This window comes from Phycodurus eques, chromosome 14 (genome assembly GCF_024500275.1).
Source record: "Phycodurus eques isolate BA_2022a chromosome 14, UOR_Pequ_1.1, whole genome shotgun sequence".
Classification (NCBI taxonomy): domain Eukaryota; kingdom Metazoa; phylum Chordata; class Actinopteri; order Syngnathiformes; family Syngnathidae; genus Phycodurus; species Phycodurus eques.
In genome coordinates, this window is record NC_084538.1 from 19,973,669 (window position 1) to 20,117,847 (window position 144,179).

Here is a 144,179-nt window from a genome sequence, read left to right on the forward strand (position 1 = left end):
GGGCTTTTCAGATCAGAGTCATTATCATCCTCAGTGTCCAAATGACTGGAGTCAATGGGATAGCCAAAGTCATCCATACACAGAAAATCGGACTCCTTAATGAAAAGACAATATGCAATTTAGACAGCAAAGCAACACATTTCTTATTTCACACAGCTAATGTTCTAAATGTATTATGACAACATAACAAAAGTGTATACCTGTGTTTCCACTACTATCTCCTTAGTTGCAAATTTTTGCTCCTCTTTTACAGCTTCCTTTGGAAAATAGCCAAATTGTTTGTTTATCTGAAATCAGAATATAACAGTGTGGTTCAATCATCCAGCTTGAAGTACAAAGCAGAGAAAATATGCACATCAATTTATTTAAATGTTTCAGAAAATCTTTACATTTAGTAAAACGAAGGTTTAAGGTTTTCAGTGTAAGATACGATAACGTTGTCTCATCTTACTTACATCTACCTCATGTTATATAAACTTTTAATCAAGCGACAGTTCGTATTTTGTTATATTGTTCCTTATCCTACGTGATGATGAATAGACGTACACTGCCAGCCCAAAGGTGGCTCCTCTTTCCAGTCAGTTTGTGGTGAACAAATATGGTTTCTCCTTGTCGGAAACTCAGGAAACGACAATCCTTTCCATGGTGATCCCTGCTTGCCTGCACCCTGCTCATTAGGCCTACACACATACAATACAGAAAGATATAATGCATACACAGAAATACAGAAAAAAAAAAAAATACAGTACAGTACAGTGGTCAAAAATGTTTTGTACACGTTTTAGTCCTTAGTATTAAAACATTTAGAATGTTAGTTGCTCTCTTACTTACTTTCACACTCTGCATCACCACAGATTTTGAAGTCAGACAGTAATCCACGACTCAGTTGTGGCAAAAGCACAAAAAACATGCTTGTACTCCATAACACAATAACAGCACGTGAACGAGTCATTCTTGATGTTTGCACCAGAATACAACGAGCAATGATCAACCAGTTGAGCTTGGCATGTGGACATTTGCCTCTGAGCTGAAGCTCTGCTGAAAACTCAGTGGCGAATAAGAGACACGATAAGATATAAACGCGCCACAGGATAATCATTAACGTTGCAATGAAAATATAACTACATCTCAGGTGTTTGTTTCGTTGTCATGCGTTCAATTACAGTAAAAAAACGAATATTAATGTAAAAAAAAATCTATAGCTTTGCTTGAACACTTGTAAGTACAGTATTAATATGAGATGTAAAAAAAACAAAAAACAATCTTTTTTTAGACTTTGCCCTTCGGCAGACGATGACGAAAGTCGTGACGTGCGCATCGTTTAACACAACACAGCGCGCAGGAAGATGTCGTCATCAAAACGCGTTTGTGGGCAAGATGGCGTACGTTTTGGGATAGTTTTTGCGACGCCTGTGAAAGACTAGATTTTTTTTTTCTTACCTGGAGCAGTAACAGCCTCATACGTTTAACGGTTTGATATTAGTGCGCTAATTTACGTCACATAACATGAAGTCCGACGTGGAGGACTTAATGCCGCGGCTGCTGCCCATTGAGTGCGGAGACACCACATCGACTCTAAACCTGGATGGTCCGCCAAGAAACCCCCAAGAGTACCTACGACAAGTCCAGTATGCCCGCATGAAAATCGACTTCTACGTTTTTGCATGGCTGAATTAAAATAACAACGTTCAGTCGTGTTTTATTTTGAAAGGTGGTGCCGCAGAATAAGTAACACGTGTTAGTGGAACGACAGGCAGCCACTTGTTACTGCTGAGGCATCTGTGTGCCACTAGTGAGGCGATTGATGATTAATTAGCGGATTTTGGTGTCACTAATACTAGAAGCATACGGTCGTCTACTAGTACACAGTTGTAACTAACTAGTAGACTGTAGTTCTACTAGTAGAGCCGTAGTCGTTGCACTAGTGCGAAATGTTATACAGTAGTGGAAGCATTACAATAGCATCTTAAGTATTTTCTAGTACACTAAAAAACTAGTATTTTCATACAGTACATGGGTGTGTTTTTCCCATCAGGTTAGAGGCTGCGTTGTGTCCAGAAGTGGTGGTTGCTCAGATTGACCCCAGGAAGTTGAAGAAGGAACAAACCGTTAACGTATCTGTGAGTGGGATGTACTTTCGTGATATTATCCTCTGCTTGAATTATAGAACCGTGCATACATTGATCAGTTGCAGCTAGCTAGCTGATTCCTCTGCTGAATAGGTAATATTGCTAGTTTACCCAAACAAATGTCTTTAATTGTTAAAAAAAAAAAAAATCTTGTGGCACAGCACCAAACAAAAATGTCTCACTAAGTGGATAAACAGGTTAATTATGAGCCATCTACTGGAAGAGCATTTTATACTTCGCAATTAGTCGTTTGCTTAGAATGATGCAGTGAGTGCTGTATTTTTTTCATAGTCTCCTCACTTTAGGTAAGGTCATCAAACACATTTAAATATCCGAAAAAAATGACCCAAATGCAATTTTTTAAAATGGCGATTATATTTATTAAGGACAAAAATATTGAAAGCGACCTGACCCTGTGTGGAAAAAGTAACTGCCCCTAAACCTAAGAACTGGTTGGGGGCAAGTACTGAAATTTAGCATTTTCTATCACTGGCAATGAGTCTTTCACATCTCTGTAGAGACATTTTGCCCCGCTCTTCCTTGCAGAATTGTTTTAATTCACCAATACTGGAGGGTTTTTGAGCTAACGTCCTTTTTAACAACACCATGACACAGCATTTCAATCGGATTCAAGTCTGGACTTTGACTACGCCGCTCCAAAACCTTCATTTTGTTTTTTGAAGGCATTCAGAAATTGACTTGCTGGTGTGTTTTGGATTGTTGTCCTGCTGCAGAACCCAAGTGTGCCTCAGCTTGCGGTCACAAACTGAAGGTCGAACATTCTCCTTCAGGGTTTGCTGGCAAAGAGTAGAATTCATTGTTTCATTAATTACCGAGAGAAAATCAGGTTAAAAAAAAATGCTTTCAAATTAGAGTAAACCCGTGAAACTTAATTATTTCTCAACATATCTCCTTGACTGTCTTATTTCGTCTGCTACTTGGGGAACCTCCCCCCCCCCCCCCCCCCACGCCGATTGGACAGAATATCAGTCCAAAATGCATTTTAAAAAACAGCATAAAGTTATAGAATATTGTGATTTTATTTGTTTGTATTTGATCCCAAGAAAAACAGTAGTACTTGCTGTAGAAAATGTATAATATGCTGCCACTCCTTTTGTTGCCTTGACGGCATCTTTTGGTTCATCCACAAGCTATCGTCGAGTGTTCTTGCTGCGGAAAGGTTGCCATACAAGATTTTACAGTACATTATACACTGTACCATGTGTATAATAATAATCATCAACAAACTGCACCGAAACGCAATGTTTCTACCTCCAAGCTTGACTGTGGGAATGGTGTTCTTTGGGTCATAGTCAGGTAAACAAACTAGTAAGTGAGCAAACTTACAAAATTCAGCAGCCCATCAAATAACCCCCCTTTGCATATGAATGTACACAACTGTGTTGTGTGACAGCAGTAAAATCTATTTAAAAAATAAAATAAAAATGTATTTGTTCCATTAGTCGATGGATATACTGACGCTCAAATGTTTGAATCATGTGAACGTTGAATGATGTGTGTTACAGGTGGCAGAGTGCCATGCTGCTCCTGCTGGTTTCTCTCCCAGCCTGGAATGGCAACAGAGGCAAGTCAGCAATTTTTCTGATGTCAGACAGGTGATTCAAACACGACCTGCGGTATCCATACTTAAAGATAGATCCTTGTTGTGAAATGGTTCTGATCCTTTCTGCATTTTGCTCACAGAGTATCACGAGGAACAGAGAACACTGGAGCAGCCACTCTCTTGATGACAACGTCCTAATGGTGAGGGGGGGACGACGACAAAATTGCAGCTATGAAGATAATCCAAGAGGCTTTTGTTTGTCATGACAAGGAATGGATGTCATATATGTACTTGTTTATTAATCTGCAGCCAGAACAAGCAGATGAAGATGGATGGAAGAGGTTTTGTTTAGGAGAGCTGGTGTACCAAGGTACATTGCCCTCTCACGCAGATGCAGCGGTGGGGCTGGACTACAGCAAGGTTGTATTATATGGGTTTATAATTCCTCCGCATATAATGTAGCAACGGATTGAAATCTTATTAGTAATATTGTAACGCCTGTTCAGGTCGGCTTCCCGCCTTTCCTGAGCATTGCCAGCCGACTCAGCCAGGTAGGTTTGGTCCATGTCCAGTCAGCTTCACAGTCGCTTCAATTCAGGATCAAGACTATGTACTGTGTGTATTTGCTTTGTCTGCAGTCCACCGTGTTGACAGTGTTGGACATTCTTATCAGTTGGTTTGAAGAAAGAGATTTTGTTCCCCAGTTGGTGAGTTGGCATCATGCTTCTATCATACATGCTTTGGCGAAATTCACCGTTTTGAACACAAAATAGGCCATTTACGGGCATCGTATAGCTCCGATGAGTTTTTTTCAAGGGGTGCGGGGGGGGGGGGGGGGTCGCCGTCGTCATAGGCCGTTTCGTACTCCTTGAACACTGGCAGCTAGATCCATTCCACACATCCGCCATCCACACAATATTACTCCGCGGCAGACTAATATGGGAGCGGATTGGCCTGAGGTTCTGTCGGTCACAGCAGTTGCGTTTAAATCTAGTTCACCAATCAAAGGAGACAAGAAAGTCACATGACCTCCCACAACATCTTCTATTGGATTTCCCTGGCATAGGTATTAACCCTAGATAAGCCAGCCAAGCTGATCGACGTGCCTACGTGGCGACCATGTTGGGAAGCTTGTCGTTACCATGAAGGCAACGGCGCGGTACTCTTGTTTACTTTTAGACGAACAAAAACAACAAACATGGATATTTCAGCTCACTTATAACTTTAGAAAACACCGTGCAGTCAATTTCAGATGTTTTGACACACACACAGCAACATCAGAATTTGCACATTCACATTTTGTAATTTTTATTATTATTGATCTTCATGCTGTCGTTAAAAAAAAAAGAATAAGAATCAGAAGTTACTATTTACTCAGTACTTGAGTCATTATTTCACTGTGTACTTTTTACTCTAATTCAAGTAAGGTTTTGGAGGACTGCTTTATGAGTCACATTATTGTCAAGTAACAGTACTCTTGAGTACAATATTTGGCTACTCCACCCACCTCTTGCGCGGACATCCTCTATTGCTACTCTCACGTTTAAGCAAAATTTTTTCCTCATCAGTTCAGCCAGTGTCGTATTTGTTGCACAGGTCTTTTGTATTTTTGTGTTGAGGTGCTGTGGGTTGTGGTCCCAGCGGAACCGCGAAGCACACGTAACATCGGTGACAAGAGCTGATCCGCTAGTACATCTTGTATTAATTAGGAAACCTGCCTACAATTATCTAATAAATTTACGGACGTTAATGTAAAATGTATTAAGCGACGGCGCAATGTTAGGGATTGTGTTACAACACCGAATGAACTGACTTCAAATTCAGAAATGGCCAATAAAAATTGAAAAATATTGTATTTAAAAATTTTGCTGGAGGATGCATTTGGAATTAGCCTTTGAAGTTGGTAATCGTGAAAAATGAAGTGTAACAGACAATGATTTTAGTCAAATTATTTTCCAGAATGAGAGGGCTAAAAGAGGAGGATGCTATTCGCGTGGCACAGCTTGAAGCAGGCATCAGGCATCAGGTGCAGGTGCAGATGAGCTTGGCTCAAGTTGGAGGCCAGAACAAAACAAAAAAAAAAGCAAAGAAATGAGGCAAATTTAATTTTCATCTTAAATTTGTAAAGTTTTTTTTTTTTTTTTGCCTTATTGTACTCTTCAGAGTCTTCCAGATGGCTGAATTTGTTAAAATAAAAAAAATAAAAAATCTCTGCGGGGTCTCCAAGGGATCCCCCCCAGACCCACCCTACAATGTTTTTTTTTTTTTTTTTTTTGGCCGCCTTTTTCATGCCTTTGGTGTTTGCATGTCTGTTTTGAGCACCACAGTAGTACATGCAACATACGAACACACATTTGCTTCGCCTTCCAATGCAATGAATAAATCAAGTACTTTTGATTTGCTGATAGGTTAAAGCCACTGACAAGTTAATGTGAATGACATAGTCCAGTAAAGGATTTTTCACAGATTTCACACTAGTGATGGAAAAACCTATTAGACCACCCTTGAAAAGCTATGGAAAATGGCTAGAGATCAGCTCTTAAATTGAACTCTTATGAGCTATTTCTGTCGTCGTCATCATTATATTATTATTATTATTATTATTATTCCACAGACGAAATTGTTGGTGACCCTCTGTTAATGAAATAAAAACCCACAGTGGTCACAGAAATAACTTGAATCTGACAAAAGTAATGAAAATAAAATAGAAAAAATTAACCAACGAAAAACAGACATTGCTTATGAATTGTGATTCAACAGAATTATTTTTGGGGAAAAAAACCAAAAACCTCCTGAAATGTGTATGTATGCAGCGCCAAATCACAGAGGTTGTCTTAGGGCACGTTACACGTGAGCAGGTCTAAGCCCCCCACTCCTCATAAGACCAATTGAACGCCACATGAGCAAGCACTAGTCGATGGAGCCCGGGAAAACGTGACATATGACAATAAATCACTGGAATATGTAGCATGAATGTTTTCCACACAATATAATTCCTACCGAACGATTCCATTGGATGAACATTTTGACCCCCCTCCCCCCCGGTCACAGGGCCGCTGGTTGTATGCATTGTTGGCCTGCTTGGAGAAGCCATTGCTGCCTGAAGCCCATTCTTCGATCAGACAGTTGGCAAGGAGATGTGCTCAGCTGCGTAGCATCCTGGTAAGATGTACCAAGACTCTTTTACTGGATAAACTATTCTTAAATGGGTGCTTAGTTATTAGACTTGTGTCAAAATTCAATTGATTCGCTTGTCTGACCTGCTTTCTGTAGGTGAGTCAGGATGATGACAACTTGCCTGCCCTCAATCTGCTCATCTGTCTGGTTGCAAGGTAGCACATCTTTGCTTAATTACCCAAGTTTCTGTAGCTTGGAGGTGAAGGGTTAATTTGAGCTAATGCTCAGTAATTAAATAGCAACTAGTATCACATGAATGTGATGAGCTTAACTCTTTGGATCAGTGCGTGAGGAAGAATTACACCTTCTCAACCGATTTTGCAACATGTCAAGAAGAACCGAATTCTCTGGCGTTTCCAAGCACCTTCAGCTTTAAATTGAATATAGAAGAGTAAAATAATTAGCCAGTTTGTAATCTTGTGACAAAAGATACCGTTGATGTTTAAGAGAAACTGTTTACTTTTTTTTACGTAGATACTTTGAGCAGAATGACCTGGCAGACCAGCCGGAGTGAAGGTTTTTTTGTTATTAGACATTAAGGATGACAAATGGACTTTGAAGACCAGAAGGCTGCAGTCACGTAACAAACGACCATGTGGACAACTGGTCCACATACATGTGCCCTGCTGAAGAAGTCACATCTCTTGGTTATCCTTTTCATCTTAGCGGTGAACTCTGAATTATCATACGTTTGCACTTGGAATGAAAGCTGTGTCTATTAAACATTGGTGACTGAATGTTTGGTATTCAACAGACACCTTCACATTGTGGTGTATGATACATAATATACGGTATCAGGTACTGTAGGTCAAGGACAAATAGCTATAGTAAAAATGAAAACTTTACCTCAAATCAACTGTTTTCAATGACCCCATTTAAATTAGGCTTTACACGATCAGGTTTTTTGGGGCCGATCAGCGAGTTTTAAAAAAAAACGATAACCGATCACACGATGGAGGAATGTGTCTCTTTAAATGACCTGTTCATTTACTGTATATACTTGTGTACTTAAGTGCTCAAAAAATTATATTTACAATAAATGTAGCTTTGTTCCTCTTTATGCCAGACAGAATAAATGAATGGTCTTCTATTAGATGGCAGGAAGTAAATACGGTAATTAATGTATTCACTTTTGTTTGTTGGTCTGCCGTGAGATTTTTCATTTGTAAAATATATTCCTTGGCTCCATAAAGGTTGGAAATCACTGCTCTCGTCAGATCGTGTATTCTAATCAGTCAGGTCAAACCAGGATTACATGACAGAAATAACGGGTGCTAATTTACTGCAATTAAATTACTTCACACACACCAAAACTTTAGCGGATGATTTGACAGAACGTCTCCATGTTCGCTTACAACCGTGAGTGCTAGCACTAGCTTGCTAGGCTACATAACGGTTTTGTTGCCTGCTTGTTGTTGTCTGATCCACACCGCTGAGATTTGTTCATTTTAAATAACTATTGCCCGTCAGCTATTTACAGGACTACATCAAAAGGCTAAAAATAAACTATCTTTTGGATTCAAATATACTGTGCACGATGGCAACGCGGAGGACCGTATTTTCACGACCATAAGGCTCACTTAAGTCTTAAATTTTCTCCAAAATGGACACCCCGGACGCCTTATAATGCGGCGCGCCTTAAGTGTGCACCGAGTTCCAAAATGTGTGAGTTTAATGAGCGCTCCACTTGACTGACTGGGAGCATTTCCTGCCGACACACTGCTTATATAGAGGAAGGCGGACCTGACTGAGGACAGCATGTGGTCGCAAACTGGGAAGGGTGCGCGTGACGGAGGACGCTAAAGACACGCCCCCAGTAGGTATATAGTTCCGGTATGTGCATCGGTTTGGCTAAGGACCCCAGAAAATGGCACCTACGAAGAGACACGCTTGCGAAGCACTGTTTAAACTGCAAGCTATTCGCTACGCGGAGGAACATGGGAATCGAGCAGCCGTGAGAGAATTCAAGATCAATAAATCCATGGTTCGCAAGTGGAGGAAGCAGGAAAACGAGCTTCGCCAAGTCAAGAAGACGAAAGCTGAGTTTCCGCGGAAACAAGGCGAGCTGGCCCGAGTTAGAAGACCAACTCGAGCAATGGATTAATGAGCAAAGAACAGCCGGGAGAGAAGCGTTTGTACAGTCACTATTTGACTTGAGTGCAATAACTTGGAGCTTGCCACTATTCCGGGAGGCTTGATGAAGGAACGCCGGACATCGGTGTAGACAGGGCGTTCGAAGTGAAGTTGCGAGCGGCGTGGGATCGATGGATGACAGATGGCGAACACAGCTTTACTCAGACTAGGAGGCAACGCCGGGCGAGTTACACCACAATTTGTGAACGGATTGTGGATGCTTGCGCTAACGTGTCTGCTTGCACTGTGGTTCGAGCTTTCGCAAAAGCTGGCATCATTTCTGAGGAGCCGCACGGCAACGCGACTGACTCCGACAATGACGAGGGGGAACCTGCCCTGTTTGAGAACTGTTAATTTCGGATACAGAAGATGAGGCCTTTGATGGATTTGTGAATGATGATTGATTTAAAAAAAAAAAAAAAAATAACGCAAGTACATTTGTTAAATACTTCAATAAAGTACAACCGAACTGTTTTGCTCCCGCTGCCTTTTTAAAGCATTGTTTTAGTGTGCATGCCTGCGCCCAATAATACTTATGGATGTGTTAAATACAGAAATACACCCCATAACTGAGACTGCGCCTTTTAATACGGTAAATGTCTTTTGCGTAGCCGATGTCGGCGAATGATGACATTAAAGCTGATCATAAAATGCTAATTATCGGCCGATACCGATCAGCCCGATAAAATCGGTGTAAAGTCTAATTTAAACCCAAGCCAAAGTGATTCCAAACACTAGAATCCCCTTTAATACATTCCTATTTTAAGAATAAGAAAAATAGAATCAATCTAGCCACCCTTCAGAAAAACTAATCTCAGGGGACTGGATGCACCCAGCTTTAGACATACTATTTAGCTAACGGACTACAATACCTCATTCAATGGATACACCCTAATAAAGAGCACCAATCAGGTTAGAATTAGACAGATTGTAATAACCTCAAACTTTCAGACTTCCCATTCATAAGCACAAGCCTCAAACTGTTTTAAGAATACAATACTTAAAGGTGCCATATTTTATCAAACCATCTTTTTGTAGTATTTGGGATGTAATATTGGCTCTATGGTGCCTCATACCTGAATTCCAGACAAGACACCCGAATTCAGGTCATTCGAATTTCTCAAGCTTATCTACGTCACTAGTGAAGATCTCCGCCTCCCTCTCCTCTCCTGAGCCAGCGCTACCAACATTAACATGTGCTCTCATAAGTGGGTCATCAGGGGAAGAAGTGGAAGGTCTGAGATTGGCCAAGTCAATCACTGGACCTTAACCAAATAGAGCATGCATTTTACCTCTTGGAGAGGAGACTGAATGGAGAAACCCCCAGAAACAAAAGAACCGAAAGAGACTGCAGTCAAGGCCTGCAAAAGCATTGCAAATGAAGAACGTAACAGTCTGGTGAAGTCAATGGGTCGCAGGCTTGATGCAGTTATTGCAGGTAAAGGTTTTGCCACCAAATATGAAATGTTATTCACTTTGAGTTAATTTAAAAGTCTGTTTCAATAGTTTTTCTCCCTTGAAAAGTGAGTGGGTTCTAACAAAAGTTGCTCTGTCCTCATTTGTTTAACACCTCTAGACATGAATACCATGAAATAAAAGCTGCAATTCTGAATTTTTGTCTCATATTCATCTTTTGAGCTGAAACCTAAATGTCTTCAGTATACAACAAAAACAAAGGAATTGACCTTGCTGTTCCAATACCTTTGGAGGGGACTGTAGGTGGAAACTTTCTTCAATACCGATAAATTAAGTGGCAAATTAAAAAAAAATAAACCCAACACTTCAGTGCGTTTCAGACACCACATTTTGTTTGGAAAGTCACCTAACTCTTCCACAAAAATTTCTCTAGAAAGTTATCAATTAATCGCGAGTACAAATTCATTCAGTCTCCGTCAAATCAAAGACTGATTTGATGCCCTTTGAAAGTGCACATGTGCAGCAATTCATAGCATGTTCCTCATATCCAGTTTTATTTCTTTTATTTCAAATGTGCAAGAAGAAGGGGGGGGGGGGGAACAAAAAAAACCAACGCTAATTTCTCACCTTTAATTTGAAGCTGATACAGTTGGCTGATACAAAACAATAAAAAAACGTTTTCAAAAAACAATAAATCACATACAAAGACTATGACATGGATCAATTGACAGTAGTCACAACAATTGAGGACAACCAGTGTGCAATATACATGTCACTGGCATAGTGACATTATGGAGAACACCACGATGGAAAATATGCTCTCGTTTCATTACACTACCCCAAAAAACAAGACATATCATTTGCACATTATTTTTTAAAATATCTGAAGGTCTTTCCTCCAAAACCTTGCTTAATCGGTCCAATCTGAGACAACAGAACTGTCCTGTATTGTATTGTGAGACTTACATTTTCATGTGTAAGAAAATCTGTTTTGTTATACCATGGCCAAATCTGAAAATAATGCCTACGCTTAAATTGAACGTTGCTGCTGTGGTTGGTGTTTATTTAAAAAAAAAAGAAAAAAGAAAAAAAGATTTGATGAATATTTAGGTTGGGTATTGCCCCGCAGCCATCAGCTTTAGGGGACAAAACAAAACGGGACCCAGTTTAGCGTCTTTTATCCTTCCTATCCCTATCTTTATTCTCCCTATTGCTCCGAGATGACCTGCTCCTGCCTTCATTGCTCCTTCTCTTCCTCCCTTCCTTGGAGCCTTTGGCATCCCTGCCTCCTCCACCTCCACTATTCCCACCTTTCTTGCGATGACTCTTCTCTTCTTTCTTCCTGTCCCTGCCTGACGGCCTCCTGCTGCGCTTCTCGTTGTCCCGACTGCGACTTCGGCTGCTGGACGAGGAGGATGACGAGGAGGATGATGAGGATGAGCGGCTCGAACCGGAAGAAGACGAAGAGCTTCCGCTGGAGGAGGACCCGGAGGTGGAGGAAGAAGAGCTGCGACTTTGACCGTGGCTTTTTTTCGACTCCTTCGCCTTTTTCCTCCCCCTTGCGCCATATTTCTGTTCCTTCAAAAGTGCAGCGGGGCCACTCTGGGCATCACGTTGAGGCTTCACAGCCGATTCATCCCCAGATTGCGTTTGCTCAGCTGGCTTCTGACTGCTGGAATCCTGGACCTCAGAGGAAGGAACTGCATGCTCCTGGCCTGGTGTGTTGGCAGCCATTTCAGATGTTGAGGCGGGAGAGGCTATCTGGGGCTCAGCCAACAAGGCTGCTGGTTCCTCCGGGGTGTGGGTGGTGTTGGGGCTGAGCTGAGCGCTGCTAGACGCCTCTTGCTGGCTCACCGTTGGTTTGGATGGAGACGTGATCTCAGTCTTTTCAGTTTCAAGGTCTGAGGGCCCCTCTTTACTGTCATCATCCTGCTCCATCTTATTCCCGTTCCCCTGCTCTTTGCCTACCTGCACCTCTGACCCTGGAGCTGCCTCATCCTTTCCTCCACAGATCTCTCTCTTCTCCCCTTCCTTCTCCCCATTCCCCACTTCCTCAAATGCCATCCCCTCATCCTCATTTAACCCTTCCCTACTATCCCCTTCCTCTACCTCTACTTTCTCTGTGACCTTGCTAGCCTCTTCCTGTTCTCCATCTGCCCCCTTCTCTTCCTGATCCTCCTCCTCCTCCTCTTCCTCCTCTTCCTCCATCACTACAGCTCTCTTGTTACCTGTCACCTTGTCTACCTGACCTGCTGGCTTACCCTCCGCCGAGTGGTCCTTCCCTGTCGTCGCAGAGTTGCCGTCCTGGTCGCGGTTTAGCTGTCGCCGTGGTCGAGACTCCATCTTGTTGATGTGTTCCGTGAATGCTTCACGCCGCTCTTCAAACATAGCTGTTTATATATATTTATGTATATATGAGCATCCGTTTTCAGCAAGTCATACTACGTCAAACAAAGAAGACAAGGAGAAATAAAATCTGACCATTTAGTTTCTTGGTGGAGTCATCGAGAAGTTTCTGAGTGGCAGAGCACATCTTCCCAGGGAGGTAGAAGATGTGCGGCCTGGTCTTAGTGCGAATGAATTTCACCAGATGGTTATTGTGGCTGGTCCACTCCTCTTGCTGTGTGTACATGAAGTAGAACATCACATAAACTGTAGTGTTTCCACAATAACGTCACAGCTATCCAACATGCAGAAACTTGTCCTCATTTAAAAGCTATAGGTCAAAACAACTGCAGCGAGCCAATTTGTATATATTGTGACTTAAGTATTTTTTAAGAATACTTCCATACACCAACCAGCCACAACATTATGACCACTTGCACAATCGAATGGGAACATGATACAAGAGCTGTGTCCAAAAAGTAACCCAAGGACAATAATGCCTAGTTTTGATAGACATTGTCAGTGTTATTCATTCAACATTACATTTATCACTGTGGTTGTAGTTTGCAGTCGTGTACAGGTGCAGGTCTGAATCGTGACCTTGCTCTATCGTTACAGCTCAAATTACCATTTATTTATTTAACTCGTTAACAATACAAAATCAGCCAACAGAATCAAAAAATTTAACCTTCTCATTTCTAATATGAGACGATTTGTCTTACCAACTGAGCCAATTCTACTTTCTGTTCGAGTAGTCTCAGCTCAGTCTGTTTGGCTCTCCTCTCTTCAAACAACTCCCTCTTCTCGCTCTCCAACTTCTTTTTCTCAACCTCAGCTTGAACCTCGAGCTTCTGCTCGATCTCGGAGCGCCGCTTTTGCTGTGAGAGCCAAAAAATAAATAAATGCTGAAACAATTTCCTTTTTTTACGAGCTTACAAACATACTAATGGTAACCTCAGTTGTACTTGCTACCGTAGTATAGAAGTAAGTAATTCTTACCTATAAAATCTCATTTTAAAATCAGTGCAATACGTATGTACCGGTACCTCTCTTTGGAAGAAATCTGCAGTACTGCGAGGATAGCGTCATGATATTAAGCAAAAATGCACATTAAAACATGAGTGAAGATCACAGCGTCGATCATAATTTGGTTTTAATTGGCGGCTCGGTGAGCGACTGGAAAGTACATCTGCCTCACAATTCTGAGGACCCGGGTTCAAACCCGGTCTCGTCTGTGTGGAGTTTGCATGTTCTCCCTGACCCTGCATGGGTTTTCTCCAGGTACTCCGGTTTCCTCCCACATCCCAAAAACATGAGCGGCAGGTTAATTGAAGATTCTAAATTTTTCCAGAGGTGTGAATGTGAGTGTGAATGGTTGTTTGTCTACATGTGCGCTGCGATTGGCTGGCGACCAGTTCAGGGTGTACCCCACCTCTTGCCCAGAGTTAGCAGAGATTGTCGCCAGCACGCTCACTACCCTAGTGAGGATAAGCGGTATGGAAAATGGATGGATGGAAACACACACACACACACACACACACACACACACACCTATCAAGGCTCAAATTAAGTGGTCTCTTATCGCTATTTGAGAGTGAAAATTCCCATTTTGCACCTCAAAACATGGAAAAGCAAAATGGCGATTCACAGATTGTTCACTGTGCTCGACGGACGCGACAACGCGATTACGTCGTCACCGAAAAGACGAAGGGAAACGAAGCTTGGTTGCTGGTGCAGAAACGGCAAAGCTGAATTGATAGTAAAAATGCAAGAGCAAAAAACGGAAAATGGCGAAAGTGGAGTAGCATTTCATTTCACTGGGTTTAGCTTCTCAACTCAGACATGACTGGATACACTCGTTACCACGGCCACGACAACAACAATCAATCCATCCATTTAAAAACCACTGTAGCCGTGTGAAGTTACTTTTCGTGTCAAAATGCTGAGTTCCGATGCGTACACTTCAAAATAAAAGGCTACAAGCTTAAAACAGGAAGTTTTGCCACATAAACCATTTGACGTGATGAAACAGTCCCAAATAACTATTTTAACAATGCTGCTTTAACTTTTAGCTGAAACATGAATTAATGAATATTAAGTCAATTGGGTTAGTTCCACATAGATTGCCTTTTAGTTCATAGGGTTGCTATTGATAGTGGTTATAAAGAACCCCAAGTCAAATATTCATTTTAGTCTATGCTGCGGGCTGCTAAGAAAATGTATGCTCATAATTTGTACACCCTTGATTTAAACCATGCAAACTTTGACACAGCCCCCTAAAAGAATCGGAATCGCTCAAATTCATACGATGCCCAATCCTACTGATAAGATTTTTGAAGATACTCAGTATACAATTACCCAAGTATATACAGTAAATGAACAAGTCATTTAAATAGACATATTGCTCCATCTTGTGATCGGATCGGTGATCAATTTTTTATTTTTTAAACTCGGTGATCGGCCCCAAAAATCCTTATCGCGTAAAGCCTACTAACAGTTGTAAGTAAACATGCCGCAGTTATATCGAATCATGCTTTAAAGTTTCCGTGTGTGTGAAGTCATTTATTTAAAATAATTGTATTACAGTAAGTTAGCAACCATTATTTCTGTCATGTTGTAGTGTTGGTTTGACCGGACTGATTAGAATACATGACCTGGCTACAGAATATTCTTGAAGATACTCAGTACAGAGTACACAAGTATAAACAGTAAATGAACAAGTCATTTAAATAGACATTGCTCCATCTTGTGATCGGATCGGTGATCGTTTTTTTAAAACTCACTCATCAGTGATCAGCCCCAAAAATCGTGATCGTGTCATGCCAAATATATATTTTTTTTAAACTACAAACATGCATTTTATTCTCCTATAAGAGGGATGGACTTCGACCCATAAACTACATATGCTGGTACTGAGTGTATGGTAGAAATTTGGTGTACAGAATTTGAGACAGCAAAATGCTAAACGATTAGCAGTCGGGATTAGCAGAGCACTATTAATGACCATTTTAGGTCAAAAAGCACTAACTTCTATTCAGCTAACTCATAAATCATGCCTTATGTACATTACACATTGAACAGTGTCTTAAAAATCATTTACAGACGCTCCTCTGTTGCTTTTGAAAAGGTTTATCAGTGGCCCAACACTGCGTCCGTGTGAAACAATGGTTTTGGAAGAACTTTGTTTTTGTCCCGGCGGAGCTTCGAGGCAGAAATTTTACGTCGACCTATTTTTTAAGTCGACTTAGAGGAGTTATTTGACCCCCCACGCCTCCAGAATTGTAAAGCAATGCAAACCCTCACACAGCCACTGTGCAAATTGTAATCACTTCACTCCCTTATACGAAATAGGGGGGGGGGGGGGGGGGAAAAACTTCTTACCTTCTCTGTACAAACATTAGACTCCTGTTTAAATTTTTGCAGGGTCCCCATGAGCAGGCCAAACATACGCCGATTCCTGACCAGCAAAACAAAAGAAAGAGTTCAAACCCGACACAGGGCTCAAAGTTAACTTTCTCAAATTTTTGTTTGTCCGTGGCAAACTGGAGCTTGCCCTAAATTGGTCAAGCACACACATTTTGGCTATATCTCACAGTTAGTTTTTATCAAGGTATTATTCTCACGGTACGCCAATTACTCTCGGAATTTCAGGAGGATAGACGGTACAGGTGTGGAAAAGAGATGAAAGCAGGAATGCTGAAAAAACTCTCTTTTTCTTGTTTGCAGAGTCCTTCTCAACAGGCTTTAGAAATTTGTGCATTTCCCCATAACTTTTTGTGAAAAAGACATCTTCACATCATCTAATACCGTGTACTTCTATCCCCGTCCATCCAATGTTTACATTCATATACAGCACCTCCAAAATGATATTATTGCTGCAGCAATAATCATGCCATGCTTACATTCACAAAACTGTCCATTGAAAAATTGTCTGTTCACTAATTTAACATATTTTACTCTCATATCTTTTTCAAGTTATAACATTACAAATTACTGCCTAACAATTTATTTGCTCGAGTTCAAAAATTCAAGTAAAGTAGAAAGGTAGGAACACTCAAAGGCAACACAGATTTAGAAACAACCAACTAACAAAATAATCATGGGATTTCTACATAGTTTCTTTTCTTCCGCTTAATGACACTGTAAAATGATTTATTTTTCTGAGCAGCCTCTGCAATATGTTATTTGAAATTTAGACATTACATTTGAAGAGAGGGAATTATGCAAGATTTATTTTTGCTGTGATATGGAATTTTTTCATTTTTGGGATTCATTGTGGAGGTACACATTTTAACAGGAGTTAGAATCGTTACAATCGTTATTCATTCTCCGTGAGATGTTCATTCACTCATGACTTTCGACTCAATAGTACACCACTAAAGAGTCATACTGTTACAATAAGTTTAAACAATTTGGCGGAGGAGAAGGGGCAGCGGCAACACGCGGAGATCCGAGTCACAGGGCTTACCAGTGGCAGCCAACACATGGTCATATGGGTTACGTGTCCAATCGGACACGTGCGTTTACACGCAAATGAGGAAGGGCTGCGCTGTAGTAGCCTGGCTAAGTGGGTTGGCTTTGTATTGACAGCACAAAACTACATTTTAAGCACAACGGCTCATTATTTTATGCAGAGACAAGGCCATAATGACAGAGGCACTTTTAATTTCGAGATATTATGAATATTATAACATCCCAACATATGGCAATTATTTTTATATGCTTGCCCGATTGGAGATTATGTATGTTTTGCTAGCTGACTATTTATGCAATCGGGAATCGGTAAACTTCAAGCCCTGTGACAGTGATTTACAAAAAAATTAATACAAATAAATAAATTAACTTATTGTAACTCCTGGACATTGACTAATTGGTTTGCTTATCCCACCTCTGTTTTCCCTTCTCATCCATGGTCTGATCTTGAATGAGGTCCCGGCGTGTTCTCTCTTTGGAGGTAGCTACAACAGACGACTGCAACGCCGGCTGCACATGGAAGGAAAACGAGCAAACCAACTATTGAGGGCGTTTTCAAATACACACAGTTTAGCTTCTCTTAAAATGATGCCGTTATCTGGTATTGCCATCATTAGAACTCATGTTACCTTTTTGACATCATCGTCATCCTCGGCGTCGCTGTCGTGACGCACGTCTCTCCTGGCCCTCTGGTCGCCTGCCAGCCTGCTCACAATAACACAGATTAGTACATCAGTGATTTTGAAATGAAATTGGGGTGTTGCTAAAAGAACTTAAAATGTGACAGAATAAAGCTCAACCTTAACAGAGCTCCGTCTATGTCCCTCTGCTTGGCAGGGGGGCCGCCGCCTCCGATGTCAGAGAGACTGCGTCTGAACACAGACAATCATTACTGCCTATAATACTCTATTATAACCTTTACAATGAAACACAGTCATGGAAATCTAATACAAAATCATCTGACTAAAATACATTTTAAATTAGAATAGTAAGAAAACCTATGCGTTTGAATGAATGCTTGCATATCACATCATATGCACGGTTCGCGCTGCCCGTTTGGCACCTCACCAATGGTTTATTGAAACAGGGTGTGGCGTAGCAAATATTGCCCACGTTTGCAGCGTTGGCGAATCAAAATTGCCTGAGTCAAAACTCAAAAGCCCTTCCTGATAAAAGTCTAAGAGAGCGTGCACATTCTCTACTATCTGTTGCACAAAGTGGGTGAAAAGTCATTCATTTTGATGTTAGCATAGTTAATAAGTCAAGTGGGCTGTTTGTCCTGTGACTCGGGCATTACCTGAGCAGGTTAAATCCTCTTCCTCTACCTCCTCCTCCCACTGCTGCAACAGCAACGCCTGCCATGGGCCCACCGAACCGGCGCAGCTGGCCCGGTCTGAAAACACACAGTCAACTCAATTTACAGTGTGTGAGTGTATGTTCCGAATAGTGAGAACGGTCTGTGTCGAGTGTCTGAATCGATATCTGAATATTCCAGTTCAAATTCCGTAGTACTAGCAAACAATGAAATCCGGGCCTCCACTCGGGAGGTACATCCGTTCAACGACTACTTTCATTCACCGTGGTTTTGCTTTTATTGTAGTGTAAAATTGGTAGGTATGATGTACTTTATCGAAAATGTGTACTGCGAACACCAAATTAGTGTTGCGCGAGGTGTACGTTTGCTTTCTACCTAAACGAACCATGCTAACACACTCCCACCGTCAGTAGTTTGCGATGTTAAATTTCATCGTTTAAACTATTGGGAAAATCACACAAAAGGGCGACGTTAAAGTTGGGACGAGTTACCTGGATTCATTAGGATCTCGTCCAGTCAATTTACGAATATTATCGTCAACATTTTTCAAGCTTTGTTTGGCTTTTTCGATCTGGTCTTGCAAGCTCCGCACTGCCACCGCCATCTTGACCTCAGGAAAGCGCCAAGCAATCACATGTTCTTCTTCTTCTACTACTTTGTAATGTTGCTTGACTTCTCACGCAATAATGTCTGGTGCAATGTCGCCACCTGCTGTACAATTTCTTTAGAAACGAAAACCATCCTCCCAAAAGGTTTCCGAAAATAAATGGCGGTGTTATAAAAATAAATACTTTGCTTAACCCGGTCTCTTTGTGTCCACCTGGCTTCCCTTTTTTTAACCTTAGTACCTGTGCTAATGCAAATGTAATTAATTGAACCACACGACGTTTATTTATATCCATATTTTAGCATGAAACGAACCCCGTGTCAAGTCGTGTATGTGAGAATGGCGACCCCAAGTGAACACTAATGATATCTGCACTTCACATACGCATCTCGGCAACAGTATTTATGAACTGTGGTATTTCAGAGCATTCTTTCCAATGTTCTCAGAGGTCAGTTGGTTGCATGGTTAGCTTCTTTATCTTCAACGTCTGGGGCATTAGTTTGAAACGCTTAAATTCGGCATTTGTAGGCTTAACAGCATGGGCTATTTGGCATATCATATTCATAGGATGTAACAGCGTCCTCCCTTAATCTTCCTGTAAATTGACAAGGATGGAGAAATGTGACCTATGACATGCTGCATGAAATGGAATGATGACTCCATTTAATGTGATCGTGTCGTTTCCTGGTGACGATTCTGAGACTGTGGTGATGTGATCAAGTGTACCAGGGGGAAAGAAGGAAGAAGGAAGAAGGGGGAAGAAAAAAAAAAAAAAAAAAAAAAAGACTCCTAGGAGAACAGTCAGACTGTGAAATAAGACAATAGAAGCACATTACATTTTGATGCTTTTATTCACTGACTAAAAGAAGCAGCATCCATTCAACACAAGATTCAAAGCATTTAACCAGTTTCACCCCTAATTCTTACTGATTGTTGAGATGTTGTGTTTGGGTGTGTGTGTGTGTGTGTGGGGGGGGGGGGGGGGGGGGGTGTCACTGTGGGTCAGGACTGTTCTCACTGAGCAAACAAGACCAAATAGTTGGGGAGCTCAGCCATGGACATGCCACATTAGGAATACTGTACTTGCATAATGAGGCAAAACTATTCTAATCAAAGGTTTGAAATTATTTGACTAATTTCACGTTCACCGAACAGTAGTTAAGTTTAGTAGAGAAATATTGAGCAAAAGCCTTCATCTGAAAAGCTGTTAGATTTTCTCCAAAATCTGCAATTTTCTTCGGGTGAGTCATTAATTTAGCTGTTGGCAAACTCTTTTTCAGCAGCTAGCTCCAACTTCTTGTACTCTGCTTAAAACAAAAATATATCCTAGCAGAGTCAACTTTTGAAACTATTTGGCAAAGTGTCCTGATGTGGTTTGGGCCAACTTTGATCCCATGCTAATAAAAGGTGAAAGTCACTGTTATGTGCACACTGCACCAAACACAATCACACAGGAACACGACTGTCAGAATATTCAACAGTAGTTTTGAAACCATTTTTGAAAAACACACACCAGAACATAATTTTTGATGTACAAACTCTGGGTGATTCCATAACCTACTTCGTATTCATAAATTTAACCCGGACATATATTTATCTAATAGTATACCACAGTAAGGAATTGGTGAAACCTCTATAAAGATGCATTGTGAACATTTATATATACATATACAGTGCCGTGAAAAGGTATTTTCCCCCTTCTCAAATTTGTTTTCCCACTTTAAAGATCAAACATATTCAAATATCAGACAAAGATAACCAAAAAAAAAAAAAAAAAAAAAAAAAAAAAAGTTTTTAGATGGTTATTTTATTTATTCAATAAAAAATATTCAAAAGGTACCTAGTTCTGTGTGGAAAAAGTAATTGTCCACTAAACCTCATGACTGGTTCGGCCGTCCTCAGCAGCAACAACTGAAATCAGGCATTTTCTTTAACTGGCAATGAGTCTTTCACATCTTTGTGGCGATATTTTGGCCCACTCTTCCTTGCAGAATTGTTTTAATTCAGCAACATCTTGAGATATTGACTTGGGTTTCTTTGTGACCTCCTGGATAAGTCGTCGCAGTGCTCTTAGGGTAATTTTTGTAAGTGGCCACTCCTGGGAAGGTTGACTGCTGTTCCATGTTATCGCCATTAGATGATAAAGGCTCTAACCGTGGTTTGCTGGAATCCTGAAGCTTTAGAATGATATTTACATTTGTTTGATTCTTTTAAAGAAAGTGGGGAAACTGCAAAAGGAAAAAAAAAGGATTTGAAAAGTGGGCAAATACTTTTTTTTCACAGTACTGTATTCATATAGTTTATAGCTCTTCCTCTGTGGTTTTCTACAGACGCAGCCAGACGCTGTCAGCACTACTAGTAAGACTGTTGTTATTGCTAACTGTCCTGATTCTAAACAAATGCACAACATTCGTACCACGATAAAACTGGGGCCATCTCGCCAGTCTCACAGAGACCAAGAGTGAGCCTGCCATCACCGATGCTTCCGCTGGGCTGGTTGACCAGAATCTTAAGATCTTCTAAAGGAAACAATACGATTTCACAAATCAACATAAGGCCAAGTGTCATTGTACGTTCTTATCATATTTGGTCCTCGTTTCTACTGCGTGACCATGAGGAACTGGGGGGAAAAAAAAAAACGAGTGTGTATTTGATGCATTCTTCTTGCATAGTTGTGAGGCCTAGGCGCCTATTTAAATAGGAGGTCTGGCTCGTCAGGCTTGCCAAGAAAAGCCAGAAACAGCTAAACCACATTAACCGAGACTGCCTTTGCTGACACTGGCATGGATCAACTCATGGTAAAGCCAAGAGTTACACTTGTCATTCTGATGGTGAACACCAGTTTGGTCAGTTTTGCTATGGGCAACTGTTTTCTCAACAGTGTGGAAAGTGCAACATCAGAGAGACAGACAAACTGCAAGCAGAAGCTGGAAAACTTGTTGGAAAGTTAAACATGGCTGAACTTGAGAACCTGTGACATCTTCTAAGGCTCTTGGTGTGGCTGGGACGACAATTAAACTGACCATAACCTGTGCAATGAACATCCATTGAGGAACAAAAGACAACAATATCGTAATCGTGAGAATACAGCCCTCCGGAGTCCAGCCTTATGTGACCTAATTCCGAGTCCTGCGTGTATTGGTAGTAGTGTAAAGTTGGAGGAAAAAAACGAACAAAGGAAGTATCTGAAGGCTCACATTGTGATGAGGAAATACTGCCAACTCATTCAAAAGTATGCGGAACTTTATTAAGTCCAGTTTCCAACGCATTGCAAACATCCTGAGAGGTGACACTAGGAACTGGCATTACATTGGACTGCTGATCAGAGTGGAAGTAAAATTGTTTGGTCGATCTGCAGTTTCGGCAGCTGTTTGGATGATTCCGTCTGTTGCTTTGCTACTACAGTAACGCAGACACACACACACACACACACACGCACTTAACCCAGCCCTCCCATGACAGCGGGTTTAGCCGTTAAGTGTTGGAACAGACACGTTTAATCAAACCCGCAGTATGTGCGGGCCGGTAAGATGAACCCAGATGTTAATTTTTGTAACCGTTCTGATAGCAAGTTTCTCGTTTCTGGTAGCTGTTGAGTTCCAACTTTCTAAGAAAGAATGCTGGCAGATTCTGTGCTATCATCAACTATCAGGCCAAACTTTATATTATTATTATTTTATAAAAAGAACAGACCCCCACATTCCCCCCCAAAAAGAACAATGCGTGGTGACTATTTGTGTGTGCACAAACTATAACTGGAAATATGAAGACAGTCAGATGCATAGAAGCTAAAATGATCACTTTGAGCATTCTGAGGAGGGTGCTTTCTCAAACGTGAGGGTTTGTGTTCCTGACACAAAGTACCCTCAAATAGGCAGAACGTTTTGCATAAACACACATATGTACATCAGCTGGCCTTTTGAGTGTGGAGGTTTTAAAGAACCACTCGATATGGCATCACACATTTACTCAACTCAGTCCAGCTGGTTCTCTGGCGTGACTAGTCAGAACAAGCTACCTCATCATCTTTGCAAACACACCAATTTAGGTGGACATGTGTATTGATGTAAAAAATATAGATATATAGTTTATGTTTATATCTCTATCATAGTCATTTCTATGCAAGCTCTCACCCTTGTGGTTTGCCTTTTTGTCAAATGACTTTTCACCCACTTTGTGCAGTTAAGAGTCACCCATGTCGAATGGTATGCTCCTACCATTTCTAGCAGCAAATCGCTTTTCAGCTCAGATTGAAACACTTTTGACAAAGTTGACCACAGGCTTGATTCTAATCAGGCACACGGGCGTTGAAGCTGGAAAACATCCAGTTCCAGCCTGGTGAAGGAATGTCATTGGTATGATAAGAATAGCTCAATTTAATCTCGTACTGGCTAGCTTCACCACAGTAGCAGGGTTTTCCTTACTAGAATGCTACACTGTCCCAAATGTAGTGCCTGGACAAAGTGTTTAGTCCCCCATGTTGGTCTCTTTGCCTCTACATTCACTCACTCTTCGCAGTTACAGAGTTGAATAAAAATATGGTGGAGCATTCATATTTTGCTCCACAAAGACATGCATGTCTGCCCAAGCTGAGCAATGATGCTACTGTTATGAAGTAACGCATGCTGGATTCCAATAGCCAGCCCCCAACCCTTCAAAACACACTCCATACTTATGAAATCAAACCAGTATTCATCATGTTTAAACAAATTAAACCAGCAGCCAGCATAAAAACAATGGTTGTGGATCCCACCCCCCACCCCACATGTACTCCGACTGTTGTTAGTTTTCCCTCCAACAATAAAAGCTCCTGACATTCTGTAGACACAGTGCATTAACCAGCACGGCCCCCAGGGAGAAGCTTGTGAGCAGGAAACAAAGACAAGGCAGAATGGGGAAAAAAAGACCAGAATGTGAACTATAAAAGCAAAACTGCCAGCCTGCTGCCAGTGTATGTGACTATACGGGCACTTCATATAAATTTAGATGGCATTTACATGTGTTTTGCTCCATTGTGGTCTTTGGCAGCACTGAACTCACAGTTGTGACTACTCTACTAGTCTCATGAGCAAACGAGAACCCTGAGCTATTCTTTTTATCCTTCCGCCGTAACATCTGATTGTACCCTGTGAACCACTGATTTCTCTTCCTGCATCCTGCTGCATGCATTACATTTTAGGTTGACAGTGCATGAGCAAGCTGACTACGCTATGGGCACACAACCTAACATACAGGTAGAAGGGCTGCACAGCAACAAACTTGATTGGACACCTGGATACCCACACCCACCCACACACACTTAACTCAAATTTTATTGAGCAACTCAAACCAGCGAGAAAAGGATAGTTGCAAGTGGAAACTCAGACGTTGAGAAGATGTCTGAGCATTTAGCCACTATTGATGAGAGACAGCTATTAGGAGCTACTTTTTCCTCATGGGATGTGCATTATTGTTGTCTGTCTTTGGAATGAGTCTATATGGCAAACACGTGGTTGGTGACAAAAATATCCCGTCTTGTTTTACCGGAGTTCTTATCCGCCATGTAAATTCAATCAATATTCGCTCTCAAAATGTAAATCTTGCTAGTACCAAATAACTCATAGAATGTCATGTAATCAAGTTTCTCAATCAAAAACACTACTAGAGTGACGAGAGTCGTTTGCAATTGCTCTAGTCTTAGCAACAACACGGCAAGGAAAGCGGTGACAACAGTATACAGAGAAAAAAATCTCAGGGCAGGTCAAAGTGCAAAAGTTGGAATCCATAAGTCCCCCAAAGATCTAGTTTATATATGTATAAATTGCTTTCAATTTCCACCCTCGTCGCTATCCAAACACCTGCCTAAAACATACAATGGAAAAAAAAAAAAAAAAAAATACTGTAAAATATTTTGGTCTGGAGGTGTTTTGCTGCTCGTGCTAGGCTCTCTTCAGTATACGCAAGCTGTGAGTGTATATGTAGTAGCCTTGAAAAAAAAGAAACGCTTGGTACCCAAAGTGCAACAATCCTGAGATATGGACCAATAAAAAGACATTATCATGGCTAAACCATCATGGTTCCATTATCATCCAGCAAATTATTGACGGCCAGATGCTCACCAATTCAGTCATCCATTCGCCAATGAGCTGACCGTCGACAACTTAACCACGTAAACATAACACACACCTTGATATGAACCTTCATAGTATGCAATGCAGAGCCATGGTAGTTACACCAATTAAACAGCTAAAGCCATCTTGGGAAAGAAACTCTCTGTCCATCTACAGGCAGATAAACTTAAATAACCTTCAACCAAACAGCCATGCACTCAGAAAAAGCCTTCATGTGAACCCCAGTGCAGTACAATACTGACCCGAGTAACAGAATTAAACCGTACTGGGCCAGGAAACCCCTGCTAGTACAACAAGTATGTTTCTAGGGTTTGCCTGTGTACAAAACAGTTACACATAATTCAGTGTACAATGCCAGGCTTGATACACTTGCACAAGGCTTCAACTAAAGTTAGTACGACCATGCCTTGACGGCTGAGGAAGGACCACAGGCAAGATTCACACTGCCCTGAAAATGGACTACATTCAGTTCAAAAATTAAGCGGCCCAATAGGTCATCCAATCACAGCATCCACTCTCAAACATTCCATTGTAGGTGTTACTTACATCTACTAGTGACAGTAAAGTGTGCCGCTCATTCCCATTTATTAACCTAATTCTTTAAAAACAAATGTATGATTAGGTTCACAAACAAATCTACCAAAGTGGAGTGTTTATCCGATGTCAAAATAACCAGCACAATAAATAACTGTTTCCAACAAAAGGGGGTGGTCTCCAAGGCAACGGTGACTAAATAGGAGCATCAAAATAAACGAGCATCTGCAAGAAAAATAATTCTTTTCACACACCCTCATAGACAACCTCCACCATTGTCCCAATCAAAGGGATGTTAAACGCTTACCTGAGACGAACAGAAAACTTGTCATCACAGAAATTAGCCATAGCACTCAAAACTACACTGTGCAATAGGTGCCTTTTTTCTTTTTCCTCAGACAAGAGTGAATCCTACAATGCACAGAGTTTGTTTGTACCCTCAGAGTTCTACCACAAAATCAAGTCTTGTGAAAACATTTCTGAACCCCACCCCCCACAAAACAATTGTCTGATTGGCCAACAGACAGTCACATTCAGGGCATCATTTTCTTTGCCCTGTTCTAAATCACAAAGTGTCACAAAAACGTCACAGGCAAAGCTGCACTTTAATGCAAAAGCTGGGAATGGTATTTCCCAACCTTTGTTCGCTTTGACTTTAGAATAATCACGTTAGATTAAAACAGATTTCTCAATCACTGATGTAGGGATGGAATATAGTTTGTAATCGAAACACCACACAGCAATTTGTTTTCATGTTACCTTTTGCACTTTGCTAGTCATTAATCCTTTGCTTGCTCTCACAGGTCCCTTCCAAAGCTTCCACAGTAGCAAGTACAAAGACCTATTTCCGAATAGATGTCTTGATTTAAAGTGGACATAGCCAAGTAAATTAATAAAATGTGTAAAATGAATGGATGAATATTAACTGCCTGCTGATAACCGAGGAAAAATAAACAGTAATAAGTTCGCTTGTCAGTTACTGACTTTTATAGTTTTGCCATGCGCACCCACTGGAAGACAGGGGCCTCCCTATTTAGATGACTAGTGAGGTTTTGAGAAAAATGTCACTAGGTAAATAAGGTGGAAAGTGTCGACATGCAAATATGTACCAATAATCTCCATAACACCACCTTTACAGATGATCAACTTCCTCATTAATAATTATGGCCATGAAAAGCAACCCTTGCCAGATAGCCAATAATCTGAGGAGGCATTGACATGACTATTGAGGAAAACTATTCGAAGCAAGCAGCACCAGCCCCAGGCAGCTATTTTTTTTTTCTTTTATGCTGTCAAAGTTCTTAAAAGGTTGTGTTACCCAGGAATTGTTCAGTCCATTAACAACTTTTGTAAGAGCAGATAAGACAGACAAAAAGACAAAGTTTAAAAAAAAAATAAAAATAATAAAAAAAATTAAATAAAAACTTGAAAACTAAGACTAATAACTTGGGTCTGAGCACAAAGCATTTTCCCACAAAATTTCCAAGATCCATTAATCAAGCATCCTGACTGTCCTGTTCTACCCATGAGCAAGATCATAAGATATTTTAAAAAGTAATTTCATACAGTGGCTCTAGGCTTTATTACATTAGCCAGTTATAGGAAAATGTCTAGCTCTGTGGGCAAGACCAGGCCAGAATGGGCCCTGAAAGACCGGAAAAGCAATGACCTATTTTTAACCCTACAACCTGAATTTACCTGACTCCATAACTGTGAATGAAGCATGCAACTAAAAGTTAGTTTGGAATTTCTAAATTTCAGTTTGATTCTTAAGACACAAGAACTCTAAGGAAACTAGAAAACCTCTTGGAAATTATTTGCCTTTTGTTATGTGCCAAAACTCGTGCGAACATACAGTTTTATGATTTGTCTTGGTTAAGATTGAGTTGAGATTGGTGTAGCGTGGTGTGAGCTGATGTGTACTTGGTTGGTCTGGCCTGATCTTGGCACAGCTCAGGCTGTGGTCTATGGGACTGCCCATCCTTGCCTAAATGCCCATGCTGAAAGCATGCAGCTCATGATGGAAGTGCTGGGTGGGGTCAGTCAAAACAATGTTGTAATCCAAACATGGGTGCCACACTCGGCCAAGGCCCAGCGAGACCTCTTTGACCAGGTTATGAACTGGATCGCCCTCCAGATACACCGGCTGGTCCGGGTCAAAGTCGATGCTCTCCTCAGACACAGTCAGGACACGAAGACTGGATCCCCGCAGCCGAGAGATTGCCACCAAATTATGAGACCACACAGTGTAGCCTGGAATGAGACAGGGGCATACGTTGGACAAAGCACAAATATGTACAGACCCGTTCCCAAAAATTTAAATATCATGGAAAAGTCTATTTATTTCCATAATTCCATTCAAAAGTTAAACTTTCGTAGATTATAGATTCAGGGCCCCCAATTTAAACAATTTCTAGTATTTATTTATTTTTACATAATTTGGGCTTCCAGCTCAAAAAACACCTAAAATCAGGAATAGAAAAAATTGGAATACTGTGAAGAAATCTCCATTTACTTCTCAGTTTTTGTTGAAAAAAAAAATTAGGGTCACAATAAATCAATCAAAATATGGTACTTTCAAAACAATATGTTAATCTTCAACACTTTGTTGGGAATCGCTTTGCTTTAATTACTGCCTCGATGCGTCATTGCATTGAGGCAATCAGCCTGTGGTATTGCCTGGGAGTTATGGAAGCCCAGACTGCTTTGATGCTTGCTGTCAGTTCTTCTTTGTTTTTGGGTCTGGTGGCCCTCATTTTCCTCTTGATAATACCAGAGAGTTGGCTGGCCAGTCGAGCACTGTGATGGCATGGGCATCAAACCAGGTTTTGGTGCTTCTGGCGGTGGGCAGGGGCCAGGTCCTGCTGGAAGATGAAATCTGCATCTCCATACAGATCCTCAGCAGAAGGAATCATGGCGTCTTCCAAAACATCCTGGTAGACTCTTGCGGTGACCTTGGATTAAAGAAAGCAGAGTTGACCAACACCTGCACTGGACATTGTACCCCAAATCATGACTGACTGTGGATATTTTACACTGGATCTCAATCAGCTTGGGTTCTGTTCTTCACCCGCCTTCCTCCAAACCCTTGGACATTGATTCCCGAATGAAAGGCACACTTTACTTTCATTGGAAAAAACGACCTTGGACCACTGGCCAGTCCTTCTCCTGGGCCCAGTCCAGTCCTTCTTCTCCTGGGCCCAGTTGAGACGGTTCCTACGTTGGCTCAGGCTCAGAAGCGGCTTGAGCCGAGGAACCCGACAGTTCCGGGAGGATGCGTCTGAATGTGGTGGTTTTTAAAGCTGTGACTCTCGCCTCATTCCAGTCTTTCTGGATCTCTGCTAGATTCTTGAATCTTCTCTGTTTGATAATCCGCTGAAGCCCACGGTCATCTCTTTTGCTGGTGCATCTTCTCCTGCCACATTTTGTGGCTTACCCATCCTATGGAGGGTATCAATGATGGTCTTCTGGCCAGTTGTCAAGTCTGCAGTCTTCCCCATATTGAACCCTTCTGAGACAACTGATCCAAACTGAAGCAATTTAATGACACCTGGAGAAACCTGTGCAGGTGCTTAGGCTTTAGTAGATGATTAGTGTGTGACATCCAGTTTAAAACATGTATGGCCTGCAAAATTTGTGCTGATTTCTTCACAGTATTCCAACTTTTAGAATTCCTGATTCCATGAGTTTTATGAGCTTGAAGCCCAAATTATGTAAGAATAAACAAATACTTGAAATTGTTTAAATTGTGGGCCCTGGATCTATAGTCTATGAAAGTTTAAATTTTTGAAATGGAATTATGGAAATAAACTTTCCCATGATATTCCAATTTTTTGGAAAGGTCTGTATTCTAAAATGCTGTGAAAACATCTTCGTTTCTTTAACAAGTATTGTCTCACGGCTCATAATTTTTGTGTGTGGAAAAACAACCCAGCCAAAACGTGTATGTACAGGTTAACGTTTTCGCATGACTAAGACATTCATTCATTTTCCATATTGCTTATCCTCAACTAGGGTTGCGGGCGTGCTGCAGCCTATCCCAACTGACTGTGGGTAAGAGGCGGGATACACCCTGAAGTGGTTGCCAACCAATCGCAGGGCACATATAAACAAACAACCATTCACACTCATATTCACACCTATGGGTAATTTAGAGTCTTCAATTAACCTACCATGTATGTTTTTGGGACGTGGGAGGAAACCGGAGTACACGGAGAAAATCCACGCAGGCACGGGGAGAACATGGGAACTCCACAGAGGTGAGGCCGGATTTGAACCCGGGTCCTCAGAACCGTGAGGCAGATGTACTAACCAGTCGTCCAACATGCCGCCATGGCTAAGACAATCAAACAAACAAACAAAAAAACCTTAATACTATAAAATTATTTCAGTTCGTCCTCAAAAGTCAAAAACCCCATTTTGAAACTGAACCAAAGAGGAAAAACGTCTCTAAAATGTCACTCTTCAAACAGTTGTCGGTCATGTCGTCATTTCACACAAGACTTAAGTGTACCTCACCACGGCTCTGTTCAGCATTTTTGTTTTTCCGTTTGACTAACAATATTTATAAAAATAAGAATGTTAATTAGCGAGATACATGAGGGACATCTGCAATCTTCAACATCACCTAACCCACATAACCGTATCAGACTACGAGTACAAGTACTTAAATTTGAGTACTCGCCGATGCAGAGTATAGATACTTGAAATCGCAGGGCACATATAGACAAACAGCCATTCACTACTGACGAGAATTTAGAGCAGGGGTGTCAAACTCATTTTAGTTCACGGGCCACATTCAGCCCAGTTTGATCTCAAGATGGCCGGAACACAATATTTGTGGCTTAAAAATCCAAAAATAACAACTATTCCAAATTTTCCCCATTGTTTTTGGTGAAAATAATTACAAGTACTTTTCGAAAATAGTCACATTTATTGATTATTAACTTGTTGCAAATGTTCTTGCAAATCATATACAGTAAACAATCGGAATTTTTTTACCAAAAACGATTTCAACAGCAGTATGAATCAATGAGCATGCATCATTCAGTGATGCATCTTTTGTAAATGTATACATAAAAACACAAGTTGTGGCAGTGCATGAAAAAAACAAAAAGGTTCCACCAAACCAACGTCTTTTGAACTGATGCTTTTGATTGAAATTTTGTAATTTGTGTCTTTTTCTATAGGAGGTACTTAGTTTCACAGAACCTTTGTGCGAAGGTGGCACAGCACTTTAGATTAGAGTGCTCCTGAAACTTAGATTTGTTTGGCCTTCACAAGTGCATCAATGTCATTTAAGTCAGAGGTCCCCAACCACCAGTCCGCGGACCGGTACCAGGCCGTGAGGCATTTGTTACTGGGCCGTAGAGAAAGAATGTCCAATTTTTATAATTTCTGTTGTATTGCAATTTGCGTGTCAATGTGTTGTATTTTGAAAATTGACCGGATCTTCTCCGCCGCACCAGCCGCGCGTCTCAATTGACACGTCGAGACCGCGCAGTTTCCGGTCCCAGCCGGCTCAAACGATTCCATTTCTGGTCCGAGCGGGCTGGCTAACAGCGGCAGAGCTCAAAGAACGAAATAATTTCATAAACTAATTCAGCTCATTACGTTTACAGAAAATATTTGGTCTTTTGAACGAAGTGTTCGCGAACGAAACAACACAATATCAGGAGTCATACTTAAAATACGGGTTTATCGCAACGGTTAATTCTCAAGCACCAAGTCCGCTCTGATATAGATACAGTCGTAGGTTGCGGCTCGACACAGGCAGAACTACTTTTACGGAGTTAAAAGTCTACTCTCATTGAGGAGCTACGGAACTGCAGTCTGGTCTGGCTGCCTACAATAACTGCGACCCCCACTCCTGTATTGCGCCCACAGTGGACGCACCACGAATGGCAAAGGAGGAAGCGGAAGCGAGACAAGTATGTGCGTGTGTGTGTATATATACATACACACCCACCCACACGCGCCACCACAGCCAGTCTCCGAGAAAAATGCCGAATCCTAACCGGTCAGCGGTGCAAAGAAGGTTGGGGAACACTGATTTAAGTTATCAGTGCGCCCTCCAGTGGACAAATATAGCAACAACGGTTACTTTTACTGAAAAATAGCAGTGAATGTGTTCTCCATCACCACGGGTTATATTGGAGCACCTGTCGGGCCAGTTCTGGCCTGCGGGCCGTGTGTTTGTAACAGCTGATTTAGTGTGTTCAATTAACCTTTCATGCATGTTTTTGAAATGTGGGAGGAAACCGCAGTACTCTGAGAAAACCCACACAGGCACAAGGAGAACATGTAAATTCCACACAGGAAGGGTGGAGCCCAGATACGAACCCACAACCTATGAACTGAGAGGCGGATGTGCTACCCAATGGTCCACTGTGCCGCCTCCATTATTCGTATGGGAAAAATAATTTGAAATCCAAACAAATCCGACAACTACCCGCTTTTTTGGAAGAGACTGCATTTGATTTCACAGGTTTCAATGCATATTGCTCTAAGAAGCAGATGATCATGAACCCACCGTGAATTATAAGCACAGCCAACTGAGTACACCTCCAAGCCAAGAGGACCAATGGATCTTCGTTGCGATTGACACTGAGGTCTGGGAAATCCGGGTCATCCCTCAGTAAAAGGAAGTGTGTTAGGGTTTTGTTGTATTGCTGAGCGATGAGCTCCAGAGTGGTGTCGGTCACCAGTGTATTGTAACTGTCCAGGTGGATGCGCTCCAGTGGAAGGCTCGGCTTTAGCACTCCGAGGAGATCTGTGCTGCTGACCTCTACAACCATGATGTACACTCGCAGGTTGGCACTCACCCGTACCTGGGATTGACAGGAAAATTTGAGTGATGTCTACAATGCTATCAACTAGCATCTCTTACAAAATATGACGCTAATAATCATTAGGGTTGTGGTAGATTCTTGCTTTACCAGCGCCTTCCAATCGTCCTCTGTGGCTGTCCCTTCTAAAGACTTGAATTCCAGGGTGGCGCCATTAAGCAGCAGGGACAAACGATGCAGCGGAGGGCGGTGTGGTGATGCCAGCAGACCACAAAGCTCCGATGTCAGATCAGAGAAATCAAGAGCCAGAGAGTGTAAAGCAGACAGACGGTCCAACTCAGATGGTGAGATGAGTGGACCTGTAGGGAAGGACAGCTTGTGGTAACAGTTTCTTATGGTATTAATTATAGCTATGAAACATCATCTTGTTTTTTGAAAATGAGACTGCAATGCCTGTGCTGTTAGTTACATGGGAGTTTTAGTGTTGAGGAACTATACTTTGCTTTTACACCTGCAAAACAATGCAAAGTCACACTCATACGTACCGAACTGGTGGTCAAGCAAACTGAGGTGCTGCAAAGTCTCAGAAGAGGGATTCGATAGGCATGCTAAGGAGGAGGGAGTCACCAGACCAAGCATGAAGCTACAGGACAACCACCTAAGCTGCCTACTGTGAGACAAAAACTCTCTCAACAACCGCTGGATCCTGCAGTGGTAAGAGAAAAGAGGGAGAAGTCTCAGTTTTTAAATATCTTGACTTGACTTAAATCTAGAAAATGGTTTGTTGATGATGCTACTGTGGTATGTTAACAAGTGCCAGAGAAGTAACTAAATGGAACTGGAAATTTAGATTTGAATGTTTTAAGGGTCAAGAATAAACTTTGAAGGTGTGTTCACACCCAGGGAACTCCAATAGCGCCTCTGAGCCACAGAGATAATTTGTGGCTATATACAGGGGATATATATAGAGATTTAAAATAAATAAATAAATAAATGCATTGAAAAAAAATCTACACACCCCTATTCATTTGGAATTTTCATTGACCAAGATTATTTCAAAACAGTTTCCACCATAATCTGGCCTATACCCTGTACAACTCAATAGAATAGAAAAACAAAAATTCAAGAGGGGAAATAAAACTACACGACTGAAGTCAATGTGCTAGCACAAGTGCGCACATACAGTGATAACTGTGATGTAGCTATGTTTAGAATTAACCAATCACATTAAAAATTGTGTTAAATATAAGTCAGCCCGCACCTGTCACCGGTTTTAGTGTATCTGGTTAACCCCATTCAAAATTCTGTTGTTCTAGCAGGCTCTCCCTGACATTTTTTCTGCTTTCTAGCAGAAGCCTGAAGCTTTTGTGCTAAAACTGACTGCTACTTTGAACTGCCTACACGTCATGTTTACGGGATGTGCCCAAACTATCGCAGACATAAAACTATGTAGGTCCTCCTCCATGGCACCAAGTAGCAATTTAGAGAAGGGCTTTAAGATGTATGCCTCTTCTTACATCCACAGATATGAAAAGGTATACGGCATCATTGTGGTTACGTTTTATGTGGTGTTAAAAGGTGTTTGCCTCCTCCCAGGTTTCTTATTTTTTTGCATGTTTGTCACACTTAAATGTTTCTCATCATCATCCATCCATTTTCTGTACCGCTTCTCCTCATTAGGGTCACGGGCGTGCTGGAGCCCATCCCAGCTGACTCTGGAAGAGAGGCAGGGTGCACCCTGAACTGGTCACCAGCCAATCACAGGGCACATTTAAACAACCATTCGCACTCACATTCACACCTACGGGCAATTTAGAGTCTTCAGTTAACCTACCATGCGTGTTTTTTGGAATGTGGGAGGAAACCGGAGTACCCGGAGAAAACCCATGCAGGCACAGGGAGAACATGCAAACTCAACACAGGCAAGGCCGGATTTGAACCTGGTCATCAGCTCTGTGAGACAGATGTGTTAACCAGTCGACCACCGTTCCGCCAGTTTCCCATCATCAAACACATTTAAATATTAGTCAAAGACAACACAAGTAAAATGGGGGGTGTGGTAACTGTGGTTTATCAGACATGAGTTTAATTTCTCTAGGACACCCAAGCCTGATACGGCCACACCGGTTCTCAATCAAGAAATCACTTAACTAGGACCTGTGTTAGAAATTACTGGCTGCATGCTTACACAACACTGCATACACGTTTATTTGATACATCCCATTACAGATACACATCCAGATATCCTTCTAAACATATAATTACATTACACTTAGTCGCACCGACACAAACAAACGCACACAATATCAACATAGGGTGCGTTGGGAAGTTCACTCCGGGCGTGCTCTCCGCAACCCAGAACCTTCGGTAACTCAGGAGCATTGGTAGTGTGTGTACCACTCGATATAGGTAAAACTGACACATTCAATATGTATGTGTCAGTTTGTATGTACTGACGCATCCCTAGGAATAGCCAACACGTCAGTCGTAAAGTTATGGAAAGTGGAGCACGCTCCGTCTCTGGGTGCCGCGGTTTCGGGACGCGGTGGAAACATCGGACTGAATTTCCGAACGAACCCCAAACACTAGGCTGAAGCAAGGATTGGTCGGCGACTGCATGACGTCACGACGGGAAGCAGTTTTGTCCATAAAACAAGCGGACAAGAACTTTTGCGCTCTCTTTTCCATGGGCGTTGTTCTGAACAAAGTGGAGGAGAGCCCAGCGCTGAACCATTTCCAACCTTATTGTTTTACTTTGTATTTTTGAATAAATGGTTAATCTTTTCATCCGGCCTAATCATTGAAGTTTTACCTCAACCAGAATAAAAGAACCGGGCAATAAAGGTTTGTACGGCCGGCAGCTTATACGCGGGCCGTGACCTTTCTTTGTTATCTTTTCTTAACCTCTAACACCTGCCTGACAAAGTGAAGTAGACCAAAAAAAAACCTCAAAAGCTGCTAAGGGGGCCCCAACCAGTTATTAGGTTTAGGGGGCAATCGCTTTTTCCACACAGTATATAAAAACTTTCATTTAAAAACTGCATTTGGCGTTTACTTGTGTTGTCTTTGACGAATATTTAAATAGGTTTGATGATAGGAAGCATTTAGGTCTGTCAAACATGCAACCAAAAGAAATCAGGTCACATTAAATAAATCAAAATATTCAAAATTCAATTCAATACTTGGTTAGGAATCCCTTTGCTTTCATCACTGCCTCAATGCGACGTCCTCTAAATCATGAAGTCCTCTAAAACATTCTGGTAGACTGTTGCGGTGACCTTGGATTTCAGAAAAAAGTTTACCAACACCTGCACTGGACATTGTACCCCAAATCATGACTGACTGTGGATATTTCACACTGGACCTCAAGCAGCTTGTGTTCTGTTCTTCACCAGTCTTCCTCGAAACCTTTGGACCTTGATTCCCGAATGAAAGGCACACTTTACTTTCATCAGAAAAGAGGACCTCGGACCACTGGTCAGCAGTCCAGTCCTTCTTCTCCTTGGCCCAATTGAGACGCTTCCTACGTTGGCTCAGGCTCTGAAGCAGCTTGACCTGAGGAACCCAACAGTTGTAGCCCATCTCCCGGATGCGTCTGAATGTGATGGTTTTTTGAAGCTGTGACTCCCGCCTCATTGCACTCTTTTTGGATCTCTGCTAGATTCTTGAATCTTCTCTGTTTGATAATCCGCTGAAGCCCACGGTCATCTCTTTTGCTGGTGCATCTTCTCCTGCCACATTTTGTCCTTCCACTAGACTTTACATTGTTATGTTTGGACACAGCACTCTGTGAACAGCCAGCCTCCTTAGCTGTGAACATTTGTGGCTTACCCTTCCTATGGAGGGTATCAATGATGGTCTTCTGGCCAGCTTTCTAGTCTGCAGTCTTCCCCATATTGAACCCAACTGAGACAATTAAACCAAACTGAAGCAATTTAATGACACCTGGGGAAACCTGTGCAGGTACTTTGAGTTTAGTAGATAATTAGTGTGTGACACTCTAAAACATTTATGGCCACCAAAAATGGGCTGATTTCTTCACAGTATTCAAATTTTTGAATTCCTGATTTCGTGGGTTTTATGAGCTGGAAGCCCAAATTATGTAAAAAAAAAAAAAAATTTAAATTAAATTAAATAAAAAATACAAAAATAAAATCTATACTTGAAATTGCGGTCCCTGAATCTATAATCCAAGAAAGTTTAACTTTTTGAATGGAGTTATGGAAATAAACTTTTCCATGATATTACATTTTTGTAGGGGTCTGTGAGATCTACATATAAAATTAGGCTTGGCCGGCACGGTGAACGACTGGTTAGCACATCTGCCTCACAGTTCTGAGGACTGGGGTTCAAATCCTGGCCCCGCCTGTGTGGAGTTTGCATGTTCTCCCCGTGCCTGGGTGGGTTCTCTTCAGGAACTCCTGTTTCCTCCCACATCCCAAAAACATGCATGGGAGGTTAATTGGAAACTCTAAATTGGCCGTAGGTATGAATGTGAGCGACCGGTTTAGGGTGTACCCCGCCTCTCGCCCGAAGATAACTGGCATAAGCTCCAGCAGCCCGCGAGCCGCGTGAGGAGAAGCGGTTAAGAAAATGCTTTGATGGATGGATAATTAGGCTTTACACGATCAGGATTTTTGGGGCCGAGGAAGTTTAAAAAAATGATAACCGATCACCGGATGAAGCAAGGTGTCCATTTACATGAGTTGTTCATTTAGTGTATATACTTGTGTATTTCATGACTTGTTCATTTATTGTATATACTTGTGTACTGTATACGGAGTACTGTATCCAATCCATCCATCCATTTTCTGTACCGCTGATCCTCACTCGGGTCGCGGACATGCTGGAGCCCATCCCAGCTCAAAATTATTCTCGAGCATTTTAGACGAAAGTTAAAACATCAATGACCTCTTCGGGGCATTCAAGGATTGGCCACTGACATAAGTTTAAGTCAGATCAACATTACAACATGACATAAATAATGGGAGCTAATTTACTGTAATTAAATTACTTTATTGCAATTAAATTACTTTAATACATACTGTTAATGACATGCTTCCTCTAACTTTCTCACTGTCCCAGCTATATGGACGGGTGTTGTCCAGAGTTTGCATCAGTTTGGCTTTTCCTCTCTTTTTTTTTTTTACCCCCACGCTGCGTTGCTTGAATGCGGCATGCTCCTCCTTGTGTACATTCTTCAGGTGACGATCAAATTTGTGTTTAAGCATTTAGATGACGTTCCCCACGACGTATTTCAGTTGTGCACAGACTGCAAATAACTTACGTGTTGTTTGTCTGAGACACTTCAAAATAGTCCCACACAGATGACATGTTTTTAACAGACATGATTGAAAAAAACGTTATTGGCCGTCAGATGGTTACAGTACTGCGCCACACGACAAGGCTAAAAATAAACTAGCTTTTGGATTCATACGCGGCGCCGACGCAGCGTTAAATGTCTTGTGCGGAGCCGATCGATGGAGTCATTGATCGGATCGGGGAATTATGACACGAAAGCCGATCAGTATAAAATGCTAATTATCGGCCGATACCGATCACACCGGCGTAAAGTCTATATATTATATAAAGTCAGGGCTCTGTCTGGGCCATTCAAAAAAAGTCACGCAGTTGTTCTGAAGCCACTCCTTTGGTATTTTAGCTCTGTGCTTATTGGACAGGTGATGAGCAGGGCCTGGTTTTCTCCACACATGCAACTTAGAATTAAGGCCAACAATTTCTATCTTGGTCTCATCAGACCAGACATTCTTATTTCTCACCATTTTTGAGTCCTTCAGGTGTTTTTTTTTTTTAGCAAACTCCATGCGGGTTTTCATGTCTTGCACTGAGAAGAGGCGTCCGTCGGGCTACTCTGCCATAAAGCCCCAACTGGTGGAAGGGCTGCAGTGATGGTTGACTTCCTAGAACTTTCGCCCCGACTGCATCTCTGGAGCTCAGCCACAGTGATCTTTGGGTTCTTCTTTACCTCCCTCACCAAGGCTCTTCTCCCCCAATTGCTCAGTTTGGCCAGACGGCCAGCTTTAGGAAGGGTTCTGATAATCCCAAACGTCTTCCATTTCATGATTATGGAGGCCACTGTGCTCTTAGGGACCTTAAGTGCAGCAGAATTGTTTTTGTAACTTTGGCCAGATCTGCACCTTGCAACAATTCTGTCTCCGAGCTCTTCAGGCAGTTCCTTTGACTTATGATTCTCATTTGCTCTGACATGCACTGTGAGCTGTAAGGTCTTATATAGACAAGGGTGTGGCGTTCCTAATCAAGACCAATCAGTATAACCAAACACAGCTGGACTCCAATGAAGATGTCGAACCACCTTAAGGATGATCAGAAGAAATGGACAGCACCCGAGTTAAATATGAGTGTCACAGCAAAGAGTCTGAATACTTATGGCTGTGATATTTCAGTTTTTCGTTTTTAATAAGTCAGCAACAATTACAGATCGGTACGTCAATAAGGGGTGCTGTGTGTACATTAATATGGAAAAAAAAGATATTTTAACAAACAGCTGCACTATAACAAAGTGAAAAATTTAAGGGGGTCTGAAAACTTTCCGTACCCACTGTATACAGACAGATATATAGAGTATATGTACGATATATACAGACGTTTATTTTTATTTTCCCCTCTCGAAAAATTATTATTATTTTTTGAATCAACTGGTTTCAGGCTAAATTAATGGTGGAAAAGTTTTGAAAGTATTTATTATTTTTATTTTTTTTTAATATCCCAGCAACCTGGCATTTGAAGTGTGTTTAGATTGATTTTTCTTTTTTTTTGTACAATTCCCAGCAACTGTCCTTGAGATTGGTTCAGTAGAGGAGGAACACATTGAGATAAAACTGCAATTAACAGACCTTCAGACTTCTTGAAATACCATATTTGCTCTCTATGGTTGGATAAAACCAGAGCTGGCATTGTACCTTTAATATGTTTGTTTGAAATGCAAATGCCTTACTCATTGATTTTCTTGTGGCCCTGGTCAATCTGGTGGAGGTTGGAGTTGTCCAAGAGTCCTTCCTGTTGGAGAGCACAAGTGTCGCCATATAGACGCAACTTCTGCAGGTTCCTGATGGAAAATGTAGGAAAACAAAAAAGGTAAACTTTAGTAACTGGAACTCAACATTGCAGTATTCTACATAAGTCCTGTAATAGTCTTATAACCAAGCTAGGAGACCAGTGATGAGGAGTATACTGAAATGTTGTGCTCTGCCTCTATGACAATAGATGTGCCTGCTTTTATTTTAAATAACAAAAAATGAGACTGTATAATGGCAAGGAACAGTAAACATACTACAGATGACTCTGACCATCTTGGTTGTCATGTTGTGCTCTCTACACAAACCTTGATCCTGAAAATTGCAATTAGCTTTTACATCGGCTTCGCCTATCCACTCCTCGTCCCTTCATGAGACTGTGGTAAGAAGCATGGTAATAAGTGTAGCTTTTTCGCTACCATGGAGGCGATGATTAGTGGCAATGCATTGACACCAGAAGCAAAGATAACTTTTGCTTTCGCGGCTTGGCATCCGGGAAGGCGTAATAAAATAGTGTGCACACGCCGGTATGTCAGATGCTGGATTCTCCCCCACACACAATAACCATAACAATCAGTGTAATGGGTGTAACAAGTCAACGCTCAATGATTTTCATAACAAAATACGGACGTACCGTAACATTTGGCAGCTCTGACTGACAGTGTCAGAGGTATCAAAATGACAAATTTAAAAACACTGTTACCGTTATGATAGGTTGCTGTGGTGTAGTGCAGTAGCTTCAAATCTATGGCCCATGGGCCAGAACCGGCCCATCAGGTGTCCAATCAAGCCCGCAGGGATTGCTCTGTCTGTCAGGCAAGTTTTACTTCATAAATAAAAATACTTATTTTGGAACGCATGCTTTAATTTTGACACAAGCACTGTAGAACCAGAAGTGTTGTGACTCCTGTGATGTGTGCAATGCAAAGGGTAGACCAACAACATATGAAACCATATGGATTTAGAATGGGATATCACTTAAAATCATATGAGAGTCAAGGCAGGTGAGCAAATACTTTTGGCAATATAGTATATATGAATGTGCTTGAGCCACGCTATGAAATCCCGTTACACACCCACTTCAATGAGACGATTGTGCCACATCTTTAGGAGCAGGAAAATAAAATAAATTATGGATGAATTATGCCGGGTATCGTCTGTTGCGCTCACCACAGACGGATGGACTTCCAGGAAAACGGAAACCTAAATTGACTATATACTTTACCCCAATCTTATCGGCCTGATCAGTATCGGCCGATAATTAGCATTTTATGCTGATTGGCTTTAATGTCATAATTTGCCGATCCGATCAAGTTCCGCAAAAGACATTTACTCTGCGACACCATCGTGTACGGTAAATTGGAATCCAAAAGCTAGTTTATTTTTAGCCTTGTCATGTGTCTTTTGACGTAGTACTGTAAATATCTGACCACCAACATTTTATTTATTCATTTTTTATTTTTGTAAAAACGGCAGAGTGGGACAGACAACACGTCTGAGACAGACAACATGTAATGCCTGGATCAGACTAGAAGACAAATTTGGTCTATTTCAAGACTACTGCAATAAAATCTTGTATTCCAATACCACCGCATCCCGTTTTTTTACGACCACTAGGCTTTATCTTGTCAACTCAAACGCGACCGGATACACTCAATACCACGGCCACGACAACAACGATCGCGTCATGTGTATTATAAGAACTAAATGGGGGAAAACGTGTGTTGGTGCTCACCGGTGCTCGGGAGAGGACTTTAATTCAAGGATTGCTTAAGGTATGTTCACGTGCTTTTAATACGATACGGCTCGCAAGCAGGCAACAGAACGTTATGTAGCCTAACATGCTAGTGCTAGCACTAATGGTTGTACCGGCATTCTGTCAAATCATGCTCTAAAGTTCTGGTGTGTGTGAAGTAATGTAATTACAATAAAGTAATTTAATTACAGTAAGTTAGCACCCATTATTTCCGTCATGTTGTGACTGATTAGAATACATGACCTGACTAGAGCAGTGATTTCCAACCTTTATGGAGCCAAGGAACATATTTTACAATTTAAAAATCTCACGGCACACCAACAAACTAAAATTTCACACAAAGTGGATACATTAATTACTGTATGTACTTCCTGCCATCTAATAGAAGAGCATTTATTTGTTTCATCTGTCACTATGCCTCACTGGCATAAATAGATGCACAAAGATATATTTATTGTAAATATAAGTTTTTAAGCAATTAAGTCAATGAACAAGTCATTTAAATAAACACATTGCTCCATCTTGTGATTGGATCGGTGATCGGTTATCATTTTTTTAAACTCGCAGATCGGTCCCAAAAATCCTGTTCGTGTAAAGCCTAATTGACTGCTCATTACATCACAGCGTAGTGGGAGATGAGGAGGCCTGTGCTGCAGACACGCCCCTTCTTGTCGAGTCACACAGGGACAAATCTGGCGCAGGCACCAACAAAAGCAGTGGCTGAGTGGAAGCTAGAGAGAAATGCAGCGAATGAGTCAGATAGGGTGCTTTGCACATGCAGTAAAGGGGAGATGACTGCAAAGAGGTCTACACTATCCCCAGACAATGTGGACATCCTTATCCATTTGAAAAATAATTGAAAATTATAAACGCAGGCATGCTTTTGTTTACTCTCTTTTCTTCTCTCAATGACATGGACATTCATTCATCTTCCGTTCCGCTTATCCTCACAAGGGTCGCGGACGTGCTGGAGCCTATCCCAGCTATCTTCGGGCGGGAGGCGGGGCACACCCCAAACTGGTCGCCAGCCAATCGCAGGGCACACAGAAACCAACAACCACTCGCCTTCACATTCACGGGCAGTCTTGAGTGTTCAATTAATGCATGTTTTTGGGATGTGGGAGGAAACAGGAATGCCCGGAGAAAACCCATGCAGGCACGGGGAGAACATGCAACCTCCACACAGGTGGGGCCGGGGTTTGAATCCCGGTCCTCAGAATTGTGAGGCAGATGTGCTGACCGTTCCCTCACCGTGCGGCCCAGAAATACAACGTTCATACAATAAATCAAAGTTTAAAAAATAAGTGATAAAATGTATGCCATCTGATTTTGAGCAGTGACAAAGCCCAAATGCTTTTGAGTACAACATACCTGTACAGTGTTTTTTTGTTTTTTTTTCATCCAAATTTGGCAGTTTTTCTGGCTTCTTTAGTCTGTTAAGGACTCTATACCTCTGTGCCAAATAGTTTATTTGTTTAAGTGCAATTTTTGCGATCAGAGTGTGTCTGATTCTATTATATTTTGAATTTATCTATTGTATTTATCGTTCTACATTACAATGCCAATTATATCAGTGGCATAAAAAAAAAAAATACTATCATTTATCATGATAGTCTTTGGGAAAATATATCATCCTAAAAAATTTGCCATCATGGCAGGCTGACAATATATTGAGAGAGCGCAAGCGCAATTGATGATAAAAAAATATTGTACAAATAAAAATCTGCATCACAGCGGGGCCGCAAAGCTGTATATGTACATGTGCGCACTGGGACTCAAGTTCTCAAAAGTTCAGAAGTCCAGCTTTTATTTCATGGTATTTTCATCTAGATGTGTTAAACAAATCAGGACAGAGCACCTTTTGTTTGAAGCTACCCACTTTTCAAGTGAGCAAAGTATTGGAACAGACATTATTAAATTAAATGAAAGTGAATAATATTTCATGATTCTTTTTGCTGATGAGTGGTTTGGATCTTATGGTATGGTCCTATATGTCTTCTCTCGAAGTCTTGTTTGAACAGTGGATTGTGATACCCTGTGGAGGTTGGCAGTGATGTACTGACTGTTCTCTTGTTCTCTCAATGTTTCTGTCATCAACTGCTGTTGATCCCTTGGCTGACCTGTTCGATGTCTGTTGCTCATTACACCAGTAGTTTTTCTTTTTCAGGACATTCCAAATAGTTGTATTGGCTATGCCCGATGTTTGTGCAATAGCACTGATCGATATTCCCTCTTTTTTTTTAGCTTCAAAATGGTTTACTTTTCTTCCATAGACAGCTCTCTGGTCTTCATGTTTGGTTGACAGTAAATGCAGTTTTCACAGGTGGAAGCCAAAGCCAAAAACAAGTACTTTGTAATATTTAAGCAATCAATCTAAAAGGCAACACCTGAGCCATTAGTCACATATTAAAATACATTTGCTCACTTGAAAAGTGGGTGGATTCAAACAAAAGGTGGTTTGTCCTGAGTTGTATAACACATCTACCATGAAATAAAAGCTGGAATTTTGAACTTTTGTCTCATATTAATCTTTTGATCTAAAACCCAAATGTCTTCAGAATATAGCAAAAACAAAAGGAATGGACCTTGCTATTCCAATACTTTTGAAGGGCACCGTCTTTACTCATCTCAGCCAAAGTGCTGCTTGTTATCAAGTGAGTGGAGCCTCCTGCTGCCATACATCACTCGTTTCTCAAGTTTGAGCTCGCAAGTCAAAGTAACAACTCGGCCATTCGATGGCTCGTATCTGTGGTCTTTCAGCCAGTCAGGCCAGGGCCGCGGAGTCTAATTGAATGGAGTCAAGCCTAATTGACCTAAAACAGGAACATTTTAATCTGATTTCATGTCAGACAGGCAGGGGGGAAATGACTATCTGCTGTTGGTGGTGTGCGCACCTTGGCGTCTTATGGGGAGTGTGGTGCGACACATGGATGGAACTACATGTTTGCAGTAAGCTAAAAAAAAATATATATAAGAATGTCACGATAAAACAACTTGTTTTTCACAGATTAGGACGAATATATGCCTCTCAGTATTGTTATATTACCGGTCTGTCTGTGTTACTACGGAGTTTGTGTCTAAATATTTGTTACTTCAAGGTAAATACCCCTTGTGATCTCAGGTTAATTCTAGGGAGCCTGTTAATTGGGTTTTCCATTAACTGTTAGCATTCAGCTGGCAATTTCTAAATCAATCAGGCATTTCTTGAATTTAAATATACAATGTGTCATTCTTTTTGTTGCATTTTTAGTTTTACAGGTAACTACACCTAGGGTGTTATTAAACTGTGTAAAGCACGCTCGGGGAGGGCAGGGACTGTGTGTGTGTGTGCGAGAGAGAGAGAGAGAGAGAGAGACGCACTCACAAACAGAGTCTTATATTATACCGGTACAAAAAATACTCTGAAAAGTTACATTGTTTAATATAAAACAAAGCTATTACTATTACATTTGGCAAGATTTTTGTACCTTTGGATTATTTTGTCACTCAGTGACATTCAAAATGTCAGAAAATGAAGAGAGATCTTTTTCCCACGCTCTTGATCAGCTGAAAATCACGTGATCGACCCCGATTTTCAATTATGTGATTGGATCAGGACATCCCTACTCGTCAGGTTACAGATGGTGTGACATTTAAGATCATTTGAGTGGAGATGAAGCTGGATTTCATGTTTTAAATATTTTGGGCCGTACAGTGTACCCTGCTAGATCATAGTTCATTGTTTGTCTGCGGTCCATAAAAGCATCAAAAGATTCAGAGAATATGGAGAAATCTCTGCATGTAAGCGGCAAGGCCAAAAGCCAACATTGAATGCGGCACCACATTCAAAACCAGCATCATTGTGTAAAGGATATTGCCACATGAGCTCAGGAACACTTTAGAAAACCATTGTCAGTTAACACAGTCCGTCGCTGCATCTAAAGCGAAAGCCATATAACAACAACACCCAGAAACGCCATCAGGTTTTTTTTGGGACCCGAGCTCATCCTGGGTTGGGCATTTTTGAGTGGTGGCCCAACAGCCAATTTGTGGTGACCCTGTCAGAATCTGTACTCCCTATTTTAGGGATTCTTTTGTATTTAATGTCTTTATACTTTACTATTTAAGCCCCTTTTAAGAAATTATTAGTAGAATTTCATTATGGCAATGACTGTACTCATCTCACTAAAATCAAGGCATTGCAATTGCAGTGATTGATAATGCTTAAAAGAATAAATCAATTACAATATTATTAAAATATTTACTTTGCAATAACATTCCAACAATGCTTTATCTTGTGTCTAGATGTTCTGCACACTATGTATAATTAGAGGTGCTCTGATCAGTGTTTTACGCTGCCGATTCCGGTATCGCTAATCATTGAGTGGGATTTGCAGATCAATCAGATTGCGACACCTCTTGTATTAGGGGTGCACAAGACAAAAAAAAAACAACACATGGTTTGGCTCGTGTCACAGTTTTGAGTCACAGATCAGATCGTTTTTCAGATCAACAAAAGAATGAAGACTACAAGTATAACTTAGTCCTCCATTTATTTTGTTGAACACTTTTGCCCATTAAATAAAAACAGCATTCAACTCAAAATGTCCAATGTGGTCATTTAACTTATGACAAAAAGTCCAAAAGAAAAGGCATGATACTTTCTTCTTTTAAACATGGGCTGTGAATTAAAAAAAAAAAAAAAAAACTTCGTGCAATTTAAGGCATATCGTCCTTTAAACATTGAGAATAAATGTTAAAAGACTTCTTGATAATTGTAGCTTCATTGGCAGTTATTCATTTCTGTGCTTCTCTCTAATTCTGTCAGTTAGATTACTTACCCCACTACAATGACCTATGCTGTGACATTGCTTTTTATTGCACTCTGTTTTCATGTCCCCGGTTACGACTTCAAGAGTGGACTAAGGAAACTTGGCAGAAAGTTTGGACAGTGGCTCGGGTTCCTCCATTGGAACCTCTGAGGTTGAACAAAATCTGCCCCAAGCAGGTTAAAAACGCTTCTTTTTTTTCTTCTTATGCTTATAATTGAGCAATTTAGAGCTTGTTTCCTCTCACATCCCAAAAACATGCATGGTAGGTTGAGTGAAGACTCTTAATTGCCCATAGGTGTGAATGTGAGTGCGAATGATTGTTTGTTTAAATGTGCCCTGCGATTGGCTTGCAACCAGTTAGATGTGTACCCCGCCTCTCGTCCAGAGTCAGCTGGGATAGACTCCAGCACGCCCGTGACCCTAATGAGGAGAAGCGGTACAGAAGATGAATAAAATGAATGAATGAAGTCATGTTAAGTACTTTATAATTTCTGCTGCCTCTTGGCTTTTGAAAAAGAGATTTTCCCTCTCAATAAGCTTTTACCTGGTTAAATAAAGGATTAATTTTTTTTTATTTTTTATTTTTTTTTAATATGGCCACCCCTCGAGCTGTTGCACTGTGATGCGAGACCTTTATCCAGCAATAAATGATGCGGAAAATTGCTGAAGTCAACTGCTGCCTGAATGTTGATCACGTGTGCCGCTGTGGTTATAGTTTATAAACAGTTATGGTTCCGATATGTGTGTGTTCCCCACATAACACACACACACGCACACCTCCAAACTCTACGTTTTAATGATGTTGCCGTGGTCGAGTGAGCTTTTAACTCCAGCCCTTAGCTCGCTAGCTCATTTGAGCGCAGGCTCGCGAATGTAATATACAATTAACTTTCCCTTTGTCCCAGTTGTGCGCGTCTCTGGAGCAAACACCGTTTTGCCCTTAGCCAGTGGCTTGCACAGTCATGTTGAAAAAGGAGTGGGCCAACCCCAAACTGTTCCCATATGGTTGGGAGCAATGAGTTGTTCAAAAGCTCTTGCTCCTGCTGAATCCTTCAGAGTTCCTTTCATTCATCATTCCCGACATTTTGGACAATTCCAAGCTCCCAAATTTGTTGGAATGACTCTTCACCAATGCACAAAGCAATGTCCATAAAGACATGGATGAGACTTTGGTGTGGATAAACTTGACTGGCCTGCAGAGAGTCCTGACCTCAACCTGATAAGACAACTTTTGGATGAATTAGAGTGCAGAATGCGAGCCAGACCTCCTCCAACATCATTATGTGACTTCACAAATACGCTTCTGGAGGAGTGGTCAAAAAGTCCCGACACACACTCCAAAACCTTGTGGAAAACCTTTTCAGAAGAATTAAAACTGTTTTAGTGGTAAAGGGTGGACTGACATCATATTAAACCCTATGGATTAAGAAGGGGATGTCACTTCAGATCATATGTGGGTCAAGGCAAGTGAGCGAATACTTTTGACAAAAAAAGTATGTACAGTGGGTACGGAAAGTATTCAGACCCCTTTAAATTTTTCACTGTTGTATTGTAGCCATTTGCTAAAATCATTTAAGTTTATTTTTTCCCTGATTAATGTATACACAGCACCCCATATTAGCAGAAAAAACAGAATTGTTGAAATTTTTGCAGATTTACTAAAAAAAGAAAAACTGAAATATCAGAGCCATAAGTATTCAGACCCTTTTCTATGACACTCATATATTTAACTCGGGTACTCAAGTACAGGGATATCCTGGACGAAAACCTTCTCCAGAGTGCTCAGGACCTCAGACTGGGCCGAAGGTTCACCTTCTAACAAGACAATGACCATAAGCACACAGCTAAAATAAGGAAGAAGTGGCTTCAAAACAACTGTGTGACTGTTCTTGAATGGCCCAGCCACAGCCCTGACTTAAATCCAATTGAGGATCTCTGGAGAGACCTGAAAATGGCTGTCCACCAATGTTCACCATCCAACCCGACAGAAGTGGAAAGGATCTACAAGGAGGAATGGCAGAGGATCCCCAAATCCAGGTGTGAAAAACTGGTTTCATCATTCCCAAAAAGACTCATTGCTGTATTACCTCAAAAGCGTACTTCTATTAAATACTGAGCAAAGGGTCTGAATACTTATGGGTGTGTGATATTTCAGTTTTTTTTTTTAATCTGCAAAAATGTTAATTCAATTTTTTTCTGTCAATATGGGGTGCTGTGTGTACATTAATGAGGAAAAAAAAAATCACAAATGATTTTAGCAAATGGCTGCAATATAAAGAGTGAAAGCGAAAATTTAAAGGGGTTCTGAATACTTTCCGTACCCACTGTATACTGTACTATGAAACACCTGTCATTACTATGAACAGAAACATTATTATGCTTAGGACTTAAAACAACAATGGCACTGTCAAAGGTTTCACGTCTCTGGTTGGGTGCTTCAGCATTTCAACATAGACACTGGATGAAATAAAAAAAAAAAGAAAAAAAAGAATGAAATTAAACTAAACCTATAATACGTAACTTCTGTCCTCCCCCTACGCTGGAATTCAGTATTACAACAACAGACCAGGATATTCGATATGACGTAGACTCCTTGTATGTGATGATTCTACGACATTTTTATTTTGTTTTAAAGGACAGCCAGAGGGGGAAAAAGATGGATTATTCAAAAGAGGCAATCAGGGATCTCGTCTGATGTACGTCCCGCGTCTAAGATGCACAAAAATTAGCAGGGACGCATAAAGTACGATCAATCTGAGGCTTCGGACGCATGGCTTAATACTCTGGCGTGGTCCTGGAAATCCGGCGTATGAATTTTTTGGGGATGAGACAGGACTCTCGAGTGCAACTAATTTGGTCGCATATGCACCTTAATTTCTGATGGCTCTCACGTACACAAAGCTCAGCTTTCTGACAGCGACAGAAAATTGCAGTTGCAGCGACAGAAAATTGAGCAGCATATGAGGAATTAGGTCCAAAGCCTAACGCAGCCGCGACAATGTGGGAACATTTTGGATTCAAGCCAAATGAACGAGGCCATCCCACTAACACCAACGAGCTGGTATGTTGAATTTGTACATACACACCATCCCACTCAATTTCTTCCGCTGGGAACAAAAAACAAAGTGGGACAACTCCCGTTTCCCGTCATCTTGCAATTATGTAACGCTTTGCCGAACAATGCAAATACAAACCTGAATATGGCACACATATGCTTAATATATACAGTAGAGCGTTACTATCGTAAGAGATGTGTTGACATGTTGACAAAGCAGTATTTAAAGAAAGGTTGCAGACTTTTGAAAAGTAGGACAACTTGAATCAAAACAGGTTGCTTGGATCTACTTGTGTTGTCATTTATGTTCCTACTTTACCTTAAACAACTAGAAACTTGATTGGCAGTATACTGCCTGTTGTGCCAAATTTTAATATTTGTTGAAGTGGAATATTTTTGTGAACAGAGTCTGAGTCTGTTATATTTATATCTAAAATATTTCATTTATTCCTCCACATTACAATGTTAATAATTCTTAAAATTAGAATTAAGTGAATTGTTCTTAAAAATGATGTACTTAAATTATTATACTCCAATACATCAGTTGTCTGTTATATCAGTGGGATAAAAAAACCTTGACAAGACTATCGTTTGTTGTGATATTTGGGAAAATATCGTCCTAAAAAATCTGCTATCATGACAGGCCTAAACGCATAATATACTGAGAGAGAACAAGAGCAATGGATAACAAAAATATTGTACAAACAGGATATTTAAAAAAAATTAAAAAATAAAATAGAACCTGTAGTAAAAATCTGCAATATAGCAGGACCGCAAAGCAAGAACCGTGACATAGCATAGGATTACTGCATCTGTATTTCGTGATGACAAGTTGCAGGGACTCAACCCAGGGTTCATGGGTTTGGACTCATTGTTTCCATGACATGTGCATCTCGGCACTCGCATACAGTCCCCTCCAAAATTATTGTAACAGCAAGGTCAATTCCTTTGTTTTTGCTGTATATTGAAGACATTTGTGTTTCAGATCAAAAGATGATGAGACAGAAGTTCAGAATTCCAGCTTTTATTTCATGGTATTTACAGTGAGATGTGTTAAACAACTCAGGACAGAGGACCTTTTGTTTGAAGCCACCCACTTTTCAAGTGAGCAAAAGTATTGGAACATACATTATTAAATTAACTTACAGTGAATTCAACTGCATTAAGCCTGTGACCCACTGACTCCCCCAGACTGTTGCATTCTTCATTTGAAATGCTTTTCCAGGCCTTCAATGCAGCCTCTTTCAGTTCTTGTCTGTATCTGGGGGTTTCTCCCTTCAGTCTCCTCTTCAGGAGGTAAAATGCATGCTCTATTGGGTTAAGGTCCAGTGATTGACTTGGCCTGTCTAAGACCTTCCACCCCCCCGATTAAGTCCTTTGTTGTGTTGGCAGCCTGTTTTGGGCCATTGTCTTGTTGCGTGATGAAGCTTTTCCCAAATTGGTTTGGATGCATTTTTCTGTAACCTGCCAGACAAAATGGTTTTGTCGACTTCAGAATTAATTCTGCTGCTACCATCATGAGTTACATCATCAATAAAGAATAGTGAGCCCATTCCAGAAGCAGCCATGCAATCCTGAGCCATGACATTACCGTCACCATGCTTCACAGATGAGCTTGTGTGTGTGTTTTAGATCATAAGCAGATCCTTTATTTCCTCCATACCTTGGCCTTTCCATCACTTTGGGAGAGGTTAATCTTGGTCTCATCACTCCATAAAATTTTGTTCCAAAACTTGTGTGGCTCATTGCTGTACCTTGCAAAATCCAATCTGGCCTTCCGATTCTTTTTGCTGATGAGTGGTTTGCATCTTGTGGTATGGCCTGTATATTTCTTCTCTCGAAGTCTTCTTCGAATAGTGGATTGTGATACCTTCACCCATGCCCTGTGGAGGTTGGCAGTGATGTCACTGACTGTTGTCTTTGGCTGTTTCTTCACAGCTTTCACAATGTTTCTGTCATCAACTGCCGTTGATACCCTTGGCCAACCTGTTCAGTGTCTGTTGCTCAGTACACCAGGAGTTTCTCTCTTTTTCAGGAGTTTCCAAATTGTTGTTTTGGCTATGCCCAACGTTTCGTGCAAGAACTCTGATCGACATTCCCTCTTCTCTTTAAAATGGTTTGCTTTTCTCCCACTAACAGCTCTCTTGTCTTCCTGTTTGATTAACAGCAAATGCAGTTTTCACAGGTGAAACCCAAACCCAAAGCCAAAAACAACCACTATGTAATGTTTAAACAATCAATCTAAACGGCAACAACCGAGCAACTAGAAACACCCAACAGTCACATGTTCCAATACTTTTGCTCACTTGAAAAATGGGTGGGTTCAAACAAAAGGTGCTCTGTCCTGAGTTGTTTACCACATCTAGATGTAAAAACCATGAAATAAAAGCTGGCATTCTGAACTTGTCACATATTAATCTTTTGATCTGAAACCCAAAAAACAAAGGAATTTACTTTGCCGACTTTTGGAGGGGGTTGTAGTCTCAAGTGTAAAATGATCTAACGGCAAATGTAAATTTCCTATTATTGCCGTGTTTTGTACATGCATTGCTCAGACGGGATAAACTTCGTTTATTTTACGTCAAGCATCTTCATAGGCTGCCAAGAGGTCCTCGGAAAGATGTGTGGATTTTGTTCGCGGTAGACAACTGCTATTTTATTTTATCACTGAAGGCTTTCTGCGTTTGTGATGAAGATATTAGACAGCAATATCCCAAGGTAGTACAATTCAGACAGTGAGTCATTCCCTATTATTGCTGCGTTTTGTGCATGCATTGTTCGGTGCGCCTATTTAATTTCAGGTACCCTATTGGGCGGCTAAGGGATTCCCGGAAAGACATTTTAAAAAATCTTTATTGAACATATTCAATTTACAAAAATACAAACACAGACAAAAAGATGTTCTTGGGAAGACACCTTGAGATTGTTTGTGGCAATCTTTTTTGTTTACACAGCAATCGTATGATTATTTTCTGCAAAAAACGCAAAATAATATGATCAGATAGCATTTTACAAATGGGAGACAATGGGCCGTGCTCCACCCATTGCTCTATAAAATGTGTCATTTCCGCTACGTCATTTTCGGCGTGCCACCAAGTCAACCAGTGCAGGAATGACTATGGTAGTAAATAAATGTAAAAACCTCAAATACTGAAAGATCTTACAGGAGCTGATAGGTTTAACCAGCATTGTATCATCTCCTCTAGTAGTGGTTTGACTGAAAATGACTATTTTTTTTTTTTAATTGTACAAAAAAAAAAAAAGATACATACTATAAGTTTTAAGTTCACGATTAACATCTGTGTAATACTGAATTCTCACTTTTATACATGTGATTACATAGTATGCAAGCAGTACACGTTTTGTGATCACAGTGCAAATTTTTGTAGCCAAGTATCGACAAACGGAGTACCCATCCTCACATACATTGTATTATATACGAAATGTTTTGCGTATGCGTCATTGCTGATATCAGCAAGTCATACCCACAAAGCCTTCTGTACAGCTGCAGTCTGCCTGCCTGTAGGAGGGCAACTATGTTACATGGTTGAGGCCTCACAATAACACACGAACACTAAGCAGTGTTTGGTAAATGTCAGCAGGAAAGCGTGTACTAGCACGTTCAAAAGACAAGTAATGCAAGTGTGATTTATTGACTGGTTGGTTCAACATGCAGTTGCCACTATTACATAACTCCTTGGCTAATGTAACCTATGTGTTTAGATGCTAATCGCGCTACTGCTGTTAGCTACAGATTACGCACGAAAGATTGAACGTATTCTGGATGTAGAGGGCAGAATGTATTCTCGAACTGGCCACAATTTAAGAACGAATGAAGTGTTGAAGTCACCTGTTGTTGCGAATGTTAGTGAACACACACAACGCCTGGTCCAAGTAGGTAGCCATTGCGTCTCTCCATCGCTCGGACGGTTGCGGGTCGTTGTCAGGACCGGGAGGCAGGTCCACCCTGGTGGAGGGCGGCTCGTTGTTGAGGGAACTGGGGCTGACTTCTGCGGGAGCGAGTTCCAGCTGCAGTTCTCGCACGAAAGCGCCGAACTTCCGCATGAGGAACTCTAACCTCGAAGTCTCCTCGGAGCTTGAGCTGCCGCCACCTATCCGTAGTTTCAGTTCGGTCCACAGAGCGGGATAGAACAGACACTCCCTCCATCGCGAACAAACGGCCGAGGCCCGGAGCTTGTCTCGGTCTGACAGAAAGGAGAATATGTGGACGATTAGCTCGCTTGGTAAAGCCATGGCTCCGACACCACCGTACAGAGCCATGGCGAGAAACCACACAGTTGAAACGAAAGCAAGCAGATATTTAACAGCCACGGCCTCCTTCAAATTCGGTGCCGCAGCGGAAGGCTGGAAAGCAATCAGCAGCGTTCTATTCTAGCTGAAAACAAACAGCTACCCAGTTTTGCCTTCAATAGTATTGGACCGCACCATTTCCTTGAGCTCCAGGGGAACAACACTTCAACAACGTATACTGAAACATGGATGAATTGGGATAGTGGGTGAACTGTTATTTTTTTAAACATATCAAGGTGTTGAATACATTTTCGTCGCAGTGTTGTTTGTCGGCGGGGGCACGTCTGAGTCGCACGAGGCGAATGGTTTGGCCCTGTTTGCTCTTATTTTTGCCATACCCACTGATACCGTGAGGGGGCAGCGTTTCTCGTTTGGAAATCTGCGACCGTGTGATCTTTATTCATTCTCAGACACACACCCCTTCACTTCATGGCCTCTTCCAAAGGTAGGTGGCAGGCGGCGACAAATCACAGCAGCAGCCCACATTTCTCGAATTCAAGGAGACAAACTATGTATTTTTTCACAATTGACAAACTTACTCCAGGTATCAAGTCAAACTTTTTTTTTTTTTTAAAGCACATTACTTGCCATGTTGTAATAGGCTCATTTTGGGAGGAAAAAGCCTACCTGAGGAGCCACAAGAACATACGACAAAGAAAGCTTCTTTTATTAAAAAAATTCAGGATTCCTCCTTAAAATACAGGTTGGGGTCACCAAAGACTCTTAACTGATAGATGGATAGATAGACAAACAGAAGCAACGTTGTATATTGTTCGAGTTCTGTGGTTGCCGATTGTGTGGGGGTTCATGAAGGCAACTCTGTAGAGAGCTTATAACAGTGAAACAACTGACAACTTCGACATATGACATTGAACCGACAATAACTGAAAGAAACCAGGGAACTAAATACAAATTGACAAGACAACGAGGAACACCTGGACAAGACACACTACGACTGTGAAGCCAAATAAATGAAAGATTACCTCATAGAATGTAATTACGGTACATACAGTATACACAACACATTGATGAATAACCAGTTTTGAAATCAGGAGCTTATAAAAACATGTTTTTCAACTAATACATTTCTTTTCAAAGGGGGATTGGGAACAAAAAAATGCTTGCAAATATCTCAATGGTATTACACCAGAACACAAATAGCAATTCAGGTTTGCTTTCGCAGGCCGCATAAAATGATGGGAAGACCAGTTTGACATCTGTGGTCTAGAGAATTTTTATGTACAGTATTTACATTTCGTAATGTTTTGATTTATCAGTCTAAAAAATAATGATAATATACAATTAATTATGTTAGTATAAAGTTGATATTGGGTTGGACCATATTGACTCTATACTGATAATCTACACAATGAAATAACGATCAATGCGCTTACAAAATACTGTCTAGATATGGTAGACATGTTAAAGTAAGAATTGAAGTAAATGGTGGTAGTACAATTGACCAAAATTATTTTCTGAATTTTATTACAATTCTTGGAAAGCTTTTCTCTAACAACAGCTTTCTTTCTGACAGATTACAATTACATGGTACCTACCACCCGCAAATAAATGCTGGGAAGTCAATTAAATTAGGTCAAGTATATATGAGGATGCGTGTGCGCCCGATCCCTTTTTGAGATCGTTTTTGCAGGCACTCCACTGGATCGGATCCATTCAGGTTTACCGAAGCCAGATCTGCTGATGGGCATACTAATCGTTCACGTATTGCACACTACCGACTAATCCATTTCAGGAAACAAGTCCAATCGGCACTCCCAAGAGCGGCCGACGGACCCCTGCTTGTCATCAAACTCGGTGATTGTGTGCTGATTACAAAACTTCCGGCCGAAAAAGTGGAGACATCAGCGCTGGCTGGGGCCTTTCCAAGTCCTCCTTGTGACCCACACTGCAGTGAAAGTTGCTGAAAGAACTACGTGGGTTCACACGTTACAGTGCAAGAAGGTCCCAGCGCCTCCTATGGTCCCGACTCCTCCACTTCACTCACCTTCTACGACGAACGGATGAGAGTAAAGGTCGAAGGCTAAATAATCACTTCTAAGAAAGGGGATTCACTGTTAGCATACACGTTTAGCTACAATCACTGCTAGTAACTGATTGCACGTTGATAGGTCATAGAGAAGCAGAAGATAGGTCATAAAAGTTGAGCAACGACCAATCATCTGCCTGAACTGACGCACACGCACGCACGCGCGCACTTGCGTAACTCGGCAGAAGAACAGACGAAAGACGATGACTAAAAACCCTTCCTCGGTGGTTCAGCGTCAACTCTCATAATTGTTGTGATAAAAATGTGCGTTAAAGTGTGTATTGATGCTCCCACTTTGACAGTAAGCACAATTTGGTACCTTACGGGACGTGACAACTGTGACGAGCTTCTTTGGTCACATACGATTGCCACTACTTCTGCTAATTTCACCTGCTACTGCATGAATGTTTGGTTCCTGTATGCCGTTCATGTGGTACGCTTTCAAAATCATTCTAACTGGTATGTTTGTTCTTTCCTGCCCACATGTTGCGCCTTCCCCACATCCTAATGCATCATCAAACCATCCTTGCCGAAAACAGGTTCAGCTCCCCCCCACGAGACTCGTTCCTGACTGGTCAGGTCGATGCGCCACTATTTTTTTGACATTATCTCTACCACATCCCGTTCTCGTCGTCGCAGATCGGCCCAGTTTGAAGAACACGATCCAGTTTGAGGCAAAGATGTCCCCACCGATCAAACAAAGATAATTGTTGTGCTTATCTTTTCTTCTCCGTCTCTCTCACTTCTGTATAACGGAGGTGTTTTTTTTACTTGGACTTCAGTAAGGGGTAACAACTCGTGAAGACTTTCTTTCTTTTTTTGTAATAAAAACCCACAAAGACAATATTGCTTCCTTACTTATTCTGTCAGAAAAAGATTTGCCAAAACAGGGAACACAAAAAACAAAATTACTGTTCCACCTTCTGGTACTGGAGGCTGCATTAAAAGAACACTTCAGGTAAAAATATAATTTAACAGATTTGGTTTAAATACTGTATTGGAATTGAGGTTTGTATGACCCAGATTGTTGCAGAAAAGTGAGGGATTCTTCATGGAAAATGGAAAGAACCCTTAATAATATTAAATTGATAGGCGTAGTCATTCTTTAAAGCTATAATCTGTGATTTTTGGCGCCCCTAAAGTATTCAGTATTACAACAAAGCGCTTCGATAAAACGTAGGCCGTGCTGTGTCCAACTGTTCCCGTCTAACCCCTCCTCGCGGCAGAATACACCAACGTAGTGTAAAAAAGAGCTGTTGAAACCTGCGAGGTAAATAAAACGGGTGAGAGAAACTGTCAGTAGTTCAATATCCAGCGTACAAATAGGTTCTCTAACCAGTGTTGTGTTACAGTACCTGTAAATGTGAGGACGTACTCATACATTTGCTGGTTCCCCCTAAACCATGCAAATAATGTACATTAAAAAGTTAACATATTATTGTGTTTTAGGACAATACTTAACAAATGCAGCTCTATTGGGGGCACAAGCCAGTGCAAACTGTAGGCCGGTCCCAAGCCCGGATAAATGCAGAGTGTTGCGTCAGGAAGGGCATCCGGCTTCAATCTTTGCCAGACAAATATGAGCGTTCATCGAAAGAATTCCATACCGTATCGGTCGTGGCCCGGGTTAACAAACGTCCGCCACCAATGGAAATTCAGCTATTGTGGATCAAAGACGAAGGTGAGATGGAAAGCGGGTTCTTAGGCAGAAAGACAAGAGGAAAGCACAGACCCTAGAATTGAATGTGGGGACTTCGAATGTTGGGACTATGACAGGAAAATCTCGGGAGTTGGTTGACATGATGATTAGGAGAAAGGTTGATACTGTATATTGTGTGTCCAGGAGAGCAGGTGGCAAGGTTTTTTAAAAAAAATTGTTTAGATGGATGTCAGGGCGCCTTTCGGTCCAGGACGTTATATTACATGAAATAATATTTACACACACGTGTGTGCCAGACACTGAATAACAAAATATTTGAGTGCATTTCTGTGATTGACTATGGGGGAAATCAGTTCAGTTTTATTTTTTAAATGATGGGAGAATGTTTTTCGGAAATCTCTGAATTCCTCTTTTGGAATCAATGTGTAAATGTAGCCTAACTCCCCACAGGTCACGTCATCTAGTTCTATTTTATGCCATTTACAAGTTGTCGCTGAAGAAAAAGTTTGAATAATGCCTCTACTGGTTGCAGTACACTGCATTTTGCCTCAATTCCTTCAAGACATCAACAATCACACAATTAAGAGAATACTTTTACAATTAATCAATTATAACAACCAAGCATACTCCTTACCCTGTTAAATTATTGGCTGCAGCGCTGAGAGAAAATAAAATCTGGGACCGCCCTGGACTGCCAGTTTGAAATGAGTGCGCTGATGCACAGACAGTATTGCATAATCCTCACCTCACACTTAAGCCATATCATTTTTCATTCACAACAGTGATTGAATCTTTATTTCATATGGTGTTATTTCTGCTTCAAACTGCAAAGAAAATCATTGTGTCCCGCTCAACCTCTCCAAGCATTTCACTCCTGAACAGCGTTGACCTCTTGAATGTGAGTTATCACCTGAGTCCATCCAACTCCAGGCTGCCTATAATCATTCATCCATCCATTTTCCATACCGCTTATCTTCACGAGGGTCGTTGGGCGTGCTACATCCTCAACTGGTCGCCATCTGATCGCAGGGCACATTTAAATAAACAACCATTCGCACTCACGTTCAGACTTGCAGGTAATTTAGTTCTCAATTAACCTAGCATGCATGTTTTTGGGATGTGGGAGGAAACCGGAGCACCCGGAGAAAACCCACGCAGGCGTGTGGAGAACATGCAAACTCCACACAGGCACGGCCAGATTTGGGTCCTCAGACTGTGTGGCAGACGTGCTAACCTGTTGTCCACCGTGCTGCGTATAATCAAAAGCGATATAATTTGTTGTTAGTGAGTTTTTTTTTTTTTTTCCTAAATGAAAAGGCTGACAATAAGCAATCAATTTATCTGGTTACATGCGAAGGTAGGATCATGTCATCATCAAATGGCATGGCGTCTCTCTCTTTCGGGAGATTTCTTTTTACCGTAATCCCACAGTTGCTGTCTGAGTCTGCACTTTACCCAGGAATTAAAAGTACATGACATCAAATAAAAGATGGCTGTTGTTGAATACCAATCTGCAGTGGAGACGTGGCCACACTGTGAATCTCAATAATCCTATTGTAAAATGATCTGTTTTCACCTACAGAAGCTACAACTCTCATGTTGATACTTTCATGATTTTCAAATTTATCTCTGGCAGGAGGTTAAGTGGCCCCCAGATGATAAATTCATAATAAAATAATATTTCACGACAGTAATTGCAACGTGAAATTCAGATGCAAGTCAGCAGCATAACACTGGGTGGTGATAGAGCTCCATTAATTGGGATACCACTGGCTACCAGTGGCTCAGGAAAGCAATGTTGGAAATATATGTAAACATACATTTATACAGTCCATTAAATGAAGGAGAAAAATACTATTCTGGAATAGCACCAAGAGTTTCACCTTCTGAAATTGCATATTTGACCTTTTATATAAAACTGCATTTTGTTGTTAAGATGATGCCGGTGATTTTTGTCAGTGGAAAGAAAAGACATGAATTAAAGCATTGAATGTGTACATTTCTAAAGGGTTAATTTTGATCACTGTAATTGGATTTGATTTTAACGTGGGATGTAACCCAATATGAAAGATAAGAGTGCCTGAATGTGTGTATAAAATTACAGAGAAAAACGAGACTCTTTTTCATGATACTGACATATTATGGGATGTGAATCTAATAGCTTGACATGCATTAGAAGCTTACAATTCAATAACAATGTTTCCGAATCTTTTCCTAAGCTGGGTAGTTAAGCTTATACAGAGTATAAAAACCAGGAGGGTATTTTTGATGGCGACTCGGGGTTCATGTAAACTAAACATTTAGAATGTCAAATCAAGTGCAACAAACCAGTGAAATGAACTCTAAATAGTAAGGGCATCAGGACTGACATAAGAGTGAGAGGGGGATAACAGGAAGACCTTGAAGGACGTCGGGAGACCTTGAGGCCTGTGTGTGTCAAATGGAGGCTGCGGGCTGTTTAGAGGAGGACGACCCCACTCGAGAACAGACTGCTTACCTCGCACCTCAACTGGTAGTTCGCTGGATGATCTAATGGATGGATGATAGTGGGGGAGAGGATTGGCAGACAGACAGCTAAAAATCACTTGAGATATGACTGTTCCTCCGCAGCCAAAATCATGTTATTCTTACACAATTCAGAAACATAACCATAAACCAAAATAGTGAAAACCATTTTGTTTTAGGATACACAGTTTCCCTAAAATGTGCTGTAAGATGTTCCTTAGCTGAGATACAGTATTTTCAGTTTCTGTCATTTAAAAAAAATATATGTTTAAGAGTTTATCAATCCTGTATTCACAATCAGACACATGCACAAACATTTTGGAGGGCAGACGCTGAAGCTGAAAAAAGGACACCCATTGCCAAACTTACTCATACAATTAAGATCAAACAGTAGTACTGTATATCCCTGCATTTAACTTACAGATTGTTAAAAGTATTTCTGTTAACACAATCAACGCAGTCAATGGTACAACTATTAACAAAGGAAGTGATTGTATGCTATAGTGGATACACAAATTCCACACACCCCTGTTCAAATGGCAGGTTTTTGGGGTATACAAAAATGAGACCAAGATAATTCATGTTAAAACGTTTTTCCTGTTATTAGTTAACCTATAACCTGTACAACAAATTGAAAACAAACAAACAAAAAAATCTTTATTTTAGGGAAGGAAAGCAAAAATAAACCACTGAGATAACATGGATGCACAAGTGCAGTGTTAAATGGGTGTCAATACCCTAACGCCTCTCGTAAACCCAAAATAAAGCCCAGATGTTCTAGTGGGCTTTTCCTGACATTTTTGTTCTTACCAGAGGTGAATAGTATCAAGGTACATTTACTTCATTACAGTTACTCAAGTAACATTTTGGATAAATTGTACTTGTCAGAGTAGTTTGAATGCATCATACTTTTTTACTTTTACTTGAGTAGAGCACTAGTCACTAGTTTGACTCCAGTTTATCAATGAAATGCCACAAGGCAGTCACATGACCCCATACATCTTCTATTGGGCTTCGTGGGCCCACCAAAGTGACTTTATATATATATATATATAAAATATATATCCATCCATCCATCCATTTTCTGAGCCGCTTCTCCTCACTAGGGTCGCGGGCGTGCTGGAGCCTATCCCAGCTATCATCAGCCTCACTCCTGGTCAGCATACTGTGCTGTTTATAAAGTGGAAACGAAATAGTTATACTAAGGCCATTTCTTGGAGCTGAATTTGCCTTAATTTATTTTAGAAAGATTCTATTTATTATGTTTTAGATTAAGTGATATGGTTCACCACCACTTGATTTGCAGAGTATGTGAATAGCAGCATTGCAGCTGCACTGTACGTACCTTATTAAACATAACTTGTTTTGTTAATCAGGCTTGTTACAGCCTTAATATTATTTTCTTTACAGATTTGAAAAATCATATTTAAATTTGCTTCTTCCATTCTTGGGCACTTTTTCCACTTATACATCTTATTCTCATGCGTAAGGCCATGTGGGTACTCAATGGGTAAGTGCTCAATGGGTGAGTCGAACGCAGAAAAAACGATCAAAGAAAGAATCCATCCATTTTTTAAGTACTGCTTAATCTGCTCATGGTTGTGGGCTGCCCGAGCCAATCCCAATTTATTTCAAGCGGAAGGCAGATTACATCCTGGGCTCATCGTCAGTCAATCACACATGGCACATTTACAGACAGACAACCCTTCACAGTCACATTGACACCGTCACTGAGTGGGAACTGAACCCATGCTGCCTTCACAGAAGGCAAGGCAAGGCAAATGTATTTATATCGTGCATTTCATACAAAAGGTAACTCAATGCTCTTTCCATGATTAAAAGCATTTGAAAAGAAAGTACAGAAAAATAAAAGACATCTTACTTAGATTCCTAAAAGAACGTACAGTGTAAGACACATTTTTTTATATTTTTTTTTTTTAAATTCTCAATTATAAGCATCAGAAAAAATAAGCGTTTTTAACCTGCTTGGGGCAGATTTTGTTCAACCTCAGAGGTTCCAATGGAGGAATCCGAGCCACTGTCCAAATTTTCTGCCAAGTTTCCTTAGTACACTCTTGAAGTCGTAACCGGGGACATGAAAATGATTATCAGAGTGCAATAAAAAGCAATGTCACAGCATAGGTCATTGTAGTGGAGTAAGTAATCTAACTGACAGAATTAGAGAGAAGCACAAAAATGAATAACTGCCAATGAAGCTGCGACTATCAAGAAGGTTGTCCAAGTGAGATTAAATCTACTAAATCGAAAGATACAAAGTATCGTTTTACATTCTGTACATGAATGTATGCATAAAACATCCATCCATCCATCCATTTTTTTTACTGCCTATCCTCACTCGGGTCACGGGCCACTGGAGCCTAAACCAGCTATCTTTGGGCGGGAGGCGGGGTACACCCTGAACTGGTTGCCAGCCAATCGCAGGGCACATAGAAACAAACAACCATTCGCACTCACATTCACACCTACGGGCAATTTAGAGTCCTCAATCAACCAACCACGCATGTTTTCGGTACGTGGGAGGAAACTGGAGTGCCCGGAGAAAACCCACCCAGGCACGGGGAGAACAGTGCAAATTCCACACATTGGTGGCCGGATTTGAACCCGGGTCCTCAGAACTGTGAGGCAGATGTGCTAACCAGTCGCACACCGTGCCGGCCGCATAAAATATAACCTTTAATAATATTCAATACCCTTCCGTGATCAAATGTGACATTCACATTGCTTGACGTGTATACCTCAATAATTAGTCAATAGTCCCGAGCGAGTGAGAGAACGTGTGCATATGTACATCATCACATTGTAAGATTCATATTTCATGTACTGGTAGTTCAATAATTGATATTAGCACCTCGTCAAAGTGGAACACCACCACTGACAATTTATTGACGTTGTTGAGCAGGTTTTTACTGATGGAGTAGATTTTACTTTGATGAACACCTGTGAAGTAAATGATCCATATGAGGCAAGGCAGAAAACCAAAAGATTCTCCTGTCAATCAGACTATCCCCGTTTAGTGGGAGATTTTAGGGCACTGAGAAATTGGTTTAATGTCACTTGGCATGACAGTTTGTGCTTCTGCATAAGAGGAAATAATGCAGCTCTCTGAGTAAAACACATCTGATCAGGGTTAAAATAACATTTTGCCACTAGGTGTTTTTTCATTAACTAATGCAAGTTTATGTAAAAGTCTTGACACTTTAATGTCAAAGTCACAAAAGTAGTCATAGTTTCTTAATGTACCTGCTTAACCTGGTCTCTTTCTAGTTTTGTAGAAACAGAACAGCGATATCAGTGTGATGTATTAACGGTCATTTTGTTGTACACATTATTTCCATGGCTTAGATTTCTTTAACATTATTATTTTTTTTACTTCCTGTTTTTGGTTATACCCACGTCTTGAAGTCCACCAACACCACATAGAATACCAGTTAGCATCACTTCACACTACCCCAGTTATTTCCAACCTTTATGGAGCCAAGGCACATATTTTACAATTGAAAAATCTCACGGCAACCCAACAAACAAAAATGTCACACAAAGTGGATACATTACTTACTGTATTTACTTCCTGCCATCTAATAGAAGACCATTCATTTGTTCTGTCTGTTATTATGCCTCACTAGCATAAATAGATGAACAAAGATAAAACATGTATTGTAAATATAATTTTTTGAGGCGGCACGGTGGGCGACTGGTTAGAACGTCAGCCTCACAGTTCTGAGGACCCGGGTTCAATCCCCGGCCCCACCTGGGTGGAGTTTGCACGTTCTCCCCGTGCCTGCGTGGGTGTTCTCCGGGCACTCCGGTTTCCTCCCACATCCCAAAAACATGCATTATTTGTTGTCTCTAAATTGCCCGTAGGTGTGAATGTGAGTGCATATGGTTGTTTGTTTGTATGTGCCCTGCGATTGGCTGGCAACCAGTTTAGGGTGTGCCCTGCCTCCTGCCCGATGATAGCTGGGATAGGCTCCAGCACGCCCGCGACCCTAGTGAGGAGAAGTGGCTCAGAAAATGGATGGATGGATAATTTTTTGAGCAATTATCATTTTGATCATTTCCCATGGCACACCTGAAGAGCGCTCATGGCACACTAATGTGCCACGGCACACTGGTTGGGAATCACTGCTCTACCCTAAAACCAAGCGATTCTCAACTGGTGGGTCGGGACCGAAAAGTGGGTCGCAGTCGCCATTTTGGATGGGTTGCGGATAGGTCATAAAAATTACATCGTGTCGTCAGTTTATAATAGTACCGACATACAACATTTCAAGGTTACATATGTCGTAAGAATGTATGTTTTCTTACAGTGCATGAAGGCACACTCAGCACTGTATTGACTGTTTTTCATTGGGTTTTTGTATTTATGGCCTAAAATGTTATTCATACAAATATTTACTGTAATTATGACTTAAATACTGCGTTTGTTTAGGTTAGTGAGAGGCTCTGGCTTATTTCAACTTGCGTACAAATTTTGATTATGTCACCACCGTTTAAGCAGTTAAATATTTCACTACTTTTCTCCTGCTCAATCCAGAAAAGGCAGTAGTGATTCTTTTTGGGTCCAAAATGAAAGGTCAAAAACCAGTGCTTACCTTGAGTGCATGTCATTGAAAGCTAAAAATCAAGCCAGAAATCTTGGCATAACTTTAGAATGTGTACACTGTCTTTTCGAGACAGAAAAACTTGTTCATGCATTTATTTTCAGGAGGCTAGATGACTGTAATTGTGTCTTTACATGTCTTAACAAAAAATCAATTAGGCAGCTGCAGCTGATCAAGAAAGCTGCTGCCAAAGTCCTTCCCAAAAACAGGGCCTTAATTTATCAAACAGAACATAAATTCATCTATTACTGAAATTTCTCTCTGCCTGCATGGTGGCTGCTCATTGGTCATTCGCCAAAGATTCAGAAGTGAGTGACAGAACGCTTCAGCAGTTCCGTTTCTGCTCCCAGCCGACTCACGGCGGCCAAGCTAAAAGAACAAATCATTTCATAAACCGATTCAGTTGAGTTCGTTCACTAAAAAGATTCGTTCTTTTGAACGAAATGTTCGCAAACGAAACAACACTATTGAGCTGAGAGAAGACGATTTCAAAAAGGAAAAGGGGATAATTATACAACCCCCAATTCCAATAGAGTTGGAATGGATGTTGTGTTAAACAAATAAAAACAGAATACAATGATTTGCAAATCATTTTCAACCTATATTTAATTGAATACACTACAAAGATAAGATATTTAATGTTCAAACTGATACATTTATTGTTTTAGCAAATAATCATTAACTTAGAATTTTATGGCTGCAACATGTTCCAAAAAAGCTGGGACAGGGTCATGGTTACCACTGTGTTACATCACCTTTTCTTTTAACAACATTCAATAAATTGTTTGGGAACTGATTGTTGAAGCTTTGTAGGTGGAATTCTCTCCCTTTCTTGCTTGATGTACAACTTCAGCTGTTCAACAGTCTGGGGTCTCCGTTGTCATATTTTACGCTTCATAATGCGCCACACATTTTCAATGGGAGACAGGTTTGGACTGCAGGCAGGCCAGTCTAGTACCCGTACTCTTTTACTACGACGCCACGCTGTTGTGACACGTGCAGAATGTGGTTTGGCATTGTTTTGTTGAAATAAGCAAGACGTTGCTTGGATGGCAGCATATGTTTCTCCAAAACCTGTATGTACCTTTCAGCATTCATAATGCCTTCACAGATGTGTAAGTTACCCATGCCATTGGCACTAACACAGCCCATACAATCACAGATGCTGGCTTTTGAACTTTGCGTCCATAACAATCTGGATGGACCACAGAACACTTTCCCACTTTGCATCAGTCCATCTTAGATGAGCTCGGGCCCAGAGAAGCCGGCAGCGTTTCTGGGTGTTGTTGATAAATGGCTTTCGCTTTGCATAGTAGAGTTTCAAGTTGCATTTACGGATGTAGTGCCAAACTGTATTTACTGACATTGGTTTTCTGAAGTGTTCATGAGCCCATCCTTTACACATTGATGTCGGTTTTTGATGCAGTGCCGCCTGAGGGATCGAAGGTCACGGGCATTCAATGTTGGTTTTCGGCCTTGCCGCTTACATGCAGTGATTTCTCCAGATTTTCTGAACCTTTTGATGATATTATGGACCGTAGATGATGAAATCCCTAAATTCCTTGCAATTGTACGTTGAGGAACATTGCCCTAAAACTGTTTGACTATTTTCTCACGCACTTGTTCACAAAGAGGTGAACCTTGCCCCATCTTTACTTGTGAATGACTGAGCAATTCAGGGAAGCTCCTTTTATACCCAATCATGGCACCCACCTGTTCCCAACTAGCCTGCTCACCTGTGGGATGTTCCAAAAAGGTGTTTGTGAGCATTCCTCAACTTTCTCATTCTTTTTTGCCACCTGTCCCAGCTTTTTTGGAATGTGTTGCAGCCATCAAATTCTAAGTTAATAATTATTTGATAAAAACAATAAAGTTTATCAGTTTGAACATTAAATATCTTGTCTTTGTTGTGTATTCAATTAAATATTGGTTGAACATGATTTGCAAATCATTGTATTCTGTTTTTATTTATGTTTAACACAATGTCCCAACTTCATTGGAATTGGGGTTGTAACAAGAGGGGTTGTGATGATAGCAACTCTCTGGCAAAGAATCTCAACATCTGTCATCTTTTCGCAGACTTTTCCATTTTTCAAGTCTCAAACCCTTTGGGCCTCTTTCGGAGCGAACCTCTAAAAGCCTTTGCTTTATTTACTGTGTACACAGCAAGTCTCAGGAACTCCACTGGTGGAGTGAATGCTGTTGTTGTATGTGTGGGTTTTTTTCTGGGTACTCCTCCACACTCCAATAGGAAGGTGTTAGTGTTATGTTAGTTTAATTGAACTCTCTCTAAGTCGCCCACAGGAGTGAATTTGAATTGTTGTTTGTTTATATGTGCTCTGTGATTGGCTGGCGCGGCCTCTTGCACAAGGTCAGCTTGTTTAGCCTCCAGCTCACCCGTGACCGAAAGTAGTGCAAATTGGATGGACGGATTGTGGCAATGTTAAGCGCTGACAAACCTTTTCTTGCTCTGAAAGTTGTAGTTTAATTAGTTGTGCTACGTTTTAAATGCAAAACTCTACCCGAGAGGGAAGCACTGACGCATGGAGTCATTGAACAGGGAATAGAGAATTTGACATTGCTTACTTAGGAGCTGCAGGGACAGTGTTACTGCAGGTAGCCCTAAACCTTCATTTCTGCTGATGCAGCAGCCAGGATGCAAAATGTTGGCCCATTGTTTTTCCTTTCTCTTCTGGTCCAAGTACTCATGAGTCCCTAAAGCAAAACATGTAAAAACACCATGTCCGCAGCCAGCTGCCTCAATGCCTCTCAATCCATCTTGTGTTTGTGTCTGAAATTTCAACTTCTCGAAATGCAATAAATGTTTAATGGCAAGAATAACCCGTTGGATATGTGAATGTCTGTCATTTGTCAGATATGGATTTGAACTGATTTTTACAGAGCGTATCAAGAGTTTAATCCTCACTGTTCAAATGCAATATTGCACATCCTCCCTTCTTGTGCTACCCCACCCAGCTGTCCTTCACAGATATTCCACTAGAAAAGATAAAAGTTAGTTTGCCAACAGCTGTCAGCCTCCAGTGGAGTATAGCAGCTGGGAGTAGGGCTGCATGATAATGAAAAAAAAAAATGACATTGCGATTTTTTTTTTAAACCTGCAATATATATTGCGATGTGAAATAATACAGGAACAGGGTTGGGAAAGTTCATTTTCTACACTAACTAGTTCAAAGTTCAGTGCACCATTCCAAAAATGAACTAATTCAATTCATAGTCCATAATTCAATTTTTTTTAACTAAGTTTACTGGTCCCACAATGAAGAAGTTCATAGTTCACAAAAAAGTAGAACTACAAACTTGGTGAGGATAAAATGTGAATCTATCAAACTATTGTCTCCAGTTATCTCTGCGAGACGAGCTCTTTTCAATATCAGGTCACTGGCTAATAAATCAATGTTGATTAATGACGTCATTACAACCTATGATCTGAATTTATTGTTACTAAATGAAACGTGGTTTACAGAAATGAGCTGTAATACCATATTAAATGAGTCAACACCAGCAAATTTAAATTTTATGAACAAGTGTCGAATAGAGAAAAAAGGCGATGGTATTGCTGTTATTTTTAAGTCATTATTTCAGTTTAAAGAAATTATACTGGGTGATTTTAGCTCATTTGAATATCTCCGTTTTTTAGTTAAAGGTGACCCAAAGGTTATTGTTTTAATAATTTATAGACCTCCAAGATACAATAGAAAATGTATTTGTACTGACGACAACTATTTTGTCATAACGGGAGACTTTAACATTCATGTTGACAATAACATGGGAAAAAAAATCTAAAGATGTCTCTACTATACAAGACACATTTGACCTCTCTCAACATAAGAGCCCAACCCACACTCAAGGTCACATCTTGGACTCGGTCATCTTGAAGGATGTTGAAATTCTATCAATTGAAATTGAGGATATGGCTATTTCTGACCATTTATGTGTATTCTTTGAATTACAGATTCTTCCAAAAGTTTCATAAAACCTCTATGTCTATTAATAAAAGGTACATGAATGAGAGTATTGCCACTAAGTTTATGGAGACCATAGCTGTGCCACAAACTGTGAATGTGGAGACAGTTGATGGACCTTTAGATAATTTCACCTGGAAAATCTCAAATGTCATGAATGCTCTGAAAATGGATGGATGGATAGCTTACAGCAAACGAAACCCCCAAATTCACCATCTCTACAAACTTGAATATTACATAACAAACAATCAAGAAACAATGAAAATTATTTTTAATGTAGAAGTTAGGCAGGAATTCTCCCTCTGAAAAGTATTTTCCCAATTGTTTCATTCATCGCTAGAATGGATGAGTACTGAAATACTGTCAATGAATTTTTCTACCATATTCGAATTTATGGAGATGTACCTGTATGTGCCCTGTGATTGACTGGTGACCAGTCTACAGTGTGCCCCACCTGTATATGCGAAATCAGGACAGTTCACCGGTACTGCTAACAAAGACAAACGGTTTAAGAACTGGATGGTTGGATGGATTCTCATGATAAATTAAAATTTTTGATAAGTGTATCCCATCTGATTTTTTTTTTTTTTTAAACTGATGATTTTTATGATGCATCTTAGATTGACTGGAGAGTCTTATTTGCCTGAAGTGTAAATGGCTGCTTGTCTCTTGGATGAATGAATGTAAACAACTATAGATGGGACGTTGTACAAAATCAGACATCAACAACAAACTGCAAGTAACACCACATGAAAGAAAACATGATATACCGTTTAAAATATGGAACTAAAAAAAGTCATATACATACAGTACCTGTATCTATGCCCTTGCAGTGGAATTTTTGTTTCATTATGTTACAGTATGTTGTCCTTTGAGTCGGTTGTGGATGACTGATTATTTATATGTGGATACCATTCCCCTCTTGATGAAGAGAATCCCCTGACTGGTGGGAGAGATTGTTACACATTAGTGGTTGGACAAAGATTATGTTTGCTCTTATGCTTTGAGTTCCCATTCCTTGAGATTCTTATCAGTAGAAGGACAATCAGCTGTCATTATCTGATTCAGGTATTAGTAATGGAGAGATGATACACACACAAAAAGAAACCGAAAGAAAATGGGAAGGAAGACAAAGGGAAAGCGAGTAATGATGTGCTAAAGGGACACAAGACAGAATGTAACCCGCCACTACACAGATAAGCAGACACAGCAATCTTTCCACTGTTGTGTGTTTAACTTAATGATTGTCCCTCAGGTCCCTATAGATAAGGATCACAAAGTTTCGCATTGACGTTTCTGACAGCAACTGGTATAAAAAGCTGTGTAATATAGTTCTGCAAAAGTGAGAACATCAGAAACACCAACAACCATTTTGTAGTCACATTCAGCATGTTGACAGGAATAAAAAAAACACAACTGCTCAGCACGAACTCTTTTTAGTGCCCTATTATAAAGAATAAATGTACATGTCTTTCTCAATACATGAGTATCAACTTGCCTGGTGCAGTAACAATGTGATTTTCCATTATGTTCAGTCATTCACTTGGCAGACAGATATAGTCTATAGTTTTAAAGCAATTATGGGTGGTATGCTGCATGCATAATTAATTATTTGAGTTTATTTTATTGTCTATTGCGCTTGCTACTAAGCATTATTCTTCTCCTTTCTCACAGTGATACAGGGAGTTAAACAGAAGTGAACTGAGTCACACGGACAGGGAATGGTATTAAAAAATATAATATGGAATAAAAGGACAGTAGAGTGTGACATGAACCAATGTGTTAACAATGGTCGAAATAGATCCATTGTTATTGAATTAAAGCTTTTCTGCAAGGAATAGTGGAACAAAACACAATATCTCCACAGAGGTGTGAAAGATTGCCAGTTATAGAAAATGCTTGACTTTAGTTGTTGTTGCTGAGGGTGGCCAAACCAGCCCCTGTCAGTCCCAAGCCCAGATAAAAAAATGGGTGGGTTGGTCCGAGTGACTTGCTGTGGTGGTTCCTGATGGGACAAGCTTTTTGTTGTTGTTGTTGTCCTGTTCGGCTGTTAGGTCAAGCAGAATCGAAAATCTGTATCCCTTTTATGCCGGAACAGTTTTACTGCGTCACAGTGGAGTTTTTAAGCTTCCGCTGTGGTATTATAATTGAGGTTTATTGAGAATCAGACTTGATCAGTCGAACAGAACAAAGTTTCTAGACGGGAGAGAGAAACAAAGACAAAAGACAAAGCAATCATTGTAAACAGGATGAGAGAAGTAAATCATTACATTATCTAGAACAATGAAAAATTAAATATGAGTGTTGCATGGGGCTGTAGTGCTGCACCATGTGAGGGAAGGACAGGACAAGATCGAACAGGACAAGGACAGGAGAAGAAGCATGCAGGACAAGGGTCACGAACCCGGCTGTACAACTGAAGTGTGGTGGCATTAATTATGTAAATTATAAAAGTCTACAGGACGAGAGTATAAGAGAAGGGATACACAAGCGATTTGCATATTCATGAGTTATTTGTCGTAGTAAGTGCATGACCCCACACCCAGTGAAAGAGTCCTAGGGGTGTCTGTCTACGGATACATACAAGTGAATTGCTACCGTTTTACATGCACAAAGACTGACAGAAGTGTCCCCACCCAATCAATCGAGGTTGCAGGATCAGGCCCAGGGGACAAGTTTAATGATGAATGATGACAAGGGTGCCCTTCCTCTACTAGCTATTGATAAAGGAATTTAAATGTAATTTTCAACTACCCTCAGAGGACAGACTGATACCATAATCAGCACCTTGATAACACTTATCTCCTGGTGTGTCTCCAAATTTATTATTTATTTTCTTTCGCATGCACATCATTTTGGACTGCTGATAAACTATCAATGCTGACGGCTTCATTTGCATATCACCTAAAATGAATGTATATGACAGGACAGTGAGCCAGTGGTTCGTACTGTTGCCACACAGCCAAGAGGTTCTGAGTTAGAATGTCTGATGACTAGGATATCGCTTTGTTAGTTTACATGTTCTACCTATCTTTGTGTGGGATTCCTTCAATTTTCTAGCAGTCTTGGGCAACTCCATATTTACTTCTGGTATAATGGTCAGGCGATTTAATATTTTTGCCCATATAGATGATTATATTTATTTTAAAAAAAAAAAAAAAAAAAAGGGGTTCGATGAGTCGGAAAGAGGGGGCACTGTTGGTCTGCATTAAATCACAAAAGGACTTTCTCCCGTAGCGCAGGCCAATTGTCCCTTTCTTTATTGCATGGATCGATTATTTAATTAATTAATGTCAACCTCTCAGTTTTTCTCATTTGTCTTCTTCCACACAAAAACAGGATCTGTCGGTCTTCTCTCCTCATTACATACAGATTAAGTTTTAATGACGATCCTTGGTAAGGTTGCTACAAAAGATAAATGGGTTTGAGAATTCAAAGCCAGTTGAAGAGGTGAAGTGACAACGTACTGTGATAATCGGTACATTTGTCAGAGCTGTAAACTAACACTTTAATTGCGCCATCACGTCTCCCCCAAAATAACAACCACTGACATATGCTACTAACAGCAGTTAACAAGAGTGGGGTATGTCGTATGGGGAAAAGCGATGCTCAGTTTGGAAGTTTCATTTTGGAAGACTTGTTGGTCTTATATAGTAGCCTACTTTACCTTTTGATAGAGTTATACTTCTTTTTACTGTTTTCAAGAGTCCAACATTCTCTAGCTGTTCTTGTACTAAATATTAGTAATTCAAGTCATTAAAATCAAATTGTTGTATCCATTGAGGTTCAGCATCAAATGTGAATTTAAGTTGGCTTTTGAATGCATATGGTTCCCTTCTCATTTCCGCAAAAAAAATAATGAAATGAAATAAAATAAATCTGTGAAAAAGATGATTAGAAAAAATTATGAACTACCATTAAAGGCTATAAAAGAATGCACTTTTATCACATTGTACAGCAGACACACATTTCACAGTATTTGTGCTTTAATCGTTTTTTTAACTTTTGTGAGCTGATTAAAAAAGAAAAGAAAAGCCCTTGATAGCACTCAGGCCCGTCTAATGTACAAACCTGGGACTGATCTTGTCCGGGAAAATGTTTAGTCAGCTCATTTGTCACTGCTCTAGCCATGGTGTGCCAACAGACAATGTGAGCAGGTATGCAGAATGAGCTGGTGATAATCGCTGGCAACTTATGTAAATTTGTCCACGAAGCTCAGTATCTGTCTGCCTGTGGCTCGATCAAATTCAGCAAAAATCAGGAAAAGCCAGCATTTGCGCCCCACCACAGATGCGCTGTCGAGGAAAATAGAGCCCATTAAGTTTTGGGTGATATCGCTCAATATCAGTGTGATTAGAATTCTGAAGGCTTGAAGCCGACGCGCTGCCGCCATTCCCTTTAGCTCCTGGTACTCTGCCAGCATGGGGGTGTAAACAACATTGGTCAAGTGATGTCTGGAATTTTATCGATGTAGGTAGATTCCCCTCAGTCAAACATAATGACTTGATCGTTTCCTTATTTTCTGAATGTTTTTGCGATGAATAACTCAACTTTAGTATTTCTTAACTCAAAAATAGCCACAATGACAAAAAAGAGAGAAAAAAAAACACTTAAAATATTGTTTGTTTTTAGAGATGTGTGCCTCAAGTGTGTGGGAGGGCACAAACATTTTGTGACCCACCCAAAGTGATGAGTGTGCTAGGGCTGGTTTGTAACATTCTTCTATTTTAGCAAGCACAGTTCTACCTATATTAGATGTACTCTGACAGATGGATGGCCAACAGGGAAACAATAAGGGGGGAACCTCAGAAAGCAGCCATGTGGTATGATGGGAGTCCCCACTCCGAGCAGCCATCCGGCGAGAGGGGGCCCGAACCTCCCCCCCTGTTACTGTGACTGCCAGGTCCCGGACTGGCAGTCATTGGCCCTACCCCGTGTATATGTGACCCCTGAGTGGTGTAGTGCATTAAAATCTACAGCGCTTCGTCAGGATGGGGTGGAAGGTAGGGCTGCTGTGCACTGCTGCCCCTACCCAAATCCCACCGCCTCCCAGAAATCAGTGTATGTAGTCCATGACATGAAAATTTCACCAGATGTTGGGAACAGCCAAAGTAATCCATACATACAAAGAAAGTAGAACAAATGTGTAATAATGTGAAATGGCACAAGGAAAAAGTCACGTGCTATTTATTTAATACTTTGTACAAAAGCCTTTGTTTGCAATGACAGGTTCAAGACGCCTCCTGTATGGAGAAACTAATCGCATGCATTGCTCTGGTGTAACTTTGGCCCATTCCTCCACACAAGCAGTCTTCAAATCTTGAAGGTTCCGTGGGCTTCTTTTATGGACCTTGAGTTTCAGTTCTTTCCATAGATTTTCGATTGGATTCAAGTCAGGTTATTGGCTGGGCCATTCTAGCAGCTTTTCCCCGCCCTCTTTTAAACCAATTGAGAGTTTCCTTGGGAGTATGCTTATCATTATCCTGATGAAATGTCCACCCTCATTTCATTTTCATCTTCCTCATAGATGGCAGCAAATTTTTGTCAAGAATGTCTCTGTAGATTTTCCCATTCGTCTTTGCTTCAATAATTTGAAACTTACCAGTACCATTTGCTGAAAAGCACCCCACACCATCATGTTCCCACCGCTGAAGTTCACTGTTGTTATGGTGTTTTTAGGGTGATGTGCAATGCCATTTCTTCTCCAAACATGGTGTGCATTATGGCATCCAAAGAGTTCAAGTTTGCTCTCATCCGACCGGACTATACTCTCACAGTATTTAATTGGCTTGTCCAAATGTTGTTCAGCAAACTTTAAATAAGCTTTGACATACTTTTTTTCAGCAATGGGGTCTTGCGTAGTGAGCGTGGTGAGCGTGCATACAGGCCATGGCTAATTGCTAATTCCAGGTCTTTTTAAAGCTCTCCACAGGTGGTCCTTGGCTCTTGGAGAACTCTTCAGATTATTCTTTGGACTCCTGTGTCAGAAATCCTGCGAGGAGCACCTGATCGAGGCAAATTTATGGTGGTATGATATGCTTTCCACTTATGTATTATGGCCCCAACTGTGCTCACTGGAACATTCAGAAGCTTAGATATGCGGCAGTAACCAATACCATCGTTATGTTTTGCAACAATTAGTTTGTGATGGTCTTGAGACAGCTCTCTGCTCTGAACTATCATGAGATGTGTCTTGACTCACACCTTGGCAATGAAAAATTTTTATGGGCCAACAATTAGGATTGAACCAGCTGATATTCATTTGCACAAACAAGGGGCTGGATAGCTGTTTAGGTGTTGTCTTGGCTTTCCATGCCTTTTTGCAACTCCCTTTCATCATGTGTTCAATACTCTTTCCCTGTGTCATTTCACATTATTACACACAAATGTATTTCTGGTCTTATTTGTATCTACTTTCTTTGTATGTATGTATTACTTGGGTTTTTCCCAACATCAGAATTTCCCAACATAAAATTTCATGTCAATAGCACCTTAGGAAATATATTTAGTGAGAAAAATGGTGACATGTTAAATACTTATTTTGGCCGCTTTATAAACAACCAACCATTCGCACTCACATTCACACCTACGGGCAATTTAGAGTTTTCAGCTAACCTACCATGCATGTTTTTAGGATGTGGGAGGAAACCGGAGTGCCCGGAGAAAACCCACGCAGGCATGGGGAGCACATGGAAACTCCACATAGGCGAGGCCGGATTTGAAACCGGGTCCTCAGAACTGTGAGGCAGATGTGGTTACCAGTCGTCCACCATGCCGCCATATTTATTTATTTATACTTTTGTCTATGTGTACCCTGCGATTGGCTGGCAACCAGCTCAGTCTGTACCCTGCCTCTTGCCCAAAGTCGGTTGAGATAGGAGTCAGCCCGCCCACGACCCTAGTAAGGATAAGTGGCTCAGAAAATGGATGGATGGATGCTTTTTCTCTCTCACGACGCAAGTCCACGCTCCTAGAGTGTCCATTACAATTACAGGCAAAGTGTAAATGATGAAAGTGATGGCCTCATTTGACAACTTTTAGGACAGCCAATAACTACTTTCCTTAATGAGTAGTTGAAAACAGTACTTTGATTTGAAAATTACATCCCAAAATATTTTTGGTGGTGCACTTGATAGATGTAGTGCACTCTTCCATTGAGCATGGTAACTTTGGGTCGCCTGTTTTAGTGGTTGATAAAATTGGTGGACATTGTTAAGAGACACTGGGTCCATGGCCTCAGTTGATGTGCAGTATCAAGCTTGCGCCAAAGTGAGGCGCGAGGACACGTATTAGGACGCATGCCTGAGTCGTCACACCCTTGATGTTTGTTTCCTTCCTGTGTGTCAGCAGAGTTCTTTGATGCTTCAATTCTTTGATGGCCTTGTCCAGTGTTGGCAAAGTAAATTTCATACGTGAACGAGTTCAAAGTTCAGTTCACCATTCCAAAAGCGAAACAGTTCAGGTCACAGTTCATAATTCAAAATTCTGAACAAAGTTTACTGTTCCAAAAATGAACTACAGGTAGTTCATTGTGCTTTTTTCTTCTTCTGTATGTTGCTGACAGGCTGTTACCCTAAAAATACTGGCATTTCATTTTCCCATTGTTGCCACCAATTTAGTCCACACTAGAAGCCAAAAACTCTTAAAGTTGGATATCACTGGCACACAAATTTAAGTACTTTCCCCTGCAACTTGCTGTGATTTAATTTCTGCTCAATTTACCAATACAGCTATCAAACATGTCAGTATGAACACAGCAATAGATTCTGACAACTTGTTTGTGCTTGGGTCACTCAAAATCTGCTTGTACAGGAAAAAAAAAATTTTTCAGGGAATTGTCTCTTTCTGTCATGAATTTTAAGTAGCCCATAGCAAATCTTAGTGGTAACTAGATTGGCACTCAGTCGAGCGCAGGCCTCTGCCAAGATTGAAGCAGTGTTTGTGTCCGTCCGATAATAGGCCCTTTCTGGTTCATGGAGGATGATGTAAGATGGTGGTGAAAAATAATAAATGCATGCTCCAGAAATGTGCAGCACAAAGCATTGTAGCCATGGTCATTTGATTAACATAACTCCATTTAACTAAATAAGTTGTTGTTGATGTTTTGGGGTAAGATTAGGTTTGGGCCTCATTTGAATTTGAGCAATTAAATTAATTCCTGTTCCGATGCCGGTTCCTCGTTTCGATTCTTTTTTTGACCATGCCCCCGGTCAAAAAAAAGTTTACATGGTTTAAATAAGGGGTGTCCAAATTAGGAGAATAAGTTTGTTCTCATCCCTCACTTCCTTGTTTCCGACCAATCACACATCATTCAATTTGCCACTGGCCCAAAATCCAGAAAAATCACAGGGTTATTTTTTAACCAGAATTATTATCAAAGCTGTGGACTTGAATGTAAACGTTATCAATTTTCTTTTCCCAGGAGTATAGGTTACACTTTCACAAGGGAGCATTATTTTTGAAAACCTCATCAAAATAAATTTACACCAGTGTCTAAAGCTGCTGGACTGAAAACACATTACTGAGCATGTCAAAAACTACACCTTGTTACCTTCACATGTCATGAAACCTCTTTTGCCCAATGTAATCTTACTGCAAGTGTTGCACTGAGGTGACTGGTCATTTAGTTTAACAAAGTTAAGACACACTTTCGATAGCCGCCGGTACACGCATTTCTTTGTGGATTTTAGGTGCATTCTTCTTCAGGGTTGGAAAACCAGGCATCAAAACTAGGAACCAAAATTTAAAAATTTTAACAATTCTGGGAGAGTTGGAACGTTAGTCCCGGTTCCAATCAATTCTTGATACTCGGTGCCCAACTCTAGGTAAGAAGGCAAAGCGTATATATTGAAAAAAAAATGTGGGTTCCAGGGTGAGACAAATTGAGAATCCCTGAGTTTGAAAAGCTAATTTGAGGATCATATAGAATAGTAAGAAAATAGGAAGAATGTTTCCACTGTGAATGAAATGCCCAAAAAAATAACATGCTTTTCTTTTTTTCTTTCCTTCTATTTTTTACCCAAATTTGCAAAGTATTGGGTTCCTTCTCAGCATGTGTCTTCCTTCCACAAAGTTTTAAATTTGGCTATGTACCAACAAATTAACATTATAAACCAACAGATGGTAATCAAAACAAAAGCAACCAACTAATGAGACTTCACCGTGATGTTAGACTACTGCAACTCTTCCACTTCTGTCTTCAGCAGCTTTTTAAATCGGACGTATTACAGGCAATTATCGATTGAGTTGTTTTGCTAGCTGATCATGGGAACAGTCACACCAGTAGGAAAATGGGACAGAGTGAATGAACCCATGATGCATATGTCTGTTTTTCATAGTTGTACTTATCTGAAAGAGGTAATTAAGACTATTCAGACTATGATAATTTTTAAATGCCTCCTGGATCTTAAAATGGCGTATGTATACGGGTGAATATCGACGTCTGGTTGTCCTAGCTTCATTTGTATTTATTTTTTGTCCTGTTCGGCTGTTAGGTGAAGCAGAATGGAAAATCTTTCATGCCGAAACAGTTTTACTGTGTCACAGTGGAGTTTTAAAGCTTCTGTTGTGGTATTATAATTGAGGTCAGACTTGATCAGTCAAACAGAACAAAGTTTCTGGAAGGGAGAGAGAAACAAAGACAAAAGACAAAGCACTAATTGTAAACAGGATGAGAGAAGTAAATCATTACATCATCTACAACAATGAAACATTAAATATGACTGTTGCATGGGGCTGTAGTGCTACACCCTGTGAGGGAAGGACAGGACAAGATAGAACAGGACAAGGACAGGAGAAGAAGCATGCAGGTCAAGGGTCGTGAACCCGGCTGTACAACTGAAGTGTGGTGGCATTAATTATGTAAATTATAAAAGTCTACAGGACGAGAATATAAGTGAGGGGATACACAAGCAATTTGCATATTCATGAGTTATTTGTTGCAGTAAGTGCGTGACCGGCGGCACGGTGGACGACTGGTTAGAGCGTCAGCCTCACAGTTCTGAGGACCAGGGTTCAATCCCCGGTCCCGACTGTGTGGAGTTTGCATGTTCTCCTCGTGCCTGCGTGGGCTTTCTCCAGGCACTCCGGTTTCCTCCCACATCCCAAAAACATGCATTAATTGGAGACTCTAAATTGCCCGTAGGTGTGAATGTGAGTGAGAATGGTTGTTTATTTGTATGTGCCCTGCGATTGGCTGGCAACCAGTTCAGGGTGTACCCCGCCTCCTGCCCGATGACAGCTGGGATAGGCTCCAGCACGCCCGTGACCCTAGTGAGGAGAAGCGGCTCAGAAAATGGATGGATGGATGGAAGTGCATGACCACACACCCAGTGAAAGGGTGTGTGTCTGCGGATACATGCAAGTGAATTTATACCGTTTTACATGCACAAAGACTGACAGAAGTGTCCTGTAATTGCTGTGGCCGCACCGTGGAGGCTGAGGACCCCATCCAATCAATCGAGGGGCGGGATAAGGCCCAGGGGTCCACCCGAGAGCAGCCCGGTGGATGGGACCCGTCCCATAGCGAGGGACCCAGGACCGTCCGCCGGCCCCACCGAGGCGCCCCGACAACCGGCCACCAAGCGGGGGCCGCAGGGACTGAATGGTCCCCAGTGGTTCATCCTCCCCACCCCTGAGATAAGGAAGGAGTGAAAAAAGTCCCGCCTTCACAGACTCCGGAACAGCAAACACAGAGACAAGAGGAGAAGATCCCCACAGCATGCATGTGTCTTTTCACCATGCAAACTGTTCTAAAATGTGTGAAAATAAAAATAAATAAATGGAATAATAATAAAACATCAACAACCTTGACAACAACAAATATAGAATTCCATTGTTTACTTTCACACTTATGAAAATAATCTTGCTATTGTCAAATGTCAGATGGCACCCTACTCAGGCAAAGGAATCAAGAGTCTAGATTTAGCATGTTGAGGAAAGGTGACCAGCTATCTACGTATATGTGGAATTGATTTTTTCGTTCTGCTGATATTTTTTTCTAACGCAATATATTCTATGATGAGATTTAGCCACTGATTTATGTTGATAGCTTGTCCTAGCTTCAAGTGCAACGATATTTCATGCACTTAATCTTAGCATCTATAAAAACACGTGCTGATACACAGAGCAAGTTGAAATGACAAGCATTCTGTAGTGTCCCAGACTGGACTGCTTGCTTGATGTGCAACGTTTTAGTGCATTGGACCTCAGTGTCCATGTGGGGGTCATGGCCATGGATCATCCCCTGCCTTCTATGATGGATTGACAGGAGGTGGGTGCCAGAGAGACAGGAAACAGACACAAATAGAAACCTTGCCACAGTCCCCTGCAGGTTCTACATCTTACAGGTGACAGTGAGAGACTCTCAAGACATTTGACTGATGTTTTCCACTTGGACAGCTGCACCTACCTGACAACTTAATTTGCTATGAACATAAAAACAGAAAATAGTACGCAGGATCCTGTAGGATCCTACACATGCTCTGTTCTCATTCAGTGGCAGTTCTCGACCAATTTTAATGAGCGGATTTTGTCACATCCAACCATCTTGTAGCTAATGTTAGTTAACCTTGCTACAACACAATAGCAAACAAGGCTAATGTTATTTATATACAGGAGCCGACTGGGTTGCTAAAATGCAGTGGCGGGCGGTAAGTTTCGGACCCGGACCTTCAATGACCTAATACATCTTTTAATAATAGGCTTTTGGACGATCAGGATTTTTGGGGCCGATCACCGATCAGCGGGTTTAAAAGAAAACGATAACTGATCACCGATGGAGCAGTGTCTATTTAAATGACCTGTTTATTTACTGTATATACTTGTGTACTTAATTGCTCAAAAAATATATTTACAATAAATAGTGTATCTTTGTGCATCTATTTATGCAAGTGAGGCATAGTGACAGACAGAACAAATGCATGGTCTTCTATTAGATGGCAGGAAGTACATACAGTAATTCATGTCTCCACTTTTTGCGACATTTTTGTTTGTTGGTGTGCCGTGAGATTTTTCAATTGTAAAATGTGTTCGTGGGCTCCATAAAGGTTGGAAATCACTGCTCTCGTCAGGTCATGTATTCTCATCAGTCAGGTCAAACCAACATTACAACATGACAGAAATAATGGGTGCCAGCTTACTGTAATTAAATTACTTTTTGGAATTAAATGACTTCACCCACACCGAAACTTTAGATCATGATACGACAGAACGGCGGCATATTTACGTCCAACCGTTCATGGTACCACTAGCTTGCTAGGCTACATAACATTTTGTTGCCTGCTTGCGAGCCGTACCGTATTAAAAGTACGTGAACATACCTCCAGCAAGCCTTCAATGAACGTCCTCTCCCGAGCACCGGTGACCACCAACACACGTTTTCCCATTTCCCATTTTGTTTTTATAAAACACTCAGCGCAATCCACTCTTGTTGACGTTGCCATGGTAATGAGTGTATCCAGTCGCATTTGAGTTGACAAGATGAAGCCCAATGAAATGAAATCAAAAACGGGATGCGGTGGTATTGGAATACAATATTTTATTTAATTATTTTATTTATTTATCAGTAGTCTGACATTGTGCAATCGTGAAAGAGCAAATTTGTCTTGTCGTCTGATTCGGGCATTACGTGTTGTCTGTCTCAGACGTGTTGTTTGTCCCACACTGCCGACATGTTTATTTAAATAACTTTATTGGTGGTCAGATATTTAAAGTTCTGCGTCAAAAGACACGCGACAAGGTTAAAAATACACTAGCTTTTGGATTCAAATATACTGTACGCGATGGAGACTCCGAGTAAATGTCTTTTGCGGAGCCGATCAATGACCTCATTGATCGGATCAGCAAATTATGACATTAAAGCCGATCAGCATAAAATGCTAAATATCGTCCGATACCGAGCAAGCCGATCAGATCGGTGTAAAGTCTAATTAATAAAACCATGACGTCGCAAAAAGATGTGAAAAACACTAAATACCTTAAACTACGTGTGGCATTAAAGACCAGACAGAGGCATTTCACATATTTGAGGATGAATGCCATTATTAATAAAGCAAGAAAAAAAGTTATCTTTATATTTTAGGACATCACCTCCAAACAAGTCCAAACCTCTACTGTATGTAGGTTGAAGTGTATACACTACAATATAGCAGTTGCGTTCGCAATCAATATTTATCTAATAACGACAAAAACATAAATACTTTAAATAAAATACTTCATACACACCAGAGATGGTAATGCATATGCACAGATCTTTCATTTCTTCTGCCTGTCTGTGCAAGCTAGCGGTCATGTGCTCTGAAAGTAGCCCCAAAAACTCATTTTCTGGGTTGAAACAAGCCAGACAGCAACCATGTTGGTTGACCAAGTCTTACAAATTTGAGTTTTGTTTTTAAAAGTACGTCTTGAAAATGAATTTTTTGTCCTGTCCGACATCGTCCTCCCTGATAAATCCACATAATTGCCCATATTTCGCTCAACGATTCAGAGGGGTAAACAGAGCAGACTTTAGCAGAACCAATCAGAAGATGGAAAAATGCTGACGTCACTATGAGTCTTTGCAAAGGCGCAGAGTAGTAAATCTAAAATCTGATCTGTTCAAAAAAGAAATGACCATTTCAACGGTGTGTAACTGTGTGTGTGCTTGTGTGTGTGTGTATGTATGTGCTTTCATTCTGGATTCTGAAGGCCTTGGGCAGATTAAATTTACATGGCAACATACAGAAGCTGAAATTTGATTGGATTTGATTTTAGGTTTTTTACAATATACTGTACACGATTGGAAGTTGGACAGCCAAGACGCACTATGAAATTAAAGACAAAGAAAAATTTACAATATATATTATTGTATAATAATTAATATATATCATCCATCCATCCATCCATTTTCTGAGCCGCTTCTCCTCACTAGGGTCGCGGGCGTGCTGGAGCCTATCCCAGCTGTCATCGGGCAGGAGGCGGGGTACACCCTGAACTGGTTGCCAGCCAATCGCAGAATATATATCATTAGATATATTAAAATATACGCCCTACCATCGTGGTGTCAAACTCAAGGCTTGGGGTCCAAATCCGGCACTCCATATCACTTTATGTGGCCCGCAAAAGCAAATCATGAGCGTAAACGTCCATGGTTCTTGCTAAAATCTGAACCAAAATTTCTAATTTTCGTATGAAAAAGATAATACTTTTTTTTAACAGTAACTTCAACAATAGATAAACTATTATCCTCGACTGATTTCAAAACTAGTTATCCATCAATTTGTTGTGTATGATAATATGGTTAGGTCATATGGCTTCACAGTCATACAGACTCTCTGAGGGAAACGGTAACTACAATGTGGCTCGTGACTAAAAACGAGTTTGACACTCCTGCTACATGCTCCCCCTGGGAAATGTCATCAGCAAACATGGGATATCCTGCCATTGTTATGCTGATTAAGTGCAATTATATCTAAGGACAACCCCCACTTTTTCTATGCCCCTGCCAATATCCACTCTGACCACCTGCCTGGAGGAGATAAGAGGCGAGGATGATGCCCAGTTCCCTTCAGCTAAATAGTTTAAAAAAACGGAAGCCATCCAAATTGGCAAGATTTGAGACCCACATCAAACCCCTCTATAAGTCAGCTTTTTTCCACCTCAGAAAAAGCCAAACTCCACTGTAAAAAAGACTGAAATTTACAATGAAAGGCTGTAAAATCATAACAGAACAAACTGTATATTAAAAAAAATGGAAGTGTAAAATTTACAGTAATATTTTGTAAATGAGTCAACCATTCTCAGTTTTCCCTTGCCCGGACACGGGTCACCGGGGCCCCCCTCTGGAGCCAGGTGGGGCTCGAAGGCAAGCCCCTGGTGGCCGGGCCTGCACCCATGGGGCCCGGCCGGGCACAGCCTTAAAGGGTAACGTGGGCTCACCACCTGTAGGAGGGGCCATAGGGGTCGGGTGGAGTGCGAGCTGGGCGGTGGCCGAAGGCAGGGACCTTGGCGATCTGATCCCCGGCTACAGAACCTGGCTCTTGGGACGTGGAATGTCACCTCTCTGGCAGTGAAGGAGCCCGAACTGGTGTGTGAGGTCGAGAAGTTCCGACAAGATATAGTCGGACTTGCCTCCACACACAGCTTGGGCTCTGGTACTAGTCCTCTAGAGAGGGGTTGGACTCTCTTCCACTCTGGAGTTGCCCATGGTGAGAGGCGCCGAGAAAATGTGGGTATACTTATTGCCCTCCCGGCTCGGCGCCTGTACGTTGTGGTTCACCTCGGTGGACGAGAGGGTAGCCTCCCTCCGCCTTCGGGTCCTGACTATTGTTTGTGCCTGTGCACCAAACAGCAGTTCAGAGTACCCACCCTTTATGGAGTCCTTGGAGGGGGTGCTGGAGAGCGCTCCCGCTGGGGACTCCATCATTCTGCTGGGGGACTTCAATGCTCACGTGGGCAATGACAGTGAGACCTGGAAGGGTGTGATTGGGAGGAACGGCCCCCCGATCTGAACCCGAGCGGTGTTCTGTTATTGGACTTCTGTGCCCATCACGGATTTTCCATAACGAACACCATGTTCAAGCATAAGGGTGTCCACACGTGCACTTGGCACCAGGACACCCTAGGTCGCAGTTCCATGATAGACTTTGTGGTCGTGTCATCGGACTTGCGGCCGCATGTCTTGGACACTCGGGTGAAGAGAGGGGCGGAGCTGTCAACTGATCACCACCTGGTGGTGAGTTGGCTCCGATGGTGGGGGCAGATGCCGGTCCGACGTGGCAGGCACAAACGTATTGTGAGGGTCTGCTGGGAACGTCTTGCAGAACCTCCGGCGTCTCAGGAGGGGGAAGCAGTGTACCATCAACACTGTGTATAGTGGGGATGTGGCGCTGCTGACCTCGACTAGGGACGTTGTGAGTCGGTGGGGAGAATACTTCGAAGACCTCCTCAATTCCACTGACACGCCTTCCCAGAGTCTGGGTTCTCTCAGGCGGCCTCTGCTATCTCTGGGGTTGAGGTCACCGAAGTGGTTAAAAAGCTCCTCGGTGGCAAGGCCCTGGGGGTGGATGTGATTCGCCCGGAGTTCCTAAAGGCTCTGGATGTTGTGGGGCTGTCCTGGTTGACACACTTCTGCAACATCGCGTGGACATCGGGGACAGTGCCTCTGGATTGGCAGACTGGGGTGGTGTGTTACAACTCCAGGGGGATCACACTCCTCAGCCTCCCTGGTAAGGTCTATTCAGGGGTGCTGGAGAGGATGGTCTGTCAGGAAGTCAAATCTCAGATCCAGGAGGAGCAGTGTGGGTTTCGTCCTGGCCGTGGAACAGTGGACCACCTCTACACCTTCGGCAGGGTCCTCGAGGGTGCATGGGAGTGTGTTTTGTGGACTTGGAGAAGGCGTTCGACCGTGTCCCTCTGGGAGTCCTGTGGGGGTGTTTCGGGAGTATGGGGTACCGAACCCCCTGATACGCGCTGTTCGGTCCCTGTACGACCGGAGTCAGAGTTTGGTCCGCATATCCGGCAGCAAGTCGGACTCGTTCCCGGTGAGGGCTGGACTCCGCCAAGGCTGTCCTTTGTCACCGATTCTGTTCATAACTTTTATGGACAGAATTTCAAGGCGCAGCTGAGGCGTAGAGGGGGTCATGTTTGGCGGCCTCAGTATTGCATCTCTGCTTTTTGCACATGATGTGGTTCTGTTGTGTTCATCAAGCCGTGATCTCCAACTCTCAATGGAGCAGTTCGCAGCTGAGCGTGAAGCGACTGGGATGAGAATCAGCACTTCCAAATCTGAGACCATGGTCCTCAGTCGGAAAAGGGTGGCGTGCCCTCTTAAGGTCGCGGATAAGATCCTGCCCCAAGTGGAGGAGTTCAAATCTTGGGTCTTGTTCACGAGTGAGGGAAGAATGGAACGGGAGATCGACAGGCGGATCGGTGCAGCGTCTGTAGTGATGCGGACTCTGTACCGGTCCATTGTGGAAAAGGAGTTAAGCCGGTTGATCTGTGTTCCTACACTCACCTGTGGTCACGAGCTGTGGGACGTGACCGAAAGAACAAGATCCCGGATACAAGCGGCCAAAATGAGTTTCCTCCGCAGGGTGTCTGGGCTCTCCCTTAGAGATAAGGTGAGAAGCTTGGTCATCCGGGAGGATCTCAGAGTAGAGCTGTTGCTCCTCCACATCGAGAGGAGCCAGATGATGTGGCTGGGGCATCTGATTCGGATGCCTCCCGGATGCCTCCCTGGTGGGACGACCTAGGACACGCTGGAGAGACTACGTCTTTCAGCTGGCCTGGGAACGCCTCGGGATCCTGTCATGAATGGAACAGAGGACAGGACCCAAAATGCACGACTCCAATACAAATGGACAGTTTCACAAAAGAGAGGTTTGGGCTTGAGCAGGCTGACGTGAAATGCAGGGTGGACGCGCATCGACCTTGGGAGCCTAAGCTTCATGGTGACAGGGTTGATGACCTTTGTAATGGGGAAGGGCCCAACGAACCTGGGAACGAGCTTCCTGGACTCCACCCGGATTGGAAAATGTTTGGTGGAAAGCCCAACTCGGTGACCCAGTTTGTAGTTCGGGGACGGTGTCCTCCTACGGTCAGCTGCGGTTTTGTAGGACCGTCCTTGGCGTAGCAGCATCTGGCGAGCTCGCTCCCAGGTCCTCCTGCAGCGTCTCATCAAGGTCAATGAAGCTGGAACCTTGGACTCTGAGGCTATGGCAGGAAATAGAGATGGTTGGGAACCATGCACAATGTGAAAAGGCGATAGACCAGTGGATGTAGAGGGGAGGGAATTGTGAGAGAAATCGACCCAAACCAGTTTCTGAGACCAGGATCGTGGCTCCTGTGAAGCGAGACATCGGAGCCCAGTCTCCAGGTCCTGGTTCAGCCTCTCGGTTTGTCCGTTGGTTTCAGGATGAAACCCAGATGACAGACTGACGGTAGCACCTATTAGACTGCAAAACCCCTTCCAAAATCGTGAAATGAATTGGGGGTCCCTATCAGATACCACATACTTGGGGAAACCTTGAAACTGAATACCTTGTTTATCATCAACTTGGCAGTGTCTTTAGCTGAGGGGAGTTTCGGAAGTGCAATGAAGTGTGCCATCTTAGAGAACCTATCAAAAACTGTGAGAATGGTGGTATTTCCTTTAGAGGCCGGTAATCCCGTCACAAAGTCTACAGAGATGTCTGACCAAGCACGTTGTGGTATTGGCAGAGGTCGCAACTCCCCAGAAGGACGTTTATGAGAGGGCTTGTTAGCAGCATATACCTGGCAAGCATTGACATAATTGATAACGTCCCTTCTAACATTGGGCCACCAAAAGCGCTGTTCGACCACAGATTGCGTTTTGGCAATGCCTGGGTGACATACAGTCCGATTAGTGTGAGCCCAGTGGATGACTCTTCCCCTTAAGGTGGGAACCACACAAAGCCTGTTTTCAGGGCAATCTTCAGGGCTAAGAGTGTTATTCAGAGCCTCTTTCTTCACAGTTGCAATGTCCGAAACAAAAGCAGAAATAAAACATGACTTGGGCAAAATAGTTTTAGGGTCTAGTTTCTATCTCGTTGAGACCCCAGTAATCAATACAGAGTCGCAGGGTCTTGTCCTTTTTGTCCACAAAGAACAATCCTGCTCCCGCAGGGGATGAGGATGGGCGAATAATCATGGCTGCCAGTGATTCTTCCACATACTCCCTCATAGCCTTGTGTTCCGGCCCTGAAAGAGAGAACAACCTCCCCCGTGAAGGTGTGGTTCCAGGCAGCAAGTATACTGCACAGTTATAAGGTCTGTGGGGTGGAAGGGATTTGGCTTTGGATTTGGAAAAAACGTCTTTAATGTCATGGTAACAGGTTGGCACTTGAGATAAGTCAGGATCCCCAATGGGGTCTTTGGAATTTCATTTGAAATATATCCCTGATATATCCCAGTTCTGGGCTTAATTGCTGCCCGATGACATAACATGCCCAGAGGACCAGTCAATGTGGGGGTTAGGTAATTGCAACCATGGGTTCCCTAAAATAAAGTCATCAAAAACATGAAAACTAATGCTTTCCGAGTGAGAATCAGGAAATGAGTCAGGAAATGTCAATGTGAGTGTTTGGTTGCGGTGAGTGATCTTGCCCATAAAACAGCCGTCTGCAGCATAGGTGTTGCGGTGGCGTCTTACTTGAAAGGTTCTAAGGTGCATACGTCTAACGAGGAGGGAGTTGTGTAAATTTGTGTGAGAACCAGTCAATCAATACAGATGTATGAATGTCTTGATCAGGAGGGCATAGTGTCACTTTAGGAAGAACCCGGGTAGAGTCTTCCTTAATGAAATTTAGACTCCCCGCTCCCATTTCCTTGTTACCGACACCAGTAATCTTGACGTGACAGTTCCTCACGGAATGACCCAACTGCCCGCAGTAGAAGCACCGCCCTTCCCTCAGCAGGTGTTGACGTTCCTCAGGGGAGAAACGGAACCTGCCCAGTTGCAAGGGTTCATCCGTGGTGACGCTACCCAGTGGATTGAAACGGGCAACAGGGGATCTGCCTTGGTTTGGCTGGTCACTGAGGCTCGTCCTCCAAGTGTGCGGTGACGCATCCCTCCGCCGATCTCCGTCCAGCTCGCGATAAAAAAGCCTTTTGTCGATCTTTACGGCGAGAGCGATGAGCCTGTCCAAGTCGGTCGGCAGCCTTGAAAAAATGCATCGAGTAGTGCCCTGTTGTTCCACTGACTCTCAGCTGCTAGAATGCGAAACTCAGCCGCGTAATCTGACACCCTGTGCTTGCCTAGTTGTAAGGTGACAAGGGAGCGAGCTGCCTCACAATCTGGTGTGGAATACTGAAAAACTTGCTCCAGAGTCTTTACAAAAGAAACCCAAGAATGACACGCAGCGGAATTGTGGCTCCATTCAGCAGTAGCCCACGCCTCTGCACGACCAGTCAGGTGGGAAATGACAAAAGCGATCTTTGCCCGCTTGGTGGGGAAGGCAGCTGCCTGCAGCTCAAAGTGGAGTTCGGATTGAGTGATGAACGGCTTAATATTCCCAGAATCTCCAGAGAACTTCTCTGGTCGAGAAAGCTGTGGCCAGACAGCAGCAGAGGTGGCTGGTGGGTGACTGGTTCACATGGAAATGGTGGTAGAGTGGAGTGTTGTGCCAGCTGGTTCCTTGTTCTGAACCATATTCATTAGAACTTCAAACTGTGAGGCCACCTGTCTCATCATAGTGTCCTGATGCTCTGACAGTCCCTTTAGATGAAAGTGGAGGTCAGCAAGCTGCTCATCCTGCTTCGAGAGACGTTGACCCTGCGCTGAGTCTGCTGGGTCCATGTTATGGCCAGTTCGTTCTGTCATGAACGGAATAGAGGACAGGACCCAAAATGCACGACTCCAATACAAATGGAGAGTTTCACTAAAGAGAGGTTTAATTAACGAGCAGAGGTCAGTACACAGGCAGGCAAACCGAAAAGGCAACAGGATCCAAAAAATGTGAGGCAAAGAGGCTAGGTCAGTAATGGGAACATGAGTTTTTTCAGGGCATGTTAACTTTATCTGCCCCATACTAAAACAACAACAACAACAAAAAACAACGTACGAACCTCCACCCGTTCCAACCTGCTTGGACCCGTTTCTTCACTTCCTGACCACAATCACCATTGCTCTGGACGGTTGACCCCAAGTATTTAAAGTCCTCCACCCTTGCTATCTCTTCTCCCTGTAGCCTCATTCTTCTTTAAGTACCTAAATGTAAACAAGCACACCATTCTCAATACACTTTTCTTTTTCTTTCGGCTTGTCCCGTTAGGGGTCGCCACAGCGCGTCATCCTTTTCCATGTAAGCCTATGTCCTGCATCCTCCTCTCGAACACCAACTGCCCTCATCCATCAACCTTCTCTTTGGTCTTCCTCTAGCTCTCTTGCCTGGCAGCTCCATCCTCGTCATCCTTCTACCAATATACTCACTATTTCTCCTCTGCATGTGTCCAAACCATCGAAGTCTGCTCTCTCTAACTCTGTCTCCAAAACATCGAACCTTGGCTGTCCCTCTGATGAGCTCATTTCTAATTTTATCCAACCTGGTCACTCCGAGAGCGAACCTCAACATCTTCATTTCCGCCACCTCCAGCTCTGCTTCCTGTTGTCTCTTCAGTGCCACTGTCTCTAATCCGTACATCATGGCTGGCCTCACCACTGTTTTATAAACTTTGCCCTTCATCCGAGCAGAGACTCTTCTGTCACATAAGACACCTGACACTTTCCTCCACCCGTTCCAACCTGCTTGGGCCCGTTTCGTCACTTCCTGACCACACTCACCATTGCTCTGGACTGTTGACCCCAAGTATTTAAAGTCCTCCACCCTTGCTATCTCTTCTCCCTGTAGCCTCATTCTTCCCCCACCACCCCTCTCATTCATGCACATATATTCTGTTTTACTTCGGCTAATCTTCATTCCTCTTCTTTCCAGTGCATGCCTCCATCTTTCTAACTGTTCCTCCAGCTGCTCCCTGCTTTCACTGCAGATCACAATGTCATCTGCAAACATCATGGTCCATAGGGATTCCAGTCTAACCTCATTTGTCAGCCTATCCATCACCACTGCAAAAAGGAAGGGGCTCAGGGCTGATCCCTGATGCAGTCCCACGTCCACCTTAAATTCTTCTGTCACACCTACAGCACACCTCACCACTGTTCTGCTGCCCTCGTACATGTCCTGTATTATTCTAACATACTTCTCTGCCACTCCAGACTTCCGCATGCAGTACCACAGTTCCTCTCTGGGTACTCTGTCATAGGCTTTCTCTAGATCTCCAAAGGCACAATGTAGCTCCTTCTGACTTTCTCTGTACTTTTCCATCAACATCCTCAAGGCAAATAATGCATCAGTGGTACTCTTTCTAGGCATGAAACCATACTGTTGCTCGCAAATACTCACTTCTGTCCTGAGTCTAGCCTCCACTACTCTTTCCCATAACTTCATTGTGTGGCTCATCAACTTTATTTCTCTATAGTTCCCAGAGCTCTGCACATCACCATTGTTCTTAAAAATGGGCACCAGTACACTTTTTCTCCATTCCTCAGGCATCTTCTCACGCACTAGAATTCTATTGAACAAGCTGGTCAAAAACTCCACAGCCACCTCTCCTAGATGCTTCCATACCTCCACAGGAATGTCATCAGGACCAACTGCCTTTCCATTTTTCATCCTCTTTAATGCCTTTCTAACTTCCCCCTTACTAATCATTGCCACGTCCTGGTCCACCACACTTGCCTCTTCTACTCTCCCTTCTCTATAATTTTCCTCATTCATCAACTCCTCGAAGTATTCTTTCCATCTAGCAAGCACACTGCTGGCACCAGTCAACATATTTCCATCTCTATCCTTAATCACCCTAACCTGCTGCACATCCTTCCCATCTCTATCCCTCTGTCTGGCCAGCCTGTATCGATCCTTTTCTCCTTCTTTAGTGTCCAACCTGCCATACATGTCATCATATGCCTCTTGTTTTGCCTTTGCCACCTCTACCTTTGCCCTGTGTCGCATCTCAATGTATTCCTTTTGCCTCTCCTCGGTCCTCTCAGTGTCCCACTTCTTCTTAGCTAACCTTTTTCCTTGTATGATTTCCTGTACTGTGAGGTTCCACCACCAAGTCTCCTTCTCTCCTTTCCTGCCAGAAGATACACCAAGTACTCTCCTGCCTGCTTCTCTGATCACCTTGGCTGCAGTGGTCCAGTCTTCTGGAAGCTCCTCCCGTCCACCGAGAGCCTGTCTCACCTCTTCCCGAAAAGCTGCACAACACTCGTCCTGTCTCAGCTTCCACGACATGGTTCACTGCTCTGCCTTTGTCTTCCTAATCTTCCTCCCCACCACCAGAGTCATCTTACACACCACCATCCTATGGTGTCTAGCCACACTCTCCCCTACCACTACCTTACAGTTGGTAACCTCCTTCAGATTACATCGTCTGCACAAGATGTAATCCACCTGTGTGCTTCTACCTCCGCTCTTGTAGGTCACCCTATGTTCGTGCCTCTTCTGGAAAAAAGTGTTCACCACAGCCATTTGCATCCTTGTTGCAAAGTCTACCACCATCTGTCCCTCCAAGTTCCTTTCCTGGATGCCGTACTTACCCATCACTTCTTCATCACCCCTATTACCTTCACCAACATGTCCATTACAATCTGCACCAATTACGACTCTCTCTCTGTCTGGGATGCTCAGATCTACATCATCTAGCTCCTTCCAGAATTTCTCTTTCACCTCGAGGTCGCATCCTACCTGTGGGGCATAGCCACTAATCACATTACACATAACACCCTCAATTTCAAATTTCAGCCTCATCACTCGATCTGATACTCTTTTCACCTCCAAGACATTCTTAGCCAACTCTTCTTTTAAAATAACCCCGACTCCATTTCTCTTCCCATCTACACCATGGTAAAATAATTTAAACCCTGCCCCGAAACTTCTAGCCTTACTGCCTTTCCACCTGGTCTCCTGGACACACAATATATCAACCTTTCTCCTAATCATCATGTCAACCAACTCCCGAGATTTTCCTGTCATAGTCCCAACATTCAAAGTCCCCACATTCAGTTCTAGGCTCTGTGTTTTCCTCTTCTCTTTCTGCCGAAGAACCCGCTTTCCACCTCCTCTTCTTCTTTGACTTCGACCCACAGTAGCTGAATTTCCAACGGCGCCCTGCAGGTTGACAGCGTTGTTAACCCGGGCCATGACCAATCCGGTATGGAATTCTTTGGTTGAACGCTCATATTTGTTTGGCAAGGTTTTAAGCCGGATGCCCTTCCTGACGCAACCCTCTGCATTTATCCGGGCTTGGGACCGGCCTACAGTTTGCACTGACTTGTGCAGCCCCCCATAGGGCTGCTCTTTAAACACTCTCATTCTGGAAAATAATTGACGACAATCATCGTCTGTTTCACTTAATTTTTCACAATTTACCAATTTCAAGGGCTAATCCCAAATGCATCCACCAGGAAAAAATTAAGTACAATATTTTTCTGTTTTTATTGGCCATTGCTAAATTGGAAGTTAGTTCATTCTGTGTTGTGACATAATCCTTAACATTGCTCCGTCGCTTAATACATTTAACTTTAACATCCGTAAACTAATTAGATAAATGTAAGTGCATTTCCTAATTAATACAAGATGTACTAGCAGATCATCTCTTGTCGCTGATCTTATGTGTGCTGAGACCACAGCACACATAAAAAGTAGTCGTCCAAAAAATTACTTGAGTAAGAGTTAAAAGTACACAGTGAAATAATTACTCAAGTACTGTGTAAATAGTGAGTAACTTCTGATTAGAAGTGAGCTGAAATATCCACGTTTGGGCAGACACTGCCAGACAAATACTCCAATTCATGAAAGCTGTTGTTTTTGTTCGTCGAAACGTAAAAACGACGACCTTCCCAAGATGGCCGCCACATAGGCACGACGATCAGCCGGGCTGGCTTATCGAGTTTTAATACCTATGCCCGGGAAGCCCAATAGAAGAAGTGTGAGTTCATATGACTTTCTGGTGTCATTTGATTGGTGAACTAGATTTAAGCCTCACTAGCACTTAAACTGGATTGGAGCAAACAGCGCTAATGCGGAAGCCGAAGTCGTAGTCTCGCGCACTAAGTAGTTGATAAATAAGCAATAATTGATAAATAAAAGTAGCGCCTGACATTTAGATCATTGTAACAGAGTAAACGTACCGTTACTTCTTAACAGCACAAAAAGTAGCGCCCGACATTTAGATCATTGTAACAGAGTAAAAGTACCGTTACTTCTTAAGAGCACAAGCGGCGGAAGTGTTTTTTTCTAGTCTCATCAACTCCTGTGATTTATCCAAAACTAAACCCTCAGAAAAACGTATCGGATCTGTACGATTCACGGAAATAGCGTATTTTACATGCTTACAGTGCATGTCAGAGCAAATGAGAATCATGAGGTCAAAGGAACTGCCTGAAGAACTCAGATACTGAATTGTGGCAAGCCACAGATCTGGCCAGGGCTAAAAAAAAAATCTGCTGCACTTAAGGTTCACAGTGGCCTCCATAATCCTGAAATGGAAGACGTTTGGGACAACCAGAACCCTTCCTAGAGTTGGCCGTCCGGCCAAACTGAGCAATCGGGGGAGAAGAGCCTTGGTGAGAGAGGTAAAGAAGAACTTGCTTAAAAAAACACCTGAAGGACTCCAAGATTGAGAAATAAGATTCTCTAGTCTGATGAGACAAAGATAGAACTTTTGGCCTTAATTCTAAGCAGTATGTGTGGAGAAAACCAGGCACTGCTCATCACCTGTCCTATACAGTCCCAACAGTGAAGCATGGTGGTGGCAGCATCATGCTGTGGGGGTGAATTTCAGCTGCAGGGACAGGACAACTGGTTGCAATTGAAGGAAAGATGTATGCGTCCAAGTACAGGGATGTCCTCGACGAAAACCTTCTCCAGAGTGCTCAGGACCTCAGACTGGGCCGAAGATTCACCTTCCAACAAGACAATGACCCTCATCACACAGCTAAAATAACAAAGGAGTGGCTTCAGAACAACTCTGTGACTGTTCTTGAATGGGCCAGCCACAGCCCTGACTTAAATCCAATTGAGCATCTCTGGAGAGACCTGAAAATGGCTGTCCACCAATGTTCACCATCCAACCCGACAGAAGTGGAGAGGATCTGCAAGGAGGAATGGCAGAGGATCCCCAAATCCAGGTGAGAAAAACTGGTTTCATCCATCCATTTTCTGGGCCGCTTCTCCTCACTAGGGTCGCGGGCCTGCTGGAGCATATCCCAGCTATCATCGGGCAGGAGACGGGGTACACCCTGAACTGGTTGCCAGCCAATTACAGGGAACATAGAAACAAACAACCATTCACACTCACATTCACACCTACGGGCAATTTAGAGTCTTCAATTAACGACTGGTTTCATCATTCCCAAAAAGACTCATTGCTGTATTAACTCAAAAGGATGCTTGTACTAAATACTGAGAAAAGGGCCTGAATACTTATGGCTGTGTGATATTTCAGTTTTTATTTTTTAATGAATCTGCAAAAATGTCAACAATTCCGTTTTTATCTGTCAATATGGGGTGCTGTGTGTACATTAATGAGGAAAAAAATTAACTTAAATGATTTTAGCAAAGGCTGCAATATAACAAAGAGTGAAAAACTTAAGGGGGTCTGAATACTTTCCGTACCCACTGCGTGTGTGTGTGTATATATATATATATAAGCCAGGCTGGCTAATTGGGTTATACACACACACACACACACACACACACACACACACCTTTCTGTCTGATTCCTGTCACCAAAATGACAGGAATCATGAGCTCTTTTGTGAGCAGAAATCCAGATCAAGCTTTTACCTCGGTTCACTTTTGAAAGTTACTGGGGAGTGTGTACTTATGTTACAGATAAACACTTACAGAGTTGAAAACACTGCACGTACAAAAAAAAAAAAAAAAAGTCAAAATGGCAACTTCGCTCCTGTGTAATGATACGAGTACTCTTCTATCATTTTAATAATAAATGAGTTAAATATCCAGGAGCTTTTTTTAGATTTTTACATAACGGATAAACATGAACCTCATCAAAGATTCAACTTGCAGAGTACAGATTGCACTAAGCCCCTTTCTGCCCTTTCTTCTACCCCCTCTTTCTCACACACTTGGGTGTAAATAATTACACTTGCTTGTCTCAATGATATAAGAAATCAGGCCCCTCTTTACATTACATTTTATATTTGCTAATTCATCAATTAATGTATGCCTACACGTATAATTTGGACACAGAGAATATCTTGTTGTTCATCATTAAAGGACACCTTTTTCTGCGATTAACGTAAAGTTAATTTTACTTGCAAATGTTCTGCCAAACAAATGAGCATCCAGAAGGGCCATGAAACCTTGACTGCAAATATTATTGGACAAACAGAAACCATAAGACTCCATAAGAAAAATGTCAGATTGAAGGTTTTAAGTCCCTCCTGCAGTTCTATTGTTAGTTTGTGTTATTGCGTTTCACCATGATTATTACAACATTTAACATTCAGGTCCACACAGTAATACTTCTGCCCTCCCCAAGCATAACTCATGCTCAGTTTTAATACAGACATGCAAACATAATTACTGACCAGGCTCTAATGTGTGCACAGAATTTGATGTGTATTTGCGAGTCCACACATGGTTCAGTATTAATCTTTTGTGTCAGTTGCCTACTTTCCTTTGGCGTGGAATAAATTCATAATGCTCTCTTAATTCACACATTTTTAGCAACCAGCAAACCTGCAGGCCTTAAAGTTTGTCTTCTCAAAAATATATTTTGTGTAATTTAATAGCTGATCACTCTTTCTGTCATGATCAATTATCCATTCATCCATCCATCCATTTTCTACCGCTAATCCGAGGTCGGGTCGCGGGAGCATTTACTTTAGCAGGGATGCCCAGATTTTCCGGGGGGCAATAAGTATACCCACGCCTGCTCGGCAACACTCACCGTGGGCAACTCCAGAGTGTAAGAGAGTCCAACCACTCTCAAGAGGACTGGTACCAGGGCCTAAGCGGTGTGTGGTGGCGAGTCCGACTATATCTTGTCAGACCTTCCCGACCTCACACACCAGCTCGGGCTCCTGCCCTGCCAGAGAGATGACATTCCACGTCCCTAGAGCAAGCTTTTGTAGCCGGGGATCGGATCGCCAAGGTCCCTGCCTTCGCCCACCGCCCAGCTAGTCAGAAGGTTGCAATTTTGACCCAGAGAGGACAGGGAGGTGAGTTTGTGACACTCATGACACACACACACACACACACACACACACACACACACACGGGCTGGACTCAGGGTGCTGAAACAACAGCCCTGACACCTTCTCTGCCAGAGAGGTGACATTCCAGGTCCCTAGAGTCAGTTTTTCTGTAGCCGGGCACTCCGGTTTCCTCCCACATCCTAAAAACATCCATTAATTGGAGACTAAATTGCCCGTAGGTGTGAATGTGAGTGCGCATGGTTCTTTGTTTGTATGTCCCCTGCAATTGGCTGGCAACCAGTTCAGGGTGTAACCCGCCTCCTGCCCGATGATAGCTGGGATAGGCTCCAACACGCCCGCAACCCTAGTGAGGAGAAGCGGCTCAGAAAATGGATGGATGGATGTTCTGTGTTGGCAAGTCAATCTGCACTAAATTGGTCATTTAATGTGGCTTCAACGACACTAATATTTCAGTTATTGCATCATGTTGATGACATCATTTTTGTATTTGTGTGGCGTACATTACCAAGTAATAGGTACGGTTAAGTTAATGCTTTTTTTGTACTGTGGATCAGTGATATTCCTGCCACTTGGCAGCTGTTGAAAGTAACTAGAAAGTTACTTTTTTCTAACTTAGTTACTTCTGAAATCAAGTAATCTGTAAAGTAACTGAATTACTTTTAAGCTGAAGTAATCAGTACAGTAACTAAGTTACTTTTTCGATGTAACTGTGGAAACACTGTGGAAATGTTCAGAATTGAGTCCAATTACCGAACTCGGTGAAATATTGGTAAAAGAGGTGTCATTTGATTAAATAACAAGCTGGGATGGCCGAAAAGGCAATTTTGATGTAAGCAGAGCTAAGAGTAAAGTAGAACATGATTTTGCTTCCAGTTTCCACCAGCTCAATTCAGGGTCGTGGATCCAGAACGCCATTTTGTGTATGTTTGCTGTCCAACAGTCTTAAGTTAGGAATTGACAGATCACCTACAGACCCATGTCTTTGTAAAAATTCTCTCCTTATCCTGGTAGTTTTGCCATTCCAAATAAAGAATGATTTTGACTTATTTATAGAAAAAAAAAAGAGTTTGGTAAAAAGATCGGTAAACATTGGAAAAGCTACAGAAAGAGTGGAAGCACGTTCATTTTGATGCAATTAACCCTGCTGGCAAGTTACATGTAGATTATTCCACCTTTCCAAATCAGATTTAAGATTGTTGATTAGAGGTAAAAAAAAATAAAATAAAATACAATTATTGGAGAGATCTGACAACTTACAGGAGATAGTCACACCCAAGTACTTGTGGGAAGCGTGGCTGGAGAGTGCATTCAGTATAAAACCAGCAGCTAAACCAAGAACACCTACAGTAACAAATAGCAAATTTTCCTTTGGGGCAAACAGTACTTCAATATCGAAACTGACGTGAGTGCAATTAATAATTATAATATATAATATTGCAGTTATTTCACTGGCCAGTATTATTAGCCCTAACAGAGGATTGGCCTTGTTTTTGTTTCGTTCTATGACATTTTCTTGTTATTGCATAAGGGAACGTTTCGTCAGATCCTGTATATTCTGCATGTGTGCCTTGGGAGGCAAAAGATTGGCCCTGTCCTTGGATAAACCATCCCAGCTTCCCCTGTTGTCAGCCACTCTTCTGTAAACTCCTGTCTGTGAGGGGAAAAAAAACACAAGAAATGCAGTAAGTTCACATGCCCAGAGCGACACAGCACAGCTTGCGTGTCTCTTTGCCTTGTGTGTAGCTCTGTGTTTTCTCCTCTGTTGTTCTCACTCTTCTCTATGGGCCGCCCTCTGTCTGGATCTCGCAATCCTTCCACCCGCACTCACTTTCCAGTGAATGCCTCTGTAATTCCTATTCTTATCTTCTTGCCGGCGTCAGGGTAAGAGCTATTCCACTTATGTGCTCCTACTGTCTGTGGGGAAGAGGAGACACAGAAAACATTTTAAAAACTAAACTTACATGCGAGTAGGAAGGGCAGAGGAAGGAAGAGTATTAGGGCAGGAGATAAGGAAGATTTTTGATCTACAATCACATGTACAGCCAGCAATTCATGACTGGGACTTTGTGGAAGTTTATTATTAGGCAAAAATATTTGTAAAGAAATTACGTAGATGAACAGTTTAAGAATGAATTTATTTCAGAGTGCTTAAATACAGTTGACACGCTGACAAGAACACACCAACAGATGGTGGTGTGCGAGTTCAGTTATGTCCTGAAGGGGCTGTCACACAGAGATTGCTCATTATAAAATTTCATTAGGTTAAGTCAGGCTAAAAGAACGCAAAGTGCAAATTACAGAGTGAACATTTCGACTGAAACATGACTGCAAGTGGCAGAACATAATCAATGAATCAGTGTGTCACATCATTACAGAAGGATTTCATTGAAATATAGTCCATGAAGAAACTCCTGAGCGTAACATTAAAATGAATCATTATGAAGTACGTGTCCCCTCCTCTAAAGAAAGTTTAATGTTGGTTCTGTCCACAGTAAGTTTATTCAGCAGTTGCAGAGATAACATCAAGGCCACATCCATATCTGGGAACTGGAAGTAGGACAACAATCATGAAATGCCAAGTCAGACTCCTCAGGCACTGGAACATGATGACAAGTAGACAGCTCAATGAAACCACTGGCAAATCAATAATCCAAAGTGGGAATTAATTTCTTCCCAGTGGTGACATTGTCAATGGCAGTAAATGATTAATTTTGATCTCATATTAGTCATCAGTAGCTGTCTTTTACCTACCTATATTCACAGAGGTGGGTACAGTAGCCAAATATTACTTTTGAATAATATGACTCAAATATAAGTAAAATGTAGTCCTCCAAATAATTACTTGCGTAAGAGTAAGAAAGTACTCAGTGAAAAAACTACTCCAGTACTGAGTAACCAGTGAGCAACTTCAGCTTTCTTTTTTAAAATCATAGTATGAACGGCAAATAAAATAAAAATAACTAAATCAAATATCCATCCATCCATCCATCCTCTGAGCCGCTTATCCTCGCAGGAGCGCTGGAGCCTATCCCAGCTATCATCGGGCAGGAGGCGGGATACACCCTGAACTGGTTGCCAGCCAATTGCAAAAAAACAAACATTCACACTTACATGCACACCGACGGGCAATTTACAGTCTTCAATTAATCTACCTTGTATGTTTTTGGGAGGTGGGAAGAAACGGGAGCACCCCAAGAAAACCCACTCAGGCACGGGGAGAACATGCAAACTGTACATCTGCCTCACAGTTCTGGGGATCGGGGTTCAATTCCCTGTTTCCTCCCACATCCCAAAAACATGCATTGTAGGTTGATTGAAGACTCTAAGTTGCCTGTAGGTGTGAATGTCAGTGCGAATGGTTGTTTGTTTCTATGTGCCCTGCGATTGGCTGGCGACCGGTTCAGGGTGTAGCCCGCCTCTCGCCCGGAGATAGCTGGGATAGTCTCCTGCACGCCCGCGACCCCAGCGAGGATAAGCGGAATGGAAGATGAATGTGTTTGAAAACATTATTGTAATCAACTTCATGCATTACGTCTGGGATATGAAGAAACAGTACAGTAATATGCACTATTTGCAAAAGAAACAACAACACACATAATTACAAAATGTGAATAATGACGTAAACAGAATAAACATAAACGGTGCAAACTGTGTAACGTGATGTAATTTTCACATAATGAGAAGGCCAAAAGGCTTTTTGGAAGCAAAGCAGTTGTTCTATCTTCTGTATTCTATCAATATTATGTGATCATAAGACCCAAAGGCAGAATTCCTGATGAGCAGTATGACAAACAAAGAATAAAGACCTCAATAATCAGCCAATATCTGAAAACAACTCTTAAGAATGCCTTGGGGCCTTAATATTGTCAGACTTATTTTTGTTCAATCCCATCGCCTACAGAGTAAACACAATAACAAAATGCATTTAAAAAACAAAACAAAACTATATTCCACCAAATAGCAGAAGCACCCAATACCTTGAGGGCTTGAGTTAGAACCCTTTGCATCTATGTGAACATGCGGTCACAGGGGGAATGAGTGCACACACATAACATAACCAACATGAGCACAAAGTAGAAACTCTAAGGTAATGCAAGGTGGCAGTACTTGGAATGGGAAAACAGAGCCAACACGGATTATAGCTGATGTACAAAGAGGATGAGAGGAAGGGATTTGCTAAGCGGAGGGAAGAATAAAAAGGAAGAGGATGATTATATTAATAGGAGGATGAAGAGAGGAAAACAGGTGTAGTATAGTAAAGATAAAAGAGGAGGAGCATAGGGTAGCAATAAAAGATGAGAAATGAAGAAATGAGGTAGAAATGAGATGGTACAAGAAAATAAAACAATAAAGTAGATTAAAGATGACCAAAGGAAGGATTGACTGAGAATTTGAAGGCGAGATAATGACCTTCACATGAGTGAGTCTCTGTAATCAGGACTGGTGATGGAAGCTGTGAATGCGTTTTTTGTCTGTTTTATTTTTAATGGCGTATGTTTGTGTGTCGTACGTTTAATCAGGCGTTTGCACTGGTTTTAATCAGTGGAATCAATTTAGTTAAGTATTTGTGCGCGCCTGTGTGCACATGTGTATATGTGATGGGAATTGCCCCTGCAATCAGGGAGATTTATTGATGGATCACTTGAAAAACAAATCAACACAGGGAGATTAGTGCCAGATGATATACAAATGCCTCAGTACACGCTTGTTAACATTCACTTTGACTCACTCACATTTTTCCACACACATTCCATAAAAGGTTGTTTTGGGCAAGTCTATGGGACTAACTTGTCTCCTTAAATAAGAAATTGTGTTCTCTTTCAAGTGTGCTTTGATGCCAGACTCATCTGTTGCATGTTGGTCTGATGTCATGTAAACATTCAAAGATTGGTGGAAAAAACTAACTCGGGGCCTAGGAGTTCAGAGTGGTGAGATTACACACACTTGCATTTACTGATCTTCAGTTCAGAGAAGATGGGAACACTGGATGTACACTGCTCAAAAATAAAGTGAACTCATAATCACCTCACCACAGTTTTACGTTTACATTAGACAGTTTCTCTCCTCATCCTATCTGGTTGATTCCTGGCAAGTTTTGCCTTTTTACGCCGCTATCACCGCAAGTGGGAACATGATACGGTATCTAGTCCACAGTTGGCCAGTTAAGATGATACATCCGAACACGAGTTAATTTTGACAGTTTTAGTCTTCGTTGTTTGCCTGAAGCGGCACGGTGGCCGACTGGTTAGAGCAGTCAGCCTCACAATTCTGAGGTACAGAGTTCAATCCCCGGCCCTGCCTGTGTGGAGTTTGCATGTTTTCCCCGTGCCTGTGTGGGTTTTCTCCGGGCACTCCAGTTTCCTCCCACATCCCACAAACATGCATGGTAGGTTAATTGACAACTCTAAATTGCCCGTAGGTGTGAATGTGAGTGAGAATGGTTGTTTGTTTGTATGTGCCCTGTGATTGGCTGGTAACCAGTTCAGGGTGTACCCCGCCTCCTACCCGATGATAGCTGGGATGGGCTCCAGCACTGTTGGGGAGACGGTAGCCTCCCTCCACCTTCGGGTGGGGGGACGGGTCCTGACTGTTGTTTGTGCCTATGCACCAAACAGGAGCAGTTCAGCGTACCCACCCTTTTTGGAGTCCTTGGAGGGGGTGCTGGAGAGCGCTCCTGCTGGGGACTCCATTGTTCTGCTGGGGGACCTCAATGCTCACGTGGGCAATGACAGTGAGACCTGAAAGGGCGTGATTGGGAGGAACGCCCCCCCCCACCCGATCAGAACCCGAGCGTTGTTCTGTTATTGGACTTCTGTGCTCATCACAGATTGTCCATAATGAACACCATGTTCAAGCATAAGGGTGTCCACACGTGCACTTGGCACCAGGAGACCCTAGGTCGCAGTTCGATGATCGACTTTGTGGTCATGTCATTGGACTTATGGCTGCATGTCTTGAACACTTGGGTAAAGAGAGGGGCGGAGCTGTCAACCATGTCACCACAAGATCTTTCTTGTAAAAAGGCCTACATGATATGCATTGCCTGAAGTTACTTCTCTGGGTGTCTTTTGTCAGTTGTTTAAGCCTCGGCCCTATCTCACGGGAGGCGCGTAGACGTCACTGAGACTGGAGAGGCTGATCAGTTGCGGCGACTCCGGGACCCAGGAGACCAAAATATTATTTTGGACTCGCACCTGGGCGATGTCTTGGAGATGTCAATCAGACAATGTGACAACCAATTTACCTGGAAGTCATTAATGTAGGCCTACATACTTTATATATATTCTTTAAATAAAAATATAACATAACTCTTTTGCTGTCGAACTCTCAAATACAGGGGTGATGTGTCAACCACATTTCGTCGGCGTCGCAGAGAACTTACACCAAGCCAATCCTCTAATAAGGAAAACACTTTAACTTCTATAAAATCTAAAATATTGGGGCAATCGTTCAGATATTTCCTGGGGTTGACGTGGGCATAATTAGATATGTCCACATACATTTTGGTTGCAATTGATCATAGTTTTGCGACATTAAGTAACCATAAAGTTGAACTAAACTCACTGTTTTGTTTTGTTTCTTAACGTCAGTGCTGAAAACATGTAAAGAGTGCGAGAACAATATAGTACTGAATTGTTGAGCTATACTGTAGCGTCAGACTGTTTTTCTCCATCTCTTTTGGCCGGATTTTTTGGGAGGGGTTAAAAACTAGCCCTGTGACGTCAATGGGCCTGGGGTGAATACTTTTATAGCAGTGAGGCCCTCCCCCGCGATATAAACACCACACATCATTATTCTGTATAGTGGCCATTCAGCGGAATTGCCACTTCCTCATTCCTTTTAATCTGAACCCATTTTTATGTACAACTACATTACATTACTTTGAAACGGCTACTCTAATCAGTGGTGGGGTGCTGCAAAGATATCCTCATGGAGACAGGTGACCACAGGTGCAAGGATTCGCGGGATATCTTGATTCTATGTCGGTGGGCAGAGCCCACACTGCGTAGGCATGCGAAGAATAATTGAAAGATGAATTTAAATTGTTTCCCATATGGGGACCGAATTTGCAGTACTACATGACAAGAGGTTTCCATGAGTGATCATGGAAACCGATACAGCTGCTCATAATGTGATGAAAACCAACGTACACGCACACCTAACATCGAAAAATAAGGGACTTAGAAAACGCTCAAGCAGCATTTTTTTACATTTGCAAAGCAGTTGTAGCAGCAGCAGCTGTCAGATTATAATTGCTGTGTCATTGACTTAACCGAGTTTGATTTATGGTTGTAAAAGTCCACTGATTGATCATCTGATGAACTGTCAGAGAGGAGACTAGGCAGAAGGTGCTCCATATGTCTCCCATGTTTTACCATGTGTCATATATGTTGGAGGAGCTGAGTTAAGCTTCTGTATATGACTACTGAACTGTCATTTCCCTGTTATGTTCTGTGAATTGGGCATTTTCCTTCAGGGTGGTGCCCGAGGTAATTTAATGAAAACTACCAATGTTGTTTAGTTAGTAGTGTAACTCTGCTTTAGTGGAGTAGTAGTGTTATTTTAAATCGAAGGTTGTGGTTAAAGAAAAGGGCACCCGGAGAGGGAATAGCTCCACAGGAAACTTTATTCAGCCACATGGCTCCAGTGCATGACCATAACTGTCTTTCACTCCCTGTTACACTTGGCCTCCTCACCACATATCCATCCAACAATATCATTCCTTTACTATAGTCTTCAAGTAAGCAATAATAAAATAGGGCCATACAAATACAGGCATCAATGCAAGAATAAATCTGATCTTTTCCCCTTTCTTCGAATGAAATATCCACAGTTTCAAAATAAAAGATAAAATAAATGTTCTAAGTATTATTGTCTTTGATAGCTTGATTCTAACAGTAACACTTTAACTTTAACTGATTCGCCTTCTAAAGGGCAGTAGTTAGTTGCTTTGACGATTAGTGAGACACCATCGTGGTGCTAGTGCTACCCATGCAAAACCACAAGATAATGGTGCTTTTGTGAGGTACGACCTACCAACCTTCACAGAGTACGAAACAACCTATGACGTCTGCGACAGCGACCCCCCCCCAGGAAAAAAAATCATCGGATCTATACGATTCACGTAAATGGCCTATTTTGAGTTCAAAACGTATATTTTCGCTGAAAGGCGACTGATTTGCATGATTGGATAAACTGTAATTGTCAGAGTACTTTACATGCACTGTGCTTTTTACTTTTACTTGAGTATTTATGTGAAGGATTGATACTTTTACTCCGTTACAATGATCAACATGCCGTTCACTACTTTTATTTATCCATTCTTGTCTATTACAAGACTCCATCGTTGACTTCCGCATAGGGCATTCGTTGCGCCCAATCCTTTACCACAGTGACTCAAGTCCACCAATCAAACGACACAAGGCAGACCGCGCACGTAGCCTTCACAAGCCAATCAAAATGACTTATTTGGGGGGGAAACAGCCACTCGAGGGTGTTTACTAGACTCCAAAAAACAACGGCTTTATTATGCAGCTCTTAAATTGTGATCCCAAACATGGATATTTCAGCCCACTTCTAACTTGATAAAACACCTTGCGGTAAGTTGCAGATGTTTCTATTGTTGTTTTGGCAGCGGACATGGCAACATTAGGCCTATCATGCGGTGTCACACAGAAAACAGGTCAGAAAACAGCTTCTTCATGAAGTAATTTAAGTGAATAAAGCAAATAATGTTTCTGTAGGGCCCAGTGCACGTGCATTAAAAATTTAAATGGCGGCAGGTGTGTGTCGACTTTTATTATATTTGATGTTCATGCTCTGATTTAAAAAAAATAAATACAAAAATCTGAAGTTACTTCCAAGTGACTCTTTACTAGAGTAGTTTTTTAATTGAGTACTTAAATTAAATTGAATTGGATGACTACTTTTTACTTTTACTTGAGTCATATTATTCTTAAGTAACATTACTATTACCTGTACTTGAGTACAATATTTGGCTACTCAACCCACCTCTGGCCATTGCACATACATTGGCTTTGGGCAGTGCAAACATTTAGAAGGTCCCGAAGAAGAAAGAAACCACTGGTGTACTCATTAACAAATGTTCTAAGTGACAGATGTCAAAACAGATAAAGGAAAACAACAGCAGATAACAACAGAAACATTTGAAAGCTGTAAAGAAAGATTCAAAACAATTCTTAGTGACATCAGCAAAAACCTCCGGAGAGCAGGGGTGAAAGTATTACAATCGAATGTTCACAGAGAACTTCATGAACTAAAGTACAGAGGCTACAAAACACTCACTGACACACATGCTCGAAGAATGGGAGGATGCGGCTGGAATTTGGTGAAAAGTACAGAAACAATCCTCAGAAATTATTTCCGCAATATCATAGCTGTTGGGTCTTTTCTTTACAATTACCAATGGGAATTTCTAAATGGTAATGATTTCAGTATTCAGAGGCATTTTCCTTCCCCATGAGTGAATGCTGATGAAGTCACTTAGAAGTGGAGAATATTGTTCATCATAATTGTCTTGAATTTATGGGTTGGCCCTGTCCCATTTGTGTCATGTCACAGAGTGGTGATCATCACTCATTTGCATCATTTTATGGACCCAAATGCATCCAATTAAATAAAATAGACGAGGTTCAGTGATGCAGAAATTACAGAAATAATACTGTTTTGTTGCACAAATGGCACTAGATGGGAGCTACTGCCACAAGGCAGGTGAAGGCCATTCTATTACAAATCACATTAAGAAGCCAAGTTTATATGGGAATTTATTTTCTAAACAGGGTCCCTTAAGTATGCATAACAAATCAGATGAAAACCAATGCTGACATCAGAACATATTTGTCGTATTTTCTTTTCAGGGAGTCAGTTTAATTCATGAGAGTTATTTTTCTGTGACTGAATTTCAATGCATATTTTTAGGTATTGTAGGTGACACACATTACATTGGCGTATCATCAGCAATATAACAGCTGAATCTGCAATGAAAACGATTAGAAAGCCGATATTGACTGATTATGACCAAACCAAGCTAATTTCTAGCCTCCAATGTAGCCTCCACTGATGAATCTTTGCTTGTCGATATCAGCAAGATTTCCTATCTGCAACATAAACACCATTAACAAATCCATCACAAATGAACACTACATCACACCTCCATTTCTTCTGCCCTCAGTAATATGGCCCAGCTAGTGCTTTGTCAGTTTTCCATCAAAACCTGATGGATGGTGTAAAGGGATAGAGGTGAACGGTGGCTTGGTTTGATAGATCCTTTTCCCTCAGCAATGAAACTGAGGTATTGGTGAGTAACCAGCCACGTCGAGTTTTGGATGAATGTCCTTTTCATGTTCGGCGCAGCACCAATTTCAAGACCATTCAATAATCTTTGCCTCTCACTGTCAGAAAGGAGGGAAACCCGTAAACCTAAAATGAATTTTAACAAAGAATATGAGGTAACCAACTAAAAACACGCATTTCCACAGAGCTCAGGATGTCATCAAAGAATTGCATTCTTATTTTACAGTCCTTATAAATGAGCATAATTCATAATCCATCCATCCATTTATTTTTCTATACTAACTATCCTGTTCAGGGTCATGAGGCTTCCACCATGTTGACGAGCTGCTTCCGGGGATGAAACACTTAGATCAGCACCCACTACGCCCCCACCTGGGCCAAGTAGTGATCTACAGTAGGGGAGAAAAAGTATGTGAACCCTTTGTAATTTCTTATATGTCTGTATACATTTGTCATAAAATATGGTCTGATCTTCGTCTAAATCACAAGAAAAAAAAAAGTCTGCTTAAACTAATGTTGCACAAATAATTATATGTTCTCATACGTTTATTGAAAATAACAAGGAAACATTAACAGCACAGGGAGGAAAAAAAAAATGAATAAACCTGAACCTAGGCTATGGATTGTCCAAACCAAAGCACAGCAAAGCCAAGCAACTTTATTTATATAACGCGTTTCATACACAAGGTAACTCAATGTGCTTTACATGATTAAAAGTATTAGTTAGGTCAAGCAGAATGAAAAGTCTATCCCTTTCATGCCGGAACAGTTTTACTGTGTCACAATGTCACAAATTTTTTTTTAATCTTATAAACATTTAAAACAAAGATGGAAAAAAGTACAATTAAAACAGTACAGTGCAAGAAATATCATTTAAAAGTGGAAATGCTCTCAAAAGCATGAAATGTTTTTTTAAACATTCACACTTGGGGGCTGACACTTCTCTTGGCAACTTATTCCATTTCTGTGCAGTATAATAGCTAAATGCTGCTTCACCATGTTTGCTTTGGACTCTGTGCTCCACTATATGACCTGAGTCTGTCGATCTCAGAGCCCTACTGGATTTATATTCCATTAGCATTTATTTCATGTATTCAGGACCTAAAATATTTCGTGATTTATAGACCAGTAGCAGAACTTTAAAATCTATTCTAAAGCTGACTGGAAGCCTGTGTAAAGACTTTAGAATTGGAGTAATATGCTCTGACTTCTTTGTTCTGGTCAGAACACGAGTTTCAGCATTCTGAATGAGCTGCAGCTGTTTAATGCTCTTTTTAGGGAGTCCAGTCAGAAGACCATTACAATAGTCAAGTCTACTTGAGATAAAAGCATGGGTGAGCTTCTCCTGATCTGCTTGACACATACAAGCCTTCACTTTGGATATGTTCTTCAGATGGTAGAAGGCAGTTTTAGTAATTGATTTGATTTGACTGTTGAAAGTCAGGTCAGAAGCTATCAGAACACCAATGACTTGGTCGTTGGTTTTTAGAGAGTGACTCCAGGTATTTACTAACAGCAATCCTCTTTTCTTTATTGGCAAAAACAATTATCTCAGTTTTGTTGTGGTTTAATTGAAGAAAACTTGGGCTCATCCAGTTATTTATCTGTTTTAGACAGTGACACAACACCTCAATTGAACTGTAGTCATATGGAGAAACTGCTAGATATAACTGTGTGTCATCTGCATAGCTATCATAGTCAAAATTTGTTCTGAAGAATTTGACCCAAGGGTAGCATATACAGGCTGAACAGGAGGGGTCCAAGAACTGACCCTTGAGGGACCCCATAGGTCATTGCCATTCGATGAGATTGAACACTTCCAATCGTTACAAAATAACTCATTTCCTCCAGGTAGGACCTGAACCATTTAAGAACGGTTCCATTTAGTCCTACCCACATTTACAACCTGTTCAGCAGTATATTATGATCTGCCGTATCAAAAGCTGGACTGAGGTCCAACAAGACCTGAATTGATATCTTTCCCGAGTCAGTATTCAACCGTATATCATTTAGCACTTTGTAAGAGCAGATTCTGTACTGTGATGAGTTCGGAATCATGATTGAAATTTGTCAAAAAGTCAATTTAAGTTAAAAAATTGTTGAGTTGATTAAAAATAACTTTGTCAACGATCATGGCTATGAAAGGGAGCTTTGAGCTGGGTCTATAGCTTGATAACATGGAAGCGTCCAGCATTCTATTTTTTAGAAGAGGCTTAATGGCAGCTACTTTGAGAGCTTTAGGAAACTCGCCTGACTGAAGTGAGCAATTGATTATTTGCTGCAATCAGCTAGCACAGACTTCGCAATAGCTTTGAAAAAGTCAGATTGTATTGAGTCAATACTTTACTTCCATCCATCCATCCCTTTTCTGAGCCGCTTCTCCTCACTAGGGTCGCGGGCGTGCTGGAGCCTATCCCAGCTATCATAGGGCAGGAGGCGGGGTACACCCTAAACTGGTTGCCAGCCAATCGCAGTCAATACTTAACTTACTTTACCTAATTCTGACATGGTCATAGAGTTTTTCCTGGGTGGCTTCAGATGTAGTATACTTTTATTTTTTAATTTTATCATTTTGCTGATTTGTGCTTATATTTAACATGAGGGATTGTATTTTTTCAATAAAATAAACAAATTAATTGCATTTATCAGCTGGTATGAGTTGTGGACCTATCTGATTCGGGGGGGTTGTGAGCTTGTCAACCACAGCAAACAGAGTGTGAGTATTGTTGAAGTTCTTACTGATGATTTCACAAAAGTGTTGCTGTCTAGCCCTGACTAACTCTTTGTTAAAATTCCAAAGACTTTGTCTTTAGAGGTCATAGTTAATTTGGAGTAGTTTTTCTCCACTTACATTCTGCTTTCCTGCACTTTGATTTCGAGGTCTTTACCATCATTGTGCTCCTCCACGATGTACTAGGTTGCCTCAACATTGTCTTAGTTTTAAAAGGAGCGACAGCATTTATGACATTTGATATTTTCCAGGTGAAATCATCCAAAAGTTCATCAACTGTCTCACCAGTCACAGTTTGTGGCACAGCTATGGTCTCCATAAACTTAGTGGCGGTGCTCTCATTTATGTACCGTTTCTTAATAGACATAGAGGTTGTCTGAACCTTTGGAAGAATCTGTAATTCAAAGAATACACAAAAATGGTCAAATAGCCATATCCTTAATGTCAATTGATAGAATTTCAAAATCCTTAGAGATGACTGCTTTAAGATGTGACCTTGAGTTGGCGTTGGACTATTAATATGTTGAGAGAGGTCAAATGTGTCGAGTATAACAGAGAGTTCTTTAGATTCTTTTTCCATGTTATTGTCAAGATGAATGTTAAATTCTCCCGTTGTGACAAAATAGTTGTAGTCAGTACAAATAATAGACAGCAGTTGGATAAAGCAGTTGAAAAATAGCTGAAAAACCCTCCATAAATTTTCTATTGCATCTTGGAGGTCTATAACTTATTAAAGCAATAACCTTAGGGTCAACTTTAACTATAAAACAGATATTCAAAAGAGCTAAAATCACCCAGTATAATTTCTTTACACTAAAATAATGACGGCGGCACGCTGGCCGACTGGTTAGAGCGTCTTCCTCACAGTTCTGAGGACCGGGGTTCAATCCCCGGCCCTGCCTGTATGGAGTTTGCATGTTCTCCCCATGCCTGTGTGGGTTTTCCTCCCACATCACAATTGACAATTAATTGACAACTCTAAATTGCCCATAGGTGTGAATGTGAGTTATTTGTATGTGCCCTGCGATTGGCTGGCAACCAGTTCAGGGTGTACCCCGCGTCCTGCCCGATGATAGCTGGGATAGGCTCCGGCACATGCGTGACCCTAGTGAGGAGAACCAGCTCAGAAAATGGATGGATGGATGAAATAATGGCTTCAAAATAGCAATACCACCACCTTTTTTCTCTATTCGACAATTTGCTGGTGTTGCCTCATTTAAAATGGTATTAGAGCTACTTTCTGTTAAAGGTCAGGGGACAAAGATGTAAAATGTTTTCTTGATAACTGCAGAACCCCTTTACAAACCACATCTGCCATTTCAAAGTGATTATATAGCACATATACAGCAGTTAAATCGATAAATCCAGAATGTGCTTTCTGCTTTTTGCATCCAGTGCCTTCCAGTCTCCGGCTCTATCCCGCACTGTGACGTCACATGAGCCAAACAGCCTGTTCATTCGGCGTTGTGTGCTATTGTTCCGTGCTGTTGCTCCCGTCCTTGTATATTTGTTGTCGCATGATTTAGCAAAGTCACGATTGTTTATTGTGTGGCATTTGGTTGTACAAGTTGACAGGGGAAGAAGTGTGGTCAGCTATGGGTGCCTAGTAAGCATTCCAAACTCTGTACTGATCACTTCGAACCGGCGTGTTTGGAGAAAGACTTAGCAGAAAGCATTGGATACAGAGGTAGAGGCTGAAACCAGCTATGGTGCCAACTATTTTTCCTACAGCCATCGGGACATCAACCACAGCAAGAGAACTAAATCTCGCAGCCGCGGCGAAGCGGCACAGACAGAAGGTGAGGATTTTCTTGTATATACCTACGACTCTATTATGGTTACTATCCACTGGGGAGTAGGGAAAAAAAGACCCACACAGTACTTTTCAGTACTGTCATCTGTACTGTTGCCTATATGACAAGTCAACAGACACGGCAAAGACTTTCTGTGCGGCGTGTTATAAAGTTACTTGAGCGAGGGGCACACAATATATAGGAATACTGCATACTATGTAAAAGCTTGTGCCTTGTCACTGAAACATATATGAATATATAATACATTTAGTCATGCTAAAAAAATATTGGCACCCCTAGGGTGCCATTATTCCTAGCCATGAATGTATACAAAACCTGCTTTTGACATACCGTCACATCGAGCCAGTGGCCACTCTCTCTTTCTGTTGTACAGCTGCTACTTGGCTGCTCATCGTCGTCTGGTTCTGATCTCCTGACCTCTCATGTATGATTTGACGATGCCAAGTTCAGTTGGGTGCTCCTGTACGTCGAAATCCTCCTCACATTCCAACATGTTCCTCACCATTTCGTATAGTGTGCAGCGCGCTGTTTGTCAATTGAAATGTCACTTCTGGTAGCCCTTGTGGTGGATAGAGTAACCACAGCCCGGTGGCTTGAGCTTCGGGTATGTTCGGGGAGGGCTTAATATGCATCATAAAAACCTAATTTTTAGCTAAACTATAGTTGAAAACTTGCTGGAAGTTACGTGCCATGTATTACAACCCGATGGGACATTGTGTTAAACATAAATAAAAACAGAATACAATGTTTTGCAAATCATTTTCAACCAACATTTAATTGAATACACTACAAAGGACAAGATATTTAATGTTCAAACTGATAAACTTTATTGTTTTTAGCAAATAATCATTCACAATGAATTTTATGGCTGTAACACGTTCCAAAAAAGATGGGACAGGGTCATGTTTACCTTTTCTTTTAACAACATTCAATAAACGTTTTGGAACTGGGGACACTAATTGTTGAAACTTTGTAGGTGGAATTCCTTCCCATTCTTGCTTGATGTACAGCTTCAGCTGTTTTTAAAGTCCGGGGTCTCCGTTGTCGTAGTTTATGCTTCATAATGCGCCACACATTTTCAATGGGAGACAGGTCTGGACTGCAGGCAGGCCAATCTAGTACCCGCACTCATTTACTACGAAGCCACGCTGTTGTAACACGTGCAGAATGTGGTTTGGCATTGTCTTGCTGAATTAAAAAAGACGTTGCTTGGATGGCAGCATATGTTTCTCCAAAACCTGTATGTACCTTTTAGCATTAATGGTGCCTTCACAGATGTGTAAATTACCCATGACATTGGCACTAACACAGCCACATGTAGCGCCGAACTGTATTTACTGACATTGGTTTTCTGAAGTGTTCATGAGCCCATGTGGTTATGTCCTTTACACATTGATGTCGGTTTTTGATGCAGTGCCGCCTGAGGGATCAAAGGTCACGGGCATTCAATGTTGGTTTTCGGCCTTGCCGCTTACATGCAGTGATTTCTCCAGATTCTCTGAACCTTTTGATGATATAATGGACCGTAGATGATGAAATCCCTAAATTCCTTACAATTGTACGTTGAGGAAAATTGTCCTTAAACTGTTGGACTATTTTCTCACAAAGAGGTAAACCTCGTCCCATCTTTGCTTGTGAATGACTGAGCAATTCAGGGAAGCTCCTTTTATACCCAATCATGGCACCCACATGTTCCCAATTAGTCTGTTCACCTGTGGGATGTTCCAAACAGGTGTTTGATGAGCATTCCTCAACTTTCTTTTTTGCCACCTTTCATGGCTGTAACGCGTTCCTTTTTTGGAACGCGTTACAGCCATGAAATATAATAATTATTTGCTAAAAACAATAAAGTTTGATCAGTTTGAACATTAAATATCTTGTCTTTGTAGTGTATTCAATTAAATATAGGTTGAGCATGATTTGCAAATCATTGTATTCTGTTTTTATTTATGTTTAACACAACGTCCCAACTTCATTGGAATTGGGGTTGTACATACCATATAAACAATGCAAAGATGAATTTCAACTGACGCCATAACATCTTTGTCATCTGACCTTTAACCATGTTTCATTTAATACAAGAGCTAATCGGAGCCAGGTGTAAGACAACCTGAGTTCAATCAATGAGTGAAGAATGTAGGTGTGGTGTAAAGCTGCTCTGGTCACTAGAAAACACACACCAGATTAGAATTGTCTCCTGTCAAGAAGCATTTTTTACACAAGTATCTCTAAAAGTCTTGATGTTCATCAGTCCCCGGTTAGAAAGGTTGTCTATAAATGGAAAGTTCAGCACTGTTGTTTCTCTTCCAAGGAGTGGCTGTCCTGTATAAATGACTGCAAGAGCACAGTGCAGAATGCTCACTGAGGTAAAAAAGAACCCTAGAGTGTCAGATGAAGACTTACAGAAATCACTGGCACATGACAACATCTCTGTTGACAAATATAAAACATTAAACAAGAATGGGGTTCATGGGAGAACACCAAGGAGGAAGCCATTACTGTCTAAAAAAAACCCAAACAAACCCATTACTGCACGTTTTTAAGTTTTCTGAAGACCACTTGGATGTTCTACAGCACTAGCCCAGCCTCAACAGCAGTTTGTTTTGTTGTCCATGAGTCTGTCATCGAGTGCATCCCACAAGGCTTGGCGGTATAGGAGGGTAGCGGTTGCTCTTGTTGTGACACTGCAGCAGGCTGTGGGAGAAGAGGGGGGGACCGCAGAAGTGCTGCGTGTGGAGGGCCGTCCTGTGGGTTGCAGGAGGCGGTTGTGTTGTGTCTTCTTCCAGAGTGCTCTCTTCTAGAGCTTTGTCAAAGGGTGATTGATTTGTGGAGGCCATTGTGGAACCCAGCTCGTGACCACGACCTGACATCCTCCCCTAGGCCAACTCGGACAGATCAGACCACAGGCGATACACAGTTATCAGTAACTTGCCCTAGTATTTGTCAGAAAGCTTCCGTCCCTGTTCGCATCTAAACCTAACAGTCAACCACATATATAAACATTTGGTATTTTTCTCAATTTCTTCTAAATACTTAACTTTTTTTTTTAACTTCCTCAAACAACCCAAGTGACGTATACAACAGGAATTCATTTTTGCTCTTCCCACTTCCCATTTCCAGTACCCATTAGAAGCGCTTCCCTTTTTTACAATAGTCAAACGTCTTCGAAATTGTTGGGGACCCGAACCCCTAATTGTCGGACTCGAACCTGTAATTGTAGGGGACTCAAACCTCTAACCACATCAGACTCGAACCTGGGGACTCAATCCCGTCACTGTCGGATTCGAACCTGGGGAGTCTCACCCCCTAAACGTCAGACTCGAACCTGGGAACTTTAATCTAGGACTTTAACGTGGACTTTATAGCCTGGACTCTAACGACTCAAACCTTAGCACTGGAATGTGGGGAGAGCCACGACCAATACCACTTAATACAAAGACAAGATTGTTTCAGATACAGTACACCATATGAAATGGCACAATTTTCAAGGAATTACCGTTTTCTTTACCGTAATTCGTTGTTTGGAGGACAACAGGTCCGTTTGGAACCAGAGGTGATAGCCGACATCCAGAGCCCCGGCAGCCCCCCATCCTTAATTCTTTGGGTGGAGGCAGAACTCGTGCGTTGTTCCTGGATGCTCAATCACTCCGGGTGTCCCGTGGATTGGCGAGCAATCTTAGAATCCCACTTCTGACACCAAATGTTTTGGCAAATCTTTTTCAGACACAATAAGTAAGGAAGCAATCTAGCCTTTGTGGGCTTTTATTACAAAAAAGAAGACATCTTTTCAAAGAGAGTAAAAGGTACAAGTCGTCACAAGTTGTTACCCCTTACTGAAGTCCAAGCAAAAAAATCACCTCCATTATGAGGGAGAAAGAGAAGAAAAGGAAAGCAAAACAATTATCTTTGTCCAGCTGCACCCAACTTATCTTTATCGAAATACACCTAGTAGTCACAACATGGCTGGGAGCAACTAGTACGCACAGCATGGCCGGAAAACAGCTAGTAGTCACAACATGGAACAATAAAGCATCTGAAGGTTGTATAAACCAATAGAAGTAATATTTGGTATATATGAAACATACATTTTCCAACTCACCAAATATTTTGTGGACAGATGAAACCAAGGTTAATTTGTTTGGGAGTTCTTATTGAACTGCAAGAATTTTCTCAAGAGGGAAGGTCTAAATTGCACGTCTGATCTATGGGTAGGTATGGGCAAAGAGAATCGAGAACCGATTGGAACCGGAATTAACGTTCCGGTTCTCCCAGAATCGTTCAAATATAAAAATTTTGGTTCCTAGTTTGGATGCCTACAATCCGGCCACCCCGAAGAAGAAGCGGCGAATACAAACGAAGAACAACGCGCACGAAGACGTGGTGATGCCCACGGCGGCGGCTGCGAACAAAAGTGTGTCTTAACCTTGTTAAAATGAATGACCACTTGTCTCAGTGCAACACTTGGAATAAGATTACATTGTGCAAAGGAGGCTTTCACGATGTGTAGCGTGTGAGGCCTCAGCCTGCATCGCGCGGCGCTTCAGTGAAGTCAACTCTCAGTCAATTGGGTGAGTAAAACAATAAAATATCTCTATGCCAACATTGAGATAGCTAACAAGGTAAACGGTTGGTTGCACTTTTGCACTGATGATTTTTAGCGTTTATTTTAGTCTTCAAACCACCGGAAGCGCCGATGACAGAAAAAAAGCCTAACAGGGTTTAGGGGAACTAAAACTTCACCGTAGCAACTTTACATCACAATGAATTGGGACAAAAATCACAATTTACATAAACGTCTCGCAGTATCACAAACACTAACTTTGTGCCTCATGGGTGGGTAGATAAAGGAATCAGCGTTTAATAGCATTTGGTTCCATTCATTAAATTTTTTTTTATTATAAAATAAAATTAAAAATGGAGCGTTCCCTTTAAAATAAAAGGCTACAATCATAAAACAGGAAGTCAAGTTAAACTTGCACATATAAACCATTTGACGTAATGAAACGATTTTAACAATGCTATATTTAACTTTTAGCTGAAACATTAATTACTGAATATTAAGTCAATTGGGTTGGTTCCACACACATTGCCTTTTAGTTCATAGGTTTGATATTGATACTGGTTATAAAGAACCCCGAGTCAAATGTTCATGTTTGTCTATGCTGCTAAGAAAATGGATGTTCATAATTTGGACACCCTTTATTTAAAACTTACTTTTTCCTCCCTGCTCTGGGAATGTTTTGGTATGCTCTATAAAAATAAGAAAAAATATAATCGTTTGTGTAGAATCTGTTTAAGCACACGCTGTTTGTAAATTACTGTGATTTAGATTAAGGTCAGACTACATTTTATGACCAATTTATGCAGAAATTAAAGCCATTTCAAAGAGTTCGCATACATTTTCCTCCCACTGTATTATATATAGAACTTGCCTCTCATTCTCCTCTGTTCCTCCTGAAACATTTTGAATACAATTTTCTTTCACTTCAGCATCAAAGCTTTAACAATGGTAGTTAATTTGCCTCTGTGCTGGAATAGTTTGTGCTCACAATTTGCGTCCCTGTAGCCAGGCTCCCTTCCGGTGTGTCGCTATGTGGCAGCCAAATGGGAGACTGCATGATAAAATGAAAATAAAAGTGGATCGGAATACGAAGTTCACAAGCTTATTGCATTGTAACAGGATAGATGAGGCAGACAGTGATGGAGCAAGAAGGAGACAGAGCCTGAGAGAGATTGCGAGTGCAATGATTCAGGCTGATGGAGGTTGGGAGAGTTGCCCAGCTCTGGGACTAATTAAACTGCCATTGTTGGCTTTGATACAATGGTATGAAGAATGATATAGAAACTGCTTCAGTGGGAAGGGAATTTGCAGTGCTGCAATGAAGGGCTCAGATATTGTTATAAATCCTGCACCTCCAGTCTTCTTGCATTATTAGTATCATGATAGGTGTTAAATATTATTATTATTAAATATTATTACCCTTATTTCCATTTTGAAAAATCATTGGCCGCTCTGTCTACCTCACAGAGTAATCCACCATAGAAACGATTCAGGCAAGTCACTTGTACAGTATTTATCAGGCACGTGGACAGATGGATCTACAATGGTGCTTAAACACCGAACCTTAGGCCCTGGATGAGAAAAGCTGCATTAATGCTGGAGCACATTTTTCAATATTTAAATCATAAAAAACTACCCTCGCCGTCATCATTCACCCATAAGTGTTTTAGTAACTGGCAGGCATTTACAGTATTTGAGTCTGTAAGCCGTGGCACCCACACGGCTCACCAGTCTGAGCTGCGGCACCCACAAGCCCCAGAGAATGTCAAGTAGCTCTTACAATAAGGTGTTGAAAATAGAAACAAACATACAATAGTCATTTCCGACAGCATGCAGGCCACCACTCTGTTCTGTGCATAGTCATTGATATATTTTTATGTACACATTTATACTTGCATTTATGCTGATCGTCCAGGGTGGACTCCACCTCTCTCCCAAAGTCAGCTGGCATAGGCTCCGGCTCACCTATGAACCTAGTCAGGATAAGCGGCATAGAAAAAGAAAGGATGGCATAAACATTACAATCAAATATATGTAGAAGCCAAAATATAATGCTCTATGATACAGGCGAATATACAAAAATGATTCATATTTAGTAAAATCGTATTTAGCTGTCTATTTGATTATATTGCCATAATAAAAGACCCATTCTTAACATTCGCTACCCAAATTTGGTTTCTGATATCTGAAAGACTGACCTTCTCCGGCTTGCAAATGAATAAAAAATACAAATAAACGATAGCCAGGTCATAACAATCTTCCAAGAGATTAACGTGATTTACTCCAAGATATTCTTCATTGGAAATAGTTGTATTTTATAGACGATATTAGATTCTTTATTTTTATTCATGTATTCAAAGCAGTATTAATAAGTTTTAAGGTAAAATATTTTTGTGATTTTTTTGGGGCTCTTTATTTATTCAATTTGATAATTTGGGTTACCCTATTTAATTACAGGGGTGATTAGATTAGTGTTATGCTGGTATATCCTACTGCGTGTTTTAATAATTTTATGAATAATTTTGGCAATGTTTGCCCATTTTTTTGGCTTGACCACCTGTCCCCAAAAATGTCTGTGCATGTGCCTGGTGTTTGTATTATTTTACCTGCATGTAAAAAGTCAAATTACCGCTCCAATGTTCTGTAGAATCCCAGATCGTTTGCAGTGTAGCAATATTTTAGACACAAAACTAGAATAGACAGCACAGTAATTAATATTTTTATCTTGCATAACGAGATGGCCCACTTGAGCATGTTGCAATAGCCTAATCTGAGGTAATTGATAATTTCACTGTTGAAACGTTTCATTTTAAAAATGCTTTCTTCTACTCAATCTGATATCAAATTAACATGATTTCTTTACAGCTCATTAATTGAATACATTTAATCTGTGAGAACTATTATCTGTCATTAAATACCTCAAAAAGCAGAGATAATTGTTTATTTGTAACAAAAACTGTCCCCTGCGCATAATAATGACTTCATGGCACAAGCAAGCACAGTGTAGGTTACATTGCAAAGGATACACGATATCCCTTAAGAGACCAACATAATTCACACACGTTATTGGGACTTCTGAGGATCCCTACATCTAATTGAACATACACTTAAATGTCATCAGCCTCTCAGACTGCTAATGTATCCATCCATTTTCAACACAGTTTATCCTGTTTAAGGGTCATGGGGCCCTGGAGCCTATTCCAGCTGACTTCGGGCGAAAGGCAGACTACACCCTGAACTGGTCGCCAGTCAGTCGCAGGGCACATATAGACACAGACAACTATTCGCACTCACATTCACACCGTCACTAAGTGGGAACTGAACCTATGCTGCCCGCACCAAAGTCAGGCGAGTGTACCACTACACCATCAGTGACCTCTGCTAATGCATATAAGATTAAAAATATAAATATATAATGATATAACATTATTTCACACAATCACCAATTAGGTGACCATGATTGGATAGGCAAACTAAATGGAAAACACCAACCCCAGTGGGATACAATGTCGCAATATTTTTCCATTAAAAAAGTCACGCACTGTACTCATGAATATCAATAGGTATGTTCATGTGTGTGTGTGTGTGTGTGAGTGTGTGTGTGTGTGTGTGTGTGGCGGGTAGGTGGGGGGGGGGGGGGGGGGGAGATACAGTACAGAGTGTGTTGTGTGTTAAAGGTTCAAATTCATTGCATGGCATGATTCGGGCACTTGCAACGGTTGTTAAATGGCGTTGATCAGAAGTGACTACAATTCTTCTTCTTCATGCAGGCCCAGCAGCTCTTTCCCTACAGCAAGAGGAGCCATATAATCTACTAAACTATGGTTTGATTATGGTAAGGTAAAATTTAAAATTAAAGTATGGCAGGATGTTAAAAAAAAAAAGAAGTGGCTTTATTTATACAGGTGGATTCTCAGCACAGTGGTAAGTGCATTAACAGTAGTTTTTGACTATCCATTCATCCATTCATTTTCTATACTGTTTATCCTCATCCAGGGTGTAACCTACCAGTTATTTTACTATTATTATCCAAGATTCCAGTTCAGAGACACTTGTAATAATGCTCACCTTAAATGGCAATAATGGGACTCTCACTGTTCCTGTTGCTTTTCGAGTAATCTTGGAAACTAGCCATTAGGATCTGGCTTGAAAATATTCAAAACAAAGACATGTTTTCAAATGTATTCAGTAAATGAGAAGCTACACTGAAGACTGGAAAAGGTTTGTCAAGTAATCACGATCACATAATCGGGAAGGACAAGCATTTGATTGGCAAGCACTAACACAAACTTTGATGCTGGTAACCCTGCAAAAGTGTGGATATGGATATTGGACTGTCTCTTGTTCATTATACAGCTCGGTCGATCTTTCGAAACTAATGTTTTAAGTGCTTATTTCTCAGTGCTCTGTTTGTGAATCTGATTGGCATGTATGAACATAAACTTTGATGCTATGGTATCCCCGAAGAAGTGTGGATTGAAGCTTTGATTGCCTTTTGCTGTGGTGCAGAAAATAAGAATAAGCTCTCAGATAAACCTCAGTTTCAGCTTTGGTTTGCTTAAGTCATGCCACAGTGCCATAAAATGAGCATTGTCTAATAGTACTGAAATGTTTTTTTTTCATTCATCTGGAAAAGCTATCCAACCTAATACTTGTAGTTTGACTTCATGTTAGTATTTATTTATTTTAATCGTAGCAGAAATGGGTTGAATTGCTGAATTATTAAAATATATTTCATTAGTCAGCAAATATTTTGCAAAAAAGGTTAAAAAAATGTATATCATTTATTTGACAAATATGATACGATATAATTATGTAAACGGCGGCACGGTGGAACTGGGTTCAAATCTGGCATTGCCTGTGTGGAATTTGCATGTTCTCTCCGTGCCTGCGTGGGTTTTCTCTGGGTATTCCGGTTTCATTCCACACCCCAAAAACATGCATGGTAGTTTGATAGAAGACTCTAAATTGTCCGTAGGGTATGAATATGAGTGCAAATGGTTGTTTGTTTCTATGTGCCCTGTGATTGGCTGGCAACGAGTTTACGTTGTACCTCGCCCCCTGCCCGCAGTGAGCTGGGAAAGGCTCCAGCAAACCCGCGACCCTAGTCACGACAAGCCGTGTAGAAAATGGATGGATGGAGGGATAATTATGTAAACATGATGAAGCCTAAATATCAAATGTTGCAATCTTTGACATCTTTTGGTAAAAGACATTGTAGATGTTTTGTTTTGTTATTGATTCAATATTTTTCAGGTAACGTCCGCAAGCTCGAGACTTTACGTGAGCAATACTTGCCGTCACGCGATGACTACTGTTAGGAAACGTGGAACAAAATTGTTTCGAAACAGTGCTGTCCTTTCCTATGTTCGAAATGAGGCACGTTTTCATGTGTCCTTGACCCGATGCTGTATTCCCACAAAGATTAAGGAAAGATGGCACAAAAGGTATGCAATCGGAGGATTGGAACAGAGTAAGGAAATGTCAATGTAAGAGGTTGGGTGCGGTGACTGATCTTGTCCATAAAACTGCAGTCTGCAGCATAAGCGTTGCCCACTGCAGGACCTTGAAATGCTTCTTACGAAGGCCACTCCTTCGTTGCCCAGGTGGTGTGTTTGGGATCATTGTCAAGCCACGTTTCATCTTCAATGCCCTTGCTGATGGAAGGAGACTTTGAGTCAAAATCTTACGATACATGGCCCCATTCATTCAGTCCTTTACACGGATCAGTCGTCCTGGTCCCTTTGCAGAAAAACAGCCCCAAAGCATAATGTTTCCACCCCAGTGGTTCACAGTCGGTTGGTGTTCTTTGGATGCAACTCCGCAGTCTCTTCCATACACGACAAGTTGAGTTTTTACCAAAAAGTTCTATTTTGGTTACATCTGACCATATGACATTCTCCCAATCGTCATCTGGATCATCCAAATGCTCTTTAACAAATTTCAGACTGGGCCTTGACAAGTACTGGCTTAAGCAGGGGGGCACATCTGGCATTGCAGGATTTGAGTCCCTGGCGGCGTAGTGTGCTACTGATGGTAGCCTTTGTTACTTCAGTCCCAGCTCTCTGCAGGTCATTCACTAGGTCCCCCCGTGTGGTTCTGGGATTTTTGCTCACCATTCTTGTGATCATTTTGACCCCACGGGGTGAGATCTTACATGGAGCCCCAGATCGAGAGAGATTATCAGTGGTCTTGTATGTCTTCCATTTTCTAATAATTGCTCCCACAGTTGATTTCTTCACACCAAGCTGCTTACCTAATGCAGATTCAGTCTTCCCAGCCTGGTGCAAGTCTACAATATTGTTTGTGGTGTCCTTTGACAGCGCTTTGGTCTTGGCCATAGTGGAGTTTGGAGTGTGACAGTTTGAGGTTCTGGAAAAAGTGTCTTTTATTCTGATAATGAGTTCAAACAGGTGCCATTAATACAGGTAACAATTGGAGGACAGAGGGGCCTCTTAAAGAAGTTACAGGTCTGTGAGAGCAGCAAATCTTGCTTGTTTGTAGGTGACCAAATACTTATTTTCCACCATAATTTGCTAATAGGTGGTACGGTGGACGATTGGTTAACACATCTGTCTCACAGTTCTGAGGAGCGTGGTTAAAATCCTGGCCTCGCCTGTGTGGAGTTTGCATGTTTTCCCCGTGCCTGCATGGGTTTTCTCCGGGCACTCCAGTTTCCTCCCACATCCCCCAAAGAACATGCGTCTTAGGATGATTGAAGACTCTAAATTGCCTTCAGGTGTGAATATGAGTGTGAATGGTTGCTTGTTGATATGTGCCCTGCGATTGTTCTGTCGACCAGTTCAGGGTGTACCCCGCCTCTCGCCCAAAGATAGCTGGGGTAGGCTCCATCACGCCCATGACCCTTGTGAGGATAAGCGGTACAGAAAATGGATGGATGGAATTTGCTAATAAATTCTTCAGACTCTGATTTTCTGGATTTTTTTTCTCCTTTTGTCTCTCTTTGGTGAGGTATACCTATGATGAAAATTACAGGCCTCTCTTTTATTCTCTTTTAGGCACGGGGAGAACATGCAAACTCCACACAGGCAGGGCCGGGGATTAAACCCGGGTCCTCAGAACTGTGAGGCTGACACTCTAACCAGTCGACCACTGTGACGCTAGAGAGGACATATTATGGAAAATTGACGTTTTAATGTTTGTGTACAAATAGTTGGGTCTCTGAAGTGACTACCCACCCATCAAGTGTGAATTTAAACAACCAAGTACTGTAAACCTTTTGTTATCTGCCTATTTCTGAAAACATGTTTGTGAGTGAGCTACTTTCTTCTCATTTACATACAAAAACATAAAAAAACACAGCAGCCCATCACTTGGCAGCTAGGCTGACCCAAGATCCGCCATTTTCAAATGGTTGGAGAACGGCTGCCCAACTATGTGAAAGCAATATAAAGGCCAAAAAGTAGCATAGCTACAGTGTTAGCACATATTAGAATTAGCTAACAGTGTAACCAGGGTTGGAACAAATTAAAATTATCTTACAGTGTTACTCGTGTTAGCTTCTTTATTGGTGTTAGGCTATGTGTCCACTGCTTGTACCACATGCTACATGGCGTTTGGCTCTCATCTACTAACTAGAACCCGGGGCAAAAGTGCAATACTGATGCTGATGTATTATTCGTGATCACGCAGTTGCACAGTACTCCCTTGTTCTTCATGTGTTTATTTTATTATACTCAGAAGTAATCCCGAAGGGCACTTCATGTCATGTAGATATTATGCAAATTAATGACTGAATTAGTGTTGATTCAGTTCAATTGGAAAAGCTATTTTAGCATTAACAGTCTCAGTGTTCCTGCTGCCGATGTTTATGATTATAGTTGGTAGAATTTAAGAGCTCTATGCAGCAGGGTGGCAATTAGCCGTCCCGCTAAGACTCATTTTCCAATGGCTGCACCGTGTTGCTGGAAACGAAAGCGAAACAAAACAAAAAATACACACGTTCACAAACAGCTGCACATGTAGACACAGGAAGTCATGCTGGTTAAAGCAGATATGCTAATTATCCTCAAATCAAATTATAATAGGCATCACAGAGGGAACACACAATGATAGATAAACGAGATATAACTGAACTAACGTTCGCTCAATGGAGCAGTTTGCTTTCAAGTATTTTTTTTTATCATGTTATGAGATGTAAATGTATTTTTTTTTTAATTCTGCTAAAGGTACAGTATAATTAAAATTACCCTGATACATGAGAGGGTACATGCACAGCGTGATCCTTTGGACGTGTGCTGTCATAATCAGAATCAGAATCATCTTTATTTGCCAAGTATGTCCAAAAAACACACAAGGAATTTGTCCCCGGGAGTTGGAGCCGCTCTAGTACGACAACAGTCAATTGTCAGAGAACGCTTTTGAGACATAAAGACATTGACAAAAAACAGTCACTGAGCAATAAAGGGTTGCACGTTATCTGGTAATGCCGGTACACTTATTTATTTATTTTTGACAACTGTGCAAAAAGATGCAGAAAGTAAAAGTGTCCTTTTCAAATCTGCAGTAGAAGGTATTCAAGTCGTTGGCTAGTGTGCTATTGTTTTCAGCTTGGGGGGATCGTCGCTTGTAATTGGTCAGCAATTGGAATGCATGCCAGACTGATTGAGAGTCGTTAGCGCTAATGTGTTTTTCCAACTTTGCTGCATAAGGCAAATATGAAATTATTTATTTGGCTACAAATAGTCCATTGTGATTATCTTCTTCTTTTCCTTTCGGCTTGTCCCGTTAGGGGTCGCCACAGCGCGTCATCCTTTTCCATGTAAGCCTATCTCCTGCATCCTCCTCTCGAACACCAACTGCCATCATGTCTTCCCTCACGACATCCATCAACCTTCTCTTTGGTCTTCCTCGAGCTCTCTTGCCTGGCAGCTCCATCCTCATCATCCTTCTTCCAATATACTCACTATTTCTCCTCTGGACGTGTCCAAACCATTGAAGTCTGCGCTCTCTAACTTTGTCTCCAAAACATCGAACCTTGGCTGTCCCTCTGATGAGCTCATTTCTAATTTTATCCAACCTGGTCACTCCAAGAGCGAACCTCAACATCTTCATTTCCGCCACCTCCAGCTCTGCTTCCTGTTGTCTCTTCAGTGCCACTGTCTCTAATCCATACATCATGGCTGGCCTCACTACTGTTTTATAAACTTTGCCCTTCATCCTAGCAGAGACTCTTCTGTCACATAACACACCTGACACCTTCCTCCACCCGTTCCAACCTGCTTTGACCCGTTTCTTCACTTCCTGACCACACTCACCATTGCTCTGGACGGTTGACCCCAAGTATTTAAAGTCCTCCACCCTTGCTATCGCTTCTCCCTGTAGCCTCATTCTTCCCCCACCAGCCCTCTCATTCATGCACATATATTCTGTTTTACTTCGGCTAATCTTCATTCCTCTTCTTTCCAGTGCATGCCTCCATCTCTCTAACTGTTCCTCCAGCTGCTCCCTGCTTTCACTGCAGATCACAATGTCATCTGCAAACATCATGGTCCACGGGGATTCCAGTCTAACCTCATCTGTCAGCCTATCCATCACCACTGCAAAAAGGAAGGGGCTCAGGGCTGATCCCTGATGCAGTCCCACGTCCACCTTAAATTCTTCTGTCACACCTACAGCACACCTCACCGCTGTTCTGCTGCCCTCGTACATGTCCTGTATTATTCTAACATACTTCTCTGCCACTCCAGACTTCCGCATGCAGTACCACAGTTCTTCTCTGGGTACTCTGTCATAGGCTTTCTCTAGATCTACAAAGACACAATGTAGCTCCTTCTGACCTTCTCTGTACTTTTCCATCAACATCCTCAAGGCAAATAATGCATCTGTGGTACTCTTTCTAGGCATGAAACCATACTGTTGCTCGCAAATACTCACTTCTGTCCTGAGTCTATCCTCCACTACTCTTTCCCATAACTTCATTGTGTGGCTCATCAACTTTATTCCTCTATAGTTGCCACAGCTCTGCACATCACCTTTGTTCTTAAAAATGGGCACCAGTACACTTTTCCTCCATTCCTCAGGCATCTTCTCACGCACTAGAATTCTATTGAACAAGCTGGTCAAAAACTTCACAGCCACCTCTCCTAGATGCTTCCATACCTCCACAGGAATGTCATCAGGACCAACTGCCTTTCCATTTTTCATCCTCTTTAATGCCTTTCTAACTTCCCCCTTACTAATCATTGCCACTTCCTGGTCCACCACACTTGCCTCTTCTACTCTCCCTTCTCTATCATTTTCCTCATTCATCAACTCCTCGAAGTATTCTTTCCATCTAGCAAGCACACTGCTGGCACCAGTCAACATATTTCCATCTCTATCCTTAATCACCCTAACCTGCTGCACATCCTTCCCATCTCTGTCCCTCTGTCTGGCCAGCCTGTATAGATCCTTTTCTCCTTCTTTAGTGTCCAACCTGCCATACATGTCATCATATGCCTCTTGTTTTGCCTTTGCCACCTCTACCTTTGCCCTGTGTCGCATCTCAATGTATTCCTTTCGCCTCTCCTCGGTCCTCTCAGTGTCCCACTTCTTCTTAGCTAACCTCTTTCCTTGTATGATTTCCTGTACTGTGAGGTTCCACCACCAAGTCTCCTTCTCTCCTTTCCTGCCAGAAGATACACCAAGTACTCTCCTGCCTGCTTCTCTGATCACCTTGGCTGCAGTGGTCCAGTCTTCTGGAAGCTCCTGCCGTCCACCGAGAGCCTGTATCACCTCTTCCCGAAAAGCTGCACAACACTCGTCCTGTCTCAGCTTCCACCACATGGTTCTCTTCTCTGCCTTTGTCTTCCTAATTTTCCTCCCCACCACCAGAGTCATCTTACACACCACCATCCTATGCTGTCTAGCCACACTCTCCCCTACCACTACCTTACAGTTGGTAACCTCCTTCAGATTACATCGTCTGCACAAGATGTAATCCACCTGTGTGCTTCTACCTCCGCTCTTGTAGGTCACCCTATGTTCGTGCCTCTTCTGGAAAAAAGTGTTCACTACAGCCATTTGCATCCTTGTTGCAAAGTCTACCACCATCTGTCCCTCCAAGTTCCTTTCCTGGATGCCGTATTTACCCATCACTTCTTCATCACCCCTATTACCTTCACCAACATGTCCATTACAATCTGCACCAATTACGACTCTCTCTCTGACTGGGATGCTAAGAACTACATCATCTAGCTCCTTCCAGAATTTCTCTTTCACCTCTAGGTCACATCCTACCTGTGGGGCATAGCCACTAATCACATTACACATAACACCCTCAATTTCAAATTTCAGCCTCATCACTCGATCTGATACTCTTTTCACCTCCAAGACATTCTTAGCCAACTCTTCTTTTAAAATAACCCCGACTCCATTTCTCTTCCCATCGACACCATGGTAAAATAATTTAAACCCTGCCCCTAAACTTCTAGCCTTACTGCCTTTCCACCTGGTCTCCTGGACACACAATATATCAACCTTTCTCCTCATCATCATGTCAACCAACTCCCGAGATTTTCCTGTCATAGTCCCAACATTCAAAGTCCCCACATTCAGTTCTAGGCTCTGTGTTTTCCTCTTCTCTTTCTGCCGAAGAACCCGCTTTCCACCTCCTCTTCTTCTTTGACTTCGACCCACAGTAGCTGAATTTCCAACGGCGCCCCGCAGGTTGACGGCGCCGGTGGCGGACGTTGTTAACCCGGGCCACGACTGATCCGGTATGGAATTCTTTGGATGAACGCTCATATTTGTTTGGCAAGGTTTTAAGCCGGATGCCCTTCCTGACGCAACCCTCTGCATTTATCCGGGCTTGGGACCGGCCTACAGTTTGCACTGACTTGTGCCACCCATAGGGCTGCATTAGTCCATTGTGATTATCTACCAGCTGATAATATACAGTGTTAAAAGTGTCATTTTACTTGCCCCCAATTTAATAAAAATCACAGATTGTGACAGTTAAATTTGGACACCACTGGTCGCAGACTTATGAAACTTCATAAGTAAATGTTTTCCCTTAAAAAAGAAAGACATCTTCATTTGTAGTCGATCTCTCGCTAATTAGCTTCCAGTAAGTTACCTACAAAATTGCAGTCTATCCTGCAGAAGGTTAAACCAATATCTCTCTGACCTGAATCAGAATCAAGGTCCTTCTTTCAATCCAAGCTGAGGTCTTCATCTCCCTTGCCACATTTTAGTAGCCTAATTACCCGGATCAGACATTAATGTTAATGCAGTACAGTTAATTTTACAGCAATTACAGGAAAGCTGAGAGTGAGAAAGTTGCATAAGTCACAAAATAAACTCTCTTGTTTAGGTTATTATTGTGTTGCACTGAAGCTAGCTGCGAAGGGACAATACTTGACCTTGACAATTGACATTTAACCCTCTTTGCAAACCTAAGGTCCGTGTTATGACAAAATATAGTCTATACTCTTTTAATATATTATTCCACAATTTCTTTGTTGTTGTTTGACATTTTTATATGTACCTAGTAACTTATTACTAACTTGTTTCTTGCCTTCTCTTATCCTTTCTCAGTGGTTGTACAAGATAACTGCGTGAATAGGTCTTTCTTCTCACTTCACTCATTTCCCTCCCATTTACTCTGTTTAATTGGGCATTGCTCTTCCGTGTGAGTCTCAGAGACAGGCAGAGAAGCGACGCAACTATACCCTCTCTTGACTCTCTTTCGCTTTGCAAAGATATTATTAAAATTACAAAAGACAAGATTGGTTCCTGATTTAATTTCCAAAACAAACTTGGTGTCAGAAGTGGGATTTTAGGATTGTACGGTGATCCAGGGGACCCCGGGAGTTATTGATCATCCAGAACCAACGCATGAGTCCTGCCTCCACCCCAAGAATTAGGCTGCCTGGGCTTTGGATTTCGGCTGTCACCTCAGGATCCAAATGACCTGTTGTTCTCCAAACAAAGAATTACGGTAAAGTACATTATAATTCCTTGAAAATTGGACATTTCCATATGGTGTACTGTATTTGAAACAATCTTGCCTTTGCAATAAGTGGCATTGGTAATTCCTCTCTCCACATTCCATTGGTAAAGTTTGTGTCCTTAAAGTCAAGGTTATTTAAGTTTAGGCTAAAGTCCCGAATTAAAGTCTCCTGGTTGGACTTCGGGGGTTAGGGGTTCAGGTCAGGGTTAAGTTCGAGTCCGACGTGGGTTAGGGGTTGGGTCCCCTAGTTCGTACCGGTACGTGTTACTAAAAAATGCTGCCATTTTGATTAACGAGCAAAGTACGCGTTACTTTTTCCGGGAAAGTAGTCAGACTACAGTTACTTTATAACAGCAAGAGTCACTTTTGAATCATCTATATTTCTCGCCAAGATCAAATTTATGGCTGGTGACTCGAACAAAGAGCAGCCAAGCGGTTCAAAAATATTATTCCGATCACACAGACCATTCTTTATTCAATAAACAGAATGCAGCAATTGGGAAGTGATTATTATTTGATTATACATTATTTTATTATGCAATGCACAGTGACGGTACAGTACCATAAAGGTGCAAAGAAATGCACGATTTCACTGTCTCGCCACACTATTTTTATTTTCCTTAGTAAAAAGCGCATTTGATTTTTTATTTTTTTCTTTACACCTTAAGAATACAGTTTTACTGGCGTGTTAAGCACGCAATGCATTGTGGGTTAATTTTGCATACCGAAGTGCGTGGTAATAAATTGTCATACAATCAGGACTGAGTCACTGAAGAACTTAAAATACTTAGCTTAAATAAGATTTACAAGAAAAAGAGAACTTTCAACTTCGTCTGTCGTCCGGACTGTGAGCTAGGTTTAACGCGATGCACGGCTGACGTCACGTAAGTAAATGCTTCTCCCCCAGTCAATCACCCACAGCTTTGCTAGTTAAACACTTGCGTAATCTTGTCACCTTTTCTCGCTCTTCGCATCAAAATTACGATGGTGGAAGAAATAGTGTGTGTGTGTGTGTGTGTGCGCGCTTCCAATATACCAATATACATGCACACACAAACACACACACAGTTGTTGCCATCATGGACCACAGTCGGCATCTATCAGCTAAGAGTCTTTAGAGAAGTGTACTGAGAATGGTGTGCTTGTTTACATGTTTATGTACTTACTGTATTTAGCATGTTAAGTCTGCACTAAGTCCATCCATCCATTTTCTGAGCCGCTTCTCCTCATGAGGGTCGCGGGCGTGCTGGAGCCTAACCCAGCTATCATCGGGCAGGAGGCGGGGTACACCCTGAACTGGTTGCCAGCCAATCGCAGGGCACATAGAAACAAACAACCATTCGCACTCACATTCACACCTACGGGCAATTTAGAGTCTCCAATTCATTCATATTTTTGGGATGTGGGAGGAAACCGGAGTGCCCGGAGGAAACCCACTGCAGGCACGGGGAGAACATGCAAACTCCACACAGGCGGGGCTGGGATTTGAACCCCGCTCCTCAGAACTGTGAGGCTGACACTCTAACCAGTCGGCCACCGTGCATCATTCTGTAAGTTGTGTGGCATATATTACCAAGTAATGGGTTTGGGTGTTGGTCTGACTGTTTTTCTCAATGTATTTATGTCTCAAAAGTGTTCTGTCAATTGACTGTCTGTTGTCGTACGAGAGCAGCTCCAACTCCCGGAGACAAATGTTTTGGACATACTTGGCAAATAAAGATGATGCTTTTTTTGTACTGTGGATAAGTTATATTCCTGCCACTTGTGAGCTGCTGAAAGTAACTAAAAGTTACTTTTTTCTAACTCAGTTACTTAGTTCCACAAATCAATCACCCTATGACAAAAATCGGGGAGAGTGCAATCTGGAAGAAGAACAAAAACACAACCGCCTCCTGCGACCCACAGCGCAGCCCTCCACACGCAGCACTTCTGCGGTCTCCCACCACCTTCTCACACAGCCTGCTGCAGTGTCACAACAAGAGCAGCCGCCTCCCACCTACACTGCCAGGCCTTGCGGGATGCACTCGATGACGCCCTCTTGGACAGCAGGCATCGCTGAACCAGATTTGAGGAGATTGAGGCCGGATACTGGACAAGGGAGGGGACCCGGAGGGTGTGGAAGATGCTTCCATTGTGGAAAGGAGGGACACTGGATGGACATTTGATCAGAGACTGAAGAAGATAAATAAAAGGGCAAGACATTTGCACTCAAGGTGGCGATCGATGGTGGGGGACCCAGTTCGTCCGACCTCTGGCTGACTCCCGGCGGCCCCAAAGACAGAGCGGCGCTTGACTGGTGATATACAGCCTTAGATATTGCATTCAACATTGCTGTTTCTTTTTGTTATGTTTTGCAATGAAGATGCACTTGGCACTGATAACTGTCATGATCGGTGCCCTGCTATTCCTTTTTTGGAGCTTGGGTGGCACCTTTCGCCCTCCCTGCTCTCTCTCTCCCCCCAGCAATTACCATTCCCTCGCCTGCGCATCTATTCCCAATCAGCACTCATCACTGCCTGTATTTAAGCCTGCTTGACCCAGGGACCCGACGCCAGAGTATTCAAACTCATTTGTGGTAAGCAGGCCGACTCTCGTGTGTAAGTTATCATCCGACGACCCGGACATGTACTTACCCACTTGTGTTCTCTTCCACTTCCAGTGCTCCAACCATGCCTCCCCCTTCACTGCCCGCTCCAACCAAGCGCTTCCACCTCCTCACGTTCCCGCTTCCTGCATAATCCTTGTTCCGACGGACCACTAGCACGCTTTGGCTACACGTACTCTGAGCCACTTCCAAAATAAATCATTCTCATCTACTCCCTCGGCCTCAGTCTGCTCTTGGCTCCAGTCCAAGCTAGCCTGGATGAATATACGGACACTGTCACATCGGGCGGGAAAGCAACAGGTAGATGGTGCATCATTTACAGGGATGCAGAGTCTGAATCTATTTATCAGTTGATTTACCAGTCACTCTGCATTCCCACCTTCACCTCACTTTATTGATGACTGAAAGAACGAGATCACAAATGCAAGCAGCCGAAATGAGATTCCTCCTCTTCATCAGAGATAGGGAGAGATGCTCGGTCATCTGGGAGGGCCTCAGAGTAGAGCCTGGCAAGGGATTCTCCTGGAAGAGCTGGACAAAGTGGCTGGAAAGAGGGAAGTCTATGCTTCCCTGCTTAGACTATCTGCCCATGCGGCCCGCGGCGACACAAGCAGAAGAAAATGGATGGATAGAAAGGAAAATAATGATTCAGTAAAACACTGAACTAAACACTTTTGGCCATCAACAAATGGTTTTCAAATGGTATTCTAAGTCATAGAGCACCCTCATGAAAACACACACACGCACACGCACACACACACGAACACACACACACAATAAGCTCAAATAAAATACAAGGCTGAATCATTTTTCTAAACATTACAAGTGGTCACAAATAGTTATGTAGCAAATGGCGCCTCGACAATGAGCTCACACTAAAGATTAGGTATCACACACACAAGTCAACAACAACAGTTCAAACAAAAGCAGGAGAGGCGAGTAGCTAAAACTCAACAATAAAGGTGGCAGTCAGTCATTGATAAATAACTATACTTTATTAACCCCATGAGGGAAATTAAGACATCACAGCAGCAAATATACAAACACATATATTGTGTGTATACAATACATATTATGTACAAACTACAAGACAAACAAAACAAAAAAGGGAACCCTGCATTTCAGTCCATTGTTCAAGTGATTGTGAAGTACTTGTACTGCTCCAACCATGTCAATGTCTTCCCTCACGATGGTAGCATGCTAAGTAGTGGTTCTGTCCCTTCTAAAAGCCACCACTAGTTTCTTAGTTTTGATTATTTTTTGCTAGGGACCAGATGATTTCTGCTGAACCAGACCGTTACATTTTCAACCAGCTTTCTTTAACTCCATCTCCTTCCCATCCTTAATATACCCCTCAACCACAGAATCATCAGAGGACTTCTGCAAGTGGCATGATCCAGAGTTGATTTGGAATTTCGACATATACAAGGTAAATAGGGAAAAGGAGGTAACAGTCTCTTGTGAAGCCCCAAACTTATGGACCGCAAAAACTGCCAGCTGCCAACCTCCAGGGGGAAGGGAAACTCAGAGGAAGACCATAAACCCAGTGAAGCCGAGAGAGGGAATGTAAAGGGGAGTAACGATGGACATTATTGGATTATTTTTTTCATGACCCATTGACAGACAGTATGAAAATAACATTTTATCGTTTCATAGGGGAATCTGAGTTTGTGTCTCACATAGCATTGTTTTTAAATGTATCTGACATTTATTAACATTAGAAAAACATTGATGTGAATCACGATGAAATTGAGGTATTCAAGGTGTGGCCCACTGTCACTGCTCATTGAAACAAACATTGCAGTGACGTGTACATATTGGCATCGATAGTATTTGCCAAAGTCATCACATTCCTCTTGACTTCACCGGATTGCGACCAAATTATGTGTAGTCAGGTACATTTTGAGCAGCTCTATATCACAATGCAAAGGGCTTTTATGAAGATGGCTATCAATGTGCTACAGTAAATGATCAATCAACGTGGCCAGCTACTTCAACAGATTCATATGCCACTCAAGAAAACAGAACCCTCACCATCCAGACAAGTACCTTAAGGCCAAGTCATACTTTCTTCACACACTGACCACAGATGCGAACGTGGTTCTATTTCTGGGTTCACGTCCATATGCGTTCCACGCATGCATTATGGTCCATGCATCCCCGCTGTGCACATGCGCATGAATAATCCAAATGCTGGTTTAGCATAAGAGAAACTAAATAGCTCATGTGTTTGTTGTAATGTTTGGGATAGCTCACGTCAAGAATTTTGAGCCATACATTCCTTTACATTTGAATTTTAAAGATGGTGACAGCGACCGATCTCTTCACACAAGCGCGAGGCAGCGCAGGCGCCATTGTTGTTGTTAGTTGTTCTTGTGCATGCGTAGTTGGCGCTCTTCATATGCGTTCAGTCCGCGTAGTCACGAGGATTGGGCTGCACGGTCAACTGCAGAGGGTCTCGCCCACAGGGGCGGATGATGATATTTACGTCACATGGACCAATGCGCATCCTGAGTACATGCGGATGCAGAAAGTATGAATTGGCCTTTACATGATCAGCACAATGAATAGTATTAAAACGACTTCATTTGAATTTAAATCTTTTTTGTTTAATTTATTGTTCTCATTGGTGTTCCTTAAGGGGAAATTCATCTACCACGGGAATGTACACTTTGTGTTGCACACCACACACACAACCAGATCACACACATGCAAGGAGCAATTCAGAGTGAAGGAAGTGCACAAACATTGTCTTGCTCAAGGGTACATCAACATTAGCCAGAGACTAGCACCACCCCAACAACTATCTACCATTTTTATCTGTAGTACTGGGACTTGAACCATGTCCTCTGACTCCTAAGTCCTAACAGACAATTCTACTGCTGCCCATTTGCGAAATGTTGTTCATTGTTGCCATCCTTATGACTCCACTCTGGTTCAATTTGTAAATGCTGAACAAATGTCATACAGTATTACATTGCATTCAGTGTAAATAAATGGGAGCGAGGGTGCAGTGCATCTGTTTGACATAAGTGAAAGAGGCTGTGATACACACACACACACACACACACACATCTACATTACATACTGTGCAACTTTAACATTGTATAAAGTCACAGGAATTTAACATTAATGCTCTTCGCATCAAAATTACGATGGTGGAAGAAATGGTGTGGGTGTGTGCGCTTCCATCCATCCATTTTTTTCAAAAAGACTCATGGCTGTATTAGCTCAAAAGGGTGCTTCTACTAAATACTGAGCAAAGGGTCTGAATACTTCTGGCTGTGTGATATTTTAGTTTTTCTTTTTTCATAAATCTGCAAATATCTCAACAATTCCGTTTTTTTTCTGTCAATATGGAGTGTTGTGTGTACATTAATGTGTAAAAAAATTAACTTACCGTATTTTCACGACCATAAGGCGCACTTAAAAGTCTTACATTTTCTCCAAAATGGACGAGGCGCGGCGACACAATGGACGGTTCTGAGGTCCGGGGTTCAATCCCCGACCCCGCCTGTGTGGAGTTTGCATGTTCTCCCCGTGGACGGCTTGAGCTTCTTATAATTCTTATAGCTCTGTGCCATTTTTAGTCAAAGATTTCACATTCATCTGATAAACATGAAAACATGATGACTTGTTTTAACGTTGAATATTATATTGTGACAGCTCCTATCCACAACTTTGTGCTACACCATCAAGGGTATATCCTAACAACATTACGAATTCACAAGGTATAGGAAAATATGTGATTGCGATTGTCTGATTAGCATTATCAAACTAGGTTGTTAGAAAGAGAGCGGGAGAGGCAGACAGAGTGCTGAAAGTGAAAGAGCAAATGTGTGAGGAGAATATCAATTGGGAGATTGTAGGTGCTTGAAGGTGTAACACTGCTGGTGAGCTGTAAAAGTGCTATTGGCGAAGAGATGGGATTAAGAAGTAAACAAAAATTCGAAGGAAGGGAATGGAGGAGAGCTGGAGGTAATGGTCTTGATTTTCTGTGGTAAAATAACCTCAAGGAGGGTGTTGTAGATATGCAAGCAGCATTAAATTGAGAGTATAATGACAGCCTGCCAAAAGAGGCAAAAATAAGAGCAGGAGATTCTGAAGGATGGTCTACTCGACCTCTACAAAAGAATACAATGTCGGAAGTTGAGGCAACAGCAAGACAAAATTGCTTCACACATATTACCCCAAACACAGATGGTTTATAATAATGCACAGCGCTTACGTGCTATTTGAACTGCCTGCTGTTTGATGTCGAAATGTTTGTTAAAAAAAAAAAGAAAAAGCTCTTGTTTTTTTCCCCCCAAATATAGATTCATCAAACAGCTGCAAGCACTAAATTGGTTGTCAAGGTAAACATTGTATGATTGTCTTCTCAGAATTCCAGGTTACCAATGGCTGATCTACACCTACATATAATGGGTTAAATGCATAGATACCGTACGTGAGTATGTGAGCAAAATGACAAAAACATTTTTGACAAACAGACCAAATTTGTTTTGTAGTCTAATCCAGGCATTACACAGCGTCAGAGGGATCTTAGTCAACGGTATCACTCAAGAGAAAGGTATAAAATATCTTCAAAGGTATTAAATATACCATGGAACACAGTGAAGGCAGTGATCATCAAGTGGAGAAAATATGGCACAACAATGACATTACCCCAAAATATTGATAAAAAGAAAACTCGTCAGAGGATGCCCTCGCAATCAGTTGTTTTTCGCAAAGACGAATGGGCAAATAACGCCACGTCTAGATGTGCTGCAATAAAAGCTAAAGGTGCTGCAACACAGACTGGTTGAGGCTGTAGATCTTTATGCAACCAGGTTGTACATTTTTATTTTTCACCTTAGAACCTTTTTTCTTTTTTTTCAATAGAGTCGAACAGTTTATATTGGTGACATTAATGGTGAAAAAAAATTATCACATTTTTTTATATCACAAAACCTGGCATTGGCACAGGGATGAGAATACTTTTTATATCACCGTATGTTCATGCCCCATCAAGTTCAAGTCATAATATTCGATGTGGTAGAATTAGTTATGAAAGATTCAGTGATTTTTATTTATTTATTTATTTTTGTTTCCTCAGTTATAGATTTATGGCTTGTGCCTCATTGAGGTCTGCTTCAGTAATAATAGTCTAATTAAAGAAAATAAAAATAACAGCATGCCAAAGCTTTCATCCATAGCTAGCTCCCTCGGATCTATTTTAATGAAGAACTTGACTGACTTGAACACAGTACATTGTTCTTCCTACAGAGACAAGCTGATATGAATCTAGCTTTGTGGAAAAGCACTGACCGTTTCAAGTTCTTGTTTCCAATTGGTAAATGGGAGTGTATTTGTATTGCCTGATTTTTTTTAAAAATGTATTTATTTTGTTGTTGTGTCTTTGCAACATGTTTGTTTGCAATTTTTTTTAATCACTCTCCGAGCGCGTCTTCTGGATCAGCAGTGTCAACGTTACTTAAAAGAATCCTTTGTAGAACTACAAAGGCTGTTTTGGCATGTTCTAGTTAAAAAAAGGAAGGGTTAAGGGGGAGTTGGAAAGCTTTTCCAGCAGCTGGAAAAGTGGAGGAGTACAAAAGCAGGTACTGATAGCAACGCAAGCGTCCAAAGAATTAACGTATTCGCAGAGTATCAGGCAAACAGGGGATCAAGGCAGCATATGTGACACAAATTTAATGAGCAACACAGGCCACCCATTTTTCCTGTGTTGTTGTGCTGGCTGCAGAAATACAAATATTGAACACATTTGCCAACAAGGCAGGATGTTGAATTGAGGAATTAAAATGGACGCAGGAAACCAAGCTTGAGGTTCTTCTCTCGACCCCCCCAATAAAAACTCACTAAAGCAACTTGTTGTAGCCATCATTTACTTTTCTGTTTCAAGTTTATGTTCCGAGAGAACATAATTACAATTTACAACATTGTGCATCAGATGCAGCTGCAAGCTGTTGATTTCGTATCGCTTATTCATCTTTTTGATTTCAAATTTGGTATATTATATATAGTAAATATTGTACACTGAAGCCAGTCTCTGTTTCCTCTTTGGAATAACAGAACTGATGTGTTGTAGGTTGAAGGGTTCTGCCGAAAGGACATTCTCTTAACCTTTTCTGTGTGCATGGTACACCCTGCCTCTTGCCAGACTTCAGCTGGGATAGGCTCCAGCATACCGCGGCCCGAGTGAGGATAAACGGTATCGATGGATAGATGAATGGATGATCTGTACTAAATAATTCAAATCATTAAAAACACAAATGGACATTTCTACATATTTTGCAACATGGTATATTATACGTAAGCTCACAACTTGGTCTCTCTCTTTCTTTCTTGCGCTCTCTTGCTCTCCCTCTCTCTGTCCATCTCATCTACCTTTTTTCCCTGCAATCCACATAAGTTTGAAAGTTATTACATATACGATAATAATTGCATTTTGATCGAAGAATGCAAGAAGGGTAATGGTTCTGGTTCTGGTGATTTGCGTTACCGTGTTCATTTATGAATACTGATGTCTTTTTGTAAGTAAACAACTAGTCTTGTCTCTGTGTATTTCTTCAAAATGTTTCTCCACCACCTGTTTCATCTACCATTAAAAGAAGATTGGTTACCCTTCAATTGTATTGTGGTTTGCTGATCTCCTTCCACTTGGGTTGTCAGCTTGTCATGGACTCTTTTTCTTTCTGCTCTTCAGAGGATATATCATTTTTTTTAAGTTTCCTTTGAGGGCTCCTCTGCTCTCTGCTGCTAAGACAATGTCACCCACATAGAAAACACCCCAGTGGTTCGTCTCTTACAACTTCAGTCACAACTTTCAAAATGGGCAGTGGACTAATACTGGATCATTTATGAAGCCCAACCCTTACTTGGAAATGATCCCTTGTTCCCACTGTGCTATTCACTTTAATTGTGGCATTCCTGACAAATATAATGATTCTTGCAGATGCTAAGATGAGGAGCCTTGTTTAAAATAAACATTTTATTTTCACCCCAAAAAATATGTAAACAAATATGCATTTGTTTTTTCCCCCTCTGAATATTATTATTATTTTTTTTTAAAAGCTTTGGTAAAAAATAAATGATATACTCATTTGAAATCAGAGGCGCTGAGTCATTTCTGTTTGTCTACCTGTATTTACAGTATATGTATGCAGTACTAGCCATAGTGGAGGCCTGTTCACAGGCCTGCTTTCTGCTCAACATCTGCAAATACTATTTTTCTTGGTGATCTGAAAAGACACATCATTATCTCCTCCTGTTGTCAAGCTGCTGAATTTTTACAAGTACTGGACTGCTTAAACCTAAATAAGCATGTCACAGGCCCGACCCACAGTCAGGGACACATCCTCATTATTTCAGATCCTATATCCCTTAAAAAAAAAATATATATATTTCAAGTGTATGATCTTCATGTCTCGTCTTCATTTCATTCTTGATAGGTTTGAAAGTAGGAGTTGTTTTTTCAATCTTATTTGTGGGAATTTGATTTACAAAATAATTTAAAAAAATAAACTAAGCACCAGAGAAGACTACTAATGCTAAGCCACCTTCTTTCATCATTGGGCTATATCTCACAACAACTATTACAAATAGAATGAGTTTTATTTTCCAAATCCATAAGCAGTTCAGCCATGCTGTACTGAGTAAAAACACACAGCCAAAGCATCTACACGAGATTCCAAATACAAATTCCAAACTGTGAAACCTCATGAACATTTGTCTTTTCAATGAGGTTCCACTGTAGTTTGACGCAAAAACCTGCCACGTTTGACTCACCTTTTTATTCAGGAGCTGGCTTTATTCTACTTGTTTCAAAAATATCAAATTTCATCATTAGTCAAGGCATTTCAAAGGGGCTTCGTAGTGGCTTTAGAAGTGTTGAGTGTGCCACTATTTTAAATGATGTAATAAACAGCAATAGGATCAGTGACACGGGTTTTAAGTCGACACGAAATGATTGGAATGCCGATGTGCTGTCGAAATAACTATTTCCAGTTAAGTGTTAAGTGTTTGCTGTTTACACCTGGGAAGTAATTGTGTGGCTATGACCTAGATGGAATCTTTCTGAGTCACCCACTGCTGTTTCCCCTTTAGTGGAGCTTCACATTTAAAAGCACATCGAGGAGTTCTCACCTTACTGTGGAGCTTAGAGAAACAGTCAAAAGTCTTTTTCCTCTCTCTTTAACACTGCCAAACCGTGTCTGCTAGTGTGCTGACAACTCCCCCTCTGCCAATTGACTTCTCTGAAGACTTTACTGTCTGATCAGTCTTGCAGTGGTAACATAAACAAAGTGACTTGGAACAAGCACAGGTCCCCATTTAGTCCTTACTTTTATAGGCTGTTTGACTTGTTGACTGTCTCAGTCATATTCATTCATGTGACTCATTCTAGAAAAGTTGAGAGAATAACGTCAACATAGGCAATAGGAAAAGTTTAACATTTAAGACGAGATTTTACCGTCCATCTTTTTTTCCACATTAGTCCTTCCAACTACTTGCTTTTTATTGGCATAAGAATATAGTAGAATGTTACGAGTGAAACACGGTAATAATCTTAAAAGGCCTGATTTGCATCAAAATTCCAATTCAAACAATAAATGGGACAATTGTTTTTTTTCCCCACAGATTGAAATAAAGCTAAAAATTAAAAATCTTTTGTCCATATTAAAAAAAAAAAAGAAATGAAAATTGCTCCTGTGTTTCTGATTGCGTTGGCACGAGGAATATTAATGTAAACACATTAACTTTGACTTTTTTAAATTCTTCTTTTCCTTTGGGCTTGTCCCTTTAGGGGTTGCCACAGCGCGTCATCCTTTTCCATGTAAGCCTATCTCCTGCATCCTCCTCTCGAACACCAACTGCCCTCATGCATGTCTTCCCTCACGACATCCATCAACCTTCGCTTTGGTCTTCCTCTAGCTCTCTTGCCTGGCAGCTCCATCCTCATCATCCTTCTACCAATATACTCAATATTTCTCCTCTGGATGTGTCCAAACCATCGAAGTCTGCTCTCTCTAACTTTGTCTCCAAAACATCAAACCTTGGCTGTCCCTCTGATGAGCTCATTTCTAATTTTATCCAACCTGGTTACTCCGAGAGAGAACTTCTAAATCTTCATTTCCGCCACCTCCAGCTCTGCTTCCTGTTGTCTCTTCAGTGCCACTATCTCTAATCCGTAAATCATGGCTTGCCTCACCACTCTTATAAACTTTGCCCTTCATCCTTACAGAGACTTTTCTGTCACATAACACACCTGACACCTTCCTCCACCCATTCCAACCTACTTGGACCCGTTTCTTCACTTCCTGACCACACTCACCATTGCTCTGGACGGTTGACCCCAAGTATTTGAAGTCCTCCACCCTTGCTATCTCTTCTCCCTGTAGCCTCATTCTTCCCCCACCACCACTCTCATTCATGCACATATATTCTGTTTTACTTCGGCTAATCTTCATTCCTCTGCTTTCCAGTGCATGCCTCCATCTTTCTAACTGTTCCTCCACCTGCTCACTGCTTTCACTGCAGATCACAATGTCATCTGCAAACATCATGGTCCACGGGGATTCCAGTCTAACCTCATCTGTGAGCCTATCCATCACCACTGCAAACAGAAAGGGGCTCAGGGCTGATCCCTGATACAGTCCCACCTCCACCTTAAATTCGTCTGTCACACCTACAGCACACCTCACCGCTGTTCTGCTGCCCTCGTACATGTCCTGTATTATTCTAACATACTTCTCTGCCACTCCAGACTTCTGCATGCAGTACCACAGTTCCTCTCTGGGTACTCTGTCACAGGCTTTCTCGAGATCAACAAAGACACAATGTAGCTCCTTCTGACCTTCTCTGTACTTTTCCATCAACATCCTCAAGGCAAATCATGCATCTGTGGTACTCTTTCTAGGCATGAAACCATACTGTTGCTCGCAAATACTCACTTCTGTCCTGAGTCTAGCCTCCACTACTCTTTCCCATAACTTCATTGTGTGGCTCATCAACTTTATTCCTCTATAGTTCCCACAGCTCTGCACATCACCCTTGTTCTTAAAAATGGGCACCAGTACACTTTTACTCCATTCCTCAGGCATCTTCTCATCTGCTAGAATTCTGTTGAACAAGCTGGTCAAAACCTCTACAGCCACCTCTCCTAGATGCTTCCATACCTCCACAGGAATGTCATCAGGACCCACTGCCTTTCCATTTTTCATGCCTTTAATGCCTTTCTAACTTCCCTCTTACTAATCATTGCCACTTCCTGAAGCACCACCCTTAACTCTCATTTTCCTGATTCATCAACTCCTCGAAGTATTGTTTCCATCTATCTAGCACACTACTGGCACCAGTCAACATATTTCCATCTCTGTCCTTAATCACCCTAACCTGCTGCACAAACCTGGCATACATGTCATCATATGCCTCTTGTTTGGCCTTTGCCACCTCTACCTTTGCCCTATGTCGCATCTCAATGTATTCCTTTCGCCTCTTCTCGGTCCTCTCAGTGTCACACTTCTTCTTAGCTAACGTTTTTCCTTGTATGATTTCCTGTACTGTGAGGTTCCACCACCAAGTACTCCCCTGCCTGCCCCTCTGATCACCTTGGCTGTAGTGGTCCAGTCTTCTGGAAGCTCCTCCTGTCCACGGAGAGCCTGTCTCATCACTTCCCGAAAAGCTGCACAACACTCGTCCTGTCTCAGCTTCCACCACATGGTTCTCTGCTCTGCCTTTGTGTTCCTAATCTCCCTCCCCACCACCAGAGTCATTTTACACACCACCATCCTATGCTGTCTAGCCACACTCTCCCCTACTACTACCTTACAGTTAGTAACCTCTTTCAGATTACATCGTCTGCACAAGATGTAATCCACCTGCATGCTTCTACTTACCAAAATGTGCCCCCATCTACCCTCCACTTTCTAAGTTGTTTTGCCACCCCTAACCTTACTGAGTCACTTAGTTTTGAAACTCTTCTTCGGCTGTGCCTGTATGACTGTATTGTATTATAATGGCCCCCGGTGGCCAAGGCGTGCACAACAGAAGAATCACAAGGGCCGGAAAGGTTTAATACTATTTCCATTCAAGATGTTTTGCAAGATGACTGTTTTCCAGTTATTAGCATGGTCATGAAATGAAAACACAACACAGCACAACAGTGAAACCGCCAAACTGTTTGACTCTAAGATTACATGTTTTGTAAAATAGACTTTTCAATTTCTTTTGCACAAATAGTACCTCCCATTGATTGTGATATTAAACAATCTGTGAGTGAGCAGTTCTGAATTTTGCCCAATTGTAACATGACAATTTTATGAATTTACATCATAACCGCCCCAAGACTGAGTTCCTCCACCCATGACTTGGGCAAAGATCTAGAGCCACTTTCAAGCCTGGTTGCCTGACTACACTATGAAACATACTGTACACTGACAGGGGTGCACATAACAATCTGACTGTCAAAGGAGTACCTGACATTTTTGCTTAGTGCTCATTTTTTCCCCCTACAACCCACCTCACTGGATGAACTTGAAATCATAGAGTTTCAACGGATTTGGCACAGTTCTTTGCACCACAAGTAATTTGGGAACAACACAACTCAACTCAAGGCCCGTCTTCTGTCCCGCTTAAAAAAAAAAAAAAAAAAAAAAAAAAAAATAAAAAAGAATATGTCATTCTATCTCTTTGTGTGGCCCTGTGCTTGGGGACACTGGCTGACTAAAGGGGGGCTGGCCTACCAGCACACATTCTTCCCTCTGATTTATTGTCCGGACAATTTCTAATAGCTTCGATAGAAAATAAATAAATAATGCTCAGTAGAGTCCAGAAGTATACTTACTGGGTCAAGCAGGTTAATAGTGCTGCCAGACTTAAAATATGACAATCTTATTTTCATTCTCGTGGCACGGTGGACGACTGGTTAGAGCGTCAGCCTCACAGTTCTGAGGACCGGGGTTCAATCCCCTGCCCTGCCTGTGCGGAGTTTGCATGTCCTCCCCGTGCCTGGGTGTGTTTTCTCCGGGCACTCCAGTTTCCTCCCACATCCCAAAAACATGCATGGTAGGTTAATTGACAACTCTAAATTGCCCGTAGGTGTGAATGTGAGTGCGAATGGTTGTTTGTTTATATGTGCCCTGCCCAGTTCAGGGTGTACCGATGATAGTTGGGATAGGCTCCAGCACGCCCGCGACCCTAGTGATGAGAAGCGGCACAGAAAATGGATGGATGGATGGATTTTTATTCCCAGCTATACTGTGGTGAGTAAAGCCATTAGCACATTTCTAACTGTTCTTTTTTTTTCAATTGGATCAATCCAAGGAAATCTATGAGTTGTATTTCTTTGGCTGAAATGAGGCCAGTAGCTCATACTCTGTATTGCAAAGTGTTTGGAACACATATGCACCTGCACACCACTAACAGAATGTGCACCCCTGTACATGGAGGTTTTTTTTTTTTTTGATTCATTTTAAATGTGTAGATGTGCTGCTTACAGTGTTAACTGATCAGTGCATACTTGATTCGTCGTTATTGACCTGGGGAGGTTAGTTACATTGCTCAGATCCACTAACTGGCAAATGTGATATAACGGCTGAGTAATTAAGTGTTCACTACATGAGTGAAAATGATTTTATTGTCTTTACGGACAATCACTTCTTTCCACACTGTGGAACTCACGAGAACACGTTTTTTCTCCCCACTCCCAAGTGAAAACGGCTTGCTTGCCTTGGTCAATCCGCTAGCTCCACCTCCAGTCGTCATGGTAACAAAATCTGCACTCGCCATTGGTCCATGTATGGGGACTGGGTTTTCAATCACTTACTTGCATGAGATTGGGCTGACCCCCACAACAGACTAATTGTCATGTACTGCCCTGCAGTACCGTTTTTGGAGCCTGGATGGCGCTTTGCGCCGTCTCGTCCCTTCTCTCTCCCCTCCCCTCTCTTTCAGCACCTTCCTCAAGCCGCACACCTGTCTACAATCAGCCCTCATCACCACCTACATATAAACCTGCCTGTTCCTG

General features: G+C 41.7%; 3 protein-coding genes across 5 annotated transcripts; 1 reads left to right on the plus strand and 2 right to left on the minus strand.

Moving 5' to 3' along the window:
* The first annotated feature begins 1,356 nt into the window (after positions 1 to 1,356).
* gemin2 (gem (nuclear organelle) associated protein 2) lies at positions 1,357 to 7,593 on the plus strand. Its single transcript, XM_061695732.1, has 10 exons — positions 1,357 to 1,628; positions 2,036 to 2,120; positions 3,656 to 3,745; positions 3,834 to 3,893; positions 4,003 to 4,113; positions 4,200 to 4,244; positions 4,332 to 4,400; positions 6,745 to 6,855; positions 6,967 to 7,025; positions 7,345 to 7,593. Exons 1-10 carry the CDS (start codon positions 1,507 to 1,509, stop codon positions 7,382 to 7,384), a joined length of 792 nt encoding a protein of 263 aa, XP_061551716.1. The 5' UTR covers positions 1,357 to 1,506; the 3' UTR covers positions 7,385 to 7,593.
* A 3,441-nt stretch (positions 7,594 to 11,034) lies between these two features.
* Positions 11,035 to 19,229, minus strand: pnn (pinin, desmosome associated protein). The gene is made up of 9 exons (XM_061696808.1): positions 19,084 to 19,229; positions 18,575 to 18,670; positions 18,078 to 18,149; positions 17,907 to 17,982; positions 17,693 to 17,787; positions 16,186 to 16,261; positions 13,527 to 13,682; positions 12,901 to 13,039; positions 11,035 to 12,809 (listed from the first exon to the last, which is right to left on the minus strand). The coding sequence occupies exons 1-9, from the start codon at positions 19,194 to 19,196 to the stop codon at positions 11,587 to 11,589; spliced, it is 2,046 nt and encodes a 681-aa protein (XP_061552792.1). The 5' UTR covers positions 19,197 to 19,229; the 3' UTR covers positions 11,035 to 11,586.
* An 817-nt stretch (positions 19,230 to 20,046) lies between these two features.
* On the minus strand, positions 20,047 to 53,737 carry LOC133412582 (F-box only protein 33). 3 transcript variants are annotated; one of them, XR_009769786.1, is made up of 7 exons: positions 53,159 to 53,737; positions 39,608 to 39,718; positions 33,177 to 33,337; positions 32,782 to 32,990; positions 32,376 to 32,673; positions 28,617 to 28,797; positions 28,038 to 28,096 (listed from the first exon to the last, which is right to left on the minus strand). XR_009769786.1 is itself a non-coding variant. In XM_061696007.1 (6 exons), the coding sequence occupies exons 1-6, from the start codon at positions 53,587 to 53,589 to the stop codon at positions 27,831 to 27,833; spliced, it is 1,476 nt and encodes a 491-aa protein (XP_061551991.1). In that variant the 5' UTR covers positions 53,590 to 53,737; the 3' UTR covers positions 20,047 to 27,830. The 3 variants fall into 3 exon arrangements, 2 of the variants coding, with proteins under 2 accessions (XP_061551991.1, XP_061551992.1); XM_061696007.1 differs by lacking the exon at positions 28,617 to 28,797 and having other exon boundaries at positions 20,047 to 28,096; XM_061696008.1 differs by lacking the exon at positions 28,038 to 28,096 and having other exon boundaries at positions 28,103 to 28,797.
* Between the last annotated feature and the right edge of the window lie 90,442 nt (positions 53,738 to 144,179).

What these genes read in the sequence shown, in the direction of transcription:
- gemin2 (XM_061695732.1), top strand. Translation starts at nt 1,507, where the DNA reads ATGAAGTCCGACGTGGAGGACTTAATGCCGCGGCTGCTGCCCATTGAG. An exon ending in AACAAACCGTTAACGTATCT is followed by an intron (nt 2,121 to 3,655) that starts GTGAGTGGGATG and finishes TGTGTGTTACAG; the next exon opens with GTGGCAGAGTGCCATGCTGC. An exon ending in CTCATCTGTCTGGTTGCAAG is followed by an intron (nt 7,026 to 7,344) that starts GTAGCACATCTT and finishes TTTTTTACGTAG; the next exon opens with ATACTTTGAGCAGAATGACC.
- pnn (XM_061696808.1), bottom strand. Translation starts at nt 19,196, where the DNA reads ATGGCGGTGGCAGTGCGGAGCTTGCAAGACCAGATCGAAAAAGCCAAA. An exon ending in ATGACGATGATGTCAAAAAG is followed by an intron (nt 17,788 to 17,906) that starts GTAACATGAGTT and finishes TTCCATGTGCAG; the next exon opens with CCGGCGTTGCAGTCGTCTGT. An exon ending in CTAATGTTTGTACAGAGAAG is followed by an intron (nt 13,683 to 16,185) that starts GTAAGAAGTTTT and finishes TGGCTCTCACAG; the next exon opens with CAAAAGCGGCGCTCCGAGAT.
- LOC133412582 (XM_061696007.1), bottom strand. Translation starts at nt 53,589, where the DNA reads ATGGCTCTGTACGGTGGTGTCGGAGCCATGGCTTTACCAAGCGAGCTA. An exon ending in ACTAACATTCGCAACAACAG is followed by an intron (nt 39,719 to 53,158) that starts GTGACTTCAACA and finishes ATTTTCCATCAG; the next exon opens with GAACCTGCAGAAGTTGCGTC. An exon ending in AGGACGATTGGAAGGCGCTG is followed by an intron (nt 32,674 to 32,781) that starts GTAAAGCAAGAA and finishes TGTCAATCCCAG; the next exon opens with GTACGGGTGAGTGCCAACCT.